The sequence below is a fragment of the Schistocerca americana genome, chromosome 2 (genome assembly GCF_021461395.2).
Source record: "Schistocerca americana isolate TAMUIC-IGC-003095 chromosome 2, iqSchAmer2.1, whole genome shotgun sequence".
Taxonomy (NCBI): Eukaryota; Metazoa; Arthropoda; class Insecta; order Orthoptera; family Acrididae; genus Schistocerca; species Schistocerca americana.
This window is the reverse complement of record NC_060120.1, coordinates 1019372807-1019474160: the sequence shown is the minus strand read 5'-3', so window position 1 is coordinate 1019474160 and position 101354 is coordinate 1019372807. Positions and strand designations below refer to the sequence as shown.

Here is a 101354-nt window from a genome sequence, read left to right as displayed (position 1 = left end):
GTCAGAGAGATGCTGAAGTAACTGAATTGGCATACCCTTGAAGATAGACTTAAACAATCCTGAGAAACCCAGTTTACAAAGTTTCAAGAACAACCCAGTTTACAAAGTTTCAAGAACCGGCCTTAAATGAAGACTTTAGGAATATACTACAACCCCCTACATATTGCTCACATAGGGATTGTGAGGACAATATTAGATTACTCACAGCACACACAGAGGCATTTAAACAGTCATTTTTCCCATGCTCCATAACGAATCAAACAGGAAGTGCCTTGGACAAAATGTATGTTGTTTCACCATTAATTATTTTGTAAAGGTTATCTTACGGGATTTCAAATTTGTCAGCAGTTGACTGTGGATCTATTCGTGAATTATATGAGGCGTGTTTTTTAAGTAAGTACCGTTTTGCCCCATCGCAGCCGCAGCGCTGCGGTCAACGTTCTGCGCATGCGCACTGGGTACCTACATCTGTTGTCTATGCACTGACACCATTACAGTCTGATTCTTCCTTGTTTATGTTGTGTACTGAGTGTTTAAGGTGCCACCGATAATCGTGAGTCCCGCGACTGTGAAGTATGGGTTGTTATAAGATTTCTTAGTGCTAAAGGCCTAAAAGCGATCAATATTCATCATGAGATCTGTGCAGTTTATGGAGAAATCATTATGAGTGATAGAATGGTAAAAAAGTGGGTGAGTTCATTTGAATCTCTGATTGCAGAAACAGCATTAGTCCATGCATGTTGATTTTGAGAAAAACGGAAAAATAAGTTTGTGGGCCTGAGAATTCTATTTTCTTTGACAGCTCTATTTTACTTTGAACGGCGCAGTTTCTGGTGATGTCCAAACACTATTTTCAATGATGTAATGATTAGAGTATATAATGATTTAAATACGCAAAGTTCATGGACATGTGCTGTTTCTGAAATCAGTTGGTTGCCAGAAATGTAAGTCTGTGTTATTCAGCAGTTTATTTGTAAAGTTATTATGTTCAGTACAAAAAATTATTATTATTAGGCTACATAACAGTTTCTGAAGATCAGCTGTATTATTTCTCATTACCAAAATTCTTATTCTATGTGTACATAACAGATTCTGAACAACTACTTTTAAGTACAAATTACAATCAGGTAAAGAGCAAGCTTAGTGAAATATTGCTTGTACCCATGTCTGTTATTCACTGTCAGGCCCTCTGCTGTCTACTGAAGGCCAGTTGTAGAGAACTCTGTAAATGCATAGGTTCTCTTCAGGGACATACGGCTCCAATTTCTTGAGGTCAGCTAGTTTCTTGTCACTTAGTGGTACACACTTTTCGTATGCTGCAGCTGTCGCTAGAGTTACTGTTGTTTTTAAATCAAGAAGTAAACGAAAAGTGTGAGTCACCAGGCTTCCAATGTATGGTTTTGCAATGACATTCCCACTACACTCACTGTTGTATTCAAATTCCATGAATTCTGAAACGGTGAAGGATTGTTTCTCATTCCTTGTGAGCACTTTGCTGTTCATTGTTTCTAAAGACAAGGCATTGTGTTTATAAAATTTAGGCCACCATTGTTTGAAAGCCAGTACAAACTCTGTTGAAACAACATTAACCTGGTATTTGTTAAAGGTACTTGCAGCAACAATAAGTTCTACAAACTGCATGATGCTATAAATCCTATCAACAGCTCGAATTTTTCTCTTAATCACTGCAAAGTCCATGTCACAGGGTAAGAATGAATGGCCCCTGACCGGGAAATAATAATAAATTCTGAGTAAACGCTGAGATGCTGCAACTGCCATGACAAACCTGACCATAGTATTATTCTTATTCTGCCCTGGGCAGCCATCTGAAAATATATGCGGGTATTTTATGTTTGGTCACCTTCGTGATAAATGTAGAATGTTGCATATCCTGTCTTCAGCTTGTGGATATTGAATACATTAACATTGAGTTGTCAAGGGTAGAAAACTTCCTGAACTGGAATGGTAGGAAGGGACAAATTTTGCATAAAATCTATGGCAATACCTGCAACATCCTCGTCTTTTTGACACAGTACTTGTACTTCACGAATACGAGCAGAAAACTTTGCAGCCCTGCGTTTATGAACCATCATTTCTGCAGCGGCAACCCTCTTAGCCTTTTCATTCAGTGTTTTGTTTCGTAATTTATTTTGAAGCGCTTCACAAGTACCACATATGTCAACTTGTGGTCAATGAAATGTAAGTGAAAAACGTTCTTTGAATATTTTTAAATAAAATTCGTACTTAATATTACTTGCTTGGGGATGTCGTAATCTGAACTGCTCATGCGTGATTTTGACATTAAGTTGGCTATTTAAATAATGCTGTTCTCTTGTGCCATAGTGAGTAATTTTTTGGGGATAGGAATTTATGTTATCAATTAAGGTGCGATTCCTAACACGGCGACAGCGACCGACCGCAGTTGCAGAAGTCAGATGGCAATGCTGCAGCCTGCAGTCGGTGCATTGCAGAACACAGCGACAGACAAGTTATGCAGTTGCCAGGAACAACTGCGCGAGGCGAGATGTCTGTTAACACCACCAATGTTATTGCGCTGTTGTTGGAAGAGGAGGACGATGACATTTTATTGTTGCATTCCAGGAAAAAATGAAAGCTGGTAATGCCTTTATGCCTTTATATAAAAGTAGAACTGCAGAAGGTAGTTACACAGTACTGATAAAAATACATTTGTTAGGTGATGAAAATATCTTCAGGAACTACTATCGTTTAAATAAAAGATAGTTTAATTTTGTGCTCAGTTTTATTAAAGATGACATAATGCCACAGTGCCTAAGAAACGTAATAAGTGCAGAAGAAAAATTATATTTGACGCTAAGTCCACAAAATGTTATACATTATTAGATTGTGCTGCAGTTCCAAGACTTTGTGAGAGAGTTGTGGAGGTTGAAGGGCTGCTGATGTGTGTTGCACTGTGCAGCCATTATTTCATAATCAGAAATGATCATACTAATTTTTCGTTTGGCTTCTGCCTTATAAACTGGAGGTAAACTCCTGACAACGGTGCTGATGTGACAGAAAAATAAGTCAATATAATCATCATTGTGTTCCATAAACATTTTTAGTAAATTTTGCCTAATTTCGTCCCTTTCTTTCCACATTTGTAATATTGTATCATCATTACTACGAACTTTACTGTGTTTTCTTTTCCGTGCTGGCACATAACGTCCATCGTTTGTTACCACAGATGTTTCACCACTATTTCCTATTGTATGTGTTTCTGCCGTATCTTCTTCCTGTGATGCTGAAAGGTCCAGTTGACGAGTTCGATCTCCACTGTCTTCTTGGCTTTCTTGTATTGTTGTCTGTGATGATGTCAATGTAATATTTATTCCTCCAGATTTGTGTTGTGCAACACTGTCAAGGAACAATAGCTGTTTGTCCTTTTGTTTTTGAATTTTTTGATGCAGCAGAGCCCGTTCCTAATTTGCTTTTCTTCTTGAACCTCTGGTAACCGTCCCTTAAAAATTTCTACTTCTTCTTACAGTCATCACCTGTAAATGGAAATTATATTAGCTGTATGTTTTCATTTGTTTCAGATTCTTAGCCACAGCCGAAAATTACCAGTCTTTATCATTTGCCTATTGTATATCACCATCTTACATATCAAGAGTTGTTAAAAATGTTTTGAAGATATTAAGAATAAAGCTGCAGCCCATGTTGATGCCACCTTCTACTGAATCAGATTTCAGACGTATTGAAGAAGAATTTTGGCTTAAATGCAATATACCTAATTGTGTAGGTGCTATAGATGGAAAACATGTTCGCATAAGGGCACCAGAGAAAAGTGGATCTCTGTTTTTTAATTACAAAGATTTTTTTCAATTATTCTGCTGGCTATTGTGGACGCAAATTGTAAATTCATTAGCGTTGATGTCGGCACTTACAGAAAAGAGTCTGATAACGGTATGTTTCAGAAATCGGCTATGGGCAAGAAAATAGCTGCAAAGGAGTTTAATATACCTCCACCAAAATGTTTGCCAGACACAAATGTGGGTATATTCGGCCAGTAAAAGCAGTCTCCGGTCGCTATGCGGTTCGGCGGCAGCGGCACTACTGGTCCCTGACCAGATGTGCGGTCTGCCGCCGAAGCAGGTATACAGCGGCAGACGAGGCTGCCGCCGCATTCAGCACGCCTCACATTGCAAACAATGGCAACCAGTGGTGCCGCCTGCAGCCGGTCGTGTTCGGAATCGCACCTTTATCAAACTTATTTCTGCACTACTGATTTGATTTCCCGATGCATTTTTACCCCTCTGGTCACTAGGTGACTTTCCACAAGCAAGCAGATTGCTTATCCTCCTTACCCTTTTGTTTGTGACACCATGGATACTTAAGAAAGCTTTCTTGCATACCTCTGATCGTCCAGTGCTGGAATTAATAAAATACTGAAAGTTGTTGCATCTTGGTTTCAGTTGCCTCCTTCTGGTAGTCTTCTTCACCTTCTGGAAATATTGCCTACAGTAATCAGCCATTGGAGATAAAAATCTTGTGCGTCCTTTGGTGTCATGTTGTAGAAAAGTGAAAATACTTCATTTCTTCCCTCTTCAGGAATTCTTCCAAAGCAGTTTCTACGACATCTACAAAATTACACAGATATTTCAGTCACGCAATAAATCATTAGTTTACTATTTTACTGACATATAACATTACTTACTTGCAGTCCACACCAGTGCTTTTCTTTGAAACTAACTTTCCACTGTAGTTTTTGTACTCTAAACCTTTAATTCGCGACCTTTTTATGATTTCATGCTGATACCCAACATTCTTTACACCTTTTTTCCTCTTTATACTTTCACCACCATCATGTACATTCATATCTTCCCTGTTCAACATTGCTGTGCTTCACAAAGAAAAACTGTGCGAACAAAGAGACAATATTACACAACAGGCTAGCCAATGTTGGCTGCAGAAATAGCACTAGTCCTGGACAAGTGTTCTTTCTCCTCTCACTCAAAACGTCGGGATCTTGTTTGTCCCATTAAGAATGATGGACAAATGTTGTTTCTGCATTCATTCGATAGAGGGAGCGCCATAACATGGAAATCAGCTCGTAACTCAATTTAACTAAAAAGTGGACAAGTGTTGTTTGTGCAATCAGTGATTCATTTAAAGATGGCCACACAAATGTGCATGATGAACAATGGAGTGGGCGTCCTTCGGTCGTTAATGAAAGTTTGGTGCAGGAAGTGGACAATAAGGTGAGAGAAAACAGACGCTTTACGATTTCCTCCTTGCGGGATGACTTTCCTAATGTTTCTCGTAGTGTTTTGTATGGCATTGTGACCGAGCACTTGAATTACCGAAAATTGTGCGCACATTGGGTACCGAAAATGATGACGGATGTGCACAAAACCAAATGTTTAGACAGTGCATTGACTTTTCCTTGAGCAGTACCACAATGACGGTGATGATTTGATAAGCCAAATTGTTACGGGTGATGAAACATGGGTGGCCTACGTCACAACAGAATTAAAGCAACAGTTCATGGAATGGCGGCATTCAGATTCACCCAGAAAAGTGAAGTTTTTAGCAAACAATTTCTGCCTGGAAAATCATGTGCACAGTTTTTTGGGACAGGAAAGGAGTATTGCTTGTGGAATTTCTGCCTTGTAATGAGATAATCAATGCAGCAGCTTACTGTAAGACATTGCACAATCTGCACCGTTCAATTCAGAACAAAAGACATGGCAACTTGAGCAAGGACATCGTTTTGCTGCAAGACAATGCCCATCCGCATGTGGTGAATCAGACCAAAGTTCTCATCACACCTTTTCGATGGGAGACTCTAGATCATCCTCCGTACAACCCCGAACTTGCACCCAGTGACTATCATCTGTTCCTGCACTTGAAGAAACACCTTTGTGGTCAGCGTCTTCAAGACGATGACAAAGTCAAAACAGTAGTGATGCAGTAGTTAACAAGTCAGGCGGCAGACTTCTATGAGGAGGGTATTCAAAAACTGGTATAACGTTATGACAAGTGCCTCAATATTGACAGAAATTATGTAGAAAAGTAGATCAAGGCACAGGCTTTCATGTAAAAATTAAATTATTGAGATATCTTAGCACGTCTTTTTTTAATTTCAGAACAGTTCTTACTTAAAAACATGCCTCGTTAATTAAGATTTGATCAGTGTTAACCCTTAAGATAACAATTTATTATTACACCCTACTGACGCCAATGTTGTCAGAATGCTGTTTACTTTCTCACTGCTTACAAAATTCACTTCTAGATGTAAGTGGCATGCTCAGTATTGATGCTCAATCTTTCAGTTTACATGTATGTCAATAGTTATCTATTTTTGAGCATTGTTGCAATGACTTACCATCAATTGATAACTCTAATACTGTGTTGTTCGTTTGTTGACATCATTCTTTGTAACACTGTTTACAATGTGTTATTTCATCTGACATTGTTGTTTTTATGCACTATTGTTTCTGTGCTGTTTTTCTTTAAGTTCATGTTCGCAGTTTGTTTATTTCATTCACTTTTTCAATTTTGTAATAAAAGACAGAAGTTGTGAGTTGTTGGTAAATACTAGTCATAGAGAATATTTTAGTGAAACTAGCAGCAGTTGAAAGATGTTTGTGCTGGTATAGAGATTGAAAATGATGACAGAATGGAAAATACACAATACATTGAAGTGATTACATCTGAAACACCACAGATGCTACCACATCCAATTCACAATGTGTCTGGACTGCACCATATGCCATCACTGGGCTCTTTTTCAATTGAATATTTCAATTTAGTTTTCACTGCAGTGTTACTTCAACTAACTGTCACTGAAACAAATTGCTCAGGTAAGCAATTTATATTTAAACATGTGGCTACTTTGTGCAGCCCATCTAAAAAATTGAAAAATGTCACAAGAGCTGAGGGAAGAGGTTTCATAGCATGCTTACTGAATATGGGACTCAACAAAAGACCTATATTGTATTCATTCTCATGCACAGAATCATAAAGACATTTCCATGGTTTGGCAAAATGTATTTTCTTCCAGAACACAAGTGTTAGGCGTGACAGGACTGCATACATCAGACAGAACTTTATGTACTGTACAGTTATTGCAATTATTATCTCTGTAAATAATGTTAAAAATTTTGTTTTTCTCAGAAATTTGTATAGGTTTTATGGACAATTATATGGAAACAAAAGCAAATTTATATTATTTTTTTAAAAATACTTTTTATTTCATCACTTATAAACAATTTAAAGTGAAGATATATGTGAATCTGGGTATGCTTTGTAAACTACAATGAATAAGTGGCATTTTTTTCATATTTTTAAATTGAATGCAGCATAATATATGGCTGTTGAAATGAAACACTTCATGACAGTATAAAAACATATGATACTTTTAGCATTCACGGTTCAAAATGGCTGACTGCAAAAGGGTTAAGAAAGATAAATGTATAATGTACTGTAAAATGAACGGATTTCAGCATCATGAGTGCCTCTGATTGAACTATTGTCAGCCATTTTGAACCTGGATCAGTCTGGTACAAACTTTCAGTGTGACACATCATGAGTGGTTGTAAGTAAGATTTCTTGAATGATTAACCTACTTGCACATTTTGAAAATGAACAAAGGAACCTGGGCTAGACTACGATTGGGGTTCTAACAACCTTAGAACTATTTTCACAGTGGGTTTTCCTGATTTGTAATTGAGACAGCTAAATGCTGTGGAAGTGGCGATATTACTACATATGATAAAAAGCACTCCGTCAATAGGCCACAAGTGGCCCATTGGGACCATCCGACCGCTGTGTCTTCCTCAGCTGAGGCTGCAGATAGAAGGGGCGCACGGTCATACACCGCTTTCCCGGTCGTTATGATGGTTTTCTTTGACCGGAGCAGCTACTATTCGGTCAAGTAGCTCTCAATTGGCATCACGAGGCTGAGTGCACCCCGAAAAATGGCAACAGCACATGGCGGCCTGGATGGTCACCCATCGAAGTGCCGGTCATGCCCGACAGCACTTAATTTTGGTGATGTGATGGGAACCGTTGTATCCACTCCAGTAAGGTCATTGCCACTACATATGATAGAGACACTTTTTTTATTTTCACCTTAAAGGAACTTTAATATGTGTGCTGAATTGGTTATAACCAAAGAGAACAGTCTTCTGTCATACTACAAATATTCTGAACTTGTGTGAACAAACAGTTTTAATAAGAATTTAATTTGATGATGTAGGAAACAGTTAATCCCAGCCATCTTTATCCCATCTGCATCTTTTATTAACTGGGAATGAACACTGCATTGAACATTTTACAACAAATGGTTGGCCTACTCTTACATTTATTTTAAAAAAATAGTTGGCCTCTCTGCACAGCCAGTTGTTAGTATAAGAGATGGAATGTAAAATTTTCGGGACTGGTGCTGCCATCTGGGTAAGTAGGAGTAGTTGATCTTTGCACCGCTAGGTGGCGAGAGCTGCATATCTGATGAGTCAGTGTGCGGAGTGGCATTCAACTGGGAGGACTTGTTGCATGTCCACAGTGATTTCCATAATACTCTGTGTTTGGTGTGTGTCGATTTTACGATTGGTCCATGAACAGAACAGTGTATGTGTATCAAATTCTGCGCGAATCTCGGGAAAAGTGCTATGGAGACCCTTGCAATGATTCAACAAGTGTTTGGGGGCCAGGGCATGAGCCGTACGCAAGTGTTTGAGTGGCATGCTTGGTTCAGGGCCGGCCGTACAGACATTGAAGATGATGCTCGCACTGGAAGGCCCATTAGCCGCACAATGCCAGACATTGTTGCCAAACTTCAACAATTGTTTCTTGCAGATCAACATCGAACCATTCAAGACCTCGCGGATGAAGTGGGTATTGGTTATGGAACATGTCAATGAATGTTGACTGGTGAATTGGGCATGCATCGTGTCACCACAAAATTTGTGCCAAGGATCTTGACTGCCGATCAGAAGGCACAGCGTGTTGAAGCAGGCATGGACCTTCATTAGACCGCATCTGATGATCCATCCTTCTTATCACGGGTTATCACCAGCAACGAGAGCTGAATTTACGGTTATGACCCAGAGACAAAGCAACAACCGTCCCAGCGGAAGAGCCCGAGCTCTCCAAGACCCAAAAAAGCGAGACAGGTGAAGAGCAAAGTGAAGAGAATGATCATTGTTTTCTTTGATACCAAGGGAATTGTGCACAAAGAATTCGTCCCACCCAACCAAACAGTGAATTCCGTGTACTTTTGTTACATTTAGCGATGGCTCCGTGAAAATGTGGGGCAACAATGGCCCGAACTTTGGCGTCAAGGATACTGGCTGCTGCATCACGACAACGCGCCCTATCACACGTCCTTGCTCTCCAGGACCTTTTTGGCAAAAAACAAGATGGCAGTTCTACCCCACCCACCATACTTACCAGATTTGGCACCTTGCAACTTCATGCTACTCCCAAAACTGAAACTCAAGTTGAAAGGCCATTGGTTCGACACTCTAGAAAGGAGTCAAGAAGCATCGCTGGCGGTGATAAACACCCTCAAAGACAGGACTTCCAGAAAACGTTTGACCAGTGGCAGAAGCACTGGGACTGGTGTGTACGTGCGGATGGGAACTACTTCAAGGGTGATGGTGACCATTAGTCCAAAGGTAAGGCTTTCAACAGATGGTAGCACCAGTCCCAAAAATTTTGGATAGCACCTCGTATACACACACACACACACACACACACACACACACACACACACACTAGCTTTTCCCCCACGCCTTCGACCCCGTTGCGCTTATATCACATATATTGCATACATATGTATTCTTGATTCTTTTTTGTTTTACACCATACAGCTCCAGAGAGGATGTTTATTATTTGTGATATTTAGCTGAGAGACATGATCTTTGGTCTCAAAACCTATTGAAAAAATTATTGACTTGCTGTAGTGCTCATTGAACAGCACATATGAGAGACAAATTGCAGTTCATACTTTTAAAGTATTCCAAGAAATACCAACAGGTTGCTTTAGAAAATATTTACATATCACTCCATTCTCATCCCCATTCCCATCACTAGGAGTATCTTACTCCCACAGTACTTTTATTAAAAAATAAATAAAATAAAATGTCATGTTGATATCAGATTTAGTTGAAATTGCTCCAGGCATTCCTGAATGATGCTTTTATGCCACCCCTTTTCACCTTCACTCTCAGCTGTAGGTTGCCAAGGGGTGTTTTCAAGGTTTCACATTATGTGTGTACTTAATTGGTAGAAATTGTTTCAGGTGTTGAAGAGGTGAGCACATATGCGCGCGCGCGCGCACACACACACACACACACACACACACACGCACACACACACCTAGGGGTGAAAAATAATCAGGACTGTCATCAGTGAACCTATCAACCCCGAAAACTATGGAGTCAATATTGGTCATTATTGAATATTTTTAAATGTCATGGCTTCTCATCCCCACACCCACCTCTAGGTATGGCAGTTATGGATGTATTACCTACAAAGCATTTTTATACAAATAATGACTCGCATATATACAAGATTTGGTTAAAATTGCTCCAGACACTCCTGAGCTGCATTTCTGTGTCACCCAGTCTTCACCAGCTCCTCCTCGTCTCACTCCCCCCAACCCTATCTAAGGTATGTGGTTCTTTCTCACACAGGTAATAAATGATACATGTATCAAGTCTTGTTGAAACTATCAATTGGTTTAGGAGGAATGATTATATACACATATATTAATGGGGTGTTTGGTTGCTTTTTTAACCATGATCATCAAAATTTTGAGTTGACAATTTGTAACTGAATATTGTTCCTTTTTTCTGAGAATAATCTTCAAACATCTGTTCAGTTGGGCTTTTATGAAAAATTGTCTATAACAAAAGTGACATATCAGCTCTCAAACTCAGTTTTTGTGGAAATAAGCAAGCAACATTCATCTGTTGGAATTTTCTCTAATCGTGACAACATGTTCAGTCATGTAGATCACAAAATCTGTTAAGGAAGCTTAAACATTACTGTGTTCGAAAAATTCCTGTTGTATGGATGGAGACATATTGTAGTAACAGATACCATACAGCCACATTAATAAATAATGCCACTGGAATGGTTCTAAATTTGGTTTGGAAAACATTAAATATGGTTTCTTATGAGTCAGTACATGAAATACTATTGTTCTTTACTTACATAAATAATTTAGTAAAGGCATTTCAAAAACTGCATTGTTTTCTGATAACAGACTTATACCGATAGAGGCTGTCTCTTGGCCACAGTTTGGCAGGGCCATTCATGTGGACAGATGGTATGTTAGTGGTCATATCCATGTAGAGAGCCACACAGTTGTTGCTGCTTAGTTGGTAGACTACATTGTTGCTTTCACAGGTGGCTCTGCCTTTAATGGAGGTAGGAATTGCACGTGACTGGACTGGAGTAAGTGGTAGTGGGAAGATGTATGGGGACAAGTCTTGTATCAAGGTCTTTTACAGGGATATAAACCCACCCCCATAGCTGAGGTCACTAACATATGCCTGTGAGGTGGCACTAAAGTCCCTGATCATTATTCTTTGTGCCAATGTCCGGAATTAAAATCATGCCTTTCTGTAGCACCTCATGATGTGAGGGAATATGATGCTGTTGACGGTGGTCTGTCCATTGGATGGAGATGTTAAGCCCTGTGACATCCTTGGTGCTGTTCGAAAGGAGTAGGCATGTATCAGCACTGGGTTTCATCATTCCCTTCTCTCCTCCTCTTACCATCATCATCATCATCACCATACAAAACAAACATAACACCACAGAATACATATATACATATACTGCAATCACCGACACTCAACAAATACATATAAGACAATCCCCCATATCTGCAAGGAAATAGGCCATTGTGCATGGAGAAGGAAAAGTCTTGCTGACTACGTGGCTAAATCTACTGCTTGGGTTCTCCAAGCCAACAATGCCATGTGACTTCAGAGGAAAATGAGCTGTGGGCCAAGGAGTTGTGAGCAGAGGAAGAATAAGGAAAGAGAAGGATATTGCATAGGTTGTGTGGGCTGTGGAGTACCACTGTGGGAGGGGTAGGAAGGATATTTCTCATTTCAGGGTTGTCAAAACACTGGTCGAGAACATGATTTAATTGCTCTTGCACTTTCTGGACGAGATGGGGGAAGTTTAGTTTGTCTGCAAAGGCCTCAGCAAGACCCTTGGCATATTCAGAGGAACTGCTCGTCACCTCATATCTGATAACTACAGGTGGCTACGTTTGATGTGGATAGAGGTACTGACTGTGCCATCTGTGAGGTAGAGATTGGCATTGAAGAAGGTCATATGTTGGGCCGAGGAGGGCTAGGTGAAGTGAATGGGGGAGAAAGAATTGAGGACAGGATGCCCTCAATCTCAGTCCAGATCATGAAGATGTCATCAGTGAATCTGAACCAGATGAGGGGTTTGGGATTCTGGGTAGCTGGAAAGGATCCTTCTAGATGGCATGAATAGGTTTGCGTAGGATTGTACCATATGAGTGCCAATGGCTGCACAACAGATATGTTTAAAGGTGATGCCTTCAATGGAGAAGTAATGATTGGTGAGGACGTAGTTGGTCATGATGACTAGAAAGGTGGTTTCAGTTCTGGAGCCAGTAGAGCAAGCCGGTAGGCATTGGGGATTTATTGTAGAGGGAGATGGCCACCAATAGTAACAAGTAGGGTGGTAAAGAGACAGGAACTGTGCAGAGTCTGTAGTGAAAATAGTTCCTGTCTTTTTCAAACAGGAGGATAGGTAACCCTACAGGTAATAGGGCAGAGATTTTCTCTGTGGGGGCACAGTATTCAGCCACGAGGCGGTGCCCTGAATAGTTTGGTTTACATATATTAGGAAGCATGTAGAAGGTTTGAGTGCAGGAACTGGTTGAAGTGAGGAGGGAGATAGACTTACGGGAGAGGTCCCGGAATGGACTTAGAGGTTTGACAAGAGACTGAAGACCATTTGAAAAGTTACTGCTAGAATGGGGTCACTGTGGCACAGCTTGTAGGTGGACGTGTGTAACAGCTAGTGGAGACCACCAACCAGATAATTCCTGCAGTTCATAACATCAGCGATAGAACCTTTGTCAGCAGGTAGGATTATAAGTTCAGGATATTTTTTTAGGTGGTAAATTGCAGTCCTTTCTTTGGGTGTGAGCTTGGTTTCCATGTTGAAAGGTGTGGGGAATGATGGTGAGGCAAAGTTTGAGGTTAGGAAATGCAAGGAAGTTACAGGGGATTATTGTGGCGGTGGTTAGATTGAGTTCAGTATTGGTTTTGGGCCTAGGCTGGTAGGTTTGGTGGCAAAAAAGTGATCCCATGCAGAGGCCAAGAGATGAAAAGAAGGTCTGTAACAAGCCCAGTGTGTTTGGATTTGGGAGTGGGGTAGAAGGTGAGGCCTTTGATAGGAACTTATACACTTTTGGAGGACAGCTTCACAACCATATTGTGGGTCTGTTTAGGCTCTGGGTTCTGTAAGGTGGTAGGAAGGAGTTTAAGGGTAAGGCAGATATAGTAGATCTGCAAGACAGGGTTTAGCTGCTAAGATGGGGTATGGGGAAGGTTTCATGGAGGTTCGTGGAGGTAATGGTGGCGGTTAGTTGCAGTCTCAGGCAGGAGTAAGATAGAGAAATTGGACAGTTTCTTCAAGAGGTGTTCTGTACCAGAAATAGAGACCAACCGGCACACTAAATTAAACTCTAGTTCAGAATTTCATACATTCAGCCAGAAGCATTATTGAAAATTGTCACATATTCAACAACAAATTGAAGGAGTACATTATTAGCAACTGTCTTCCATAATTTATCTAAACATTTGTACTCCATGAGGAATGTACCTATTAATACCAATATTCATATTAAATAAGTATTAACTTTTCCATTATATAAAGAGCTGATAGTGTTCTGTGAAGTGAGAGACCTTACATAAGTGCTTAGTATTAAATAACAAAAAGTTGCTGATTATTGTAAGAGAAAATTCTTTTCAAAGTAGGTGCTGTTCTAATATATTAATCTAGAAGTAATTCCCTCTAGTTGAATTTTTTGTTAATATAATTTCCAGGAGCAGCCTTCAATCAGTTAAGAGTTAATGGCAGTGAGACGTAAACTTCAAACGCAAAAAAAAAGGGGGGGGGGGGGTTTCTCAGTCAACAATTGAGAGATAAGTGATGATAATTGATAGGAGAGACATGAAAACAGAGAAAGTGGATGAGGGAACAATCTGGAGTGGAACACATGTTAATGAGTGGACAGAACATACAGCCAGGCGAAAGGATGGTGAAAGGAGCAATGAAATACTTAACTGGACGTGAAGAGATAATGGAGAGCCATGAAGATGACCTAATGGAAGGGTAGAAAATAACATTTGAAAACATGTAGCAGCAACATGGATGCATGTAGCTGAATATAATAATGCATGGAGTAGTCTGGAAAAGATGCTTGCCCATCAGTGGCTGTCTGACTTGTGCTGAGAGTTATGGCAATGTGTAGGATAGATGTAAACCTGGAGGTGACTGCTACTTACTGTAATATATTCTTTCATAGGTGTTACCTAATCGCATTGAAGGCAGACGTCGTTGTTCTTATCGTTTTCAGATCGAAGACTGGTTTGATTCAGCTCTCCGTGATAGCCTATCCTGTCTTTTCATCTCTACATTACTAATGTAATTTCCATCCATTAAAACATACACAAGATTGTTGCCCCTCTTCAGGAATGAGATGTTAGTTGAGAGGAAGGGGTTAGCAAAGAGTAGGTAGATGTATGCATTTAAAATTTCATTTACAAATGCCATAGTTTGCCCAGATCACTACAAGATTGAGATGAAAGCAACTTACAGCGAAAGACGTATGCTGGTAAACAGGTATCATATGTCATTTTCATTACTGCAAGATTTCAAAGACCTTGAGATATACCTGTGGTTATTATTTTGGTGTAAGAGGTGAGCACCGTCAGTAGTTTCTCACGTCCAGATTTCCCGTGGATGTACTTACTGTTAGCAGAGTAATTTTCTGGCAATATCTGATTGGAACTGTGAGATTTATTATACACATTAACATGTTAAACATGGTTACATGAATATCGTATTGTACAATCCACACAATAAAAATTAACAGTGTCCATAGCAACACAAAAGATATATACACAATCAAGGTACAGATTCTAAATTCTCACACCCCCAGAATCATGACACCCCACCCCCCATCATTTGCTCTAAAAATATGTGGTCCATAGTGATGGGCTGATTATCTATGTCTCTTATAAAGTGGTGTCTAGTGTCTATATGTTTGGTTCGACTCTTGTAGCCACTGTCAATTGTAGCTTTGTGTCACATAATAGTTTGATAGGGTCCTTCTCGGGGTTTCAAGATATTTCATTGTCTAACCTTTGAAGCAGTAGAGCCTTCTGACTTGCTGAGGTCAGGGCCATATATTCTGCCTCAGTTATGGATAAGGCTACAGTTACATAAGCAGGATATTACTGCTCCTTGAGATGTAAACAGATATCCACGTGTTGACTTCCTGTCTTCGGAATCTGTGGCCCAGTCTGCATCACAGTAACCTATTATGTGGCTGTCCTCTGCTTCAGAAAACAATAGCTTCATGTGCTTCACTCCTTTTAGATGTCTAAAGATTGTTTTGAGTGTTTGCCACTGTGGCATGTCGGGATTGTTACAAAAATGACTGACATTTACTGTCAAATAATATAGGACTGGCATTGTTCCTAACTGAGCATACATTAAACTTCCTATTGCTTCATGATTGGGTATGTTCTTCATAGCTTCTCGCTCCTGTTCTGTTTTTGGTTTCATGTCATGAGTGAGCACCTGGTTACTATCTAGTGGTGAAGAAATTGGGTTACACTCTTTTGTATTCAATCTGTTAAGAATTTGCTCCACATAGTGTGCCTGGTCTATCCATAGATAACCTTCTTTGTGGTTCCGAGTAACACCAAGATCTTTCATCTTAAATTTTTCTCTTAAACTGTTTTTGAAAACTTCTTTGCCTTGTGAATTGTTACTGAAACTTAGCATATATCCACATAAACAACAACTATACACAAGGATCAGTGGTTGATCTGTTGAAGTTTAGATTCAACAGTGTACTGTCTAATTTCAAACATTTGCTTTAATCCATATACTGCCCTTTTTAGTCTTTTAATACCAGTATATTTCAGTATCTTTGCAACAGGGTCTACTTCTGGAACTTTCACATAAATCTCTTCATGTAAGTCACCTTGCAAGAAAGCCATGACAACACTGAGATGATCAGTGTCCAGATCATGTTTAGCAAACACAGCAAATAGATACCTTTATGAGTTATATCTAATAACTGGTGCATAAGTTTCATCATAATCCATGACTTGCTTCTGACCACAACCTTTTACTACTAGCCATTTGTTTATAGCGTACAATGTGGCTTTTCAAATCTTTTTGTTTTTTTGTTTTAAACACCCATTTCACATTTATTGGTTTCTTATTTGAAGGTGAAATAGCAGACTCCCATGTGCAGTTCTCTTTATGCAATTATGACTCTTCTTGTATTGCTTTCGACCAGTATTCGGCATTGTCTAACATCATTGCTTCTTCAAGTCACAAGGGATCGTTGTCAGATGACTGTTTGGACTGTCAGATGACTGTTTGGACTGATGAGTTACAAAGTCATGTAGCTTATTCGATTTTGGGATTCTGGATGACTTTTATATTGACTCAAGCTGCTGCAGTTGCTCATTATCATTATTTGCATTATCTACTCTTGTTTGCTCATTGCAGCTAGTATTCCTCAAGTTACTACTGGATGTGCTGGTCTCAGGTTTGGTTTCAAATTCAACTTTCATTTTGCTGCTTTTCTGTCAGTGGGAGAAACAATCAACTGTTTAGAAGTACATTAATCAAAAATAACGTCCCTTGTTTTTTTATGAGTCTCTGGCAATTAGGTTCAAAAAGCCTGTAGGCTTTTGATTCTTCACAGCATCCTACCAAGGTACACTCAGTACTTTTTTGTACTATTTTCATTGGTTGGCTCTCGGAATGTGAACATAGGCCTTGCTTTTAAATATTTTGAGATGTCGAAGATCCGAGCTCTTGTTTGTCTGAGTTTCTTCTGGAGTCTTTCTTTTTGGTGCTTTGTCGAAGATCTGTTAATTAAATAGACCAGAGTGAAGACTGCTTCTGCCCAGAATTTATTTGGCACATTTGCTTTGAAGAGTAGGCATATTGGTTTTTCTACTATTGCACTGTTATAATACTCAGCTACTGCAATTTGTTCTGGTGTATATGGCACTGTAGTCTGATTTCGGATCCCTTCTTGTCTGAAATGGTTTACCTGTTTATCGCTCACGTATTCTGTCAGTATCTGTGCTTAGAGTGCAGATCATTTTTCCAGTTTGCCTTTCAACTTGATTTTTAAAGTCTTCAATCAGCTGTGGTACTTGATTTTTATTTTTGACACTATATACAAATACTTCCCTCGAATAGTCATCAATTAAAGTAAGGAAGTATTTGGCTCCGCCAACTGACAACGTATGCATTGGTCCACACAGATCTGAATGAATTATCTTGAGGATTTCTGTGGTTCTTGAGCCAGATTGTGAAAAAGGAAGTCTTGTTTGTTGGCCATCTAAGCAAATAGAACAGGAGTATTAACTGCTCCCTCAAATAAAATTCCACTCCCCAAGCCTTGGTGAAGTGTGTGCACAACTTCAGAATGCAGATGACCTAGTCTGTACTATTTGATTCTAATTCCGATTTTGCTTGAAAAATTAGATTATTTTGTTGATTTGGTCAGTGCCTACCATTTGCTAATGATGCACTAGCAACCACATTTTTGGATAAGTCGTAAATAATACAGCCTTGTTTGTTGAAATTGAATGACCTTTTTCTACTATATTACTAACAGATAGCAGATTGGTGCTTAGCTGAGCTACATACATGAAATCATCTACTTCAATTTTGCCTTTCTTGTTGCCCGTGAGAACATTGACAAACGAAGATCCTGTACCTTTTACAAGCAAATTATCATTATTTGCTATTAAAACTTGCACGAGCCTATCACTGTTTTATAATTATTTTGGTCACATGTATATTTAGACATGTGTGCTGACGTGCATCTGTGCCTGCAGCTGTGTTTGAAAAGAACATCTGGTTGCTTGCTGTCTTGGGTGAAGGTTTCGCTTTGTTTTTGCCCTTGCTGCAACAGTTTTTTTGCCAGATGCCCGACTTGTTGCCGTTGTAACACCTTGGACCTTTTTTGAAGCTAACATCACCCTTTTCCTTGGTGACCCAAAGAGCAGTGTCACTTGTCAGTTGTTTTTTACTGGCATCACATTTATTTCTTACAATAAATTATTTTTTGTGGAGCCTCCTACGATCAGCAAGTTTGAATTTCCTAAACTCATAATCATAGGTTTATATTCATATGGTAGTCCTGCAAGTAGAATAAACCCAGTCCATTGTTCTTTAATTTCAAAGCAATTATCTTTGACATGTATTCTTCGACTGATGAACAATTTTTTAGCCTGGTTGTCAGTGTCTTTAGTGACCCTATTCATTGGAAGAGGCCAGAATCTATGTAGACTTGCTTTAGCTTGTCCTACACTACTTTAGCTGAAATATACACTATGTGATCAAAAGTATCCGATCACCTCCAAAAACATCCTTTGTTCATATTATGTGCATTGTGCTGCCACCTACTGCCAGATACTCCATATCAGTGACCTCAGTAGTCATTAGACATCGTGAGAGAGCAGAATGGGGCACTCCGCAGAACTCACGGACTTCGAACGTGGTCAGGTGATTGGGTTTCACTTGTGTCATACATCTGGACCCGAGATTTCCACACTCCTAAACATTCCTAGGTCCACTGTTTCTGATGTGATAGAGGGACACGTACAGCACAAGCCAACTTCACCTGGTAACTGACGGAGACCGCCAACAGTTGAGGAGGGTCGTAATGTGTAATAGGCAAACATATGTCCAGACCATCACACAGGAATTCTAAACTGCATCAGAATCCACTGCAAGTACTGTGACAGTTAGGCGGGAGGTGAGAAAACTTTGATTTCATGCCCAAGTGACTGCTCATAAGCCACACATCACGCCAGTAAATGCCAAACGACACCTCGCTTGGTGTAAAGAGCGTAAATATTGGCTGATTGAACAGTGGAAAAACGTTGTGTGGAGTGATAAATCACGGAACACAATGTGGCGATCTGATAGCAGGGTGTGGGTATGGCGAATGCCTGGTGAATGTCGTCTGCCAGCGTGTGTAGTGCCAACAGCAAAGTGGTGTTATGGTGTGGTTGTGTTTTTCATGGAGGGGGGCTTGCACCCCTAGTTGCACTATTACAACAAAGGCGTACATTGATGTTTCAAGCACCTTCTTACTTACCACTGTTGAGGAGCAATTTGGGAATGGTGATTGCATCTTACAACACGATCAAGCACCTGTTCATAATGCACGGCCTGTGGCGGAGTGGTTACACGACAATAACATCCCTATAATGGACTGGCCTGTACAGAGTCCTGACCTGAATCCTGTGGGATATTTTGGAACGCTGACATCAATACCTCTCCTCAGTGCAGCACTCCGCGAAGAATGAGCTGCCAGTCCACAAGAAACCTTCCAGCACCTGATTGAACGTATGCCTGCGAGAGTAGCAGCTGTCATCAAGGCCAAGGGTGGGCCAACACCATATTGAATTCCAGCATTACCGATGGAGGGCGCCACGAACTTGTAAGTCATTTTCAGCCAGGTGTCCAGATACTTTTTTGATCACATAGTGTATCTTGCATATGAACATTTATTGACAGATGGACGGAGGGCATAATTTTGCCTCTCACTGTGCAAACTTTAGTTACGTTCGTTATTTTGCCACTGTCACAATCCCAGAACTGTATTCTAGATACATATGCATAGCAAACTGCCACATACTATAGTTTTTTTTTCCCGTTAGTTTCAGAATCGAATTTGTATTTACGGAAACCATTGCATTAACTGTTACATATATAGCCTGGGTCCATAACTGTTAGTAGACTAATTTGCTGTCGGTATCTGATTGGAACGGTAAGATTTATTGTACACATTAACATGTTAAAAGTTACATGCACTATTGTATTATACAGTCGACAGAATAAAAAATAACAATGTCCACAGCAATGCAAAAAATACACACACAATCAAGATATAGATTCTAAATTGTCACACTTCTCTTGTAGTTATTTATTTGATAAAGGTTGCAACTTTAGGTGTCACATAATGTTTGAGGAAAATTAAAAAGTATAAATAGCAAACAAAAACTGCGAATGATTATTGTTTATTGTTATTCAGCATAAAATAAAAATATACTGCTTCACACCAGTATGGCGTTGTCAGTATTGCTACCACATTGTTCACTAGAATTGAATTGTCTGCACTGTCACTCCCATCACTCTGCTAACTGGGCTCACTGACTGAAAACTCTACAGAACCTTCACCTGAAGTGAATTCTTACATTATGCTGGCTTGTGGCATCATGAGACCAACCGAGCCCTAAGTCATAACTATGAAGTATCTTATGATGACTCAAATGCTACTTTTCAGTATAATTCACTGGATCAAAATAGAATTTGGGAATCCTCCAGATTGCCATTTGGGTTCACATGTAAATTATGTTTGTAGTTATTGACTGAACAGGTTTGACATAGTAATAGGAGGGTAAATTACCTGTATCTTGGTATTTGGACCTTGTACATCAATACTTCAGTTGCTTCAGAATGCTGTTCACAGTAAGTATCAAGAAGTAAATTGAGAGTGCTCTCATATCAGACTTTGCTGGAGTAGTTAATGGAAATTATAACCCAAAAAGCCTGCAGATACAAAGAATATTCTAATTTCCAATAAATGTCAGTAACATTGGGGGTAATTTTGAAAAGGAAGCCCAAATATGAAAAGTCACACAAAGAAATATGATAAAATAAACATCAGTATAAAGAGTGATTTGGAAAGAATTGGACCACTTCAGGCAGTTTTATGAAGCAGCCAAAATTGTCTGTTATATTAAATCAGAACTAACTTTCACTATGCGAAAATTTAGTTTATGATGAACAAAGGCCCTTCCTTGTGAAACAATCGATTATTTGTAGATCAAGTGCTCACAATTGATCTTCAATTTACAAAAACAGTGGAGAATTCATTAGAATTATATGACAAAGTGAGGTGACAAAACAATGTGTACCATTAAGTTGAAGTTACAGATAGCAGTTTTGCATGCCCGATTCATACCATTACTTGCACTAGCCTTTTCCAAAGAAAAGCTTCTCCATACATCAAAAACATGTTTGCTTGTTGACGTTTATCTATGAGTGCACTTGCTAGGTGTCAGGGGAAAAAAATTAATGCTTTGCTCACAAACACAGACTGTAGCAACAAACAAGAAGTCTTACATACGCTTATCACCATCATGGTGTAAGAAGAAGCCTAAGAATTGAAGTAAATATGTTGAAAGTCTGTGACTTGTGACAGACCTTCTCTGTAGAACTAGCTATTTCAGAACTCAGATTCCCTGTATACAAGGATACCATGTTTAGTTTTGGCATATAGAATGCTTAATTTTCTTCAGTTGTTGACTTGCCTCCTGACAGATAGGGCACACCAGTGTCTCACATAAGGTGGTACTGCGTAAGTGTAAGAGTGGGAATTAGCAAACCAACAGGTACTTTTAGGTGCTTTAGTTTAACAGCAGTTTAACCACCAGAGAACAATTTTGATTAGTACACAAAGACAGAATAAGTACAGAGAACAAACAACACAGTGTGGTAAAAATCAGTCCTGTGCCACATTTTACATGTACTCTTCTTTCATCACTCAAAGTATTCAGATATCCCACCTCTATCTGTCATTGATATTCTACAACACACACTTCCAGCTACTTCCATCTCATAATGATTGTGAAGTTCTGTATCTTTATTCATTCCTCTGCTAGCCACCTCCACCACCATTGTTTCCCCGTTTTAGACAGTCTTTACACTGCAGAAAATATTCTTTGCTTCATTTTTTTGGGTCACATTAAGTTCCATTCTCACATTCCTCTCTCACCTGTCACTAATAATATCACCAGACACTTTTTCCCTGTATTTTGCTTTTTCCCCTTGACCTCCAACACTGACTCAAACTGATAATTTGAAACCTACAATCATGCCTTTGAGCTTTCAGAGGACCTGGGCTGTATTGCAAGTGTCAGAGTAATCGGTGTGACAAATTGAGTGCAGTTCACATCCAAATCCTAAAAATGATTAACAACAACCAAGCGTCAATGACTGCGTAAAATAAGTTGAATGTAATTCTAATAAACCTACAGTTTCTTTAAAAGCTTAAACTTAAAAATATTACTGAGCTTCCTGGAATGTTATACGGTTACTGGAACAGGCTGGATGAGCCACACAGTGATGATCTGAAGAGTGTTTATCTCCAAAAAAATATCCTTCAAAGAGAACTGTCCAGTTGTTTATCAGTGCCCATCAACAGAACTGAATTGCATATTCTAGTGGATACCTTGCAAACCTTCAAGGGACTTTGCTGTGATGTAGTGCAGATTATTTCAATTTCTTAAATTGTATGAAAATGAAGAAAATGCATTAGGGATCCTCCATCATCTCTGTGAAAAGGTAATGTCCTCCATTTGTACAATGACCAGATGATTGTAAAGTCAGAGAAACATGCTCCAAATGGAAGAAAAGCAATGGGGTGAGGACAGTAAAAAAAAGGGGGGTGTGGGTCACATATGTCTCAATCTGGCACGAATTTTTTGAGTTGATGCCACTTCAGTAGCTGCATGTTAGTTCCCAACTTCTTTACTAATGCAGGTCCTCAGTTAGCCAGGTGAGAATGGGGGATCTGTTTCAGGATCCTTTTACTGCAGAAAAATATGTGGTCACATAGAATCTAACCTGGAAACTCCACATAAGTAGGTCGACACACTAAACATTAGACAGCAGTTGCATTCTGTTTGGTAATGTACTACTCATATTCATTCATAAGAAATGGTGATATAGTTAGTGACCCTGTTGAATGAAATACGAGGGTAAGTCAATTATTATCCGCAAAGTAGTTATAAAATTTTTTTGTAATCAAATAGGAAACTTACAAGAACATCATTTTTCGTCATAGTCTCCTTGCATTTCAAAGCACTTGGTCCATCACTGTACAAGCTTCCTGATGCCCTCATAAAAGAAGGTTCTCGGTTGAGTTGCGAGCCAGGACTGCACCACTTCTTTCACTGCTTGATCCGAGGCAAATCGACAGCCCCTTAATGCACGTTTGAAAGGACCAGACAATGATAGTCAGCTGGGGCAAGATCGGGACTATATGGAGGATGATCCAGTACTTCAAATTTGAGTTTCTGGAGCGTTTCAGCAGTGTGGGCAGCAGTATGCTTAACCCCTTTTGACAGCAATCCTCCGAGTTTGCTTCGAATTGCAGGCTTTAGCCTGGCAGTAAGCGTCTCACTGTAACGTACGCTGTTTATTGTTGTGCCCCTTTCCCCATAATGTTCCAGTACTGGACCTTGCGTGTCCCAAAAAACCATAAGTGCAGTTTTCCTGCGGACGGTTGGGTCTTGAACTTTTTCTTGCATGGCGAATTTGGATGTTTCCATTCCATACTCTTCTGTTTACTCTCTGGCTCATAATGATGGATCCATGTTTTGTCACCAGTAGTGATCCCTTTCTAAGAAGTTGTCCCGTTTGTTACCACAGCAATCCAAATGTTTTTTGCAGATGTCCAAGTGCATTTGTTTATGCAACTGTATGAGTTTTTTGGGACCCATCTTGCACTAACTTTATGAAATCGAAGTCTGTTGTGGATGATTTCATAGGCAGAACCATGACTAATTTGCAGACAATGTGCCACTCTGTCTAAGAGAATCATTTCACGTGAACACTCAATGGTTTCTTCATTTGTGGCGGTAAATGATCATCTGGCTCCTTCATCATGCATAACACTTGTGTGACCATTTTGGAATTTTTCATTCCATTCGTACACACACTGTTGTGGCAAAACGCTGTTTCCGTACTGTACCGAAAGTCTTTGATGAATTTTGGCCCCACGCCTTCCAATCACAAAAAACCAGATCACTGAATGTTACTCTTCTATGCTGCAAATAGACAGCAAAGCAGCCATGATTACCAGCACAGCAGCTATAACGAAACTAACCTAGCACAGTACTACAAAAATAATTGGCTTACCCTTGTATATCATATACGATAAGTCAAACAGCCAAGAGTGAGCAACAAAACTTAAATTTTTAATGGCAATACATAGTTCCATGTGACCAGAATAAAACACAAAAATTATATCAAGCTAGTCTTAATCCCATAGCACATACCATATAAATGAAAGTTATTTTGTACTGCATTATTTTTGTTGGCGTTTTGCTTCAAAGCTGATGGTTTATATGGAATGATCTGACAAAAGGCTTTTAAGAGAAATTTTTGTAGACTTATATTATTTTTGTTAAGAGGTTTAGTATAAAAACTTGACATTCTCTCATTAAGTCTCACTTTGAACCATTTTGCTGTCGACGTGAATTTTACTCAAATGTCAGGATGTATCCTTGGTGCCTTCACAGAGCAATGCCATTGAAAGTAATTTTATTAACAAAAACAATCAGTCACCAATTTCAGTATCAGTCCAGACTAGCAACAGCAAAGCTGTGGGCACCTCCTGTCCCTATTAAAACAGCTTTCTGTGCATTTTCAACTTTCTTGGGACTCTTCACATCCACATCAGCTCCTGTCGCACAGCTGCCATGTTCATTCCAGCCCCAGCATAGCACTTCACTGTTCTCTGGAAATAACATAATCCATAAAAAACCTGAGAAGCTTGCCAATCACAAAGAAGACAATTTGTTGTGCCCTTTTCATATTTCCTGAACTAAAACAAATAATTTTTAAACAGTCTTGCATGAACAACAGGTTCAATAATGTCTGCACCAAATTAACAGAAGAAATGGCAGGCACTGAAGTCCAACTTAGCATACAGTTTATAGTGGCTGGAATGACTCTTAAGTAAATGTAAATTGTGTGAACAAAGGCAACATCTCACTGTGTAGAGGAAGAATTTGGTAACATATAAGAACACAAAGAAAGTTTTGTTTGTTATAAAATAACATTTGTCGTTGTTAGTTATAATTTTCCTTTACTTATTTTCTGTATGAAATGTTTCAAGAAGTAATCCCCATTTACAAGTGTGCTTTGCACGTAAGCATTTTTGTGTGTGATGTTTCTCTATAGATATGGCAAATTTGGAAATAACTATTAAGTAAGGATTCCTTGTTGTGCTCTTACAAAGAAAAAAGTTATTTTGAAATTCACAGTTACAGAATTATCCATGTCCGTGTTTATATTGTAGTGCAGGCACAAGACTAATGCTGCAGTTCACACATCATATTTAAAAGTGTCTTGATACATGAAACAATATTATGAGAAGGGAAGTAGCTGCTCACCATACAGTGGAGATGCTGAGTCACAGATAGGCACAACAAAAAGACTCACAATTAAAGCTTTCGGCCATTGGCCTTTGTCAACAATACACACACATGAATGCAACTCACACACATGACTGCAGTCTCAGCAACTGAAACCACACTGTGAGCAGCAGCACCAGTGCATGAGGGAGTGGCAACTGGGTGGGGGTAATGAGGAGGCCAGAGCGGGGAGGAGGAGGGATAGAATGCAGTGAAGTACTGCAGTTTAGACAGAGGTCAAGAGAGAGGTGTAGAGGGGGGTGGGGGGGGGGCAAGGTAGTCGAAAAGGAGAGAAGTAAAAAGACTGGCTGTGGTGGTGGTAAGACAGTTTTGTGTGTGTGTGTGTGTGTGTGTGTGTGTGTGTGTTTAGGTGCGTGCGCACGCATGTCTATTGCTGATCTAGCCCAATGGCTGAAAACTTTAATTGTGAGAGTCTTTTTGTTGTGCCTATCTGCGACTCAGCATCTCCGCTATATGGTGAGTAGCTACTTTCCTTCTCATAATATTGTTACATTCCATCCTGGAGTTTCCATTGCTTGATACATGAAAAATACATATGGGACTGGGAATTGTTTCCTAAAATGGTTTGTTGGAAAATTAAGCAAATGTTATTTTATCTACATGCACATGACTACTTCGCAAGCCACACTTAAGTGTGTGGCAGTGTGTTCACTGAACCACCTTCAGACTATTTCTCTACCATTCCACTCTTGAACAGTGGGTGGGAAAACAAGCACTTAAATCTTTTGTAAGAGCTTTGATTTTTCTTACTTTATCAAGATGATCATTTCACCATTTGAAAGTGGGAGCCAAGAAAATATTTTTGCGTTCGGAGGAGAAAGATGGTGACTGAAATATCTTGAAAAGATCTTGTTGCAACAAAAAATGCCTTTGTTGTGCCACCCCAACTCACATTATTATGTCTGTAACTCTCTCTCTACTATTTCGTGATAATACAAAATGAGCACCCATGTTTGAATTTTCTGATGTCCTCTGTCAAACCTCTCTGGTCAGGATCTCATACTGTGCAGCAACACTACAGTAGAGGAGAGGCAAGTATAGTACAGGCAGTCTCTTTAGCAGATGTACTGCATCTTTTAGGATGCATTTTCTGTATGATTGAACTGTTCATAATTGTAATCCCTAGGGACAAGGGGTGTTCAATGAGCAAAACAAAACACTTTTTTTCTCGGCCAATTTAGGTTGGAAAAAATTCAGCATTTTTTGTGGTACATCGTGGAATATTCCTATTGTAGCCCCTATTGTTTCATGAAGTTCCAATTGGTGGCGGTGCGGTACATAGCCTACAAAATGGTGTCTGTAATAGAGGTTTGTTCCAAGCAGAGAGCTCTCATAAAGATTCTTTTGACAGTAAACCAGAGTGCTGTAGATATTTATAAGCACTTGTATGATGCCTAAAGAGACCTGGCAATGAACAAAAGCTCGGTGAATCATTGTGTGACATGTTTTGTCATCATCATACCAAGGTTGCGCAAACCTGTCCGATCCCCTTTGTGCTGGCCAGCCATACACAGCTGTGACCCCGCAATGTTGGAACGTGCGGACACTCTCATTCAAAGTGATCAACGGATCATTATCAATGAAGGATGCACTGCGCTGGAAGGTGGATGATGCGGAGGTTACTGATGCTGCAAGACGTCTCAGATGTAGACAAGTAGAGTGGTACGATGGGGGCATACAGGCCTTCCCAGTAACATGGCATAAGACCATTGCATTGAATGGAGGTGATGATGAAAAATAATGTTCTGTAGCCAAATAAGTGGGGAATAATATGGTGTATTGGAACTGGTTATAAAATCAACCTGCTTTCAGAAACAAATGTGCCACATTACTTATTGACCGCCCTCGTATTTAGCTGAATTAATAGCCTTTAGATTTGTGTGATTTATCGTGTAGCTGAAATACTACTTTTAGTGTTCCTGTGGATGATCTCACACTTTTCATCATTTAGAGTAATTGCCATTTTTAACACCACACAGATATCTTAAATCATATTACAATTTGTTTTGATTTTCTGTTGACATTACTAGACAGCAAACGACAGCATCATCTGCAAACAGTCTAAGAGGGCTGCTCAGATTGTCTCCTAAATCATACAGATTAGGAACAGCAGAGTGTCTATAACACTTCCTTGGGGATTATCAGACATATCTTCTCTTCAACAAACAAAACATTGTGTTTACTGTCACAGGCATTTGCCATCCATTTCTAATGGAAAACATAAAATTAGCATGCTCAATCTCTCTCTCTCTCTCTCTCTCTCTCTCTCTCTCTCTCTCTCTCTGTCTCTCTCAGCTAGTTACATGTTCTGTATGACTTCATTTTAATTTTGTCACGCCCATATTACATCTAAACTTGTAATACATCCTGACTGTAAACTTTCCTTTTATGTACACCAGAAGCTTGGTTTTGAAGACTACATTTAGTTTATCAAAGCACTTAGAATCCTGTTGACTTTGTTCAAACATGGATAGGATATACAGTCTTTTAAAGGGGAGATACACATTTTTCAGCATTTGTTTCTTAAAAAAACTTGCACTAAAAAATCATTGTCACCAAAAGTTTCACTGACAGTGACCACTTCTGACCACAGGTAGCAATCTCCCCGTAAGTATCTGCCTAAAATTTCAATCGTTTATTGCATTTTTTTCCATGTACTTAACAAAACATTAACGTAAGCTTCCCCCTTGGTCTCTGTAGTTAATCATTAGTTTTTTGTGTAGTTTATTAGCACATTTGCTGACTTAACTGACTACACTGTTAAAGTCAACTCAATAACTTCCCCATATACCACCTACATGTCTTCATATGCCATCTAAATGTCTTCTGCGATAAATGGCATGTTCCAGAGGGGGCAGCCTAAGTTATCCACATCAACACAACCCTGCCTCCTTGCATGCACAAAATGGCTTCCCTGGCTATATTTAACAGGAAATATGACCATAAGTGCCTTCAAAAAAATTCTTTTCCAAATTGTAAGTTTTCAAATCAAAAGATTTCAACTATGGAAAACAAACTCTTGTCCAAGTACCCTATAGACTTAAGTAGCACCCTTAAAATTTTGTAATGCAGAAAACTCTAGTATATTCATATGTGTTGCTCGCAGACTACTCTAGACGTACAGAAACTCCCCAAATACGGAACTTGTAATACATCCTGACTGTAGGCTTTCCTTTTATGTACATCAGAAGCTTAGTTTTGAAGTCGTCACCTAGTTTATCAAAGCACTTAGAACCCTGTGGACTGTGCTGTACTCGTCAACCTGCCCTTGTGTAAGTCACTAGTCTCTTCGACTCCTCTTGTGGGCTCATTTGTTGGTTGGTTGTTTTTTTTTGGAGGGGGAGGAGGGGGTGGGATGCCAACATGATGGTCCTTGGTCTCAGCTCATCTGTCATAGCAAATGTGGCATTGCTGCTGGTTATACGTTCTCCATGTCACATGGGAGCACGTTGCAATGTCTTTATGTATGAAAATTTTGGAACCCCATGATATAATGCTGGAGATGGGGGTAGCCAGTCTATCTGGAGCTTCACCTCCTGAAGTATATATGGCGATTCCAGTCCCATAGATGCCTGGTGCACCGAAAAAAAATCTGACGGCAGATGCAACTTTTTCCCATAAACCATTTTCACAGTCTATGCCACAGTGTCCTGCTGTATGATGTCCTAACAAGACTAGTGGTAGAGCAATTGTCCAGCAACTATCATGGCACACAGGTGCTGCCTTTAGTTTCCTAGGCCACCTATCCATTATTCCAGTTCTTGAGGGATGGTAGCTGTTGTTATGGTAGTGCTGGAACCCACATAATTTAGATAGCTCAAGAAAAAACTTTGCTTCAAATTGTTGCCCTTAGTCTGTGATGATGTGAGTGGGACATCTAAAGTGGAAAATCCATGTACTCAGGAATGCTCGTGCCACCGCATCCGCCAGTATGTTCATTACAGAAGTTGCTTCTGCCCAACATGTGGATCTATGCATGGCCATAAAAAAAATATCAATATCCTTCTGATGGCAGGAGTGGCCCAGGAAGTCTGTATGCATGTGAGAGAACCAACTTGTCATCATAGAAAAGTCTTCCACTGGATGGTGCATATGTCTGCCAACTAACATCTTTGATAGGCCAAATGCACCCTCATCCACGTGTCAATCTTTATTCATACTGGGCCATAAAAATTTCTCAACCATCATGTTGAGCCGGCCGCCGTGGCCGAGTGGTTCTAGGCGCCTCAGTTTGTAATCGCACAACTGCTACGGTCACTGGTTCGAATCCTGCCTCGGGCATGGATGTGTGTGATGTCCTTAGGTTAGTTATGTTTAAGTAGTTCTAAGTTCTAGGGGATTGATGACCTCAGCTGTTAAGTCCCATAGTGCTCAGAGCCATTTGAACCATTTTTTAACCATCATGTTGACGGTGATGTTCATGGTAGGATGTATGAAGCTGTTGTGGATGCTGTCAAAAACTGACTTTCACAGTAACCGTGTCACAAATGGCTTAGGTGGGGACTTGGACACATTGCAACACATAAGGTATTTCTTGCGCAACCACACTTGCTCGAGCTTGCATGATGTTGGGTAGTTTTGCAACAACTATTTACTGCTCATCTGTGGCTTGCTCCATTCTCCATTGGTTGTAATTTATCAAGTCAGAAATTGCACCAGTTCTTGAGAAAAAAGCAAACAATGGCGGCAAGTGTACACGTAACTTTAAACCGCTCTGCAGTTTTTGAGGACTTAATTTCAATCAAGTGTGTTGTTTGTGACGAAACAGTGCTAAATGGAGTTAGAATATGCGTGTTTAAACATAAATGGTGCCATTCACGCTGTTATGCTCAAGAAGATTTACAAATACAGTGTAAATGTGACATAGAGTGTAACGGCCGCGAGATCGCGAGTGAAAAGTGCTACGCGGGAATAGAAGATAGCGTGCATGACGAACTTCAAAAAGAACTTGACATTATAAAAAAATATATAAAAACAATGGAAAATTTGGTACTATCCATACGGGAACTGTCTGAATCGTCAAGGCAACAAGATCTCATTAATGCTAGCCATAAAATTCGTAGGTATGCACAACCAAATGTACAAAGTGTAAACAGTACGACTGTAACTAGAAATATGAACGAACTGATCACTCTAAAAGACACAAGTGAATTAAACGCAAGAAAAGAAAGTGTTAATAGTGCATCTATGGATAAAAATATGAACAAACTATCCACACAAAAATATACAAGTGGATTAAACGGAGAAAAACACAAGGTAAATATTCGTAAGGAAAAAAAAGTAAACAACCACGTTATGCATAAGCAAGGATACAAGCAACAGACATATATTTTTGCAGATAGTCATGGGAGAGGAGTTACGGAAATTATGAGAAGAAATCACCCAGACCTTAATGTAACAGGCATCATCAAACCAGGCGCGCCATTACGCGAAATTCTCAAAAACAGTGACAACATATTAACGACGGGTAACAGCTGCATCATAATAGGAGGCGCAAATGATGTTTACTGTAATGAAACTCGGCGTGCAACGAGAATCCTAAAGGAAACAATCAAAAGGATGCCTCAAGTGCATTTCTACATTGTTAGTATCCCCAGGAGGCACGATCTGATGGAAAACTCGTGCGTAAACATCGAGATTGTTACAGCAAACAGGCTATTTGAGAAAATATGTCGAGGTTTCCAGAATACGACTTTTGTAGAGATAAACAGTGTTCACAGAGAGCACTTCACAAGACATGGTCTCCACATGAACGTAAAAGGGAAAAAGATTATTAGTGCCGAAATACTTAAATTTATTAATGAGTCATCTGTAATGGAAGTGTCTCCAATCCCAATTCCGCCAAAACAAGAGTTGTCTGTAACAGTGGAACCATCATTATCTGCAGTAGAGCTACAACAAACACCAGCAGCAGCAGCAAAGGCTCAGATGTTCTCAGCAGCAGTGTCTGATAAACCAATAGCAGCAGAATCACCACAATCATCAGCAGAGCTGTCGTCATCAGCAGCAGCATCCAGAACAGCAGACCCCAAAATACTACCTCAAGGCAATGAAAATGCATGTGAGGAAAACATACGAAGGTCATTAGCTGCAGCAGCTAACGAAGAAGAGCAGTCACCAAGTCGGCGAGCACAGGAGCCACCAGCAACAGCAACCACACAGAAGAGGTGCCTGAGGCCTGGGAGATCAACAGCAGAAGCAGCTTCCAATCAAGACAGATGCCTGAGAACTAGGAGATCTGCTACACTAAGTGAGAATTTTTTATGGTACCGAGTAAGCAGAAAGAGAACATGGAAAAAGATGTAAGTAAAACTGTCCATTTTAAATACCAGTGTGACAATAGTGAGAGGAATATAAACACCGGACAAAGATATGTTCCAGGTTTAATGACACAAACTGAAAAAAATCACTGCATAGTACCAGAAGCAAAGGGAGCAAGTGAACTGCTTAGTATATTACAGGAAGGGGAACTATTACATTTAAAGCCAACTGTTAGAATACTTCACCAAAATGTTCAATACATAAACAATAAAACAGAGGAACTAGAGGTAATATTACAGGAGTATAGGCCAAACATTCTAGTAGTTACAGAACATGGGCTAAAAGAAAATCACATAGGAATGTACAACTTGAAGAATTATGTGAAAGTAGCCAGTTTTTGCAGAACTTCCTATAAAGGTGGTGGGGTTGCTATTTTTTCTAACTATAAATCAACTAAAGCCATAAATATAACAAAATATGCTATAGAATTGAGCTTTGAAGCTACAGCACTGGAAACTAAAATTGCTGGGAATTTATGTTGTGTATTAGGTTTGTATCGATCACCAAATGGTATAATTAAAACCTTCTTTGAACAGCTGGAAAATATAATCCAACACCTCTCAAAAACATATGCTTATTTGATCATTATAGGAGATCTGAACATAGACACGAGTAAAAATACAGACAATACTAAGACCCTACTGGACTTATTGTGCATATACAATCTAAAAATAAAAATAGATAAACCAACCAGAGTAACAAAGCATAGTGAAACTATTATTGATCATGTAATAACAAATATTCCTACATGCTATTGTGACACACAGGTAATAAACTCCACATTAGCAGACCATTTTGCAATCATGATAGACATAAATATAAAGACTAGTGATTCAGTGCAGAAGATATGGGAGATGAGAAGACAGAACTACCCACATAACATAAATCTGCTAAAAAAGATGTTAGAGGCAGAAAACTGGGAAACAATATATGCAGCTAAAGATGCAAACACCAAATGGAACCAGTTTTATTCTTTATTCAATTATTATTATGATGTTACATGTCCTGTTAGGCTTGTCAAACAGCAACAAAAAAAGAAAAGCTGGGTGACTGGAGAAGTAATCCATGCCAGAAATAATCTGAGAGTGTATTATGACCTCTCCAAACAAAAAAATAATGAGGCCTACAACACATTGTATAAAATAAAAAAGAAAGAGTACTGTAGTTTTATCAGAGAAACTAAAGCATCATTCATCAGGATGTCTATAGATAAGGGAAAGAACTACTCAAAAGGTTTATGGTCGTTCATTAATGGAGAGAGAGGAAAAGTAACAAATCGGGCAGAGGACATCTGCCCACTGATGAGTGGGAAAAGCAACGCAAACCCTCTAGAAGTAGCCAATACTTTTAACAGATATTATATTACTGTAGCAGACGAATTAATAAGTCAAAATAAAACAAATGCAGTAAGTAAATTGTTAAACCCCCCACATACAAATCATACTATGGTTTTCATACCTACAACAGATGCAGAAGTGTCAAACCTAATAAAACAACTTAAAATTAACCATTCTTCTGGCTTGGATGGTGTCACATCACATCTCATAAAGGAATGCAGAGAATGTATATTAAAACCATTGACACACATGCTGAATGCTGCGATAGAAGAAGGTATATTTCCAGATTCACTGAAAGTAAGTAAAGTGAAGCCAATATTTAAGAAAGGGAACAGGGATGAATTAGGAAATTACAGGCCAATATCATTGATCTCAACATTTGCTAAAATCTATGAAATGATAATAAAGAATAGAATTGTAAGTTTTATAACAAAGTACAGTATACTGCATTCATCACAACATGGTTTCAGAGAAGGGAAATCAACAAAAACAGCATCAACAGATATAATTGAGCACATTCTTAATTTACTTGACAGGCAACAAAAGACTTGCGGGATTTTTATGGACCTATCTAAGGCATTTGATTGTGTGAACCACTCAAAATTAATGATGAAATTATATCAGTATGGAATTAGAGGAAAATGCTATGACATACTTAAATCATACATTACAAATAGGAAACAATGTACAGAAATCAGACATACTAGTGGGGGAAACATAACAAACTACATATCAGAATTACAAACAGTTAAACACGGTGTGCCACAAGGGTCTGTGCTTGGGCCAATACTATTTATACTCTACGTAAATGACTTCCCTAACTATATAAATCAGAAACTTATAATGTATGCTGATGACACAACAATCATTTGCACAGCTGACACAAAGGAGGAGCTTGAGAAGGAAGCACTCCTGACTATTGAAAATGCAAATAAATATTTAACACAAAACAACCTGTTTATGAATCAGTCTAAAACAATGAATGTAGTATTTCAGACCAAGCATAGTGAAAATTATAATATAAATGTTAATATAAATGGAAACACTATTAAAGAAGTAACCAGCACAAATTTTCTAGGAACTATAATAGACAAACATTTGGCATGGGGGGAGCACATAGATGCACTGTGTAAAAAGATAAACAAACAGATCTTCATCATGCATAAAACAGCTAAGACTGTGGATGATAAAGTCCTCAGATCAATGTATTATGGACTTGTCTTCCCACATTTGTCTTATTCGGTTCATGTATGGGGAAATGCACAAGCTGGCTACCTAAAAAGAATATTCACAATTCAGAAAAGGGCAGTGAGATGCATTGCAAAAATACCACCAAGACAGACCTGTAGGCAAGCTTTTGTACACTATAATATTATGACAGTATATTCACTGTATATATACCAAAGCATAATGGTGGTAAGGTCAAGTGATAAACACCTCCTAAATAAAGATGTACACAAACACGGTACAAGAGGAAATGAAAATTACTACATGATAAACAGAAATCTAAAACTGTCTATGACTGCCCCAGAAGAAGCAGGCAAAAGGTTTTTTAATAAACTCCCCAAAATCATTAAAAAAGAAACAGATCTAAAATGTTTTAAAAATCATTTGAAACTATATCTCACAGAGAAATGTATATACAGTTTGAGTGAATACTAAGATGTGTTTAAATATATCATTACTGAAATGTACCTGTAAAAATTATCATTTCTGTATGTTTTTTTGATTTGTGTGTACATATAATGTGAAACATGTAAAACCTTTGTATGATTATGGACTATTTCTGTTTAATCATTTGTTTCATTTATATATATATATTGAAATCAAGTTTGATGTTAATAGGCTATTGTATGACACACCCAATACTCTCAGCTGGATTTTCAGCTGGAGTCCATGGGCAAAGAATAAATAAATAAATAAATAAATAAATAAATAAATAAATTGGCCATTATGTTCTCTGCCCCTTTAATGTGCCTTATATCAGTAGTAAATTGCCCAATAAACTCCAGCTGGTGGAACAGCCGAGGAGAATAGCCTTTCATTCCACAGAAAGTGAACGTGATCGGCTTATGATTGGTGTAGATCATAAATGGCTGGGCTTCAACATAAGGATAGAAGTGTTGTATGGCTTCATAAGTGACCAGTAATTCCCAATCATATGGACTCCACTTAGTCTGGGCTTCCGTCGTAGGGGTTGTATGCCTGTAGTGTTGTTACCTACTAGTGCATCTGTAAGCAGCATCCATACCTACACTGCTCCCACTAGATGGCATTTATAAAGTTGATGATCCTGAGGAATCTTCATAAGTGCTGATAATAATTTGGCCGAGGAATGTTTAGTAAGGCCTCCACCTTCCTCTTGAGTGGGCAGATACCATGTGTCCAAGAAACATCACTTGGGTTTGGTAGACAACACACTTTCTTTCATTTACCACAAGCTCAGATTTCTTTATCCTGTGAAATACTACTTTGAGGTGACCTTCATGTAACTTGGCTGTCTGTGAAAATATTAAAATGTCTTCTAGCTATACAAAGAAGAAATTCAGCTCCTCAACATTTCATCTACAAATCTCTGCCAGCTGTGAGCTGCGTTTTTCAATCTACATGGAATGTGGAAGTATTCAAAGAACCCTATAGGCATTATGACAGTCATCTTGGGACCATCCTCTTCAGCAACCAGAATCTGGTCGTACACTTTCTCCAGTACACCATGCTGAAGACTGCAGCCCCAGCTTAGAGGTTCATAAAATCATGCAAGTCAGGTACGGAAGAGCAGTCAGATACAGTTCTCGTATTCAGTATCTGAAAATCTCCACTGGGCCTCTCCATGCCATTTTCTTCTAACACAGTGCTGTGGTGATGCCCATGGACTATCTGATCTTCGTACATGCTTGCAATATGTTGTCAAATTCTGCTTTTGCTTCTGTGAACTGATCACGCACCAATATGAACTTCCATTTGAAAACCATGATGAAACCTATGTCCACTGTCACCTTATGTTTGCCATAAGTTGTGATTGGTGAGTAGCAGCAGTTAGGTGGAATATTGCGACCACCGTGTTTTTCTGATTACGATTAAATGGAAACATGCTAACTTATGAGTCCAAGTTGACCAGGTGACATCAATTTGCCTTTCTGTCTGTCACATACAAGTGACATGGCAACATGAGTGGGCAAGCTTAATCAGACGTCTGCATGGTCATGGGAGGATTGTCTAAAATAACAGTGCTGACCTCGAGTGCCGCACCCTGCGTGTCTTCTGTCACCCCACCATCACTGTTTGTGGACATAATGGCCATCCCTTCATATATAAGCATTCTTGCAAAGCTACACAGCCTGCTACACCTACTGCAGGCCATTGGGGCCATTTGGAAATGCGCAGGGAAATGTGCATCTCATTGTTCGCCCACCAAATCTTTTGTAGTGGTAATATACTCGACCATCTAGCCATTGAGTCCTTGCTTGTGTTGGCCTAATGAATGCCCCTCTGCTTTACCTCTCAACATTGCCTTATTTGTTCAACTTGAGTACCGATAATTGTTATTGCATTGCATCCAACTGTAACCTTAGACTGTGAGGCCATTTGTCGTCGGACTTCCTTGGCTCCTGTTGTATAATTGTGGCATCTGTAGTATTACAGTCTTCATCTACCTATGTTATTGCTGCGGTACTCATCTGCTCCACTATCACATGCATGTTGGTGGCAACTGACAGTACAGAACTAATGTTGTCTGTCCCACATGCAACTGCTGCCATTTTCATTGACAGTGGCAGCTGCATGAGCCACACATGCCAAAGTGTCTCATCTGACATTGCTGTCCCATTCACAATACTTCAGAGATGCCCCCAGAATTCAGAAAGCTTACTGTTGCCTGTATGTTCAAACTGTAGGATCTGTTGCATCTGCCCACATGCTGGAGCATCATGTCCCACAAGTGTTGATATCAATTGTTTGTAGGAAGCTTCAAAATGTATTTCATCGTCTCCACCACTCAAGTGTCCAAGCTGTGAACTGCTACTGCAAACCAAACTTTGTATAGTTGTTCGTGACACTGTTATAACATCGCAAACCATAGTTTGGGTGTCTCTGGTAGGAACTTTAGCACTTGTGTTTTCATTGTCAATTGTCAGCCATGTTAGATGCTGTTGTTCCTTCATCTGCCGTATATACTGCTAGTCAACGCAACTTCCTGTCATTGCGCAACATGTTTCGCATTTGCAGCTCCCTGATCTGTCTCTCTCTAGCTCATCTTGCAAGTGTGAAAGTTGTTCTTACATCCGGTCTTGGACAGACTCTTAACACAAAGTCACACTGCGCCATCCTTGAATTTGTTGTTCCCTTTTGTGCTTTTGGAGTCACAATTTTGTAGGTATTGCTCATGCTGTACAGAACTCCCCAGAATACCAACCAATAGCTATTTATTTGCTATTTTCTTTTTGTCTGTTCCATATGTAAAAGAACAGAGTGAATGTCACACAAGAATTGGCAAAAATACAGCACATAATATTTTAATATAATTTCAAATGTGTCAGTAATAACTACATGAAAATTACCACTTAACAACAGACAAACAGAGAACTGTCAAAAACATTCAAGCGAAGAATAAACAGGACAACACAACTCAGGCGGTCAGCGAAAGAATAATGAAGACTATTCACTCACTGTCCATTGCTTGTGCTTCCCACAAATTATACTGATATCATGTCTTAAAAAGTTGATAACATTTCGAACAACAGCACCCATTCTTTGGTCAAAAAATTGTTATATAATGTGTCATCCAATATGTTCATTCATGGCACCATACTCCACAACATTCTCTCAGTGTGTACCACTGCAGTCACTACCTACAGAATAGCATGCAATACTGGACACTCCAGGCCTTTTTTTTTTTTATTTTCCAGTCCATTAAGTCGTAATTTTTGAAGTCCTATATACAACTCTTCTATGAGTTTACCGTCAACTTGTACTACTTTCTTTTTGATATGTTGATTGTACTGTTTTCATGTTTCTATAGTTGATGTTCAGACCTACTTTAAAACTTGCACTGATTGTTGTAGTTTATCTGTACTTGAAGGAAAGAGTACAATGTCAATAGCAATACACCTTGTCATGTGTCACATTTTATTGTCCACAGTTTTCGCTTCATTTGTTCATGGGACCCACTTTCTGTTATGCAAGTTCCCAAATCTGAATTTGTATTTTTTCCTATAGTAAAATATGTAAATATAACCATGTTTTCTTTAGTTAAGTATCTGTCTGTGTTTGTGGAGAGGAGAGGAAAGGGGAGGGGGGATATTAATAGTCATATCTTTATATTAATGGAATGCCATATATTAATTTTTTGAGACCAAGCTGGATAACAAGCTAAGCTAGATCTAACAAGGATAAACTGTTCAAGAAACTCCATTTGGTATGTTTGACACTGATCAGTGGAGCCTAGCAATTGTGGGTCCTATATGTGGACGAAATTTTGTACAAATTTTTGTCACTGACAAATAAATTCTATTGAAGATTATCAGTTGAACCAATTTGGTGGAAATTGGTAAAGAAATCTTAAATGTGGATTTCTGGTCTCAGGTTCATGGCCACAACTCTATTTTACAAAACTACTATTTTCCTAATGTAAAATAACATCACCAGAATGTAAAATTACATTAACAATTGTTTACATCAGATTTTCAAAATAGTAACTTGTTTGCTTGATTTGTGTCAAATTAGATAACAGAAAAGTGAGTTTGCAGTTTCATTAAGGTCTTTCTGTTTGTTCCTGTGGAACAACTGCCAATGGAAAGGGGGTGGAGGTAGTTTCATTCATTTACTGAACGTGGTGCAACAAATTACTGTGTTTCTGCTATTTTTATCACAAGTTCAACTTGAACACTAATATATCGCACCTCTGCTCGCTGTGACATAACTCTTTCTGTTTTGTTTCATGGCTTTATGTAGTGTTTACATCTTAATTTGTCTTAGCATGTTTTGCTTACTATTTATTAGGTGCTCACTTGAGTCATTTTATCTCTGCTGCCATCTCATCTTCAGTTGCCTTAAAATAAATGAAAAATGCAGACATAATTTGTCTTCTCCTGGTGGAAGTTAAGCTGAGCAGACATAAAGACAGGCACATACTAATGCTGTGTAACACATTTTGTTAATAGATGGTGAGTTTCAAAATACATTAGTGTTGACTACGTTACTTAATAACCTGTTCAAAGAGATATTCTGAAAGAAAAGAACAGATTTCTTTGATCAGTCGTTCTCTGTTATACTATAACGCCTGTGAAGCACAAAATGTATGTATAAAAATTAGTTTCAAGTCACAAAACAACACAATTTAGGTTTAAACTTATATGTAGATGTACTTTTATCATGATATGAAATAACTCTTACTGAAATTAAAATTTTAATTTTATTAATATTCACTAATTATTCCAGATCAAATGAATATATAAACGTGATCAGTTTGCGGAAAAGATACTTTAAAGTTTCATCAAAACCCAAATGGGAGCTTGAACTTGAGTCCACAAATCCAAAGAATACATTCATCAAACTGGCTTGTCGAGTGGTTGTAATCATTAGAACTTGTAGGACAGAAAATTTCTATATAAAATTGTTCCAGAAATTATAAGGAATTGAACTGAAAAACAAAGCAAATGTTGATTTTTGACAGTGGCAAAGACCTGTGCTAAATTTCATCCACATATATAAGCCCAAAATTTCATCCACATACATGAGTCACAACTGATGGCCTAGCTTTGATCAGAAGGTTTTTTCGCATACTTCCACTCTATGCTGTAAAGCAAGTATTCAGTCAGCAAAAATGAGCAGAAAAAATAATATTTAAAGTGGATAATGAGATTACTTATAGTATTCCTCAGACACCAGCCTTATCGGAGTCAGACTGAGAGACTTTTAGTGTATTATAGCATACAAAATAGTTCTTTGTGTCAAACGTTTCTGAAAAGAGGTAACATTTCAGTCTCATAATACTGCTGAACTGCCTGAAACTTTTAAAGTGGAATTATGTGAATGGTTGTAGCCATGCAGCAGCAGCAAAAAGATGTGCCAAAACTTACCAGACAAAGCCACATTATGTTCGGATCCAACTGCAATCTGTTTTGTACTGGGAACATCATTCAGAAATGTTGGCTTCCAGCTTTCAAGTCTTTGTTTCTCAGCACAGCCCAGCTGTCCATAATTATTTCTTCCCCAGTTAACTATCTTTCCCTCTTCTGTTCTTGCAAATAAAACAGTAAATCAGCATATAAAATTCAGTGGCACATACAAGAAGAAAAATTTATTATTATTCAGCATTTGGTGCTAAGACAGAGTAGACTGTAACCACGATAAAAATCCTGTCATAAAAAAAAAATGAGAGATGATGAAAAACTGATGGAAAAAAAGTGATGGTAATTCATTTGCCAGAACTGAAAAATATTCTTAAAAATATTTTGACAACAGAAAAGAGAGTATCTATTTTATGAAAAGAAAGTTGCTGCTCACCATACAGCGGAGATGCTGAATCACAGATAGGTACCACAAAAAGACTGCTACAATATAAGCTTTTGGCCACCAAGGCCTTTGTGAAAAATAGGCAACAGACACACTAACACAAGCACAATTGTTTGTGTGTCTGTCATCTATTTTCGACAAAGGCCTTGATGGCCGAAAGCTTATATTGTGACAGTCTTTTTGTTGTGCCTATCTGCGATTCAGTATCTCTGCTATATGGTGAGTAGCGACTTTTCTTTCATAATATTATTATATTCCATCCTTGATTTTCCATTGTTTGGAAAGAGAGTATCAGAGGGTAGGAATGTGGAAGGCAATGTTTTATTCTAAATAGGTGGACTCAAAGTTAATTTTTTAACTCAGAGTACCTGGCAAATGGAAACAAGATAATTCACTGATAGTAATACAACTGTATGCAAGCTATTAACAAAATATATGTTACGAAATATACTAGTCCAGAAACTGTAAACAACCCATTACTTAAAATAAATATGAATTTAGACAGAGCTGAGTGGCTCCATAGGTTAGGAATTTATTTTTTCCCCAGGAAAGACTTTAATTAACATGGCAACTTGCACCAGACACTGTCCACTTGTGTGGGTTCCCTGAGACACTGATTTCCCCTTTTCTCTAAACATTCAACATTCAGGAACAAACATTTTCAATAAATTGCCTGCAACCATTAAAAACTTGGTTTCAGACAAAGCACAGTTTAAACAGAGTTTGAAAGACTTTTTGATAGGCAACTCCTTCTACTCTATAGATGAATACCTTAAAAGAGACTGTTAAGCCAGTTTAAATAAAAATGTCTGTTAGATTTCAGTTCTGACAGCACTTGGTCATAACAGTCAAGATTAGGTATTTTGTGTGTAATAAGTTTAATTCTGACAGCGTGTTAATTCTGTAAATATTAGCTGTTCCAGTTTACCACATTGTATTCATCTATTTCGACAGTTTCCTGACAAATGATCAGGGTAAGTATTATATTCAAATGTTTTGTGTTTTTATGTCATACTTTCTGGTACGTTCCACACCCATGAGAATCATCTCATTTTTTGGTGGGGAACAAAAACTGAATCTAATCTAATCATTGCCTTATTTTCCTTACACACCTATACCCGACTTATCACCTCTGCAACTTCCTTATTTTGCTTATTTATTTTTAATAGACTTGAGTCTGTTACGGATCGCTTTATGCAGCACTCATCATGGATGATTGCTGATGTGCTTAGTTTGATGATACTTGAACTTCTTAATTTTATTTTATTTATTTACCAACCCTTCTCTTACTGCTATTTTGTCGACAATTGACATTTTGAGAATCATAACTGTTATACTATAAGATTTAAATGATTAATGGAAAATCTCATATAAAGATGTGAAACAAATACTAACAAAGAGATAGAGGGGCTGGCCAGTAATTACCTCAGCTCAGTACAGCCGATAGATACACAAAGCAGAACAGAAAATTTGTGTTCCTAGATCGATATGATGACAACTAAACTGGCTGAGTACATGAACGGGCACAGACGAACTGTCCGCCTAGGAGATGTCCAGTACCCAGTAGCAGAGCATGCCCTCCAGCATAATTCTAGGGACCTAGGAACCTGCTACATTGTACATGCCATTTGGCCTCTCCCGCCCAACACCAGTCCCTCGGAACTGTGGAGATGGGAACTTGCACTCCAACACATTCATTCATCCCGCCATCCCCCTGGACCGAACCTATGTTAACCAACCTCACTCCCATTTACTCTTCAGTCTTCTCCTTTTCCCCTTTCCTCTTTAGCCATTCACGCATCATTTCATCCTACATAGTTGTGTTTATCTTTATACTATATATCTCTTTACTTCTGTATGCATCCTCTTTGGTTTGAAACTGGCACAGTACTTACAATAGAATATCTTTGGCTTCCCTCTGAGCAAGGAATGCAAATTTTCTGTTCTGTTTTGTGTATCTATCAGCTGTACTGAGCTGAGGTAAGTACTGGCCAGTCCCTCTATCTCTTTGTTAGTATTTGTTTCACATACTATAAGATTTGTAATTTAGACAATAATCAGCCACAAGTATGGTTTAAAAAGTTTTATTTGAATTCAAATTAACCTTTTTTAACCATACTTCTGGCTAGTTGCTGTTCCAGATACAAATCTTTTCTTACTCCATTTTACTATGCTACCCAGCATCCTCTTTTCTAACTTCCATATACTGTCAGCTGTTGCATTCCTTTATTTCATTCCTTCTTCTACTGTTCACTTTATTTGTTTTACCTTGGGCATATCTCACGTTCATTTCCAGTGGTCTAGCTTCATCCTTTCTCTCTTTCATGTCATCCTAACTTGGACATTCTACTAATGGACTTTTTTCACATTTTCTCTCCTCTCTGTTTTTCTCCAGTGATGTCTCCACTTGATATGAAGGAGGCTTTAAACCCTAATCTTACTTCCTTATTGTACTTCCTTATTTGTGCCTCATTTGCCACTCTCTATACTCACATTATCCTTCACATCAGTGCTTTTCCTCTCATCATCTCGGGCCGTTATACTGCTAGGTTATTGGGCAGAATACAAAAAGTTGAAAGAGTAAAGGTGAGCCCTGGCATACAATTAAGTCTCTCTCTCTCTCTCTCTCTCTCTCTCTCTCTCTCTCACACACACACACACACACACACACACACACACACACACACACACCACTACACTGTCCTGGCACTGTGTCCCAACTAGGCTATGCAGAGGCTGCAAGGGAATGGAATATAAATGTGGCACTGGTAAACTCATCCTGCCACACCAAGTAAAAGTTGTGTGTGGCCCATAATGAAGTACAGGAGTTGGATTGGAAGGAGACGAGGAGTCTCAAGATAGAACAGAGTAAGAGGAGAGCATTGAACAAACAGGGTGGGTTTAGATTAAAAGGTAGACAGACAGGACTACAGTGAAATGGGCAAAAGGGCTGGAGGAGTGGATATTGTGGCCAGGAGGATTGCATGATCGAAGAATGGGTTGCGAGGAAAATTCTTAGCTACACAATTCAGAAAAGCTGTAATTGGGTGGAATCCAGATGGCTCAGGTTGTGGAAAAGCCGTTGACCACATGGAGTGAAATAAGCATTACAATTATGTCAAGATACATAAGAAGTTACTACATTAGTTAGTGTTTATGTTACAAGTACAAATTATTTATACTACATTAATCAATTGTACAGTATTGCAATAATAGACTTAAAATTCAATTTCTGTGTTACAAGTATCCAAGAATTATGTAAGATGTATGGATTGTCTATTAACCATTTGTGCAGTTTACTTTTAAAATTATTGAAAGGTGTATTGAGTGCAGTATGTGCTAATTTGTTAAATAATTTCAAACAGTTCACTTTGTGATAGTTGCCTGGTTTTGTCAGCCTATGTCTAGGAATGTCAATACTCTCTTTATTTCTGGTGTCATGTAAGTGTTTGTTCTCTCTGGTGTTAAATTTTGTTCTGTTCTTTCTAGCATATATCAGTGATGCATAAATATAAAGATTTATTACTGTCATTATTTCCATTTTGATGAATAAGGGACCAACCTTGCACATTATTCATAGCACCTTTTTCTGCATCAGTAGTACATCACTGACATGACATGAGTGGCCCCATAGTAACAGCCCATAAGATATATGAGACTGAAAAAGTCCAAACTGATCTGTTCTGAGATATTCGTTACTCACTAGATCAGACAGTTTCCAGATAAAATAGGACACCCTCGATAACTTTTTGCAGATCTGGTTGATATGGGGTTGTCACTTCAGTTTGGAATCAGTGTGTATTCCAAGCAGTTTTACGGATTTTGATTCTACAACCTTAGCCAGTCCCAACTACAGATGCTGAGTATTCTCTGGATTACACAGAAGTTTGTTAGCAGAGAACCAATTTAGTGTTAAGATGAGAGTGTCCTGTGATTTCTGGTGTAGCTTTGATAAATCTCGATCTGTGCTGATTAAGGTTGTATCATCCGCATAGCTGTTAACTGACTCAGACCCAACATAAGGTGGCAAATCATTAATTGCAACAATGAAGAAGAAAGGACCAAGGACAGAGCCCTGAGATACACCAGATGTGACATTATTCATAGAAGAGTGTCTGTTTTAAATTGACACAAATTTTCTCCTGTTATGTAGATAAGAGTCGATTATTTCTAACTCTGTGTTATTTATGCCATAATATTTTACTTTGGCTACTAGGATGTCGAAGTCAAACACAAGAGAACTGTGCCTACACATCATCATCGATTTCATCTAAATGTATGACATGAAGGGCTTGACCAAAAATGAAAGTGATGGAAATGGGGACTCCAGATGACAAAATGCTTGGAAAAAATAGCATTTTTGGTGTGTGCCAGGCAAGGCACGAGCTGTTCCTCTTCACAGAGTTTCCAGGCAGTGATTGGCACACTTGGAAGAGTACAGAACAATAATCCGATGGTCGTGGGTTCGACTCCCAATGCAGAAATTATTTTTTATCTCCAATTTTTACTTTATGTACTCTGAAAATAAACCAAAGTAATACTCAATATATTGTATTGATTAACATTTTCATAAAAGGCATGAAAAGGAAAGGGAGAGGAAAATTTGTGATTGCAAATAAATTTCCAGGCTTTTATTATTCTATAATTGATGATTTACACTTGGGATGTTATTCATAGTAATGAAAGGGGAAGTAGTAATTTTCTTAGCATCTTGTACCCATTGCAAACACTGCATTTTTTTTTACGACTTCATGGTTGTTTTAAAGTTTCTATAGAAAAACCAACTTGCTTTATATTTATAAAAGGTTCTCTGTCATTGCACAGTTTGGCAGCAAACCATGTGTAACACACCATTTCGTCAAATATTGGCAATTATTTCTGTTGATATGCAGTGGAACATTTTTTATGTTATCAGTGCCCTCAGAAATTCCTATTCGTTTCACTGTCCAATCTCGCCAAATGATAATGAAATGAAGAGGACAGCACATACACTCAGTCCTCAGGCAGAGGAAATCCCTGACCCGGCCGGGAATTGAACCTGGGACTCCATGATCCAGAGGCACAAGCACTACCCACAAGCCGCAGATGCTTCCACTTCTGTCACTTTCATTTATGGCCAAGCCCTGCATATACCATCAATTTAAAATAAATCGGTGATGACCAGTAGGGACCATCTGCTTGTCAGTGGGCTCATTGCTGGTACCATATTCCTATCCAGTTCTCTTGTTGTCATCCTACATTCCCTACACCCCTCCGTTTCCATCCTTCTATGAGTGTTTCTCTCACCATTTCATTTATACTGTGTCTGGTTACCTTTAGTTCTTCCACTGTCATCACATTGTTAAAAACTTCAAAATAGTACACAGCAGCTGAAAAATAGTGAGCATGCAAGTTTCTTGTTATTTTGACAAAGTAATTGAGCTTATAAGTGTTGTTGTGTTCAGCCTGTTGTTCCAACGTGTGCAGCTTTTCATTTAAGTTGCAAATAAAAAATGACAACAAATTAATTTATATGCATACTTATGAAAAAGCGAATATACTAATTACATTATTCTTTGAATTTTCAAACCAGAAACAGTGAATATTAGATTAAAACATAACATCAAATCAGAAACATCTGTTGTTAATTATAAGAAAAGAAATATTCTTGTGACATTAATCTCTCTTTGTCAATTTCTGATCTGATATTTTCACAGTTTTTTGAGCATGAAATATAGCTGTCACTATTCTATCTTTTGCCTTCTGCTGAATATTAATTATCTGTCTTTCATTTGGTTTCTAAATTATGCATATCTTTATTTTGTTATTTATGAATGAATGGCTACGTTTTTAGTTTCTAATTAATTAAATAACATATAGTATAGCTGAGTTGGATACAGTGACCTAAATCACAAAAGCTTTCTTTATTTGCATCCAATGAACACTTTTCTGTGCAAAGTTTGAGTGTTGTGCCCTAAATGTGACTGTTTCGTTGAAGGTGACTGTGCATGGAAAGGTGGTTTGCGTAGTGTAGATGTACATGGGTGTGTGTCTAGTTTATTGCCTGGTTTGGTGATGGTGATGGTGGTGATTACAGTGACGAATGACAGGGGAGAGTGTGAAACTCAGTGGTGTCACATGGTATACTCCTCTAAAATAGCACCAAAGGGACCTTCTAGGTTCAACTATGTCACATGTCTTCACTCCTTGAGACACTGTGAAGAGATTTTGAATTTAATCCAGGACATCAGCACAAAGTCCAGTGACCAGGAACTCTATGCTACCACTTCTCCTCCCAAAACCACTAAAACCTCATTCTTAATCATCTTTTATCTTCTGCTTTCTCATTGTAATTGCCCTATCTTAAATGCTACACCATAAGACACAGATCTTCTTCACATAGTATATCACTGAATCTGAATATATAAATAAATAATAATTTTAAATTATGACAATTAACATCATAACAAATGTGACTTTGAAAAAGGGGAAATAGAAAAAAAGGGAAGATAATAATGGTAAGAAACAGAATAGATGTCAAGAGCACAAAACAAGACCAGTGCTCAAGGGCAAATGGAACTGAGGAAAATTGTGCATGTTAATACAATAAATCTCTTGTTATGGATGTAACACAAGGAAGGTTACACAGGCAACTGTACGTCCTTTTCAGGGGAACAATTATGGCATCTGCTTGAAGTGATGTTTGAGAACCATGGAAAATATAGATCTTAATTTGTAAGTAGGTTCAAATGGCTCTGAGCACTATGGGACTTAACATCTATGGTCATCAGTCCCCTAGAACTTAGAACTACTTAAACCTAACTAACCTAAGGACATCACACAACACCCAGCCATCACGAGGCAGAGAAAATCCCTGACCCCGCCGGGAATCGAACCCGGGAACCCGGGCGTGGGAAGCGAGAACGCTACCGCACGACCACGAGATGCGGGCTTGTAAGTAGGAATCCACCAAAATCTGAATTTGTGCCTCAACAGAAACGCCTCTCTAATAAAGATGTAAGGCAAATGGGACATATGCCAAACATGAATCTGTCACTTTGCTCAAAAAGCAGCAATAAAATGCACTTTTATGACAAAAAGTGTGCTGTTTCTTTTTAATTCTTAATCTTGCTCTTCATGGTGAGTCACAATGCTAAGAACTTTTTCAAATTTCCAGGACGACAAAGGTGAGCTTGTTTTGTGTTAGGGTCACAGTTTCCTGAATGGTTGTAGATAATAGTGAGAGGATATGAGTATGTACAAATTATAATTTTTAATGGACCCAATATTAAGATATAAAATAAAGCAAATGATCAGTCTGAAATTAACTGAAGAATAACATAACACCACGGTTTCAGCAAATCTCGTGCAAAGGTGAAAAGTGAGTAAAAGCATATTTCAAAAGAAATGCAATATGCACATAAGCTCTTTGAGACACACTAATCTTTTATCAAGTTTCTAAATCTTTGTAACTGCCACAACGGCATACCATAAAGACCCTAAGTCATTGTACCTGTTCTTAAGACTGTGTGTGTCCATCCACATGAAAGTAAGCATTCTTGTGGAAGACTTTCACGTCCAGAACAATCAAGCTGTATAGGATAGGCAAAATTGTGATGTAGTAAAGGATCAAATCCCAGTTGTCCAAACTTGTTGTCTCCCCATACAAAAATTTTCCCACACACTGACAAAGCTATGGTATGGTGTTGACCACATGCAACCATCTTAATTGGTGGCAAGCCTGGAACTGAAAGAGTGAAACAAATAGTAAATAAATTTTAAAAAGAAAACAAGCAATAATAAAACGCGTGACTTTAACCCATTTACTTTAAACAACAAACTATAGAAGTTTCAGAACCAATAAATAAGTTGGAAAACTGTAATAATTCCATTTCTTGTCTAGAACCCTTTCAAATTATGTGTTTCATGCACATTTCAAATAAAAAGAAACATAACCTATCTTCAATTTGAATATTTCTTTTTAAATTTCAAAATACTAGACAAACTGACAGAAACAAAACCACAGGGATGGCGCAGTGTTGCAGTTGCTTCAAACAGGTGGATTGGGGAGGGGGGGGGGTGTATTATACCAGGTGTCCCAGAAGAAATGGTCAGTATTTAGAGATATGGCAGGAATGATCACTCGAAACAAAAAATGTGTAGTAAAATGGGCTCTAGAATGCATACTTTAAGAACTCTGAGCACTTGTCCAGTAGAGAGAAGACATAAGTATCACAATAGCGAAGATAAACAAACACACATAGCTCTTAACATATGCATTCTAGAGCCCCTGTTTGCCGGACATTTTTTCCCTGTTTTGGTCCATACTACCACTTCTCGAAATATGGAAAGCAAAGAGCTTGCAGTAGAAGAGATTTGTTTCACAGTATCAAAGACAAACTAGTGTTCATAGCTCTCACATCATGTATTTTAGAGCCCATGTTTAGTAGATTTTTTTGCTTTGAATGATCATTCTTGTCATATGCCTGACTGCCAACTATTCCTCCTTGGACACAACTGTAGTTTGACCATGTACTTCTCCATGTTGAGCTTATGGACAAGTCCAGAGCTGTAATAGCTGCTTTAAATCCAAAAAGTGTTCTCTCTACAACACCAAATTTCACGAATTTACTTTTCACATCATTTGCAATTTAACAAGTGATATATTTTCTTGTACTTCAGATATATTGATAAATCATGCTAATCTGATACATTAGATAGATAAAAAAAATCTACTCACCAAGCAGTGGCAGAACACACTCATAAAAGAAGGTTATACTTATGCAAGCTTTCGGAGCCAGTGCATCCTTCTTCAGGCAGAAGAGGAAGGAAGAGGGGTGAAGGAAAAGAATTGGAGAGATTTAGGAAAAGGGTTAGATTTCAGAAAAATCACCCAGAACTGCAGGTCAGGGAAGCCATACTGGACGGCATGAGAAGGAAAGACTTCATGTTGGGGACTGCACCGGATGAGATTTGAAAACCTGAGAGCTTAAACATGGAAGACAGGGTAATATGGAAGACAGAGATTACTGCTAAAAGATCATGCATGAGTGAAAATCTAATTGTGTTGTACATAACAGAGGTCGGAGGGGGATGACAAAAAACAGACAGGTCAGAAAATAAAAGATGTAGAAAGCTAAAACAGAGTGAAGAAAGGAACTAGCACTCAAACATGTTCTTGGTTCTTGCTACCCACCTGGCCTTAATTTACTATCATTTCTCAGTCTCAGCATTTCTTCACAGTAACCACACCTTTCTTCATTCCATTTTAGTTTTCTACATCTTTCATTTTATGATCTGTCTATTTTTCACTGTATTATTACTTGTGTTTTGAGAAGGAATGAAATTTCAAAGTAATCACTGAAGTTGCTAGAGAATTGTTGTTTGAAAAACTTCCTCCCACGTTTCTCCTAATTATAGGGAACTGAATGTTTCTGTATTACATGTACTGAAACTTCTTGCTGATACAGTTGTTTTGTAATTGTGGGTGGGTAGCAAGTGGCTTTGGAGGTGACAGCTTGAGCTTCATGACCACTAAACCTAGTACTTATACATTTTGCAGTACAGTCTGCATTCGCAAATATCTGATCCAGGGCAGTGGCAGCAGTGTTTGTAATTCTTGTTGGGGTTGTTTTAGTCTGTTTTATGTTGAAAGTATCTGTGAGGTTGAGCAATAGCTCTTTTCTTTTGCTGGTTACATGAAAATCAGCGTTGAAGTCCCCACACATCACTATTGATTTCTTGTCCAGAGGAGCCTGTTTAGTACATATTCAAGATTATTTAGGAATGACTCAAAATTTACATTTAGGGAGCGATAAATATATGCTACAACATTATTTGTCTCACTGACTTCAATGAGTGCCAGCTCAAAGTCTCTTTCTGTACTCTGAGAAACTGAAACTTATTAATGGATTTATATTTTAGACCTTGAAGAATGGCTAAGTTGTGAGAAGGCTGGTTCAATTTCCTTGTTGGGAAATTTGATTTATAATTTCCAAACTGATCCTTATCAAGCAACTCTATAAACTGAATATTCTGAAGATCTCCAAAATGCATTTCCATGTTATCTAAGATCTCATAAGGTAACATCTTAAGGGACTGGAAGTCATGCTACCTAACACTTACTTAAATGTGAAATTTCTGGTTACAGCTTTCAGTACATTAGGTCACAGTTTCTTCAGCTCTCATATCCTTTAACAAACTGATGGTCTTCTTTATATGAACATTGCACATGCAGAAGTGCATTGAGATGGTCAACATATGTAAATACTTCTTTGTAAAGACAAACCAGGAAGAGGAATTGAGTTTTATTAAGAATGCTGTGCAAGCCAGAAGCACTGTTGAATGACTCTGCATCCCAATCTCCATATCTGATTATTTTTGAAAAATGTCTTTCAACTCATGGTATTCAAGATATATTGTCTGAGCAGCTTATGAATTAAAATTCCAGCATGTAGCACATGTTTGAGGCAATGTGAATCATTTATTTTCTAAGAGTTGTGTTCCATTTAAGGACATGCTAAAAAATAAATGGAATGCCTTGAACAATGTAACAGCACTAGATTAATTTTATGAGCATAACAGTGCAAAAATATAGCTTGCTGACAACATTTTGCACACCTCCATATTTACCTGCCATTACTGAGGCTCCATCAAAAGTTTGGCTCACTATTTTGTCAGTAACTCCCCAAACATCAAATGCATTTAGTACAATTTCTGATAAATCCTGAGCAGTTTTGTCTTTGGAAACATCATGAAAACCAAAAAATCTTTCTATGGGACCATCTTGTGTATAAAACCTGAAAATTACACCCATTTGTGACTTATAAGAAATTGCTAGGGTTTCATCTGCTTGCACTCCCACAAATTCACATGACTGTAACACTTCTTCAATGTTATCATTAATGACATCGATAATTGATTCAATTAATTCATTTCAAACTGTGCTTGATATTATGTTGAAACTAGAAGTGCTCTGCAATTGATCATGAATAAACTGTTCCTGTCTAGACAGAAGGTCCAATAATGCAAAGTAATTCCCTTTGTTGTTGAAACTTACATCAAGGTGTCACCTGCATGCAAACTCTTGCTCACCCAAGAAACAAACATTCAATAAATCTCTCGATTACGAATTTAGCTTGTTTCACAGACACATTATGTTTTACACCTAGAAATTTGGCTCACTCAGAAATCAAATGTTCAATTTGTTCATGACCCAAAAACTAAAAATTCCCTTGATTCTGAAGGTGCATCCTTGAATTCTGGTGTTTCTTGCTTTTTCTCTCAAAATTTTTGTCACCCATACTCTTAAAGAAGCTGATGTCCATTCTTTTTCAATCCCAGACCCATTAAGCAAAATACATGTGTAACAATATAATTTATTTGTTACAGAGCAACCTGTAGGCTAAGGATATTTTTTACACCAAGAAAATTGAAATTTTCTGTTTTGTTTCCCACCAACTATTCCAATGTCTAGGTGTGGTGTGAATCACTTATCTTTATAGATGCACTTTGTTTCATAAGTCCAGCCTGAAAATGATTTTTCATCTAATTCCCAAATAAAGACACAAGTTCCCCTCTTCACAAGCCATAATATAATCAGTTAATCACATGCAGTCATGATTTATAATACTAAAACAAGTTTTGTTAAACCAGGACTAAAAAGTGTGCGAAATAACACACTGTTTCACAGCTGAGGCAAGCCCCAATGCCACAGTCTTTTGATAGAACGTATAGCGCAGTGAACTCTCTACTCATGGATGGATTGAATGATACTGTAGTAACATACAAAACAAACTTCGATTGTTTTCAATGCATTGCTTCTAACTCTAATTGTAATTTTTCTTCAAATTTTTGGGTAGCCTTGAAAACCTTTGAAGAGCATTGCCTATGTATATCACTTCATTTACATATTAAGATTTCTCTGTTGTACCTCTCAACAGACATAAGAACTGCCAGTAACTGGTCAAGCTAGTGAATTTTTTATTTTGTTTCTCTGCAGTACTGACATACTGCACAGGTTCACTTCTCAAATTCTTCTAGCCAAGAAATTATTTCTTAATATTTCTGCTGTCAATCTTCATGATATAACAGTGTGGTTAAATTTAAAACAGAAAGAAAAAGAAACTCATTTTTCCTGGCAAAACTCCAGCCACACATCTTCTTTCTGAAATACTGTCTGGCACCTGGTAGGCCACCTAATGGGCTTACTGTTAAAATTTATGTCTCGAGCTGTCACTCACTCTACTACAAGAACCTTCACATTTTCCAGTTCCATCAGTCTCTCATCCTCACCAATCCAGTCCTTCATAATCAAGCACTCCAAGTTCAAACCATACTTGACAGCCTCAGCCTCTCTACTCCTTTCACAAAATCCTTTTACTCTGTGAGCACAACTTTTTGAATGCTATCACTGCAGTGAAAATTCTTGGCCTTCAACAGTTGGGTCAGCATTCCCAGCACCATCTGAGAAAGCTATCCCAGCTAATCCTGTCTTATGGCCACATGGGACTCCCCTAGCCAATAAACAGCTTAATAATCTGACCCCATTCTCCCTTTGAGGCCTCATAGCTCCCCGACCTTGTCTTGTTAACCCACTCTGCCATCCACATCCCCAAAAACATCATCCACTCTCCTTGAAAAACAGTGCCACTGAACACCATTCACTAACACTAGTGTCAACCCTTCTGCCAAAACTCTGATGCCTGCAGAAGTCTGTGTACTGTCCAAAGGATTCATCTTTAGCACAAAACCTAGGTTCAACCAGGTTGGACTTGTAAAGGACCTTCAGTGCAGACATTTCTTCGCATGCACACCGCTAACAACAGTCAACCAAAACCCCACGCAGAACCATGTTTAAAGCAGTTCCAACCTCTATCCAACTGCTTATCCTTGTCCCCTTCCACCCACTTATCCCCTGGTAATCTTTCAAGAATTCCTCACTTTTATCCTGGTTTCATCTTTTTTCCCTAAATATCGCCATAGTGAGTCCATCAACACTCCTATGGAACACACAGCAATCCGTGACCTCGAAACTTGTCCAAACCTTATCAAACTTCCCGCAGGTAAAGGCTCTGCTACTGCAGTGACCAATCTTGGTGACAATGTGGCTGAGAGTCTACATCAACTTTCCAGCACCTTTGAATACAAACCTTACAAACACGATCACATCCCAGAAGTCCAACATGACTTCTGGCAATTCAAGACCTTATGTCCATCCGAAAACCTGAGATCTGAATCCATCGCCTTCTCCACATTAGCAACCCTCTGCACTCGTACCTTTAACCTACTCCCCAAACTCCTCAAATCCAACCCCACAGGTCTCCCTACAGGTCACTCCATTGTGGCTGGCTACAGTGCTCCCATGGAATGAACATCTGCCTTTGTTGACCAAAAACCTCCAAACTATTGTCCATAACCTTCCATTCTATGTCCGATACATTTCTCACTTTCTTCATCATCTCTCCACAATTCCCGTCCTGTTCCGTTACCTCCTTGTTGGTCATTATGGATGCAATCCTCCTGTACACCAACATCCCCCATGCCCATGTCCTTGTGGCCGTGGAACACTATCTTTTCCAGCATCCTCTTGATACCAGTCCCACTACCTCCTTCCTAATCCTTCTGGCCAACCACATCGTGAGCCACAATTATTTCTCTTAAGTCCAAATCCATAAACAAATCCACAGTATTGCCATGGGAACTCACATGGCACCATCCTATGCCACTTATTTATGAGTCATCTGGAAGAATCCCTCCTATCCTGCCAACACCTAAAACCCCTTGTCTGATTCAGATTCATTGATGACATTTTTATAATCTGTTCCCGTGGTAGGGGACAACCATTGCTCTTTCCTCCATAACCTCAACACCTGTTTCTAAATACACTTCACTTGGTCCTCATCTCAATTTGCCAACTTCCTAGATGTTGATCCCCATGTCTCATGTGGCTCTATAAATAGGGCTGTTTGTATCAAGCACACAACCACCAACAGTGCCTACACAATGCCATTTCATGTCAAAAAGTCTCTTCCTTACGGTCTTGCTGCCAGTGAATGCCATATCTGCAGTGGAAAGCAGGAGTTGTCAAACTGTACCAATAACCAATACCCATAAACAGGTCTTCCATGCTATCTGCTCCACTGACATCAGTAAACCTGTTAACCAGCCACAACCAACACTCCTTAGATCCCCAAGTGTCACCCTGGCCTTGAAAAGCTCACCTACGTTCTTCACCAGGACTTCGACTACCTCTCATTGTACCCTGAAGTGAGGTATATCCTACCCTAAATCCTACCCACATCACCCCAAGTACTGTTGTGCCACCCACCCACCCTATAGAATATCCATCCCTATTCCAATTCTGCTCCCAGTCCTACACACCATGGTTAATTCCCTCGTGGACACCTCAGATGCAAGACCTGTCTCACATACCTTCCCACCATCTCCTACTGAAGCCACATGCAATACCTATCCCATAAAAGGCAGGGCCATATGTGAAAGCAGCCGTGTTATGTATCAGCCATGCTGTAATTACTGTACAGCATTCTATGTGGAAATGACATGTAACCAACAGCGCGAGGTGGTGCAGTGAGGACTCGCACTCGAGAAGATGACAGTCCAAACCTGAGTCTGGCCATCCTGATTCAGGCTTTCCGTGATTTCCCTAAATCGCTTCAGGCAAATGTTGGGATGGTTCTTTTGAAATGGCATGGCCTACTTCCTTCCCCAGCCTTCCCTCATCCAATGGGACTGATGACCTAGCTATTTGTCCCTGCCCCAAATCAACTGGTCAACCAACATATAACCAGCAGTCTACTCTCATGAGTGGCCACTGCCAAATTGTGGCCAACTGCAAATTTGGCCATTCAGCTGCCAAACATGCTCCACACCACAACACAAATGACTTCAACAATTGCTTTATTATGTGGGCCATTTGGACACTCCCTTCCAGCCCAAGCTTCTCTAAACTATGCAAATGGAAATTCTCTCTGTATGTATGTATGTATGTATCCATCCATCCATCCCTTCCTCCCTCCCTGTCTCTGAGTCATCTGTCTTTTCCATTCCCATCTCACACTACATCAATACCCCCTCGTTGCATCACGCATCCTTCCCTACAACCCCCCCCCCACACATCCATCAGTCCAGGTAACTGCTCTCAATAACTCAATAATCAGTTTTCAATGTTGTCACAGCTGCAGTAGAGTGTGTTTGGATGTCTGCATGGTTGTGTGTGTACTTTCTACTATTTATTTGTTTATTTATTTACACATCAAGTTCCACAGAAGCAAATGTCCATGGACATGGAACGTGTCAGTTACTGAAATTGCAACATAAAAGTAATACCAGATAAAAATAAAATACTTATGAATCCAAAAAGAGTCAAGCCATAAGTTTAAGTAAATGCAATCAACAATATAACATAAGAATCAGCTTAATTTTTCAAGGAATTCCTCAACAGAATAGAAGGAGTGACCGAGTTTTCAATGTTGTCACAGCTGCAGTAGAGTGTGTTTGGATGTCTGCATGGTTGTGTGTGTACTTTCTACTATTTATTTGTTTATTTATTTACACATCAAGTTCCACAGAAGCAAATGTCCATGGACATGGAACGTGTCAGTTACTGAAATTGCAACATAAAAGTAATACCAGATAAAAATAAAATACTTATGAATCCAAAAAGAGTCAAGCCATAAGTTTAAGTAAATGCAATCAACAATATAACATAAGAATCAGCTTAATTTTTCAAGGAATTCCTCAACAGAATAGAAGGAGTGACCGAGTTTTCAATGTTGTCACAGCTGCAGTAGAGTGTGTTTGGATGTCTGCATGGTTGTGTGTGTACTTTCTACTATTTATTTGTTTATTTATTTACACATCAAGTTCCACAGAAGCAAATGTCCATGGACATGGAACGTGTCAGTTACTGAAATTGCAACATAAAAGTAATACCAGATAAAAATAAAATACTTATGAATCCAAAAAGAGTCAAGCCATAAGTTTAAGTAAATGCAATCAACAATATAACATAAGAATCAGCTTAATTTTTCACGGAATTCCTCAACAGAATAGAAGGAGTGACCGAGGAGGAAACTCTTCAGTTTCGATTTGAAAGCGCATGGATCACAGCTAAGATTTTTGAATTCTTGTGATAGCTTATTGAAATGGATGCACCAGTATACTGCACATCTTTCTGCACAAGAGTTAAGGAAGTCCGATACAAATGCAGGTTGGATTTCTGCCAAGTATTAACTGAGTGAATTATTCTTGGGAATAAGCTGATATTGCTAACAAGAAACAGCAGTGAAGAATATATATATATTGAGAGGCCAACGACAAAATACCCAGACTAATGAACAGGGGTTGACAAGAGGTTTGCAAACTTACACCACTTATTGCCCAAGCCACCCGTTTCTGAGCCAAAAATATCCTTTAGAATGGGAAGAGTTCCCCACAATATAATACCATACAACATAAGTTGTATGAACCATGAACCATGGACCTTGCCGTTGGTGGGGAGGCTTGCGTGCCTCAGCGATACAGATAGCCATACCATAGGTACAACCACAACGGAGGGGTATCTGTTGAGAGACCAGACAAACGTGTGGTTCCTGAACAGGGGCAGCAGCCTTTTCAGTAGTAGCAAGGGCAACAGTCTGGATGATTGACTGATCTGGCCTTGTAACAATAACCAAAATGGCCTTGCTGTGCTGGTACTGCGAACAGCTGAAAGCAAGGGGAAACTACGGCCGTAATTTTACCCGAGGGCATGCAGCTTTAATGTATGATTAAATGATGATGGCGTCCTCTTGGGTAAAATATTCCGGAGGTAAAATAGTCCCCCATTCGGATCTCCGGGCGAGGACTACTCAAGAGGATGTCGTTATCAGGAGAAAGAAAACTGGCGTTCTACGAATCGGAGCGTGGAATGTCAGATCCCTTAATCGGGCAGGTAGGTTAGAAAATTTAAAAAGGGAAATGGATAGGTTAAAGTTAGATATAGTGGGAATTAGTGAAGTTCGGTGGCAGGAGGAACAAGACTTCTGGTCAGGCGAATACAGGGTTATAAATACAAAGTCAAATAGGGGTAATGCAGGAGTAGGTTTAATAATGAATAGGAAAATACGAATGCGGGTAAGCTACTACAAACAGCATAGTGAACGCATTATTGTGGCCAAGATAGATACGAAGCCCACACCTACTACAGTAGTACAAGTTTATATGCCAACTAGATCTGCAGATGACGAAGAAATTGAAGAAATGTATGATGACATAAAAGAAATTATTCAGATTGTGAAGGGAGACGAAAATTTAATAGTCATGGGCGACTGGAATTCGAGTGTAGGAAAAGGGAGAGCAGGAAACGTAGTAGGTGAATATGGATTGGGGCTAAGAAATGAAAGAGGAAGCCGCCTGGTAGAATTTTGCACAGAGCATAACTTAATCATAGATAACACTTGGTTTAAGAATCATGATAGAAGGTTGTATACATGGAACAACCCTGGAGATACTAAAAGGTATCAGATAGATTATATAATGGTAAGACAGAGATTTAGGAACCAGGTTTTAAATTGTAAGACATTTCCAGGGGCAGATGTGGACTCTGACCACAATCTATTGGTTATGAGCTGTAGATTAAAACTGAAGAAACTGCAAAAAGGTGGGAATTTAAGGAGATGGAACCTGGATAAACTGAAAGAACCAGAGGTTGTACAGAGTTTCAGGGAGAGCATAAGGGAACAATTGACAGGAATGGGGGAAAGAAATACAGTAGAAGAAGAATGGGTAGCTTTGAGGGATGAAGTAGTGAAGGCAGCAGAGGATCAAGTAGGTAAAAAGACGAGGGCTAGTAGAAATCCTTGGGTAACAGAAGAAATATTGAATTTAATTGATGAAAGGAGAAAATATAAAAATGCAGTAAATGAAGCAGGCAAAAAGGAATACAAACGTCTCAAAAATGAGATCGACAGGAAGTGCAAAATGGCTAAGCAGGGATGGCTAGAGGACAAATGTAAGGATGTAGAGGCTTATCTCACTAGGGGTAAGATAGATACTGCCTACAGGAAAATTAAAGAGACCTTTGGAGATAAGAGAACCACTTGTATGAACATCAAAAGTTCAGATGGAAACCCAGTTCTAAGCGAAGAAGGGAAAGCAGAAAGGTGGAAGGAGTATATAGAGGGTCTATACAAGGGCGATGTACTTGAGGACAATATTATGGAAATGGAAGAGGATGTAGATGAAGATGAAATGGGAGATACGATACTGCGTGAAGAGTTTGACAGAGCACTGAAAGACCTGAGTCGAAACAAGGCCCCCGGAGTAGACAACATCCCATTGGAACTACTGGCGACCTTGGGAGAGCCAGTCCTGACAAAACTCTACCATCTGGTGAGCAAGATGTATGAAACAGGCGAAATACCCTCAGACTTCAAGAAGAATATAATAATTCCAATCCCAAAGAAAGCAGGTGCTGACAGATGTGAAAATTACCGAACAATCAGTTTAATAAGTCACAGATGCAAAGTACTAACGCGAATTCTTTACAGACAAATGGAAAAATTGGTAGAAGCAGACTTCAGCGAAGATCAGTTTGGATTCCGCAGTAATGTTGGAACACGTGAGGCAATATTGACCCTATGACTTATCTTAGAAAATAGATTAAGGAAAGGCAAACCTACATTTCTAGCATTTGTAGACTTAGAGAAAGCTTTTGACAATGTTGATTGGAATACTCTCTTTCAAATTCTAAAGGTGGCAGGGGTAAAATACAAGGAGCGAAAGGCTATTTACAATTTGTACAGAAACCAGATGGCAGTTATAAGAGTCAAGGGTCATGAAAGGGAAGCCGTGGTTGGAAAGGGAGTGAGACAGGGTTGTAGCCTCTCCCCGATGTTATTCAATCTTTATATTGAGCAAGCAGTGAAGGAAACAAAAGAAAAATTCGGTGCAGGAATTAAAATCCATGGAGAAGAAATAAAAACTTTGAGGTTCGCCGATGACATTGTAATTCTGTCAGAGACAGCAAAGGACTTGGAAGAGCAGTTGAATGGAATGGATGGTGTCTTGAAGGGAGGATATAAGATGAACATCAACAAAAGCAAAACGAGGATAATGGAATGTAGTCGAATTAAGTTGGGTGATGTCGAGGGTATTAGATTAGGAAATGAGACACTTAAAGTAGTAAAGGAGTTTTGCTATTTGGGGAGCAAAATAACTGATGATGGTCGAAGTAGAGAGGATATAAAATGTAGACTGGCAATGGCAAGGAAAGCGTTTCTGAAGGAGAGAAATTTGTTAACATCGAGTATAGATTTAAGTGTCAGGAAGTCATTTCTGAAAGTATTTGTATGGAGTGTAGCCATGTATGGAAGTGAAACATGGACGGTAAATAGTTTGCACAAGAAGAGAATAGAAGCTTTTGAAATGTGGTGCTACAGAAGAATGCTGAAGATTAGATGGGTAGATCACATAACTAATGAAGTATTGAATAGGATTGGGGAGAAGAGAAGTTTGTGGCACAACTTGACCAGAAGAAGGGATCGGTTGGTAGGACATGTTCTGAGGCATCAAGGGATCACCAATTTAGTATTGGAGGGCAGCGTGGAGGGTAAAAATCGTAGGGGGAGACCAAGAGATGAATACATTAAGCAGATTCAGAAGGATGTAGGTTGCAGTAGGTACTGGGAGATGAAGAAGCTTGCACAGGATAGAGTAGTATGGAGAGCTGCATCAAACCAGTCTCAGGACTGAAGACCACAACAACAACAACATAAGTGAATGAAAATAAGCAAAGTAGACTGAGTTTCATGTCAAACAATCACTTACTTTAGATACCATTTCAATTTTCAAAATGGCAGCATTAAGTCTTTGAACAAGATCCTGAACGTGGGCTTTCCACAACAGTTTATTATCTATCTGAACACCTAGAAATTTGAAATGTTCAGTTTCACTAATCACATGCCCATTCTGTAAAATTAAAACATTGGGTTTTGTTGAATTGTGTGTCAGAAACTGTAAAAATTGAGTCTTACTGTGATTTAGCATTAGTTTATTTTCAACAAGCCATGAACTTATGTCATGAACTGCACTATTTGAAACCAACCCAATGTTGCACACAACATCCTTTACTACCAAGGTCGTGTCATCAGCAAACAGAAATATTTTAGAGATACCTGTAATACTAGAGGGCATATCGTTTCTATAAATAAGGAACAGTAGTGGCTCCAGCATTGATCCCTGGGGCACCCCCCATTTGACCATACCCCACTCAGACCCTACATCACAGCCATTCTCAACACTGTGAATAATGGCTTTTTTCTGTCTGTTGCTAAAGTAAGAGGTGACCCAGTTGTGAGCTACTCCCCATATTTCTTAATGGTCCAACTTCTGGAGCAATATTTTGTGATCAACACAATCAAACGCTTTAGTTAAATCAAAACATTTGCCTAGCATCTGAAACTTTTTGTTTAACCCATCCCTGTACATTTGACAGCTAATTATGTGTTATAAAATGATCAATTATCCTTGCATACACAGCCTTTTCAATAACTTTAGCAAACACTAATGGCATAGAAATAGGTCTAAAATTGTCTACATCATCCCTTTCTCCCTTTTTATAAAGCGACTTTACTACTGAGTATTTTAAATGTTTAGGAAACCGACCATTCATTAAGGAAAAATTACAAATATGGTTAAGTACAGGGCTAACATGTGCAGCACAGTACTTTAATATTCTGCAAGGCACTCCTTCATATCCACGAGAGTCCTCAATCTTCAGTGATTTAATTACTGACTCAATCTCCCCGCCCCCTCCCCCCTGTCTGTATCACAGAGGAGTATTTGAGACGTTAATCTTGGAAAGGCATTTGCCAATAGAGTTATATGATTCCCTGTAGAAAGTAAATTTTTATTTAATTCACCAGCAATGCTCAGAAAATGACTGTTATACTGTACATATATCTGATTTATCAGTTACAGAAATATTTTTACTGACTTTATATCGTCAACCTTGTGCTGCTGACCAGACACTTCCTTCACAACTGACCATATGGTTTTAATTTTATCATGTGAATTAGCTATTCTATTTGCATACCACATACTCTTTGCCTTCCTAATAGCATTTTTAAGCACCTTACAATACTGTTTGTAATGGGCTACTGTAGCTTAATTGTGACTGCTACTAACATTTTGATATAATTCCCGCTTTGTTCTACATGATATCTTTACCCCACTAGTCAGCCACCCAGGCTGCCTTTTACTGCTAGTATCCCATTTAGAATGTTCTAATGGAAAGCAGCTCTCAAAGAGCATGAAAAATGTGCTAAGGAAAGAATTATATTTGTCATCTATGTTATTGATACTATAAACATCATGCCACTCTTGTTCCTTGATGAGGTTTAAAAAACTCTCTATTTCCTACATAGTTTGTAATTATATGTGACATTTGTTCAAGTAAAAAAGCCTTTTAGTGTTAAAATTTGTGCATCATGGTCTGTAAGGCCATTCACTCTTTTACTAACAGAATGCCCATCTAGTAATGAATAAAAATATTGTCTATGGCTGTGCTACTGTTCCCCTGCACACTAGTTGGAAAAACACAGTCTGCATCAGATCATATGAACTTAGAAGATCTACCAACATCCTTTTTCTTGCACAATCATATACACCACCCATAACTAATTTCTGGTACTTCCTATAAAGTGAATCCAGAACCCTCTCTAGCCTGAGCAGAAATGCTCTGAAGTCAAGAGTTAAGAGACCTATAACCAACAAAAATTAGATGTTCAGTTTCACTAAATTCAACTGCCCCTGCACAACATTCAAATACCTGTTCAGTGCAATGCCGTGATCTATGTATGGACTTAAATGGAATACTATTTTTATGTACATGGTCACTCCCACACTCCACAAGGTACCCAGCTAATCTGTATCCTGGTAAAGGAAGCATATCTGAATTGTCAAATTATTTAAGTGGTGTTTCCATATACCAATAATTTCAGAGTCAACATCTATAAGCAGTTCACTAACTTTATCTCTAATACCTCCTATATTTTGATGAAATATGCTAATTCCTTCTCTACTTGGAAACATGACATCCTCTGAATGTGATCCCTTAGTTAGAGGGGTTTCCTTTAAGCAGGTATACCTATCACTGGAATTCAATCTAAAAAAAGGTGCAGATCTAACACCAACTACTACAAGAATTTTTCCATGAGTGATCCCACCACCACCACCACCACCACCCACTACACTGTCACCTATAAGCTTTCCCAGCCTCCCCTTCCCACACCTACTGAGGTGCAGGCCATGCCAAAAGAAACCCGATCTACTGTTAGACTTAACTAGCACTATTGAAATTTCATCCATGCTATCAGTGCCTTCTCCAGCCCTCTGTTAACGCACCTTACAGCTGCATTACGACAAGGCCGATCACGACACTGAAACAGTTGTATGAAATGCAGACACTGAAACAGTTGCACGAAATGCACATTTGTGCCACCAGTTTGAGTAGTCATTTCCTGCAACTGCTGGCTCACACCTCTACCATGTGAACTGCCCAGCAGCAGGACCTTCTTTCTATTAGACTTTGCAACTGACTTAGCCCTCCTAACTGCTGAGGACTACTGCATGTTTCCTTCACCTTCAGCTACAAGAGGCTCCTCTCCACTCAACTCTGACAGTTGGTCAAATCGATTGCATATACACAAAGTACAACTGTCTGAATACCTCCTCCTGTTAGCTGCCTTCTTACCAACAGCCGGTTCCTATTCCCCAGCACCCTTCACCTCCCTCAACCTATCTAATTCCCCCTTTGTGTATTGTAACTGCACCTGAAGGGCACAGATCTTATGCTCCTGCTTCTTTATCAACTTATTTCTACTACAGATTCTGCATTCCCAGGGGAGGGTCTCACTAGAATGACCACTGGCTCCTCCCCTGCATCTCCCCCCCCCCCCCCCCCCCCAATGAAAATACTGGAAAAAGAGAGACCTCAGAAGCTAATGAGCACTGTTTTTTGTTACATATGTCTATGAATCATACATATGCTATAGGTAAGTGGTTGCCTTTCACTCATTTTATGTATGGTTCCATCCAGGAATTTCCGTTATTGATATGAAAAATAATGACATAGATACTAAATGCACACCATCCACGAATGTCACAACATGTAAGATAACATATGTGAGAATTCACCGTCAAATTGGACATTAGGAAAGCCAATTATCGAAGTCATATGCAGGGAAAAGAAAACAATGCGTGTCTCACAACTAAGAATCAGCAATGGTTCCATCAAATATCTAAGGACAGAAAACCTACAAACAATGCCATGTGTAAGCAATTTGATAACAAGCATTTGCTGACTGCTCCAACCTTCTGTGATTCTGGAGTAGAATAATCATTATTTTCTGAAAAATAAGTTTATCTAGTCTTCTAGGTCAGATAATTAAGTAATAAATTAACAGGGGAAAAAATCCAGTTGAAGCATTGGAGAAAGAAAACTCAAAAAATTTCTTTAAAAGCTATGCTATGTAAAGAGAAGAGGATACAGTCCTTTTCATGGCATTCTGCAGAACAGGCCGTTAGAAAGCTTACAGCCATTAACACCAAAGAAGTACCCAAGTTTAAGAAGAAAGGCATACAGCAATGGCAGCAGAATTGTCAAAAGAATCTATAACAAGATGTCCACACTGGAATATGAACCCAACTCCTCCTGAATAGAAGGCAAGTATTTTAATGCTGTGCCTACTCAAGTTGTTTTATTTTTTTCCTCTGAAATTACTGTGTGTTTTATAAAGTATTACGCATGCTTGACAGCAATGTAGCTTATCAGTTTCATTAAAAGCATAAGAGTAGTGTGTCTACAAACTAGAAGTACTAAATATACTACATTTTAATTCCATGCAAAATTGGCTAAATGGAAGCTACATTTATAACCATAAAATTTAAAAAAAATCTTGTTTGACATGTTGTCACTGATTAGAGCACAATAATCTGATATTAATTTCAGAACACGAAGGTTCTTACATTCTGAAAATCATAAAGACTCTTCTCAGAGATGGGAAAAGTATATAGCAATTTCACAGACAAATTGTAGGGAATAACAAGAAAACTTTTTAAAAAGGGAAAAAGGAACACAGAAAATAAGAAGCAGATGAAGAGAAGGAGTAACTCATAATTACTAGCCTCAATCTCCATCAGCTCTTATCATGCATATACCTCTGATTTGATCCCCCACTTCAGTAAGGTTGTTAGGTCTATGAATCATAATCTACATTGTTGTTTCAGCTGAGTCCCTCTGTCTCAGTCTGACACTCTGCCCCCACCTCCCGGCTGATATGGCAGTATGCAATATGCAACTATCCTTGCCTGTTCATTGGCAAGTTTTCTTGGGTTTTATATTTCCACTCTCTTCTGCTGCTTCTGTTTTAATCTGAGCCTCTCCAAACAATAAAATGTATGTGTGTGTGTGTGTGTGTGTGTGTGTGTGCATCCTTTCTCATTCTTTGGAAAAATGACACTTCTTGGAAATAAAGTAATTGACTTACATTCTTTTGTTTTTATATTTTTTGACACAGCCACAAGAGCATTTCATAATGCCGTTATCGGTTTCAACAAGCTAGTGCTCATGTTCAGACTGTCAGTAGATAAAAAGAGGACTCCCTCTCTCTCTCTCTCTCTCTCTCTCTCTCTCTCTCTCTCTCTGCTTCTCCATTTGACCCATTTACATTCCCATACTATTCATCCAACTTTGATGAAACTTTGGTGAGTTGTTGTGTGTCTACCAGCGAAGGCTTCTGAATCAGTACGACCATTTTACAATATCTGACATGTGAGTTGTTTCAAGTGTGTATTTCATATAGTTTAGCAGGTTAATGTGTTTTTGGTGGATGAGTATGCATGCATGACATAACTGAATTGAATCAAATACAAACAGTGACAGGTCAGTTCATATATTTGGTTAAATGTGAAGACTACATAAGTGAAGACACTCTATATCATTTACATGCTATGAACCAAAAACTGGACATTCAATTCAGACCAGACACGTATAATGAGGCATAGGTTTTGACTGAGGACATATATCTAGCAGTCACAAGGCACAATTGGAAAAGGCTACACCAAATCAATCTGCTAACAACCTTTTAGATCATGATTTGAAATGAGAAACACACTTTAATGCCAATGAATTGGATACATTTGTTCAAATTAATCTTTCAAAATATGGCCCAGAAAAATATTTTCTAGTAGTGTATGACAGAATTATGATCGCAATTACAAGCCAAAGTGGTAGATTGTATTTTCCAGGAAAACAGGGAAAACTTTTCTCATTTCTCTTATTTTGACAATCATACGATGATGCAATAACATTCCACTGGCAATCACATTATCTGGAATTGTGGCAACTCTTTTTGGTGGAATCCAAACAATGCATTAGCAGTGAATTCCTGTCCAACACACAAATCACAGAGATACCGATATGCGATATCAACAAAAGTTCTGGAATGTGTAAAGCATTCCAATACATCAAAGCATCACATAGGATGAATGAACAATGGTGCACAAATACACTGGGAGCACTTCATCATACACTCAAAGGACTGAGAGGAGAAGAACAGATGCTAGGTGATGCACTCACTGCATTTTCTGGTGACTTTCAACAAACTCTATCAATTATACCATGTTCAACAGCCACTGATGAATGTCATGCATGTCTCAGATCATCAGTTATGTCTCAGATCATCAGTTTTATGGTGAGATGTACAGAAATTAAATTTGATGATCAATATGTATGTACAACTACAACATGCATCCAATAAATGTTTTGCAAAACATTTGATATTTGGAATAAAATCATACAATTCGATTTGCAATAGCCATCAACAAAGCACATGGACAATCGTTACAGGTGTGTGGACTAATTTGGCAAATGCTTTTAACAAGTGGCCTTTTCATGCTTTGGAAAACCTTCTGATTTATTTTTGTAAGCACCAGATAGTAAAACAAAAAATATTATGTATTCAAAAGCACTTCAACAAACAGAATTTAAGCATAAACAATTTCTTTCTTTGAATGGCATTGCAACATGTCGCGTACTCACTAGTGGAATGATAAAAAAGAATGAAATAATACCTAAATAAAAATGCTGCAAGTGATTCCCAATGCACCATTAACAGTACTGAAGTCAATAATAGATAAAGACTGAGGTTTTGTAAGTGGAGTGAAAACTCATTTTTGTTTGTATTCGCATAAGGAATATCTACTCTGACTGATTTTATTGTTACTTTTTTTAACAGTTTAAAAAAAATTAAAAATACTGAATAAATTTCAGCAAAGTTACATATAAAAGGCAAAAAAATTAATTATCTGCATTTATGTTCTTCAGCAAAAACGTTTGTGAGGTGCACACTGACACCTAGGAGGCACTGAATTTGTCATTATGCCTAGCTGTCAGGGTGTCATTTCTTCATAGCAAGCCAGGCTGGAGGGAACAGTACATGGTGGTTGGATACTGCAACTGGGCACTGTATATAACAGGATGTCAGGAGCACAGCACAGCGAACAAAAATGAGCAGTTCATCATAGATGTTGAAACATACATCAATGGAGAACTCATTCTGTTCATTGAATCTTCTTCTTTATATACAACGTATTATGAAATGATAACGTGGTTAAGTCAAAACACACACACACACACACAGGATAAAAATCAGTCATCAATTGGTATTTTCATAAGGGGAGTGGACCAAGCGAGAACAGCTTGCTCTCATTATGTAACATACATTATGAAGCACAATATAAAGAATCAGAACAAATAGGTCTGTAAATTATGTCTATATAATAAATATGAGAAAACTTCTTGCTGAAAATAGCCATACTTAAATCAGTCAAAAATTAAAAAACTTTAAGTTGCTTAAAAAATGTGAATCTACTATAAACTGCATCATAAAATATGTATAGATAAGAGTTTGGCGATATTTGCAGATGGTTTCAGTTGTCTGGTTTATCCCAAAACACTTAAGTTATCTATAAAACAGCTTTAGAAGATAACTTGTTTGAACCTTCTGCAGTAATTAGTGGAGCCAATGTTAACACCTAGCACATTAATTCTGCAGTTAAAAACAAGTACTTCTATTCAAGTAAATTATTCATTTCAGTTGAAAATACTATCACATGAAACTACAAAATAAATATTAGCCATTGAGACACACACATGAACAAAATGTGATGACGTAGTATGAAAAATATAATTAATTTTCAAACAATTACATGTGCAGTGCGACATAAAAGTAGGACTTAGGGGATACTGTCTGAAATATATTTTCCAAAGTTGCTGCACGTAAGAAAATAAATGTCAGCATATTATAACAACAGACATGAAGTATTACTCTCTACAATTAATAATTACCGTGTTGTAAAGTATAACTTTCTTTAAGTGGCTGGCCATGATGTACAATTCCTAGTTGCCCTTTTCTTCCACTACCACAAACAAATACATCACCCAGTTCAGTGACAACTGCTGTGTGTCTTAGACCAGATGAAAGTTGTTTCACTTTATGGTCTGTCAACTGGAGAGGTGAGGCACTGAATGTAACCTTTAAAAAAATTGTAATTAGTTGGTCAGTATGACATGAAAATATACCTCCAAACTGATTGTAAGAGTGATACATTCTTCCAGTGATTGTAAACCTACATTTGGCTATTTAAATAGTTGTATTACTTGTACAATTTTAAAATATTTAAGATCAAATACACTTAGTTCTTGGCTCAGATTTAAAAAGAAAACAATTGCAATTACATTCTGTATTATCTACATTTGCTGTTAAAGACATTCTCTATGGAGCACAAGGTACTGTCAAGCTCATGTTTACAATTTGTTTAAAAAACCATACTTATATTAATAAATTATTATGTGATGTACAGTGTGTGGTTTTGTGGCATAAGTGTGAAACTACAAATTCAAAGTTTCCTGTTGCAATCATGAGTTGGGCCTAAAACGGTTTTAGATTTTATCATGGCTTTTATTTCTGACTGTTCTTTGTGTAGGTGAAAACTGTCATCATGCGTCTTATTCTACATTGAACATGTAAATAACTGGGTAAGAAAGATCATAGAGCACAGAAAAGCAAATATTGTACACATCTCTTTTAATAGAATGATACCATAAAACTTAGTTCCATGTACAATACAACTCTAATAGTTAGAACACATCAGTAAAATAAGTAATTTTGTAATCAAAAAATTTCATGATCTCTCTCTCAGGATTTTTAATTAATTTATTGGCAGACAATTTCATGAACATAATTTTATTGCATGGAATTATTTTAATGCATGTTGTATGTCCAGCAGATGAATTTATTTTCCAGCTCAGCCTATTCTTTACAGGTCTCTCTTATCTTGCCTCTTCAGTACATCAGTGATCATTATTCTGAATGTAGATGTAAATACTTTACGACAAACATTTACAAACAACTGAATTAGACATACCTGCTAGTAGCGTGTAGCACCTACTTTTACCCTGATGATGGCAACAGTACATAAGACAGAACTCTACACGACACCAAAACTCTTAAGGATCCATCCCTAATCCATAAGCACTCAACTGGTACCCACAACTCACGAGAATTCATTGGAGCAGGGTCCAAAGGACACACATCCCAGTTGACGGCATCAAAATTATTCCAAATAGGTTGGATGTCAGGTGACTTGGAAAGCCACAGAAACCATTTTGACACAAGACTCAAACGAATTATGACATGTAGCTGTTAATGGGCACTGATTTACAACAACAGGAAATGTTGAAAATTTGTGCCAGACTGGGATTCGAACTCTTGTCTCCTGCTTACTATGTAGAAGCTCTGGCCACTGAGCCATTCAGAAACAGTGGTCATTGTCAACTGCATGGACTACCCCAGAACGCCTCTCATCAGATCCAAATTCTCAACTTACCTGCACACTTTTGACGTAGTGCCCTTGCCCATTACCTTCATTACTTGTGGCGTTTCACCAATTTTCATAAGAGTTCGAGTGTGGTGTTGATCTACACTGAAGGGATCATTGGCCAGTCTCCCCTTAATTATATAATGTGGAGTTATTTCCCCCTTATTTTATGTATTTTTCCATCCAGGAATTTCTGTTACTGTCACAACTAACAGCAAAGAGAGACAGACTAAAAAACTACAAAGCACTTTTTAAGGAATTGAGAGTTCTTTCCCTTTTGAGTATCTTGAAATGTGTGGTGTACACAAAGTAAATACCACAGACATCTAAAAAAAAAAAATTCTGACCAACATCATCAGGACACACTGAAAGGCAATATATTCATAAATTAGAAAAACAAAACTGCTGTTAACAGACACCTTGATTCTGCTTAAGTAAGACTGTACAAAATCAAACTTTCACAAAAGAGATGTGCCCTCAGAAAAATTCACATCTGAAGTTTACAGACTTCTCCAGAAAAGCTGATTCTACATTGTTTCAGAGATAATGTAGTGTCTCACTTAATGAAGTGACCCTTTCACTGTGCATAAAAGCAGGTAACACATAAGGTGTTTGAGAAACATAGCCAGACTGACAACGGAGTATTCATCTCTTCCAGATGCTTAGTCTGAGTTTCAGCTCTATACAGCCCTCGCATGATTTCTGAGAGCATCATCAGTGAAGCTGTGTTTTTGTTGTGTGTTACAAAAATGGAACAGAGGAATTTAAAGCAACGTTAGGTAATCAAGTTTTGTGTTAAACTTGGAGAATCCACAAGTGTCACCATTGCAAAGTTGAAACAGGCCTGTAGGCACCATTTCTTATCAACAGCAGAAGTTTTTCGCTGGCACAAATCACTTTTGGAACATGTTGAAGATGAACCTCGCTGAGGGAGACCGTCAACGTCAAAAATCAATGGAAATTTCAAACGTGTGCATGATCTCGTGCGATTGTTCCTCCAGAACAAACTGTCAACCAACTGTTTTACAAAGACATTCTTGAAAAGTTCAAGAAACAGATGACTTGAGTGAGACTGAACAGTGTAGACAAGTGGATGCTGCAGAGTGACAAGGCCCTGTGTCACACGGCTGCTTCCACATGGGATTTTTGACCTCAAAAGGCATTTCTGTTGCTCCAAAGCCCCCCTATTTACCTGATCTGAGTCCTTGTGACTTTTTTCTTTTCCAAAAATTGAAAAAGTCTTGAAATAATGTCATTTTGGGACTCTGCAGAACTTTCAATAGAATGTGACCAACAAGGCCCTACCTGCTGAAGCCTTTCAGCACTGCTACCAAAACTGATGACTCCGCCAGTGTACTTCTGCTGAAGGGAACTAATTTGAAGGTGACAAGACTGTTGCTCAGTCTCACTATTTTTTTCACACACCTTGTAACACACCATTGTTAATTACATCAACTGCTGACAATAGTAAATGTGTAATTGATAAAATTAAAATACACGTTATACTCAACATAATTAATACTGTATATATCTCATTATAATATACAATTTTTTACTATATTTCACCTGGAAAGAAAAAAAACTAAAACATTATTCAGTATCACTACAATATGTTTGTTTGTTTATTCTCAATTGTTTTTAAATTATATACCACATAGAGAGGATGGCAAAATGATTCATCACCAACAAATATCAAGAAGTCTGCTCAGGATCACTGTTAATAACCTTTCTTTGCATATTACCTTGAAATGTATGAATTTGCAAGAACAGCAATAAATATGTAAAGGAGTCAAGCTCAGTTTTGGGTAAAAGTTTGTGAGGCAAGTCTACCAAAGATCTTTAAAGATATGTGAGTTACAGATGCTCTGACCAATCATGGGAATTACAGTGGCAAAGTAGTGGCTGGGTTTGAGCAATCAACAACATTTAACAAAATGATTTTCTTTCATCACAGGAAAAGTAAATTTCGGCATAATCTTGTAACACACTAACCTGATCCCTTGGCAGAGACAGTTGTCCATAGACATTGGAGCCCCAACCAAATAATTTCCCATCCCTTGTCAGAGCAAAACTTGTTTCCCAGCCACAACTGATATCAATGATATGATGGCCTGAAAGAGCTGCTATATGTTCAAAAGATGTTGCTTGTTCTTCCACAGACCGACCTAATTGGCCTTTGTTATTCCAGCCACAGGAATAAATGTTTCCATTTTTATCCAAAATGAGTGTATGGCCTCCTCCTCCACAAAGTCTTGTAAGCAACTTTGGGTCAATTGTTGGAGCTCTCACTTCAACAGGTTCAGCACAAAGCTCAGATTTATAACCAACTCCAAGCTGACCATATGTATTTGCACCCTGGAATAAATATAAAATTTTGTGAAAGCCAGATTTTACTAGAAACCAGGAAGTAAGTAAACAGAACAAATTAAAAATATGCCAAAAGGAAGCAAAATCACCATGTGAAATTGAAGGAATCTGAATAAAAGCAATTGTCAGTTCAATGCATCAGCTTTCCTTATTTGCTCAAAATAATTTTCATAACAGTCAGACAAATTTACTACACATTAAAAATAATGAAACATACCTCCTGTAAAGAAGACAACTACAATGTGAATCTGCAAATGTAAAATTGACTTGAAAGAAGCAATTAATGTGGACCCCATAGACAGGCGTTCTTCTTGGCATGTGTGTCCATCTTTTTATCTGCTGTGTCATTTTCCTTATCTTTCCTTTCCTTACCTTTGATTTACCGATTGGCCTCTTCAGCACTTTTTAATTCCTTTTTCTTTAAAGTCTTGTCTGTTCAATTTCATTATTAATTCTGATCTTGTCCTATCCTTTAATGTTATAAAAAGAAACAAAATATTGATCAATGATAACACTAAAATCTCCACAAGAAAAGAGGTACTTGAAGTTTTCAGTGAAAACAAGATCTGAACCTTTTCTTCCTCTGTCCCTCCCTATCCCACCAATCATAAATGCTGCAGTCTCATGTTTCAATTATGTTACACAGAAGCAAGTGTGGCAAGTTTATAAAAATATGTATTTTGCCCAATATGTGATAATGCCGATTATTATATTGTACTTAAGTTACTTGTGAAGTAGCAGTAACAATGCACACAGTGTTGTTCATACAAATACCTGATCTTCACAAATGACAATTTTGTCATTGAAAAGTATATTTCACAGCATCACACTGCTATTAGGTTAGAATATGAGGCTTTGGCATATAACTCTGCAAATGCACTCTGAAGATAAATATGCCAAATCTGAAACCAGGTATTGTGCATCTTCAAATTTGTTGCAGTTGGTGATAAAAATTATTTAAAAAATCGTTTCCAATAATTCTACAGTACCGCTAATAACCTTAATAACAACAGGCAATGAAACTGGTTTGAAATTAAATTTGGGGTCTAACAAGAAAGTGGCCCATCTTCAACCATTTTGCATTTTTGCAATAACAACATGTACGTTCCCACAAGGATCAGCACTAGGCCCATTCTTATTCTTAACCTTCATACATGGTCTTCCAATGATTTTAAAGGATGGTTCAAAAATTGTAATGCTTTGCCAATGAAAGAAGCATACTAATCAAGACCGAGCACGATGATACAATGGTTAGCACACGGGGTTCGTATTCAGGAGGTCGATGGTTCAGACCCGCATCTGGCCATCCATGATTTCCTTAAATCACTTCAGGTAAATGCCAGGACGATTTGTTTGAAAGGGCACAGCCGATTTCCTTACCCATCATTCCCTCATCTGATCGGACTGATGACCTCGCTGTTTGGTCCGCTCCCCCAAATTACCAAACAAAAAATATGAATCAAGAGTTCAAACTTAACCTTATCAAACACAGCTAACATGGTAGCTGAACAGGCTTACAAGTGGTTCACAGTAAATAGTTTAAACCTTAATCACGCACAAATTCATATTATGCTGTTTCTAACAAATAGGAGTGACCTGTTAGCAACAGAAGCAGACATTAATTGGCCACACAGTACATGAAACAGTCTGTGTAAATTTTTGGAATACAGTTACATAACAAGTATAATGGATTCAATACGTAACTAAATTAATCAAGAAATTCAGTTTCCACTTAGAAGCTTCTCTCAGTGTGTTGACCTAGCAAGAAGAGCATTGGCTTACTTTGCAAAATTTTGATCCTTGTTCTCTCATGGAATTATCTTTTGGGGCAGTGTGTGGTGGTACATGTTGCTATTCAAAGGTAGCAATATTTCCCACATCCTTTCTCTGTGGTGATGAAAGATGGTCATGCAGAAACCTTAATTTATGGTAGTAGTAGTAAAGGAAAGACCACATACTGCATGCATATTCTTTATTTATGTGCATAGAAGAAATGCAAATATAAGTGCAGTACAGTCACAAGGCACAACAGAGGGCTAATGTTTTCTTGAGGGGGAAGGGGCCCTTTATACTTTGATGCCAGAGAAGCAGAGGTCAGGATGACAATGGCTTTGTTCCAAATAAGAAAAACAAAAGAAGATTGTATGGAATTACTAACTTAATTACTTACTTACTTCTTGGCTTTGGGATATTAGCGATCTGCCTGTCGACGAGTTTGGATATTAAGAGCTTAAATGTGAATGTTTAATTGATACGTTGAAAGTGTTATGGAGACTGTAAAATACAGAAGGATTCTTAATGGGAGTGGTTACATGTTTTCGTAACTAGTGTAGCAAACATATTCCTCCATTATTACAGCACTTTCCTGCTGATGGTGAAGAAGTTTGATATAGCTACGAGTGGCACTGTTCAGCAGGACCGTAACTTCAAGGAGTGACATGAATGCAGAAAGAGAATGTTTAGTGGTAAAGGTAATTACAAACATACGAGTGACAGGTCACATTCATAGAATTGGTACCCTGGTTAAGCACTCTCCAGCAGCAAACAGCAGAGGCAACTTTCAAAGTGCCCATAAGGAAATGTTTATTCACTAGAAGTGAGCCGTAAGAATGCTGTGTAAACAGCCACACACATCACACAAGCCTCTATGAAGATCTTGGAATTCTTACATTCTCTTCCCAACACATTTATTCATTAATGGTTTTTGTTGCTGGCAATAAAAACCATTCTAACCTGAACTCTGATCTACACAGTCATGATATAAGGTACAGAAATATTTTTCATGTAGTCTTTGTCTCCTTGTCGAGAGTTCAGAGTAGAGTTATGTACTCTTATGCAAAAAATATTTAGGAAGCACCAATCCAACACAAAGCAAGAAACGGAAAATTCCCCCATAAGCCAATATTTCTACAAATTATTTGAATACCTAGATCAAGGTCTGAAAAGATGTGTTGGCTTAATGGCAAATACTGGCATTCATTGTAAAGCTGCATGATATGCAGTAAAGTATTGTAAATACATGAGTCAATACTTACCAATGTAGGTAGCTATTTTCTTTGAAAAATACAAATGTAATCAATGTTGTATCCAACAACTCAGATATTGATATAAGCAATTGTTTTTGCATTGTCCCACAACCAGCAGCGTGCAAATCACAGCATTTACACTACAAATGATGTTACAAGCCAGGAACATGACTCCTAGTGCCACATAGGATCATGTGGTGTCAGGAAACTACTTCTGATTCAGAATAAAGAAACCAACATGCCTAGCAGAGGACCATGTGTGTGTTGCACTTATTCAATGCTGAGACTCCATGATCCAGTTGCTGTTTATACAATGACCACTGCAGTCGACTGGAACATTGTGAGGTCTACTGTGCACCCAGATTCTAACCTACAGCTTACAACTGACCATACATGGAATTAGTTCTAAGTAGTGTACTTGTGGGCTGTATAACAAGTGTACTGTGCTTAATAAGTGACCTGTTTACCAAGTCTGAACCCTACTAATAAGAAATAAATGACAGCTATTTAATACAACTGATGAGACAACAGCTTTTTTCAAAGTAGACACTTTGTTTCATATTTACTTGAATAAATTTAACTGACTTTAGCAGTATAATGATAGTTTATTAATACAGTATATACATTCATTTTCTATAATTTTCTTGTCTTTTGTTAATAACCTTGTCTTGTTTTATATCCCTGAGGGTTCTCCTTCTTCTTGATGGTACCTACAGAACACGGTGAGTGAAACAATGAAATGAAAGCAGTAGTACAGATTAATACATAGCATAATTTACAAGAATCATAATGGAGACCTTCAACAGATGTAACTGTGTTACAAGTGTTCTGTTAGGCTTCATCAATGTGTTTGACACAGAGCATGGAATACTACTCTCAACACTGGAGCCAACCAGAATAAGGAAAGCAGCAAACAAGTGCTTTACGTTACATCTTAAAAACAGAGCTAAAGTGTCACACGTCAATGGAAATCAGAGATGCTGACAGTAGAATCTATCATTTGAATAACAGAAAGAACAAAAGGAATATATTGACCTCAATCCTGCTGTTGATTTATATTAAAGACTTCCCTGAAGGTGCCACAATGGAAGAGATAATTCTATTTGCTGTCAATAGCAATATAACAATTTTGATAACATTCCAGACAATTGGCTCACAAAGCTAATGGCATTTTAGAGGGTATACACAAGTGGACAGAGAAGAGTAACAATAGTGTTTCTTATGTAATTACAGATAATGACAATACTGACAAAATCTACTCAGGATATCAGCTGAGTGACAGCATAATATTGTGGCAATGTTTAAAGTTCCCTATGCATCATCTCCATGGAGAAGAAATAAAAACTTTGAGGTTCGCTGATGACATTGTAACTCAGTCAGAGACAGCAAAGGACTTGGAGAGCAGTTGAACGGAATGGACAGTGTCTTGAAAGGAGGATATAACCTGAACATCAGCAAAAGCAAAACGAGGAAAATGGATTGTAGTCGAATTAAATCGGGTGATGCTGAAGGAATTAGATTAGGAAATGAGACACTTAAAGTAGTAAAGGAGTTTTGCTATTTGGGGATCAAAATAACTGATGATGGTCGAAGTGCAGAGGATATAAAATGTAGACTGGCATTGGCAAGGAAAGCATTTCTGAAGAAGAGAAATTTGTTAACATCGAGTATAGATTTAAGTGTCAGGAAGTCATTTCTGAAAGTATTTGTAAGGAGTGTAACCATGTATGGAAGTGAAACATGGACGATAAATAGTTTGGACAAGAAGAGAATAGAAGCTCTCGAAATGTGGTGCTACAGAAGAATGCTGAAGATTAGATGGGTAGATCACATAACTAATGAGGAGGTATTGAATAGAATTGGGGAGAAGAGGAGTTTGTGGCACAACTTGACTAGAAGAAGGGATCGGTTGGTAGGACATGTTCTGAGGCATCAAGGGATCACCAATTTAGTATTGGAGGGCAGTGTGGAGGGCAAAAATCGTAGAGGGAGACCTAGAGATGAATACACTAAGTAGATTCAGAAAGATGTAAGCTGCAGTACGTACTGGGAGATGAAGCAGCTTGCACAGGATAGAGTAGCATGAAGAGCTGCATCAAACCAGTCTCAGGACTGAAGACCACAACAACATGCATCATCTCCAGGCAAAGTCTGATGACAAATACGAAGCTCACTGATTGATTGCTACAAAATGATGTTGCCACTCAGCTGACACCCTGAGAAGATTTTGTCAGTGAAATTCACCAAGAAAACTAGCAGTCCCAAAAAGTGGCAACGCTAAATTACATACATATACTGACTCAGTCAAACTTTAAGCAATAGTAGGCTAAAGACAACCAACCAAAAAGAAGAGACCATAGAACTGCCATCAAAAAGAGCTCTGCCTGATACTATGTTGCAAGAGTAACAGTAGCAGTATGAAAAAGTATTTGCCTCTTTCATGCATTTATTGTGTTTTGAAAATTTCAGTCATAAATAAGAACCTGTAATGATGTGACATGACTTTAGAAAAACATATCTCTTTGGGCAAAGATGGAGAAAGAAACTGAATACGTTATTTCCAAAGCAATCAATCCAGTATTGGCCTCAATCTCTGTCGAAGTTGGAGAATATGTGTCAAATAAAAAAATGGGCACTTTAGAACCAGAACATAAAAAACAAGCCAGAATGATATTTTATAAAATAATGGTTCTCCCAAAGAAGTTATAAAAAAGGAAATTTTGAATTACAAAAAAATTAAAAGAGCCACTTTGAAACTTCAGAGATGAGATTTCTTAGAACTATAAAAGGAAGAAATGGCACAGGGACATGATTTGGCAATGTGTTCTAAACCAAGAACACTGTAATTTATTGCTTTATCAGTACTCACACGGGAAAGACAAGTACAATACAATAAGAAGACTAGTAGAATACAATAAGCAATGCACAAGTGGCTGGTCGAGCCTGGCGCTCTGACCTATATATTCATTAGTTTCAGCAGGGGGTGCTTAGGGGTCTGCACACACAACTGCTGTCAATGTTGTATTAGCAGGCTGGCTGGGCTCTATTGACCAAATCAAGCACAGACTTCACAAGCGAACTACGACGTAGTACACAGACAAAACTGGCAGTTACAGCACAGAGCTCATATAGTGTGCAGAAAATAATTTGGTCCACGACTGGACAGATGGCATGATAGGAATGGGGACACTGTTAGTTGTGGGTGTTCCAGACTCGGCGACCACCACATGGTAGGGAAGGTGCTGTTAAATAGCTGAACCCTATGCACGAACGTATATTGCACATGATGTATAAGCTGTAGCTAACAAGTCTGTAAATAATGATATTAACACATTATGTCAATTCGACCAATAAAGAGATAAATATAAAGGTTCAGAGTCACCAATTTCTCACTAGAGCATGAAAAATGAATAGCTGTATAAACAAAGAATTACCATACAAAAAAAGTTGAATCAATAAAAAATGTAACATAGGAGACAACACCACTTACTATGATATTGGACATGCATAGAAAGAATGTGGGTCAAAAGTACCTTCAGCTAATTTTTTGCCATTTTCTATTCTCTTTTTTGTGCAACAAGAATAGCTACTGGTTCCTACAGCCCTCTCAAAGACAGTTTTCAATGAGCTTTTTGTTTCCCGCTCTGCTTCTTCTGAATAAATTAAATGGTACAATATGTAATGACATGCACCTGATTATGATGAACTTTTCCTGCACTCACGCCATGTAGAGAGAACGATGCCAAGCTGTGTAGTGAAGAGTGAGCAAAAAGAATGCATGAAGTACACAGATTGGAAGGCGACAAGCAACTGAGACAGCTGCCTTTGGAACAACAGCATACATTTATCCAACTATCAGGACAAAAACGTGTTTCTGCTTAGGTGCCACTTTATTTTGTGCAAGCTCTATCTACTGGTGGAGTAGCAACTGCTTGTCTAAGTAACTCTAATGGATCTGCTACTTATGATCCATTTTCTCCCATATTTTTATCTGGTCTACAAAGAAAGCAATATAAGCTCTCTCATATTCAGTTCCGGTAGAACTAAACAAGAGAAATTATCCTGTTGGTACGTCCTGTAATCTTGCTAATGCCTTTGTTTGTATAGATCATAAAATTCTACTACATAAACTAAAGTAGTGGGCATATAAAAGCATCGTGCATCATGTACAGCTAGGAGAAAAATGGAACGTGCTTAGAACTGGTAGAGAACAAATAATATGATTGTTAATCTTTCAAATGCACATACATGTTTTAACCAAATAATATATATATATATATATATATATATATATATATATATATATAAAAACAAAGATGAGGTGACTTACCGAACAAAAGCGCTGGCAGGTCGATAGACACACAAACAAACACAAACATACACACAAAATTCAAGCTTTCGCAACAAACTGTTGCCTCATCAGGAAAGAGGGAAGGAGAGGGGAAGACGAAAGGAAGTGGGTTTTAAGGGAGAGGGTAAGGAGTCATTCCAATCCCGGGAGCGGAAAGACTTACCTTAGGGGGAAAAAAGGACAGGTATACACTCGCACACACGCACATATCCATCCACACATACAGACACAAGCAGACATATTTAGAGACAAAGAGTTTGGGCAGAGATGTCAGTCGAGGCAGAAGTGTAGAGGCAAAGAAGTTGTTGAAAGACAGGTGAGGTATGAGTGGCGGCAACTTGAAATTAGCGGAGATTGAGGCCTGGCGGATGACGAGAAGAGAGGATATACTGAAGGGCAAGTTCCCATCTCCGGAGTTCGGATAGGTTGGTGTTGGTGGGAAGTATCCAGATAACACGGACGGTGTAACACTGTGCCAAGATGTGCTGGCTGTGCACCAAGGCATGTTTAGCCACAGGGTGATCCTCATTACCAACAAACACTGTCTGCCTGTGTCCATTCATGCGAATGGACAGTTTGTTGCTGGTCATTCCCACATAGAACGCATCACAGTGTAGGCAGGTCAGTTGGTAAATCACGTGGGTGCTTTCACACGTGGCTCTGCCTCTGATCGTGTACACCTTCCGGGTTACAGGACTGGAGTAGGTGGTGGTGGGAGGGTGCATGGGACAGGTTTTGCATCGGGGGCGGTTACAAGGATAGGAGCCAGAGGGTAGGGAAGGTGGTTTGGGGATTTCATAGGGATGAACTAACAGGTTACGAAGGTTAGGTGGACGGCGGAAAGACACTCTTGGCGGAGTGGGGAGGATTTCATGAAGGATGGATCTCATTTCAGGGCAGGATTTGAGGAAATCGTATCCCTGCTGGAGAGCCACATTCAGAGTCTGGTCCAGTCCCGGAAAGTATCCTGTCACAAGTGGGGCACTTTTGTGGTTCTTCTGTGGGGGATTCTGGGTTTGAGGGGATGAGGAAGTGGCTCTGGTTATTTGCTTCTGTACCAGATCGGGAGGGTAGTTGCGGGATGCGAAAGCTGTTTTCAGGTTGTTGGTGTAATGATTCAGGGATTCCGGACTGGAGCAGATTCGTTTGCCACGAAGACCTAGGCTGTAGGGAAGCATATATATATATATATATATATATATATATATATATATGCTTCCCTATATATATATATAAAAAAAAACAAAGATGAGGTGACTTACCGAACAAAAGCGCTGGCAGGTCGATAGACACACAAACAAACACACACACAAAATTCAAGCTTTCGCAACAAACTGTTGCCTCATCAGGAAAGAGGGAAGGAGAGGGGAAGACGAAAGGAAGTGGGTTTTAAGGGAGAGGGTAAGGAGTCATTCCAATCCCGGGAGCGGAAAGACTTACCTTAGGGGGAAAAAAGGACAGGTATACACTCGCACACACGCACATATCCATCCACACATACAGACACAAGCAGACATCTTTAAATATGTCTGCTTGTGTCTGTATGTGTGGATGGATATGTGCGTGTGTGCGAGTGTATACCTGTCCTTTTTTCCCCCTAAGGTAAGTCTTTCCGCTCCCGGGATTGGAATGACTCCTTACCCTCTCCCTTAAAACCCACTTCCTTTCGTCTTCCCCTCTCCTTCCCTCTTTCCTGATGAGGCAACAGTTTGTTGCGAAAGCTTGAATTTTGTGTGTGTGTTTGTGTTTGTTTGTGTGTCTATCGACCTGCCAGCGCTTTTGTTCGGTAAGTCACCTCATCTTTGTTTTTATATATAATTTTTCCCACGTGGAATGTTTCCTTCCATTATATATATATATATATATATATATATATATATATATATATATATATATATATATATATATCTAAAAACAAAGATGATGTGACTTACTGAACGAAAGCGCTGGCAGGTCTATAGACACACAAACACACACACAAAATTCAAGCTTTCACAACAAACTGTTGCCTCATCAGGAAAGAGGGAAGGAGAGGGAAAGACGAAAGTGTGTGTGGTGTGTGTGTCTATATATATAGACACACACACAAAATTCAACCAACGGTTGCTTCATCAGGAAAGAGGGAAGGAGAGGGAAAGACGAAAGGATGTGGGTTATAAGGGAGAGGGTAAGGAGTCATTCCAATCCCAGGAGCGGAAAGACTTACACACACACATATTCATCTGCACATACACAGACACAAGCAGACATTTGTAAAGGCAAAGGCTTTACTAAGTTAGTGATCCCTTGATGCCTCAGAACACGTCCTACCGACCGATCCCTTCTTCTAGTCAGGTTGTGCCACAAACTCCTCTTCTCCCCAATTTTATTCAATACCTCCTCATTAGTTGTGTGATCTACCCATCTAATCGTCAGCATTCTTCTGTAGCACCACATTTCGAAAGCTTCTATTCTCTTCTTGTCCAAACTATTTATCGTCCATGTTTCACTTCCATACATGGCTACACTCCATGCAATTACTTTCAGAGTCCACATCTGCCCCTGGAAATGTCTTACAATTTAAAACCTGGTTCCTAAATCTCTGTCTTACCATTATATAATCTATCTGATGCCTTCTAGTATCTCCAGGCTTCTTCCATGTATACAACCTTCTTTCATGATTCTTGAACCAAGTGTTAGCTATGATTAAGTTATGCTCTGTGCACAATTCTACCAGGCGGCTTCCTCTTTCATTTCTTACCCCCAATCCATATTCACCCACTACGTTTCCTTCTCTTCCTTTTCCTACTACCAAATTCCAGTCACCCATGACTATTAAAATTTTCGTCTCCCTTCACTATCTGAATAATTTCTTTTATCTCATCATACATTTCATCAATTTCTTTGTCATCTGAGAGCTATTTGGCATATAAACTTGTACTACTGTAGTAGGCATGGCCTTTGTATCATTAGTAGAGTCATATTCCCACTAATTATTTTTTCGACAATTTCTGCAGCTTTCTTACACAAAATTGTGAACACAAAGAATAAAGCTAGTAAGGTAGAAGGAGCATTTGACTTAGTACCATTCCAACATTTATTAACAGGTATAATCATATAGCGTTTCAAATTAAATTTATGACTGGATTGAGAGCTTTTTAGTACGGAAAGTGTAGCTTGTTATCTTGGACATAGAGTCAGCAGGAGGTGGAGAAGTTTTAATTCTGAAATATTGCACCGAGAGCAGGCTTTATGACACACAAACTCCCAACCCCTTCTCACACCCCGGTACTATATAACACAGACCAGCAAACTCTGGGGCCACAGAAGACGAGCAGTGCAGGGAGCTGAGCTGATTCACATGTTTACGCTCTTAATGTTAATCTGCTGTGATACAGCTGCTTCTTTGATGGTGACTGTACTTGGACTTAGTTCTATCCTTTGAGTTAGTACTTGGACATCATGTTCAATAAATGAGATGTGTATCATATCTCTACAGTCCACAGGGTTGTTTGACCCATGGGAGAACATCATGGTAATGCTAAAAAAATGGACTGGAGATGCTTAAAGAAAGACATAAACTGTCCTCTGAAAGACTACTTACAACCTTTCAAGAACTATAAATACATATCACTCCTGAAATGACCATCAAAATATCAGATTAATCACAGAGTAATGTAACCAGTGATTCCTACTGTGCTGCTTACATGAATGTAATAGGAAGAAACCGTAACACAATGGGAATTACCCTCTGCCATGCACTTCACTGTGGTGCAGGTATGAATGGAGATACTTTCCATTATAGCAGACTTTTTTCAGAGCAATTTCTTCAATTATTATATGCACATATTAGATTTTTTTATTTTTTCTACGCAACCTATATCTCAACTTAATGATTTTTGAGGTTTCTTTATTAATGTTCATAATAAATTTAGTCCTTTTTAAAGAGACATTAAATATATTTTTGTGGTAATCTCTTTCAAGATACTGGCCTGCTTCATTTCACTTATTACATTTTTCTGTAAATACAACAAATACTCAATGATTCCAAATTTCTGATTTTTATTGTAAGTGTTGCCGGTCATCATCTATTACCTCGCACCATATTTTATCTGGGCACCTGCCAGGCATCTTCAGCAGAGCTACCAAAGATTGATATTGACTGCTCATATAACACAAATTATTAGCATGCAGTATGCATTTCTTGCATGCGTCATAGTCGTAATTGTGAGGCTGACCACACAGCAGGCAGTGCCCTAGATGACGGAAATGTGAAACTCAGCTGTCCAGAGGATTCCAGTCATTGAGTCCCTCAGTGTACTCCATCGTCGTTGCCTGACCTTAATTTTATTTCTTCCTGTAGGATGACACTGCCTACATGAGAAACCGTGGAAACAATGGGATTCCATGTGTTAACCAAGTTACAGTCTCTGTCCCAGTTAATACAGTTTGCCACCATTCACATCTCAGACACTCTGATAATGGAACCCCAGACAGAATTAGCAGTATCCAAAATTGTTGCTTTATGGTATTCTGATGTCCAGTGGTAATACAGTGTTCGGCAATGCAAATTTTGTAGGTTGCAAAAGACGAATGCATTGTTCTTCAAGGCAATGTCCTTCTGTGGTGTGTGAGGTATACAACATCCTAATGGTGGATGGAAAATCCAGTGTAACAGGGTCCTTTGGAAAATATCTTTTCAAAAGGATCCTGTTACAATGGTTTTGCAAAGTGGATAACTGATGTTTGTCTTGGATAACTCAGCTGAAGGTGTCTGGTAGGTGCCTAAATAAAAAAAAAAAAAAAAAAAAACATGAAGGTAGTAAAATATGACCAGCTGTAATCCAGAAATGTCACCAAACACTGAATATGCTCAGAAAATTACAAAACTCACAATACAACAACAGTCTGGCAATTAACTTTAATATTGTCATTCTCTCTTCACAGTATTATTTGTGGAATTTTACATTCTAATAATTTTACTTTCCAGATTCTGACAATTTTCTGCAGAACACAACCGAAGAGGACTAGAAATAAGCATTGCCTAATCTTGCTCTTGTATATATTGTGAAATTTCACACACACGTTTTACTTTGAGGCAGTATCTGTGACAGATTCACATTTAAGATTCATTAATTCAGATTTAATTACAAATTCCTGAATTATTTTATCCATCATTTCCCTGACAACAGTCCCACATACCTTTTAAAATTTAATTAAAGTCATGACAATGTCCTCAGTGTTTGGCTATTAACGATGAAGTAAGGCTTACAAATTGAACACCTGTTCCAAGCAAGAGCTGCCGTCTCTAATTCCAACTTAATATTAATACAATTGACTGTCAAGTGTAACCGGTAAATATTTAAGAATAGCGCATAAGCTGTTGCCAAAATGGATATCTCTCTTTAGTTATTTACCTTATTTGTCACTTTTCTTGTCCAATGGGTGAATTAATGCCACATACCATTTTATAGATCATCTTTGTTTTCTAGATCTTTTTGTATGAATTTTGATTTATACCATTTTAAAGGTTCAGCAATTATGGAGTTTTCTTCACTAGCTTACTTATGTTCTAAGGTGTTATTGCTTCTTTCATTCCATTCACAGGCAGTGTCACATGTTCTATACAGTATTTCCATTTTTATTACCAGCAGCAAATACTACTAGAGAGTAAATTTACAGTAAAGTGAATTAAAGAATTCCAGATAACTGAAGAGGTTTCAGCAAGATGAGCTACTGTATACTTTATACAATACGTTTACCACTTGCTACTGCTGAATAAATACTTTCTTTACTTTAGCTGTAGGGCCTCCAGTACATAATTCTGTTAGATAATTGATAGTGAAACTATGAAACACAGGCCCTTACCCTTTTCCTCAAATTAACACAATTAGAAGTCCTTCTAAGTGCAAAACATGTTGAAATGAAGTCATTCAGTTACTCAGGTTTTTCCATTTTAGCTAGTTGTTGATATATAATTCAATGAAGTTTGCATGTACTGGGCAATTTAATGCATATTTCTGGTGCTAACACGTCCTTTTTACTGCTTTCATACCGCACACTATAAATCTTTCTGAAATTCGGTTTTCTAGCTCTTTGCTGAGACCACTTGTAGGCCTCATCGACGTTCATATAGGCTGTTTCTGGTGTGGTTAGATCTGAGCCTTTGATTAATATGTTTGTGTCATTAGGAAACCTTGTGATATTTGAAGGTTTCTTGAAAATCATTATGTTAAGAATTAAAATGGGGTAGACACAACACCAAACTTATGAGACTCCATACTTTATGCCCCCCTTTTTTAAAATATGTAGTTTCCTTCCTGTGGTGCAATTCACCAATGTGATCCTTTTGCTTTTTGTTATGAAGGCTGTTTATTCAAGCAAGACGAACACCATTAATGTTTTAACATTTCAGTTTTCTAATTGGTATTTTACAATCAGAGACTTCGGCAATGCCACAGAATATATCAACATTGTATTTCACTCTGTTTTGTTTTCCCCCGTGTGATTATATATATCTATATTTCTGCCAAGATTTCATTTGAGAGATCATGCGTTACTTTCTCTATAGAGAACCCTTTTCAAAGACCAAACAGGTATTTACCAAGGTGTACTGAGAAAAATATTTACATATCATACAGTAAGACCCAAATAGTCACATGGATTATCACAGTTAAGTGACAATGATTTTTAGAACCACTTTAATAAGTATTTTCTGAATTAACGTCTATTCTTGGTTTATATACTGTCTCCCAAAGCTTTAGAACCTTAGATTTTCCATAACTCATAATCATTATACATCTTATGATGCGGAATATGTCAATGGAAGAAAGAGACTTTTTTTTTCAAAACTTCCTCTGTGGTTTAGGAGGAGTTGTTAGCGAGAAACATTTGCAATCTGCATTTGAAAATATTTCTGATATCTATCGAATACTTTACTACCGGTGGTAGATTATCAAAGAGTTTTATATCTGCAACAATATTATGAAAAGGAAAGTTGCCACACACCATATAGCAGAATGCTGAGTTACAGATAGGCACAACAAAAAGACTGTCACAAATAAAGTTACTGAACCCAACAAGCCACATTCCTAGATGTTGACCTCCATCTCTACCTCTGTCCATATCAAACCTTCTAACCACCAGCAATACATCCACTTCGACAGCTGCCACCTGTTCCAGACCAAGAAGTCCCTTCCATACAGCCTAGCCACCCATAGTCATCGCATCTGCAGTGACAAGTAGTCGCTCTTTAAATACACCGAGGGTCTCACTGAAGCCTTCACAGACCGTAATTATCCTCCCAGCTCTGTACAAAAACAAATCTCCCATGCCTTATCTTTCCAGTCTCCCACCACCTCCCAAAGTGCCACCATCCGGCCACAGAGGAGCATCCGCCTTGAAACTCAATACCACCCAGGACTGGAGCAACAGAATTACTTTCTCCACCAGGGTTTTGATTATCTCTCATTGTGCCCTGAAATGAGAAATGCCCTGTCCTCTACCCTTCCTGTGGTATTCCGCTGTCCACCGAACCCATACAATATACTTGTTCATCCCTAAACAACCTCTGCCCCCAACCCCTTACCTCAAGGCTCTTACACCTGTAATAGACCTAGATGCAAGACCTGTCCCATACGGTCTCCCACCTGCACCTACTCCAATCTGGTCACAAACACCATCTATCCCATCAAAGGCAGGGCTACCTGTGAAACCAGTCATGTGACCTATAAGCTAAGCTGCAACCACTGTGCTGCAATCTATGCAGGCATGACAACCAACAAGCTGTCTATCCACATGAATGTTCACCAAAAAACTGTGGCCAAGAAACAAGTGGACCACCCTGTTCCAGAGCACGCTGCCAAACATGACATCCTTCATTTCAATAACTGCTTCACAGCCTGTGTCATATGGAAACATCCCACCAACACCAGCTTTTCCGAACTGTACAGGTGGGAACTTTCCCTGCAATACATCCTATGTTCCCATAACCCTCCTGGCCTCAACATTCGTTAGTCAATGACCTCACCCATCCAGTTCCTTCCCTGTTCCCATTCCAGCACTACGAAGCCCTCATTCCAATGTCACACCTAGTCTTTTTACTCGCTCCTTTTGCGCTACCCCCCCTCCCCACCTCTCCACTGGCCCGCGTCTAACCTGCAGCACTTCACTATCCACCACCCCTGCCCTACAATCCCTCCCCCTCCCCAACCCAGCCTCCTCCCTACCCCCACCCAGTCACGACTCCCATCATGCGCTGGTACTGCTGCTTGCAGTCTGTGTGTGTGTGTGTGTGTGTGTGTGTGTGTGTGTGTGTGTGAGACGTCTACTTTTGACGAAGGCCTTACTGACCAAAAGCTTTATTTATAACAGTCTTTTTGTTGTGTCTTTCTGCGACTCAGCATCTCCACAATATGATGAGTGGCAACTTCCCTTTTCATAATATTGTTACATTTCATCCTGGATTTTGCATTGTTTAGTTTTATAGATGCATATTTCCTATGTTTCTGTGCCTGAGTTAGGTTCACTAAACAGTAAAGTAGATCATTTTTCCTTCTAGTGTTATACTTGTGAACATCTCTTTCACTCTCAAACTCAGACGGGTTGTTGAAAACAAATTTCACAATTGAATAAATGTTCAGATTTTCCAGTTTGTCATCAATACGCACATCTAAGAACTTAGAATTTTGTATCCTGCTTATTATTTCTTGTTCATATGCTAGGTTAATAGGGGAAGGGATGTTTTTGACTGTACAAAACTGGATGAACTACATTTTTTCAAAGTTTAAAGGTAGCCCATATGTGCAAAACTGGTCAGTAACTTTCACAGAGAAAGCATTTACTATTGTCTCTGTTGCTGCTTCTTGTTTGGCTTCACAACACATTTGTCATATTACAAACACGTCTAATTTTACACGCTGGTTCAAGTAAAATGGTAAATCATTAACATAAAGCAAAAACAGTTGTGGGCCAATCATTGGACCTTGTTGGACTCCCTTTGTAATTTCTCCCCATACCGATGATGTGCTGTCCCTCTTTGTATTACTTGTATTACTCCAATTTTTTTTTTTTTTTTTTTTTTTTTTTTTTTTTTAAGTACTAAACCAGGAATGTATTAAACTACTTATTTCATAAAAACTTAATTTCTCTTATAGAATATTATGACCGACACAATCAAATGCTTTCAATAAGTCACATAAAATCCTAACTAGGACATTTTATCATGAAATGATTTTATTATGTGTTAAGTAAAAGTACCTGCATTAATAAATGGCTAAAGCGATCACTGAACCCAATTGTTTATTGTCTACCTGATCGCTTCCAGGAGCAACAAATATTTGATTTTCTGTATTTTATACAATTACTGGTAAAATTCAAAAATTTAGAACACTATTACACTCTATCCACTAAGAGGTATAATCTTACGTTAAAAATTTAAACAAAATGTCAAGAATTAACGTTAGGAATTGTATATGTCTTGAGTCAGCAAACTCACAGTGCACAAATTACTCCAAATATATTCATCTGGTATTTGAGAATGAAAGCAGTTAGCATTTTCCAACAAACTATTTCAAAACTTTTCCTCACTTGCACCTCCCACGAAGTAATGAAAGAAAAAAGTTTACCAAGCAGTAAAACTTCAGCATCAGGCATGACATTTTAATTTATTGTCTTTACTAAATTTTGCAGACTGTATCCAAATACACGACTGAATGTAATTTCAAAATTATATCACTGTACAGCACATAGTTCAGCAGGTATGACACCATGAACATTGAAATGTGTGAAAAACTAGCATTTCTTGAGGCAAAGTGCGAATTATGCAGATTATACTCATCCAGTGTTTGATAATAGGGTTTTGTGTCTTCTGCCATAACTTTTTTACATGCTTAATGTGAAATATTCAAACACTAACTCAATTGTAAAGTAATCCAATGTTTGAAGCTGTTTTATACATTGTAGTTCAATTCTTTAACAACTCGGGGGTGGGATGTTGCTGGTAAATAGCTGACTCAGAAGAGAGGCCCTTTTGACATTCAAACTATGATTGGCTAAATATACCATACTATAAAGATATGTGACAAGTCTAGAGTACATTACCTACATAAATATTTTAGGAAGTGATGTAGGGAGTGACACTGGGCAGTAGTTACTGATATCTGTGAAGCTACTTTCTCATAGAGCAACCTAAAAACAACATACTCCAATATGTCTGGTTACATATTAGAAGGCCACAACTTTTTAGTCTGTTGATGGAGACATTATCTACCCCACAGGAATTTTTGATTTTTAGACTCCCTTGTTTCAGATGGGGATGTGAGATTAACTTTTATTTCATTAAGTTTCCTCTCTATTGCTTCTTTGTTGTACAGTTTTGCTTTCTCTTCTAAACCATTTGGACCAATTTTCTCATCTATTTATAAAAAGTAAATATCAAAAATATCTGCTACACATGAACTATCTTTTACAATGCTCCCGCTCTCTTTAACAGAAATAATGCCATCTTCTATGGCCTCTTCCCCTGTCTCTCTTTTAACAATATTTCATACTGATTTGATTTTATTGTCTGATTTGTCTATTTCAGACAAGATGAGCATACTCCCGTATGTTTTACATTTTTTCTTAATAGGTCACAGTACAGCTTATAATATGAAAGTATCTATGAATAATTAGTTGTTCTGTCTAATACTGTATTTAATTACCTTTTTAGGAAAACTAATTTCAAAAATGGATTACACTCATGAAGAAATATGTCAAATTTACAATTAGCATTAAGCATACTGTGAAGTCCATTCCAGTCAACATGTTTTTAAGTTTTCTTTAGAATATCCAGTAGTTTTGCCATTCATCCACCTCACTGTCTTCTTAGTGTGTTTGTAGACTACATAGAATGAAGTAACATAATGAAACTAGTTGTGCATTACGATCTGACAATCTAATTACCACAGGAGGGGCAAGTGTCTATTTTACAAGATGTACAACTTTGCTTCCGCCGTTTGCCGATAGGTGGTAACGATGGTAAGTAGCGGTCAAAAGAAACAGATCGCAGACATCAGGCAGTTAGCTTGGACCTCAGTCAGCATAACCTCATTCAAACATTAGTCGATTTGTCTCTGCATCATAAAGTTGTTCTTGATTGAAAATGTCAGTTTACGAGCCTGATTCTCATCATTTGCAGGAGTTGTTACTCCCCCGCCCCCCTCGATATGAAGAAAACAGCAGCTGAGTCTAATTGAATGCTCTCAAGTACATGTGGTAAGGACGCTATTAGTCATAGACTGGCATAGTGGTGGAAGAGAGAATGTTTTCGAAGATGCATTATTGGAGACATTGCTGAGTGAAGACTCGTGTCAAACTCAAGAAGAATTGGTACGATTAGTGGGAGTGACACAGCAACCATTTCAAAACATCTCAAGGCTACGGGCATGATTCAGAAGGAAGGAACTTGGGTCCCGTGTGAGCTGAAACCAAGAGACGTTGAACGGCGTATGTGTGTTTGTGAACAGTTGCTTCAGAGGCAAAAACGGAAGGGATTTCTGCATCACATTGTGACCGGGGATGAAAAATGGGTTCATACGATAATCCTAAATGCAAAAAATCATGGGATATCCCGGCCATGCTTCCATGTCAACAACCAAACTGAATATTCACGGCTCCAAGATCAAGCTTTGCATTTGGTGGGACCAGCTCGGCGTTGTTTACTATGAGCTGTTAAAACCAAGTGAAACGATCACAGGTGCTTGTTATTGAACGCAATTAATGTGTTTGAGCAGAGCATTAAAAGACAAACGGCCGCGATACAGCGACAGACACGATAAAGTGATTTTGCAGCACAACAACGCTCGGCCCCACATTGCAAAAGAGGTCAATGTGCCCATGGAAATGTTAAAAAGGGGAAATCCTACCCCACCTGCCGTATTCTCCAGACATTGCTCCCTCTGACTATCAGCTGTTTAAATCAATAGCACATTGCCTGGCTGACCAACACTTCCAATCTCATGAAGAAGCCACAAATTGGATCGATTCATGGATCGCTTCAAAAGATGAACAATTTTTTTGATGCAGGATTTGTACACTGCCCGAAAGATGGGAGAAAATAGTGGCCAGTGATGGAAAGTACTTTGAATGACACATGTGTAACCAGTTTGTTTCATTAAAGCCTCAAATGTTGGGGAAAAAATGGTGGAAGCAAAGTTGTACACCTTATAAGTTCCACTTGTTGTATGAATAACTTATATAAGCAACTCTTGCAGGAAAAGTTATGACTGATACTAAATTATAAGTGGGGAACAGCTTTAGCTAGATCACTTTTCTTGTCCTATTTAAGAAATTAACATTAAAATTACCACAAATTATTAATCCCTTCCTTATGTCTGACACACAGGTTAATAACAGGCAACCAAAAAGTGCAGTACCTGCCTTTGACATTAACTAGCGATATAACTGTGTTTTGTTACCAGAGTCATGGTTGCACAGTGTATTCGAAATGGATCGTGTTTGAAAAGAATGTTTTGGAGTGTTTGGTGGTGCTCTCTAGTGTTGAATTTTGATGGTACAAAGTTGTTTTAGTGTGATTGTACCCAGCTGTTAGATTGCTGGATGTTGTATACCAGGATTTGTATTGGAATTGTGTGTCTGGTGCTTTGTTAGTGACTTATTTCAATTTTAGTAGTTATTGAGTACAGATTTATTTTTAGCTTTGGCATTATTATTACAACAGTGTGTTGTTAATGGTTGGACACTAAATTTTGCTTGTGATTTGCTATTAGGTATAGATGTGACAAATTTACCAGCGGGTTTTTGCATGTTGCAACAGGTGACAACCATAAAGGCTTTGGAGTTGCATGGGTTGATTGCTGAATATGTCAAGTGTTGTTGCGATTTTATGTAATTATATGAAGTTGCTGCATATCACACCAGGGTCAAGTATATCTGGTGGTGTCACCATGATAATGTTTGGTGATCTATTTGGAGGGGTTCCTGGTTCAAATACTCTAGGCTAGCCAATTGTCATATTGATTGTTAACCTATTATCTTTGCTATTGCTGTTAACCTATTATCTTTGCTATTGCTCTTCAGGTGGCTTTTGAAACGTATGTTCTGAGTTTAGTAAGTATAGGAACGGTTTGGGGGAGAGTGGGAGGGGCTGTTGTTGTTCTTGTTATTGTTGTTGGAATTGATGAGTCAGCATTTTGGAAGGTGAAATAATGAGGGGTAGGGGTGTTATGTGAACGTGAGTGTGGGGGCAGTTGTTTCAGTAGCTGGATGTACTGAGGTGGGTTGATGGACAATATGAGGAGTGGTTGAATTAATTGAGGTTTATATTGAGAAGTAGTCTACAATCCTTTCAGATTCATTATCATTCACAGGCATGTAGCGCCACAGGTATACAGAATTTAGTTGTGAATCACAGCCTACAAGTTAAAAATAATCGAATATAGGTTTGCACACATACAATAGAGTGGAATTGGTAAGCAGTTGAATCTGTGATAGGTAGCAGTGGATTGTTTCATATAGCTTGGGTTATTTTGGATTTGGATGTTATGTAGGAGTTGTTTCTGTGGGAGGTGGGGAAGGATTAGGAGGAGGTGGCTTTAAGATTGTATTAAGTTACTTTGTTTGGACTGTTTTTAATTTTTTTTATTTCAAAGATATGAATTTTTAATTCTTTTCATTGTACTTTTATTTGGGTATTGTGTTTCGGATGGCTATTAGTTGGTGGAGGGTGGTGGTTTAGGAAGGGTACAGTTTTTGACAAATGGGTGACAGTAAGGATTTTTGTTTTGCTTTTTAGTGTGTGTGTGTGTGGGCGCGTGCTTTGATGACTTTTGACGTTCGTTCTTATTGCCAGCTTAGATTTGTGTACTGGCTGACTCTGACTGATAAGTACATTTTTTTTTCTTTATTGTAAAATGTATAGCATGCGTGTTTATATGCATAACTGTGTTTATTTCAAAATTGATGTTAATTTAATTTTTAGTGTATTTTTGAGTTGTGTTGTTAGTTCAAATGGATAATGGTTGGCTATGATTCAGCTGAAAAAGCCAGCTGCGTGGTAAACATACTCAAAGGCTAAAAAATGAACATCTAAACATCTGTTCTAAACCAGACTATGATGCCATGTTTTTCTTACCTGCTCTAGCTGGATTTACAGTGACTTCACTTTCAGTAGTTATAAGAAAAATACAGTAACTTAAAATAAAAAGTCAGCCAGAACTGCTCGTCCGCAATTCTGGGTGACTTCCTGAAATCTACCCATTTCCCTAGACCTCTCCAGTTCTTGTCCTTCACCCCTCTTCCATCCCCTTCAACCCTTCTGCCTGAAGGAGGAGCTACTGGTTCTGAAAGCTTGTCTAATTATAACCTTCTTTTACGTGCATGTTCTGCCACCACTTGGTGAGTAGATTTTTTATCTATCCAATTAAATTATTTTGCAAAAATTGATCGTTTTCATTAAGAAAAATATTGTCTTACAACAGACTTCGTTTCTCAGGCAACAGTCCCTAAAGAGCACTCTCTTGATTTTATGCTTACAATATATGTACTTATCTTGAGTTAGTTGTTTGTTTACGCTGAAAAATTTTGTGAACTACATAATGAACATGTCTGCAAATGAATTCTATTAACAGTGCAAGTCATGTAATTCGTAACTCACATTGCACAATTTTCTGCTGTAACTACACACATTTATCTGAATGACAGTTGAAGTCGTGTAATTGAGAGTTACTCCACCTTGCCTGCTATTGTTCTGAGTCTTCCCTATTTTCTGCGGTTGTTCAATCTTCAGAGTGTTCGAGTAATAAGATTTTACTTATTTAATTGTGTTCGGTGTGTTTCACCATGAGTTACAGTGATATAGACAGCATTAGGGAATCAATTAATTGGGATGATTATGGATCCTGCACTGAATATTTTCCATTACATCAAGAGTCATCCAATGTTGGGCAGGGTTCTTTATTTTCTCATTATCTTGTTACTTTACATCAACATTAATACGTAATTTCTTGTACAACATCTTAGACATAAGAGCTGTACATAAATTCAGCACTGTTTCATGGCATTATTAAACATAAAATGGCACGTCATCAATGAACAAATGACACTAAAAATAAAATCTGCAATATTTTTCCTGTGACCATTGATGGAAGAAGTGAAACTATGCAAAAAATATTTCTGGAAACATTAAAAATCTCTGTGGCAGAATGCCCTGAGCCATAAAAAAAGACAAAAATAATAGAGCTTCCAGATGAAGGTAAATGAGGCAAGAAAGTTCCTGGTAGCAAAACCCCAGAAGAAAAAACGATAATAGTGTGTGATCCATAATATTATTCCTGTCTTACCAATCACACTATACGAGATACTGCAACACAAACAGAAGATATTTATGAGAAAATCTGACTATCTGACTGCTTTATAATTTGTAAAAAGACCATTTTGAGAGTTTAGGAAAGCAGCCAGTTGCAGAAAACATTTATTGTACAACTTTTAATGCATTCAAGTTACATTGCCCTGCTCCTCACGAGGATTCTGGTGTGCCACATGATACTTTTGCTAATAAAATTTCACATTCAACAGATGAGTAAGTAATGGCACAGCTTCGACAAGACGATGACTTGCATCTATGCAAGGGTGATCCATCTCAGAAGTCCATGAAAGCGGACACTGAGAAACCACTTTATGAAATCTCCTACCGTGTCTTTTCTTTTGACTGAGAAAAGTGTCTATGATTTGTGAGACTGAAAGTCCGTGTACTTTATGCATTTCCAATTAGGGCTGCCACAGGCTGTCATAAAAATTATGATTCATGTACTGCTGGGATGAGGCGATTGGATCTAGAGATTCCAAAGAAATTGGTGCTGTTTGATCAAACAAATTGCAAAAAGTTCACTGTCAGCAAAACATGTAGTAATGCACAATGAAACTTGGACAGGGTGGGGCAAGAACTGGAAAATACCCATGACATTATGGAAACTAGTTTTAAGTAAAAAGGAAAACTGGCCATTGCTGTCACCCCAATGATGGTGATTTGCCTCAACAGAAAGCTGCTGCAAGACACAACAGTTAGTTTGTCCCACTGATTGGTACAGTATTACTGTGAAGTCGGTGTGTCATGACTGAAGATGCGGTGGGTTAAGTTGTAATAGAATGACATATTGACACTTTTTTTCAAGGAAACTCTTTCAACAGGCATGAGATTCCACAAGTTAGACTTTAAGCCAGGATCTAAAAAAGGATGTACAGTTTCCCTAAGCAATATACCTCAGGGAAAATTGTACACAGGGCCCAAGCTGTTACAAACAGAGAATAGAAGACATGGAAGAACTTTTGGTCTCCATATCATCTGTTCACTAACACTATTTTCAGATTCGTCTTTCATCTGACAATGCTGCAGACATTGTGGAATTGATTGGAAATGACAGAACTGATGATGAGTAACAAAGATTATGTCAAATTATGTAAATAAAATGTTGTTCACTGTCCTGTAAATTTTCGTAGCACTAAATAAAATCCTTCCTCCTCAGGGGACACCGCCTTAACGTAGCACTGTCCGTGCGGGCGAGGAGGTTTGCGTGCTCCGGATCCGGAGGGCTATGCCGGCGGTAGCGTAGCTACCAGCAGGGTCACCCATGCCGGACAGGCCAAAGGGGAGGAGCCAGACAAAGTGTGTCCCACAACGATCTATCGCTCCCCTTTCCTATCCCAAACCTGTCCTCACCATTTCCTTTTCCTGTCATTCCCTGGTATATGTACAAAAGGGCAGAAAGACCTCTATAGGCATGGAGAAGCCAATCTTTCTACGGGAGAAAACCCCGAATGAAAAATCCTGGTCCTCCAGGTTGGGGGTTGGCGACGGGCTACCAACCCGTCCTGGAAAAAATAATCACCGGTACTAGCATCACAGAAGAGCCTAGGATAGGACTGATCTCTGTAAAATGACCTAAGCAAGAACAAGGACTACGGAAGGAAATACAACTACGGACCTGGAATGTCAGAAGCCTATACCAACCTGGGGCAGCAAAATGTGTAGTAAGGGAGGCAGATAAGTATCGAATTGATCTATTGGCCCTGCAAGAAACAAGGTGGACAGAAACCGGAGCTACAGAAATGGAAAACTATGTCATATTCCATGGAGCCTCAGAAACAAACCACTCACTAGGAACTGGTTTTGCCGTGAAGAAATCACTCTGTACCACTCTCATAGATTTTAAATCAATCAACCCCAGAATCTCACTCCTAACCATAGACACGGGAAAACACAAACTCACATATATAAATTGTCATGCCCCAACCGAAGAAAGCGATGACATCAAAAAAGATACTTTCTACGAGGAATTATAAACGGTTTTAGACAATGTACCAAGTGAACATTACAAAATTATCCTTGGAGATTTTAATGCGAAAATAGGGAAAGAAGCAGCCTTCATGGGGACCATCAGAAAGCACGGTTTACATGATGTGAGCAGTGATAAGCACTAGGCTGGTTAGCTTTGCGGCTGCAAAAGGCTTGTTTATAAGTAGTACTGATTTCGACAGGAAGAGAATATATAAAGGAACCTGGGTGTCTCCAGATGGGAAAACAGTGAACCAAATTGACCACCTAATTGTAGAGAAGAGAATAAAGAAGTGGATACAAAATGTTAGAACGGCAAGAGGTGCGGAATGTGGATCAGACCACTTCTTTGTCAGAGGAAGGATGAAAACAATATGGAGAGCCAGGAAGCACAAAAGAATGCAAAGAGTCACTCAATATGACCATGAGAGTCTGACTGAAGATAATATAAGAAGAACTTTCAAGATAGCACTAACAAACCGTTTTGAGGCTTTGAATGAAGAGGAAGGAGATACTGTGGTAGATCAGAACGGGAAGGCGATTCCAGAGACCATTAAAGAAACAGCCCAAAAAGTAATCCCAAAGCGAACTAGGGGAAAAAGAGTGTGGTTCAATGAGGAGTGTGAGGGAGCTATCAGGGAGAGACAATGGGCCAAACTACTGTGGATACAAAGCAATATGCAAGAAGAAGAAAAATCGAAGTTTGAAGAAACACGACAGCAGACCCAAGCCACATTGAGGAAAGCAAAGAGAAAATATGTTAAAAGTATCATGGAGGAAGCTGAACAAGACTTTCATGGAAATAGGTATAAAGAACTTTATAGAAAAGTGAAAAGTTTTAAAGGAGGGACATACCATCAACACAGATTTATAAAATACGCCAATGGAAGAATGTTAACAGAAGATAAAAAAATTGGAAGAAGATGGATGGAATACTTCAGAGAATTACTAAACTCTGATGAACCAACCGAACTACTTGAGTTTGATGAACCAGTAACAGTAGACCCAGAATATGCTCCACCCACCATTGAAGAGATAAGGAAACAGATTAAAAACCTTAAGAATGGTAAAAGTCCAGGTGAGGACGGTATTCCTGCTGAACTTCTCAAGGCTGGAGACGAAATCCTCTGTTTCAAAATCCACAAGCTAATCGAGCAAATTTGGGAAAAACATGAAATACCAGAGGAATGGAAGGTAGCTGTGATATGCCCCATATATAAAAAGAAAGACAAATCCATATGTGACAACTACAGGGGCATGGCGCTACTCAACACCTGTTATAAGATCTTCTCCAACTGCCTATTAGAACGAATAAAACCTATAGCAACAGACATAATTGGACAATACCAAGCAGGTTTCCAGGCAGGGCGATCAACCACGGACCAGATTTTTGTCCTAAAACAGGTCTGTGAAAAAATGTATGAATACGGATGAGAGATACATCTCCTGTTTGTAGACTTCAAGAAGGCTTACGACAGTAAACACAGACCTAGCCTGATTAGAACTATGACAGAGTTTGGTATACCAAAGAAGTTGGTCAAACTGGTAGAGGTATGCCTAAATGACACAAAACTTAAGGTTAAGGTAGGCAATCAAATGACAGAAAGCTTCCACGTGGTAACAGGATTATGCCAAGGAGATGGGCTATCACCTGTCCTCTTCAACCTGGCACTTGAGAAGGTAATGCGGGATTTCAACAAAGAAAACATCTAGGGCATTCAAATTGGTAATGAACACATTACATATCTGGCCTACGCAGATGACATTGCACTATTAGCATGCACACAAGAAGATCTGAAGAGAAGTATCCAGACCTTGGAGTTATTGGCAGCTAGGATCGGTCTACAAATTAGCTCTGAAAAGACAGAGTATATGACCATAGGAAGAAAGATCCAGAACTCTCAAGATGTAATTGTGAACAACACCAGGTATAAACATGTGAAAGAGTTCAAATACCTTGGATCATTTTTTACAGAAGTAACATCAACTGAAGCAGAGATAAAAACACGACTGCAGGCGGGAAACAGATACTATCACTCTCTAGACCCTATATTAAAATGTAGAAGTGTCTCGCAACAACTAAAGCTACGGTTGTATAAGACATTAATAATGCCAGTAGTACTTTATGGTTCTCAAACCTGGAGCACTCGAAAACGAGACCTTAAGCGACTGCTAACATTTGAAAGGAAAGTCCTCAGGAAAATATTTGGACCAGTCAGAGATCAGACTACTGGAGAATGGAGAAGACGCCATAACACTGAATTAGAAGAGTTGTACAAGGAGCCTAACATCTTGGGAGTGATGAGAAGCAAAAGACTGCAATGGGCTGGACATGTTGTTAGAATGGAGGCAACAAGATGGCCCAAAATCACAATGGACTGGATCCCGTCAGGCAGCAGACCAGTGGGAAGACCTAGAAAGAGGTGGATCGATGGAGTGAGAGAAGACCTGTTGCAGCTGGGAGTCACGGAAAACTGGAGACAGATAGCAGAAGACAGAGACGGATGGAGAGCTCTAACTGTGGTGGCGCGCGGTCCTCTGGGCCTGATCGCGTGATGATGATGATGAAATAAAATCCTTTATCTGGATTATCACGAGCGTTACAACGCGGGATTGTGGCCCTTAAACTGGGTCTATGACTGGATGTAATCATTTGAAATTAATTTGTGTCAGAAAAAAACTATTCTGTCGATATACACGATAAAAAAGCAATATAAAAAGCACAGCTGAATTTTGTATAACAGTCCTAGTAAAAGATTAAGAATTTCAAAACATGAATTACATGAGTTACACTACTTAGGCTTCAAGAGGATCAGTTCTGTAAATAACTACTACCACGCTACTGTTATTGTCTATGGAAGACGTAATTTTAAGTGTGACAACACATATTTAAATTTTGTTAGAGTACACTGAGTGACTGCTGTTAACCAAACAAATAGAGTGACGTTGTATCAGTAAGTATACTCTTCGCTTTACTTGTTGATATACAAAAAGTACCCAAACAAAGCACAAATTTTGGACACTTTTACGTTTTACAATTTAATTCACATTAAAAAAAAAGAATTGCATCCAAAAGTGACACACAGGTCAGTAAGTTCACACAGTAACGGTTATCATTCATTGTCGTTCATAACCCTTTAATCTCTAGGACGCCCTCCAGAGAAAAAATTTACTGTAGATGTACATTTACTAACCCAAGCAAGTAACTTCATTTTGCCTTCTATGAACTCATGACACTATGTTTGTAAACAGTAAAACAACAGCTTGTGCACACTGCGACCAGAGATGTACTTTATTTTTTAATTTAAGTTCATTCTGTATTTGGTGATCTTTATTAAGGCCCGTCCACACGCTTTCGAAATAGAACACATCTAATTTACACTATTATGTATTTTTCTGTAAACCAGTATTCAATAGATTGTCAGGTTTACACATGTACAACAGTTAAGGCCCGTCCACACGCAACGATGTGTCTGCGCATATGTCTGCACACATCGCATCTGCGCAGACAAATCGTTGCGTGTGGATAGAAGATTTGCACCAACCTGAAGTGTGCGCAAACCTGGAGGTTTGAGCGAAACCTCTCAAATCTGTCGGTTCAAAACACATCTGCGCAGACAAGTTGGAGCGTGTGGACAGGAGATCGCCGCAAATCTGGCGCGAAACAGCTGTTTGCTCAGTCTAGTGTTTGCGTGCACAGGGCATTAAATTGACTGATACTCGTCAGTGTTCTCAAGAGTTTGTAAGTGAATTCATTGAAATATGTAGAAACCACCCATGTTTGTGGAAGATTAAAAGTAAAGAATATAGTGACCGAGACAAAAAGACTGCAGCATACAATGCTCTAATTGAGTTATCCAAAGTTCAGAAATCTAGATCAGGTGTAGGAGTAGATCAAGTATACCAGCCAACGTTATGGTATTTTGATCTGCTTGGCTTTCTTAGTCATCAAAAAACGCCAAGACCAAGCAGGAGTACAATTGAAGATGAAATTGGAGTGTCAATATTACCGCCAGCCGTTCATGAGGAGAAATTGCCCTTCTCATATAAGTATTTTTTCTCATAATATGAAGGGTTACTAGCTTTAAGAGATAATTATAAGTTTCGACATCCATACGCAAATAATTTCGCCAGTCGTTAGGTTCGTCCTGCAACTCTCACAGTAAATTTACGTGACAAAACTGCTTTCGCTTTAGCAGCCACTGTCTACACCATTTTGCCCGCTTTCTCTGTTTCCTGCGGTTGGTCTGGATGTTTTTTGCAACACAAGTTGCGAACACAGACCACAACAGAACTTCCTCCATTTCTATATTTCAAAATAACTGAATTAAATGTTTGACGTTTACGGGGAGCGTAGTCGCTTGCCACTGATATTTCTTTTCTACACCGACAGATGGCGGGCGAGTAGTAGATTGGGATTTGTGTCGTGTGAACACACCACATTTGCAGCGATCTTTTGCATGCACCGATGTCTGCGCAGACAGATCGTTGCGTGCGGACCGGGCTTTAGACTGTAGTGAAACAATACATCAATTACAGTTTCTTATTAAGGTTACTGAAGGCAGTTAAATCTTAAGTATACAAATATCTTATACGTATATAAATTTACAAATGTCAATATTCGATATGTCAGAGATTTCAGCCGTGTTTCGTTTCCACAAGCCTGAATTATTT

At 38.5% G+C, this 101354-nt stretch overlaps 1 protein-coding gene across 4 annotated transcripts; it reads right to left on the bottom strand.

Annotated features, from left to right (window-relative positions):
- Positions 1-992: 992 nt before the first annotated feature.
- Positions 993-99967, bottom strand: LOC124596384 (secretion-regulating guanine nucleotide exchange factor). Of its 4 annotated transcripts, XR_006978294.1 has the most exons (7): positions 99875-99967; positions 71618-71980; positions 68094-68280; positions 48195-48428; positions 40267-40422; positions 4374-4598; positions 993-3512 (listed from the first exon to the last, which is right to left on the bottom strand). XR_006978294.1 is itself a non-coding variant. In XM_047135505.1 (6 exons), the coding sequence occupies exons 1-6, from the start codon at positions 99890-99892 to the stop codon at positions 4525-4527; spliced, it is 1032 nt and encodes a 343-aa protein (XP_046991461.1). In that variant the 5' UTR covers positions 99893-99967; the 3' UTR covers positions 993-4524. The 4 variants fall into 4 exon arrangements, 3 of the variants coding, with proteins under 3 accessions (XP_046991461.1, XP_046991462.1, XP_046991460.1); XM_047135505.1 differs by having other exon boundaries at positions 993-4598; XM_047135504.1 differs by lacking the exons at positions 993-3512; positions 4374-4598 and adding an exon at positions 24301-24832.
- Between the last annotated feature and the right edge of the window lie 1387 nt (positions 99968-101354).

What these genes read in the sequence shown, in the direction of transcription:
- LOC124596384 (XM_047135504.1), bottom strand. An exon ending in AAGTTATACTTTACAACACG is followed by an intron (nt 48,429 to 68,093) that starts GTAATTATTAAT and finishes TCACTCTTTCAG; the next exon opens with TTCCAGGCTTGCCACCAATT. An exon ending in ACACACAGTCTTAAGAACAG is followed by an intron (nt 40,423 to 48,194) that starts GTACAATGACTT and finishes TTGCAAGAACAG; the next exon opens with AAGAGGGAAAGATAGTTAAC.